The sequence below is a fragment of the Pinus tabuliformis genome, chromosome 3_1, assembly GCF_031772625.1.
Source record: "Pinus tabuliformis cultivar Carrire ecotype Pingquan chromosome 3_1, CPIR1, whole genome shotgun sequence".
Lineage (NCBI taxonomy): Eukaryota > Viridiplantae > Streptophyta > Pinopsida > Pinales > Pinaceae > Pinus > Pinus tabuliformis.
The window spans coordinates 528,873,900-529,018,078 of record NC_142301.1 but is presented as its reverse complement, the minus strand read 5'-3'; positions in this window follow the sequence as shown (position 1 = coordinate 529,018,078).

Genomic DNA, 144,179 nt, shown 5'->3' with positions numbered 1-144,179 from the left:
CCCGAATACAAGGAAAAGGTCTGCCTGGAGTTGGATAAGATGCTTGCAGCAGGTATTATTGAACAAATGGAGGAATCTGATTGGGTGAGTCCATTGGTAGTTCAGGAAAAGAAGAAAAATGATGAAATAAGGATTTTCATAGTTCTTAGGAAGCTCAACAATGCTTGCATTCATGATCCTTTTCAAACTCCGTTCACAGATGAAGTATTGGATAATGTTGGCGGGAAAGAGGCCTATTCATTCATTGATGGGTTCTATGGATACCATTAGATAAAGATCGCACCTGAAGACAGGAGTAAGACTGCCTTTGTGACTGAGTGGGGATGCTTTTAGTATACGGTAATGCATTTTGGGCTTAAAAATGCGACGGTGATCTTCTCACGCGTAGTCATTGCAAAGTTCAAAGAGTTCATTCAAAAAATTTTGGAGGTATATTTTGACAATTGGAAAGTGTTTCGACTAGTAAAGCACCATGTAGCCAACTTATGCTTAATGTTGGATACATGATGAAGGTATCAGATTGCACTAAACTTGAAGAAATTCTTATTTTGCATCCCTTTCAGAATTTTGCTGGGTCATGTGGTATGTAGGCAAGGATTAATGGTGGACCCTGCTAAAATCATGGTTATAATCAACTTGGAGGTGCCAAGGAGTGTTAAATAGCTACGTGCAACATTGGGTCATATGAGATACTATCGAAAGTTCATTAAAAGTTCTGCTCAGATTACTGCACCTATGGAAAAGCTACTGAAAAAGGATGCTACATTCTTTTGGAGCAAAGAATGTGAGTGGAGACTGGATGTATTAAAGGAGCAAATGGTCATCATGCCGATCCTAGTCTTCCTGGATTGGAAGAAAGAATTTCATGTGCATGTAGATGCATCATGTATTGCACTAGGAGCAGTGATGACATAGACCAGTGAAGGAGAACAGGATCACCCTATAGTGTTTGCAAGAAGGAAATTGTCTAAGGCTAAAAACAATTATTCGACAACCAAGCACGAAGGGTTGGCTATGGTATACATGCTCGAGAAGTTTCGTCATTACCTGCTAAGCATACATTTTAAGATGTACACAAACCATTCTGCATTGAAATATTTAGTCAATAATCCTGTGTTGGCGGGGAAAATATGTAGATGGCTGCTGTTGTTTCAGGAGTATGATTTCGAGGTGATTGTGAACCCAGGAATGTTGAATGCAGGGCTAGATCATCTTTCGCGCATTGAAACAGGAGAGGAGCCCACCAATTTGGAGGAGGGTCTGCCTAACGCGCAGCTCGTCATGGTGCGCATAATGGATAATCACTTTGCAGACATTATCCACTTCCTGACTACATGAACGACGCCAGAGGGATACACGAGTTCACAAAAGAAAGAATTGGTAGTGCATGCGGTAGACTTTTCAGTTATTGTAGGGCATTTGTATAAGATGGGTTCGGATGAAATACTATGACGTTATGTGCCTAATTTTGAATGAAATAGTGTCCTCGTTGAAGCTCATGTAGTAGCTATGGGAGGCCATTATGCAAGAAAAGCGACAACACAGAAGATTTTATGTGTTGGGTTGTGGTGGATGATGTTGCATAAGGATTCAAAAGAATATTGTAGGGCATGCGATGTATGCCAGAGAATGGGTATGCCATCATGGAGGGATGAGATGCCTCTGAATCTACAAATTTCATTGTAGCCATTTGATAAGTGGGAAATTGATTTTGTAGGGCCAATTGAGCCTCCAGGAAAGAAGACAGGTGTGCGATATATCATCACCGTGACAAAATATTTGACCTGGTGGGCAGAGGCACAACCTATGAAGGATTGTACAGGGGCAATAACAGTGAAATTCTTGTTTGGATATGTGTTGACCAGGTTTGGTTGCTCGAATATTTTGATGAGTAATCGCGGTATGCATTTTCTCAATGAAACGATCTGCGCATTGACTGAGGAGTTCCAGGTTTATCATTAGAAGAGTACGCCATATCATCCTCAGGCTAATGGGATGGTTGAGGCGTTTAATAAGATATTGGAGAATGTGCTGACAAAGGTTTGCAATGCGTAAAGGAATGACTGGGACATGCACGTACTAGTAGTATTTGGACTTATAAAACTACCTGTAAGAAACTTACTGGTCAGACACCTTTTAGGTTGGTTTATGGCGTAGAAGTTGTAATGCATATGGAGTACATTGTGCCTAGTCTACGCATAGTGACTTTCACAGGAATGGAAGACCATGGAGCTTTAGAAGAGAGGCTTGCGCAGCTCACAGAGCTTGAGGAAGATAGTTTTTTGGCTGGATTCCATCAGCAGGTTCACAAGGAACGTTAAAAAGCTTAGCATGATCGGCACATCAAATTGCGCACCTTCAAGGTAAACGATTTAGTTTTATTATATGACAGTAAGTTGGATAAGTTTCTAGGAAAATTTTAGATCCACTAGCTGGGGCCATATGTTATCAAAGAGATTACAGATGGTGGAGCAGTTCATCTCGTGAGGTTGAATGGAGATCCATTTCCAGGAAGGGTAAATGGAAGTTGATTAAAGCCATACACGGGAGATCCAACCCAACTACATGGTGATAACATAGTCTTAACACTCCAGGTAGCTACAAGGAGGCTTGGGACTATAAACTACACTACTTTGTTTTTAAAACTACGGGAGAAGGGGTCTGCACGAAACAGGATGGTGTCAGTACCAGAAGAAGCATGAAGGGAGTTGCGCTATAGTAGGAGAAACCACGTAGCGCAGCTAGAAAGTGACCGTTACCATCACTATTCATGTTTTGATAGTGAGGAGATGTTAAGAGGAGTGGTGGTGGGGGGGGGGGGATTTAAGGCATTTAAGGCTGAATTTAATAGTGAAATCTTTGGAAATCTTCTGCCAATCTAGAAGTTATGGACAAATTTTGGGGGGAATGATCCAATTTTAATTCGAATTCGCGTATAAGTTATGTGTGGCCATCTAGCGGAAAACACTTTTCATCCTTAGAATTTATGTTTTGTGTTGTCTGGAGCACATGAATCATGAGTATTTTGAATCTTTGATCGCAAGAACCGCATTTTGCAAGTTTCTTGAGTTATATCAGAAGCTCATTACTGATATCATGTTAGGACTAGGTCCCACTGAAACCACTACTACTGGAGGAACTATCGCTTCTGAGGGAGATGCTCCAGAGGTGATGAGCATGGAGGTTCCAGCTGCAGTGCGTACGATGCCAAGATCACTTAGGCTAAAGCCTACGCTGGTAAGGGATGTCCCCAAACCAAATAAAGATAAGCAAAAGAAGCTAGTGCCGGTGTGCGGGTCACCGAGGAAGCATACCGCTACATAGGCCTAGTGAAAAGAAAAGTCAAGCATGAAAGAGAAGGGGAAAGTGGTGGATCTGGAGGCTAAGGAGGGCACAGAATATATAGACACCGAGGGGGTGGACCCTATATCTAAGTTTCTAGAGTATATCCCTCTGCGCAAGGGAAAAGTGAAGGTCCCTAAGGACCCAGATGAAGGGAAATTCCTCCTTAACACACCCCTGTTATCGAAGAACCTAACCTTTGAAGGTTTGTGCTTGGCACGGATCCCGGCATTTGAAGCTAGAGGATTGGGATTTTGTGGACCATGAGCAGTTCCCTGACCTTTCTAGTGACACCTACATGAAGAGGGTCTTTTACAAAGAGTCTAGTGTCACCACGCTAGAGCATGTGGAATGGATTCATCGAGTGAACCAGTTAGGGTTGTTGAACTTGTTGTGGGTGCCTCACTACCACCACTCCAACATAAACCTGATTGTCATTAAGTAGTTGTTGTGCCTGGTGCATGACGGGTGCTTGTGGTTGAACGCATCGATCCCCATCACCAATATGCTCATCCATCTGATCACGCTATTTCCACATTTAGGGTTAAATCTGGCCAAGGAGTTTGGTGGAAAGACGAGCAAGCGTGACCTCTCGGAGATGATGAAGGAAAAGTTCAAACTTGTGATGAAGTCATGCAGGTACTAGATTACCTCAATTACTGACCCCACAGTAAAGGTTTCCACACATATTTTGGCTGGCAAGGTTATGAGAAAGTGCCGCGTGGACGAGGTGTTGGCACCAGTGGTTTCTTTGGTAGCATAGTGCACGGAGGGCGTAAAGTTCAACTGGGTGTGATACTTGTGTAGTGAGTTCCTCGCAAAATTTAGAGAAGTGCAGGACGAGAGTAAAATATTCCACTATTCGTGTTTATTTCTCTCGATTGTTCTAGTTTCCTGGGATTTTCTGGAAGACAACCTATTTCCTCCCGTAAAGAAAGATTTGCATCTCTACGGGCCACAAAAGATGTTGTGTGGGTCACAGAGACCAAAGTCTTTTGGGTGATGATGGAGGTGAGCATTCGCATGGCCATCAACTGGAAGCTGTGGTTGTCACCAACCGTGTTTGAGGAGCTTTAAGGGTATGTGAAGTTCAAAGCCTACTTCCACCGCATATACATATGGGTGTGAAAGGATCTGGAGAAAAAATGGTTCGACCTACCCTACCTTGTAATAGATGACACTATTGAGGAGCTGATCAAGCCTTGACTGACAGATTGACATTCTCCTTCCGATTTGGCCGTAGGGACTAGCAAGTCCACAGAGAAGAAGAAGAAGGATGCAGCCAAAAAGAAGGTGAATAGTTGGATGAGAAAAGGAAGGAGGCCAAGGAGAAGGCCAGGGTATAAGCATAGTGCACTGAAAAGAAACAGGTAGAGCAGGAAGAGCGTGGCTCTGAGTGGAGTGATAAGTCTCCTTTGCCTCAAACGGAGGAGGAAGAGTAGTTCAGGCAGGGTGGCAGCGGTCAAGAGGAGCAGGAGAGCACTCCCTTCTGGATCAAGAGATACAGAGACCAAGGGAAGGAAGGACTGCAGAAGAAGTCAAAGGCAATAAATCTGTTGCTAGATCCGATCACCTTAACAAATGGTGACCTGGATGAGATAGGTGATATGGTGCGGGATACCATCATAGAATTGCTACAATAGTTTGAGTAGAAGCAAAAGTAGGAACTGAGCACCATCTAGAAGGATCTGCATGAGCTGCAGATTCAGATGAATAGAATCAAGGCAGGTGTAGGACAGAGCAGCACTGCATCAATAGGTTTTGCACTGGGGACCACTCAAGCAACAGATATGGTTCAGTCACTAGATCTCCAGGTAGTCGTGCTGCTAGATGGATCTTTGATTGTGGAGGTGGATGTTGAAAAGGCTATTGTCAGCTCTCTAAAGAACATCGGGCTTAACTTGGCCACTCTCCCCAGTGAGTTTCTTCACATGCTGCAATCAGGTGTGAAGCCTTATTAGCGAGTATAGAGTAAAAAATGAACAATGTTTGTTAAGAAATCAGAGGAACTAGAGGCACAAAACAAAGTCCAAGCACAAAATGACCAACTTGTAGCTGTGCTAGCAGAAGCTTGCAGAACAACACTTGAGCTGCATATAGCAGAGGAAGCATTGTTGGAGGTGAAAATCAAAAAGTTGGCTGCAGGCGTGCGAGACGCCAAGACAAAAATCGCTAGAGTTAAATTTGAGCTGAACTTCAAGATGATAGAGTTAGAGTTGAAGTCACAGCCTTCAACTCCGCCAAAGATCAGGGAACAACGCAAAATTACTATGAAGGATGGAGTTGTGATAGTGGATGTCGCGGTGAGAGACTACATCGCGCTCTTTGAGCAAGCAATGGAGGTAGTCACAGCTCTGCAGAGAGATCCCACCCTGCAAGCCTTGAATACACAAGCTTGAAAACTCCAGCAACAGTATGATGAAGTTCAAGTAATGACGCACACCATTGTTGCCGCACAATGCCTTGCTAAGTTGCAGGAGTCCAGGCAGTTGCATCTACAGGTGGAAGCAGCGCAGAAGAAAGAGGCGGTTCTCAAGGTCAGATTGGGGCATCGGCTAGATGAGGCCTACGTTATCTCTGCCAACGTTCAGGAGAAGTTGGAGAACCTACAGAGCATGTAGCAGGAAATCATGGAAGATAGTGCAGGACTAACAACAAAGCAGTTGGTGGAGTAGATCAAATAGGCAGCCACGCAGAGCACAGCTAAAGTGGCAGTGGCACAAGTAGAGTTGGGGGGTCTTCGCAGTAAGATGTTCGTGCTAGAAGAGTGACTCGAGGGTGAGTCACGATCGTTGTGTTGGGGGCTTGTTGGGATAGGGTCCCCTAGGTCAATTTTTGGGAAAAAGCCCAAGTGTTGTTGTATAAAATGTAAAGTCTCCACAAGTTGTGTTCGTGGAGCACGTAGATAGTTAAAGTGTCATAAAGGGTTTTACCCTTCTTTTATGTAAGTTGAGTCAGCTTTTGAAGATCTACCCTTGGTCCACAGACCATGGGATTGTATAAATAGGTGTGTCTTTAGATATCATAGAAAAGTATTGATGATAAAGACGAGTGTAATGGGTTAGTAAGAGTAAGAGTGAAGAAGTCTTAGAGTAGAAGGAAGGCTCTGTAGCTGTGTGCGCAGAGGCCTAGAGTAGAGTCCGCAGCTGAGTGTGTGGACCCCTATAGCTAAGTGCTCATGGAAGTCTTGAGTCTGTAAGATTGAATTGGTTATCAATAAAGAAGATTGCTGCAGAAATACTTGTGTTATCTCTTTACTTCTGTTATATGAATGCGCCTTATGTTATAATGGGTTTATGAAATAATGATGTATTGATGCGCGACTTTACATGATTTATATTAATACATGAACACAATTACTGTTAACTGTTTATGCAAAGAATATATTGTTGTATGTTGAAGTTATTGAACACTTAAGCCGATCGGAGTAATTACTGGGTTATAAGTCATCTTTGATGCGTGTAAGTATTTGATCCACCTATTCAGGGTCTGCGAAGGATAGTCGTAACCGTTCGCGGAGGTATAGAAACTAATTAAAGGGAGTTACATCGACAAGCCATAAAGGCTTATCAATCAGCGTGAAGGTAGATTTAGGACATAAAATGACATCACACTCATCTCTGGGTGCAAAAGCTTGGTTCCATCATCCCCCCATACTGCTTCGGGTGAGACTTCAATCCGCGCTCCACGGTTTGATGCCAAAAGGGCTTGCAATGTAAGGAATTGTTTAGCGAAACTAACTCTGAACCTGGGTCAGGACCCACTAAGCCAACACCATGCCTCATATGTGTTTTAGACAATTGAGTGAAAGAGCTCTGGAAAAAAACCTAGCAATCACAATCCACTAAATTTCTCATCCAAAACAACCATCAAACTTCGAGGTAATCTCCTAATTCGATTTCTCAATTAAATTTTGTGCATTTCAAGTATCTTTTCAACAATTTTACCATGATAATTTTATTTTTAGACTTTTACTCTAGACGTACATGGGTTGGCTATATCGAAGTCACGTATTTGGAAGCCCTATACGTGACTGTCTATGAAGCGAACCTGCATGCATGCAATGAAGAATTTTAAATCGTGGATTTTAATGGATGAAAATGTTTGAACTTGAAGGATGACATTTACTTGGAAGGAAGTAGAGCAAAATGAAATAGATAATGAAGTGATGAATGATCCATTAGCACTGGATGCACTGAGAGGGTGTGGATTATTGAAATTTTCTAGAAAGACAAATGTGGAAACCAATACAAGGTTGCTAGAAATTCTCGTCAACTACTGGGATCCAAAAGACGATGCATTCATGATTGATCAGATGCCCCTGTGTATTGAAGTAGAAGACATATACTTCATTTCTAGACTTTCCCTAAGTGACAAGTGAGTCAATTTGCAAGGGAAGGTATGAGGGAGCCTTAGTGTGGATGATTACATTCACATTTACTACCCCTGAGAGAACGAGAAGGTAGGGACACAAATCCCAATCAAGAATGTGGAAAGTCTGCCCCCAAGGGTTCTCCTTTTTACCATTGTTAGGGTAGCAGGATCAACCTCATTGCACCAAGATTCTCATGTTACAATGAGCTTAGCAGTAGATTGCCTTACACAATTTTTTTACTGGTGCACAACTCTACTGACCAACATGAGAAAAAAACTTACTTCCATCAATAAGAGTAATACCAAACATTTTAGTTAGGGTACTATTATTTGTACTTTCTTCTTTGAGAGATTACCAAGACTTCGACCCAAAGTGATTTCCACCATCAACAGCCCAAGAAATGCATGGATAGGTAGATGGGATGACTTAATGAAGAGACTATGGGGTGGTGAGGTCCCTAGAATGAAATTTGATGGCGAGTTTTTCCTTTGGCTGGAACAACAAGTCATTGCCATCGAGGACTACCCCTATGTAGGCATGGATTTCAGAGCAGATCTAGATCTAGTGCTTCCACCTAGCACTACATGGGGTGCCATTGGTAAAATTGTTTTTAAGTTTTTTACGTTATTTGATTTTTTTGGATTTCAAAATTATGAATGCAAATTATTTTTTATGAGACAAAAATTCTTACAAAATTGTTTGATCATGATACAGATGTGGGACCGGTAAGGCTTGAGGATCTACCTAGGCATGGGTGTCATGGAAGAGACACAAAGGGTGATGTAGCTGAGACTGAGAGAGTTCTCCATGCTGGACAAAGGAACTTGGAGATATTGACTTACCAGGTACCTATGGTAGCAATAGAGGATCTACCAGAGGCAATGCAGAGACGCATGGTAGGAGTACTGTTATAGAAAATTTTGTGCCTTACAGCAACAGGCATGAATTGTCAATAATCCAAGGGATCCAAAGTTCCTAAACATGATGTTCCTAACCCTAGAGGAACAAGGTCAGCAAACCAACAGCTCTCAGATCAGTTCTCCACCTGAAAACACTCAAAAACAAGCAATCCTGAAATCAAAGCAGGTGCTCCACTAGGCTTCTGCGCTGAAACTCAACTCCTCCATGGTGTACCTGCATTGCAAAGCAAGTGGAACAAAGGCCACCTGTGCTGAGCGAGATGGGACAAGTGGCACACTGAGTCATTGCTCTGGAATCTTCCAAAAATGACACTTGGATCAGGGATTTCGCCTTGTGATGAGTCAGAGGCTCTGTTTCTCCAAGTGGAAGCAAGGTTCTCAAAGTGGACTCAAGAACTGAAGATCAACTGAAGAGAGAGAGGACACAAGGCAGCTACACATCAGTTGCAAGCTGACTCATCCTTTCTCAATTCATCTATATATTGAGCTCTCTCCTATGAGCTCAGGGGGCTGGAATTTGGTGTAAAGTAATGATATGCTGTTGGTTTCACTATAGAACTATTGGGTGATTGCTTGAGGGAGGTGAAGAGGAGAAATTATTTCTGCTGGTAGGTGTTGCTGGATTGGGGCCTTCAATGGTTGTAACTCTCTCAGAACTTTAATTCTTCATTAATAAAAGCTATTGAGGTTCTTCTATATGCACTTGTTTCAATGATGTATTGTGATAATTGTATATTTGGTTTATGCTAATCCTTAAATCAGTTATGATTGCATGCTTCTTGTAGTTTCCTTCTTTGTTATTTTACAGGATCTCATTGTAGCTGGGCCAGCAAAAGAGCAAGGAGCTAGGAACAAGCAGCCAAAGACAAGAGTTTTGATTCGACATTAAGCGCAAGGCAACGGTTAGTGCATTTCCTCATTCTCTCTTGCTTTCATAAAGAAGTAAACCTTAAGTAGTTTTCTTTACAGTTGTTGCTGAGGTACTATCACCCTTAGAGTGGGATAGGGTCATCCGAGTCAGATACTTTTCCCTACAACAAACTGGCGACTCCGCTGGGGATCGTATCTGTTTGATTGTTTGTAGTATTTTGCTATTCATTTCCTGAACAAGAGAGTACCAAATCGAAAAGCTTTTGACTATATCAAAAGCGAAGTAGAGGGCAGCTACTCCAGCTCATTTCTGAGCATGTTCATGATTTGAAGAGCTGATCTACAAGGATCCTTGTAAGCTCTTAGTGATATCTTTTCACCTTCCTTGTCATCCCTTTGAGTGTGCTTGACTGATTGCTTCTGATTTGAGCAAAAACTGTGCATTTTTGAGAAAATTGTGACCCGGAAACTAAGAAAACGCAACTTTTGTTTTCCAAAGCAGGTAGTACACAGGCTACCTGCTTTGCAACGTAGGTCCCGAAGGGGCTACCTGCGCTGAGAGCCAGACTGGCTATGCAGCACCTGCGTTGGCCCAATTCTGCCTAGTGCAGTTGGGGTTTCCTCCCTTTCTCTTGCCTGTTTTCACTTAGATTTTGCTGCAAGTTGTCTTTCTTGTACCTGTTCTGAAACCAACCTTACTTGCCATCATTCCGCCTCTGTTATATAACGAAATTGTACTTGTTCTTTTGTATTTCTTATTTCATTTACAATTTCCCATAACGAAGAGTAAACTAGTCTTGCTTTGGCCTCTTAGATCTGAACCTGTGTTAGGCATTTTGCTGGTCTAAAGAGTTAGCTTGTTTTCTATCCATAGCTGATTAGTCTTTTTACTTTCGTCATTATGGTTTGATTTCATGTATTTCCAGTGATTAAACAAGTAAATCTTAAGGTGTCTTTTGATTTTGGACAAACTTGTTTGTTTTCGCTTTAAATCGAAATCAAAGTTATATAACAACTTTCTTTTTGTAATACATCAACATTAAGAAAGGGAAAAGAAAATACATGCATTGTGCATTTTTGCATTTGAAAAAGTTTGCATGATGATTTAGGAGAAATTGCATTAGTGTGTGCTCTATGATCTGTGAGAAAAGATTTGCCTTTCTTTTCCCTCAATAGTTAAGATTTTCAAAGTTGAAAGATTGAAAAGTTTGCTTCTCATCTTAGACTGCATTCAGGAATTTGTTACATACATCTCGTGGTGATCCTTAAAGGCAAACTACTAAGCAAGATCAACATTAAAATAAATTCAATTTACATAACAACGCTTTGTAACATAACGCAAACATATAGAGGTCTAGGTAGAGATGTGTTCCGGCGTCGTTAAACATAGTGACTGTCGATCTCTACGAAGGTGGGTGATTCCTCCTGAGAGTCGGTGGCACTAATACGGACTTGTGCTCCCACGTACTGTCGCGTATATATTGGGAGACCCCTATAGGAACAAAGCCTTTATCCATAGGAAGCCGTGTCGGCCGCCCTACTGATCGCGATGCAGTGAACACAGCATTCACGAAGATCGACCATCCGTACCGTAAAACGTATTCTGTGGTTTCGTGAAAAGTTTGGCACACCCTCTGCCTAGAACTCCAGAGAAGTTTCTTTTGGCCTTTTTCAAACTCTATAACTGAAAAATTCCATCCGAGCATTTGTCACTTCGGGCTCGTTAAAACATCGAAGGGGACTAGAGTCATCTTTAGCTTTTTCTCGACTCTTAAAACATGAAAAAGCAAAGTTGTGTCTAAAGCGTCGTTAATAAAATTTATTTTAATCGGAACATAATCACCTGTTATTCCCACGTTGATCTTTCAGTTGAAAAGTATGGAGCCCACCAACCAAGGAAGTAACCTTGGTGGAAGTCCCAATCCCTTCTCCTCTTGGGGAGATGTTGGTGCGCCTCATATGGCCACATTGTCACTTCCAGGATTGACAATTGGCCTACCTGTATGGCTCTTTTCAACTAATGTAGTTCAGATCGCCACTAATCCTGAGCAGTCGAATCAACAGTCAAACCAGTCTAGAACTACCCACCAGCCTTCCACTTCTTACAATTCTTCCTCTGATCCTTCATCTTCACAAGGTAGAGCCGGCAAAAGTCAGCCTCCCATGGAGAAGAAGGAGAAGAAGAAGAGAGAAAAGAAGCAGAAGGGGCCTATGGCAAAGGCGACTGGGGGCAAGCAAAAGACATCTGACAAAAATCCACACACTGCACCGACCGGGCCTAAATCGCCATGTGTCATTTGCAAAGCGACCCATTTCCATCGTGATTGTCCTTGTATTCCCCAGATACTAAGGGACTGGTCCCCCAGATTGCACAATCCGGTAGCATCAACCTCTGATAGCCATGTTGATTTCAGTCCGTCAACTAGCGAGAGTGAAGGACGAAAAGGGAGACCAAGATCACCCTGTATGTTGTGTGAAGGCGATCACGCCATCCACCGATGTCCATTCTTAGATGAGGCAAAGAGAGTTTTGGAAGATCGTCTGGTTTCACCGTTACGACTTCCTCCTGGATACCAAAAACTCGCGCCTAATCCCTCGATAGTTGAAAATCCAGCTGGCCCGCTCAAATGGTCAGCTGAAGTGTCGGTAATTGAGAATGAACCTACTGAATCCAGACCAGACGAAAGTCTAAAGGTCGAAACGGCAGTTGACCCAGTTCTTCCTTCAGAGACTTCATCCTCAAATGACACCGTCGTTGAAGATTCATCTTCAAACGACACCCTCACTGAAGAGAACAAGGATGACACCGTCCATATTCTTTTCATCAACACAGACTCTGATGAGCATCAGGGCAATGCGCCCATTCCTTTATCGCAGGAAGGAACATCGTCAGGGTCGTATCCGGCCGTATATTCGGTCCCACCACCAAGCAACCTAGTTGTATCCTTTGATTGGAATCAACTAGGCAGACCCCGGTTACCAGCCAGTATCCCATTCAGAATCATCGTCCAAATCTACAGAATGGTGATGGCTGGAACTATCATTGATGAAGGGGCATCTGTGAGTATCCTTTCCTCTATTGCTTGGAAAGCACTGGGTTGCCCGGCGCTTTTACCTGAGATGAGAAATCTATCAGGTTTTGATAAAGGAACCAGTCGCCCGTTAGGGATTCTCCCCAATGTTCCAGTTACATTGAAAGGGAAGACAGTTCATATGAACGTCATGGTCGTCCAGGGACCCTTGGTGTATAACTTACTCCTTGGACGAGACTATATATATTGTATGGAGGCGATAGTGTGTTGTGGGGAAAAGTATCCGACTTGGATGACCCTATCCCTACTCTAAAGGTGACAGTCTTTAGCAACAACTAAAAGTAAAGCTTTAATGTTTTCCTTTATGAAAGTACAGAGAGAAGGAAGAAAATATTAACCAACCTGGTGTCTTTCGCTTAGTCGATCCTTGTCCTCTCTCTTTGTCTCTTGTTCCCAGCTCCTTGCTCTCTTTGCCGGTCCAACTACACACAGATCCTGCACAAAACAAGAGAGGAAACTACAAGATACATGTACTCATAACTGATGCATGGATTAGAGTGAATCAAATATACAAGTAAATACAATACATCAATGCAATACAAGTATATAGGAGAACATGCAAAACTTTATTGATAGAAGTAACAGGGTTCTGAGAAGGTTACAACCATTGATGGCTCCAATCCAGCAGCACCTCCCCAGCAGCAAGAACTCTCCTCTTCACCTCTAGTAAAACAATCACCCAATAGCTCTAACTGTAAACCAACAACACCTCCTTGCTTTACACAAAATTCCAGCCTCCTTAGATCTCATAGAAGAGCTCTATATATAGGAGAGAAGAAGAGAGGATGAGTCAGCTTGAGGCTGGCATAGAGCTGACTAGTGTCCTCTCCCTCTTCAGTTAATCTTCAGTTATTGAGTGCACTTGGAGATCCTTGCTTACACATGGTGATCAAGTACCTCTTACTCATCACAGGGCGAATCTCATGAACCAAGTGTCAGTTTGGAAGCTTCCTGGGCAGTTGACACCTTGCAGAATGACTGTGCCACTTGGCCAATCTCGCCCAGCGCAGGTAGCCTTCATTAGATTTGACTTCCAGCGCAGGTACAAGGAGGAGCAGTTGCATTCCAGCGCAGATGCTCAGTGGAGCAGCTAACATGATCCAAAATAAGCCTGTTTTGAAGTGTTTTCAGGTGGAGAACTGATTGGAAGTGCTGTGGTTTGATGACCTTGTTATTTTAGGGGTAAGAACAACATGTTTAGGGACTGAGGATCCCTGTAATTATTGACATTTCATGCTCCATGACGCGAGGCACAAAAATGTCTATAACAGTTGCCCCCTAAAGTATGAGGCCGTTTATCGGGTGAAATGCTTTATCTAGAGGGTCCGAAGTTCATTCCAGTGCTGAGGAGGCGCCCTGTAATACAATACAATACAATACATTATTTTTCATTCTGTTTTCATGATCTAGCTGAGGCGGGCATTCCCATGCTCAGCTTTATAAATACATTTTGGTACATATAACAGACGATCGTCTGAAGGTAGACTGATAATTTTTTGCTGAAATTATCATCCTTTGAATAGGATGATCATCTGCTGCAATGATGTACATGACAAATGCTTTTATATTTCCTGAATATATATCGCAGCCCAGATGGATGAAACTAGATCCGGGGTCTTCAAACTCGTTCGATCTTCACTCTAAGTACAAGTCGATCCATGTGAGAATTTCGCTGAAGTCAAACATGGAAAGACATCGCTTGATTACCGGTCAATAATGAAAACCGTTAACAAGCGCGAGAGGAATCACCAATAATGACGATGACCCTCAAGGTACTGCAGTACAATTCACGTGGCGTGAATAAAGGACTTGGCGTCGAACGCCACGCAAAATCTTCTGGTCGAAGGTCATTGATGTATACCTGTCGCCGGAAGTGAGAAACTTGCCATTGAGGCATGCAAGCTTCAAAGTACTGATGGGGGTGTTCCTAGATCAACTTCTTGGATAATGAGCTGAAGTCGACAAGAAGCGATCCGTCAAAGGAGGGCCTTAATGAATCCCACATCAATGACACGGAACGGAGCTAATGATTTTAGTGGAGGTGAAAACAAACTATGACATATGATTCAGGGTGGCGATCATGAATGGATGAAGGACAATGTATGGCAGTGGATGGGACACGGTTGACACTTTCAGAATGACCCCTCTTGAACATATAACGACACTGATGCGATGGATCGGTAGCATTACCCCAAATGTGGATGGTTTGGCGAGGACCATGGTGATGAGACCGGTGAATGAAACAACCCAACCAGATGTGGTACGGAGGAAAAGTGTCATGTTCAAGAGTGACTTGCTACCATTAAACTTTGATGTTCTCCCAATTTTTCCCCAGTCATTTTTGACCAGTACCTCTTTATTTTTGTCAAGCTTGAGGAGGATAACATATGCTTGTTCTATAACCTGCCCTTCGGGCAAGCCCATCGCTATGATTTAACGAGCCTAGCGATAGGGAAACTCGTTCTCGTCTAAAGACAAGTTTGTCGTTATTTAATCATTTTAACGAGTCTAACGACAAGGAAAACTCGGTCCTTTTCATTTTTAGAGAGTCTGAAAAGGTACAGAAAGTCAACTCCATAATTCCTTTTTCGTCAGCTAATCCCTTAAGTCCGAAAAAGTATAAAACAATACAGAAGGGATGGCTGTTCGGTACTTTTAACGAGCCGAACAAGACAAGCGCTCGATCCTTTTGTGCAATAATCCCTCAGGTCCAAAAAGATTAAAATTTAGAGGAGGGATAGCGTTCCGGTCATTTAACGAGCTGGAAGGCCAAAACTCGGCAAACTTTTCATATTTTACGAGTCAGTGAAAAGAGCTCAAAGAAGACTCGTCTTTTGAGGAACGAGTGATAAACAGGGATAGCAGCAGATTCCAGGTACAGGTTGGAATTTTCCAATCACGGCAGTGTCACAAGGATGGCTAGGTGAAATCACTCTTCGCAGCTGTTTCTCAAAAGAGGTAAACACACAAATGGAAGTGAATGATCGGCCAAATGACGGTGGAGGTGATGGATGAAAACACGACCAAGGCTTTTATGGCTGATTAATTTACGATCTCAAAAGGTTATTTACCGGGATGGGTTCATTTTTTCCATGAGCTTGAACTCTGGTGGAAACTTTTGCTCACACTTTTCTATTTTTTAACGAGCATAAATTCAGTCATAAAATTGCTCGAACTTGCGTTTATTTTTTAACGAGCATGAACTATATGCTAAAACTGCTCAATATACCAGTCATAATAAGAACGCCTCCTATGAGATAACTATTTTTGAAAGAGCTTTATCTCACAAAGCTATGCTCCAATTTTGGCAAATTTTACTTTTGCCCCATAGGCTTTCTTCATGCAAGGTCGGAAACGGCTAATCCTAAGAGTTTAACGGGTTAGACCTACAGGTTTAAAGGGAGGACCTAAAAATTTAAAAAATAAATAGTCGTCCCTTGCTTGCATTCCAAAAGTTTGCATGCCCCCAGGTATAGGATAGAATTTTGAGGCTGCCCCTCCTCTCCCCTACCTCTGCTTTTCTTTGGGTGTTCACAGTTATTTGTCATCTTGCCAATCTAATGTTAACGATACTTGTCTTCTCGTTATTTTAAGGGGTCTTATGCAGTACTCAGGCTTCCCGTCGGCCCACTTTTAACAAACAGCTATTTGTGACAATGGAAGAACACTACTCAAAGACGAAACATTGGTATTATTGAGGGAGGCTTGCCTCTTTCTTATTATCCGAAGAGGGTTCTATTCGCTGCCGCAAATCAATCTCTTTCTTCGGCGGTGTCTATCATTGGGTTGTCCAAAGATGGTTACCCTCTGTCACAACAATATAGTCCCCTTCTTTGTAGGCTGCCCCTGCTTATCCTTCAAAACATATGTTTTAATGGGCGAGGCTTGAATTCAAAGATGTTTACTACTTGTTGCAATAAGGGAATTCCTACTTGGGCATTGCCCACTTTTTTAGACAAAGGTGAATGACTCTTTTGCCAAACACATAACTTTAACAAAAGAATGTTATTCCAGAACAACCCCACTTCCTTCCACGGACGGGGTACGGACTAGTCATGTTCTTCTGCGGAAATTCTTCCTTATACCTGGGGTTTCTTCTGCCCGAAGCAGACCAGGGTGCATGCCCCCTGGGTCCTAGTCTTTCTTTCCGAATCACTCGCATTCATCGGGAAGGAGGACTGGGGGTGGAGGCGTATCTTGAGTGAACAGACCATTCAGGATTGGTATTTGACTATTTGCGATGCGAGATCCCGGAAATGAAAGTTGGTCTACGAGCTTGACCATCCTTCCTTCGTGTGGAAAACACATTACTCTAAAGAGTGAGGAGACTATCGCTCCCATGCAATAAATATAGTCGCGTCCGAGGAGTAGGTTATAATCCAAGGGTCCTTGGACGACCAACACATTCATATTAACGGTCTTCCCTTTCAATGTAACAGGTACATCGGGGAGGATCCCTAATGGTCGACTGGTTCCTTTATTAAAACCTGAGAGATTTCTTAACTCAGGTAAAAGCGCTGGGGAACCCAGTGCTTTCCAAGCAATAGAGGAAAGGATACTCACAGACGCCCCTTCATCAATGATAGTACCAGCCATAATCATTCTATAGATCTGGACAATGATTCTGAATGGTATACTGGCTGGTAACCGGGGTCTGCCTAGTTGATTCCAATCAAAGGATACAACCAGGTTGCTTGGTGGTGGGACCGAATATACGGCCAGATATGACCCTGATGATGTTCCTTCCTGCGATAAAGGAATGGGCGCATTGCCCTAACGCTCATCAGAGTCGGTGCTGATGAAAAGAACCTGGATGGTGTCATCCTTATTCTCTTCAGTGAGGGTGTCGCATGAAGATGACTCTTCGGCGACGGTGTCATTTGAAGACGGGTCTTCAATGACGGAGTCATTGGACGATAGAACCTCTGAAGGAAGAACCGGGTCAACTGCCGTTTCGACTTTTAGACTTTCGTCTGGTCTAGATTCAGTAGGTTCATTCTCAATGACCGACACTTCAGCTGACCACTTGAGCGGGTCAACTGAATTTTCAACTATCGAGGGATTAGGCACGAGTTTTTGATATCCAGGAGGAAGTCGCAATGGTGAAACCAGGCGATCTTCCAAAACTCTCTTTGCCTCATCTAAGAATGGAGATTTGTGGATGGCATGATTGCCTTCACACAATAGACAGGGTAATCTTGGTCCCCTTCTTCGTCCTTCACTCTCGCTAGTTGACGGAATGCAATCAACATGACAATCAGAGGTTGATGCTACCGGATTGTGCAACCTTGGGGACCAGTCCCTTAGTATCCGGGGAATACAAGGACAATCACGATGGAAATGGATCCCTTTGCAGATGACACATGGCGATTTAGGCCCGGTCGGTGCAGTGTGTGGGTTTTTGTCAGCTTTCTTCTGCTTGCCCCCAGTCGCCTTCGCCAGAGGCTCCTTCTGCTTCTTTTCTCTCTTCTTCTTTTCCTTCTTCTCCTTGGGAGGCTGACTTTTGCCAGCTCTACCTCGCGAAGATGAAGGATCAGAGGAAGTATCATAAGAAGTGGAAGGCTGGTGGGTAGTTCTAGATTGTTCTGACTGTTGATTCGACTGCTCAGGATAAGTGGCGATCTGGACTACATTAGTTGAAAAGAGCCATACAGGGAGGCCGATTGTCAATCCTGGAAGTGACAATGTAGCCATATGAGGCGCACCAACATCTCCCCAAGAGGAGAAGGGATTTGGACTTCCGCCAAGGTTACTTCCTTGGTTGGTGGGCTCCATACTTTTCAACTGAAAGATCAACGTGGGAATAACAGGTGATTATGTTCCGCTTAAAATAAATTTTATTAACGACGCTTTTAGACACAAACTTGCTTTTTCATGTTTTAAGAGTCGAGAAAAAGCTAAAGATGACTCTAGTCGCCTTCGATGTATTAACGAGCCCGAAGTGACAAATGCTCGGTTGGACTTTTTCAGTTATAGAGTTTGAAAAAGGCCAAAAGAAACTGCTCTGGAGATCTAGGCAGAGGGTGTGCCAAACCTTTCGCGAAACCACAGAATACGTTTTACGGTACGGGTGGTCGATCTTCGTGAATGCTGTGTTCACTGCATCGCGATCAGTAGGGTGGCCGACACGGTTTCCTAAGGATAAAGGATAAAAGCCTATAGGGGTCTCCCAATATACGCGACGGTACGCGAGAGCACAAGTCCGTGTTAGTGCCACCGACTCTCAGGAGGAATCACCCACCTTCGTAGAGATCGACAGTCACTATGTTTAACGACGCCGGAACACGTCTCTACCTAGACCTCTAGATGTTTGCGTTATGTTACAAAGCGTTGTTATGTAAATTGAGTTTATTTTAATGTTGATCTTACTTAACAGTTTGCCTTTCAGGGTCGCCACGAGATGTATATATACAACTTCCTAAATGCAATCTAAGAATGAGAAGCAAATCTTTTCAATCTTTCAACTTTGAAAACCTTAATCTACTGAGGGAAAAGAAAGACACAACTTTTTCCACAGATCATAGAACACACACTAAAATGCACATTTTCCTAAATCGTCAAGCACACAGTCAAATGCAAAATGCACAATGCATGTATTTCTTTTCGTTATCCTTAATGTTGATGTAAGACAGAAAGGAAACTGTTGTATAATTTTGAATCTAATTTCAAGTAGAAATAAACAAGCTTGTCCAAAATCAAAAAGACACCTTATGATCGACTTGTTTAAACACAGGAAATGTATAGATTCAAACCATAAAATGAAAAACAAACAAACTCAAACAGCCATGAACAGTAATAAAACTAGCTCATAAGATCACAAAGACACTTTTACAGTTCAGGATCTAAGAGGCCACAGCTATACTGGTTCGCTTTTCACAATGGGAAACTGTAACTGAAACAAGAAATACTGAAAGAACATTCATAGTTTCATCACACAACTGAGGCGGAATAATGTCAAGGAGAATGGTTTACAGCAAATACAATGACCAGCAAGCAATCATCAAAAATCAGTGAAAACAGGGCTCAGACACAAAGGGAAACCTTAGCAAGACACTGGCTAACTGGACCAGCGCAGGCTCTGGTCTATCAGTTTGATTCTCAGCGCAGTTCCCGAAGGGAGAACCTGCGCTGAAATGCAGACTGCCTGTGGACAGCATGCACTGAGACACGAGAGTTGCGTTTACAAGGAATTCCGGGTCATAAAAAGCTCAAAAATGCACTGTTTTTGCTGAAATAAAAAGCTATAGGTCAAGTACAGGCTAAGGGATGATCAAGAGGATGAAAAGCTATCACAAAGAGTAAAGAGTCTTTTGTAGATAAGCTCTTCAAATCTTGAATTTTCTCAGCAAATGAGAAAGAGTAGCAGCCCCTCTACTTCGCTTTTGATATAGTCAAAAGCTTTTCGATTTGGTACTCTTTTCTTCAAGAAATGAATAGCAAAATACTACAAACACCAACAAGATACTAGGCTCCCCAGCGGAGTCGCCAGTTTGTTGTGGGGAAAAGTATCCAACTCGGATGACCCTATCCCTACTCTAAAGGTGACAGTCTTTAGCAACAACTGAAAGTAAAGCTTTAATGTTTTCCTTTATGAAAGTACAGAGAGAAGGAAGAAAAGATTAACCAACCTGGTGTCTTTCGCTTAGTCGATCCTTGTCCTCTCTCTTTGTCTCTTGTTCCCAGCTCCTTGCTCTCTTTGCCGGTCCAGCTACACACAGATCCTGCACAAAACAAGAGAGGAAACTACAAGATACATGTACTCATAACTGATGCATGGATTAGAGTGAATCAAATATACAAGTAAATACAATACATCAATGCAATACAAGTATATAGGAGAACATGCAAAACTTTATTGATAGAAGTAACAGGGTTCTGAGAAGGTTACAACCATTGATGGCTCCAATCCAGCAGCACCTCCCCAGCAGCAAGAACTCTCCTCTTCACCTCTAGTATAACAATCACCCAATAGCTCTAACTGTAAACCAACAGCACCTCCTTGCTTTACACAAAATTCCAGCCTCCTTAGATCTCATAGAAGAGCTCTATATATAGGAGAGAAGAAGAGAGGATGAGTCAGCTTGAGGCTGGCATAGAGCTGACTAGTGTCCTCTCCCTCTTCAGTTAATCTTCAGTTCTTGAGTCCACTTGGAGATCCTTGCTTACACATGGTGATCAAGTACCTCTTACTCATCACAGGGCGAATCTCATGAACCAAGTGTCAGTTTGGAAGCTTCCTGGGCAGTTGACACCTTGCAGAATGACTGTGCCACTTGGCCAATCTCGCCCAGCGCAGGTAGCCTTCATTAGATTTGACTTCCAGCGCAGGTACAAGGAGGAGCAGTTGCATTCCAGCGCAGATGCTCAGTGGAGCAGCTGACATGATCCAAAATAAGCCTGTTTTGAAGTGTTTTCAGGTGGAGAACTGATTGGAAGTGTTGTGGTTTGATGACCTTGTTCTTTTAGGGGTAAGAACAACATGTTTAGGGACTGAGGATCCCTGTAATTATTGACATTTCATGCTCCATGACGCGAGGCACAAAAATGTCTATAACATAGTGTCCTCACTCTTTAGAGTTATGTGTTTTCCGCACGAAGGAAGAATGGTCAAGCTCGTAGACCAACTTTCATTTCCAGGATCACGCATCGCAAATAGTCAAATACCATCCCTTAACGGTTTATTCACTCAAGGAATGCCTCCACCCCCGGTTCTACTTCCCGATGAATGCGAGTGATTCGGAAAGAAAGAACTGGGACCCAGGGGGCATGCACCCTGGCCTGCCTTGGGCAGAGGAAACCTTGGGTATAAAGTTAATTTCCGCAGAAGAATGGGACTAGTCCGTACCCCGTCAAAAGAGGGTTGTTCTAGAATAAAGTTCTTTTGTCAAAGTTATGTGAGTGAAATCATAGACTCCCTTTGTCTAAAAAAGTAGGCTCTCCTGAGGGAGGAGATCCATTTGTGGCGGCAAGTAGCCACCATCTTTGAAGTCAAGCCTCACCCATTAAAACATATGTTTTGAAGGATAAGTAGGGGAAGTCTCCAAAGAAAGAGATGAAATTGCTGCAACAAATAGTCACCATCCTTAGCAACCTAATGATAGACATCGCCGAAAAGAGAGTTTAGTTTGCGGCAGCGAACAAAACCATTTTTCGGATAATAAGTAAGAGGACCTCCCTCCGTAACACCAATGTTTTATCTGTTGCGATCTTGCAAAAATCAAAAAGTGAACTGATGGGAAGACAAGTACCGTCGGCACCGAAAAATAACGAGAAGACAAGTATCGTTAAAAATATAGCAAGACGACAAGTAGAAAAACAGAGGTGGGACAGAGGAGAAGAAGAGCCTTGAAATTATACTTTATACCTGGGGGCATGCAAACCTTTTGGAGTGCAAGCACGGGACGACTATTTATTTTTTTAAATTTTTAGGTCCTCCCTTTAAACCTGTAGGTCTAACCCGTTAAACTCGTAGGATTAGCCGTTTCCAGCTTGCATAAAGAAAGGATGTGGGGCAAAAGTTAAAACTTGCCAAATTGGAGTAGCTAATGAGGTATAGCTCCTTAAATAAGAATACCTCACCTGAGGCGTTCCTTGTATTAAGACTGGTATAATTGAGCAAGGTTTGGACGCATTCAAGATCGTTAAAAAATGAACTGCCCCTTAAGGTTTAGGGGGCATATGCCTCGTATGCATTTTTATGCTGGGGGCATCAAGACCGAGCAGTTTTAGCCCAAAGTTCATGCTCGTTAAAAAATAAACATAAATTGTGAGCAATCTTCCCCTACAGTTCAAGCTCACCCAGAAAAAATGAACCGGTAAACAACCTTGGTAAATGTAACCTTTGACAGCCATATTAAAGCCCTTGGTCGTGTTCTTGCAGTCTCACCTCCATCCGTTCATTTGGCCAATCGTTCATCTCCATATGTTTGTTTACCCATTTTGAGGAACAGCTGCGAAGAGTGATTTCACTTAGCCATCCTTGTGACACTGCCGTGATTGGAAAATTCCAACCTGTACCTGGAATCTGCTGCTATCCCTGTTTATCACTCGTTCCTCAAAAGACGAGTCTTCTTTGAGCTCTTTTCACTGACTCGTAAAATATGAAAAGTTTGCCGAGTTTTGGCCTTCCAGCTCGTTAAAAGGACCGGAAGAGCTATCCCTCTAGATTTTAATCTTTTTGGACCTGAGGGATTATTGCACAAAAAGATCGAGCGCTTGTTTTGTTCGGCTCGTTAAAGAAATCGAAAATTCATCCCTTCTGTATTATTTTATACTTTTTCGGACTCAAGGGATTAGATGACAAAAAAGGAATTCTGGAGTTGACTTTATGTACCTTTTCAGACTCTCTAAAAATGAAAAGGACCGAGTTATCCTTGTCGTTAGACTCGTTAAATTGATTAAATAGCGGCAAACTTGTCTTTAGACGAGAACGAGTTTCCCTATCGCTAGGCTCGTTAAAACATAGCGATGGGCTTGCCCGAAGGGCAGGTTATAGAACAAGCATATGTTATCCTCCTCAAGCTTGATAAAAATAAAGAGGTACTGGTCAGAAATGACTGGGGAAAAATTGGGAGAACCTCACAGCTTTAATGGTAGCAAGTCGCTCTTGAACATGACACTTTGTCCTCCGTATCACATCGGGTTGGGTTGTTTCATTCACCGTTCTGATCACCATGGTCCTCGCCACACCATCCACATTTGGGGTAATGCTACCGATCCATCACATCAGTGTCGTTATATGTTCAAGAGATGTTGTTCTGCAAAGAGTCAACCGTGTCCCATCCACTGCCATACATTTTCCTTCATCCATTTCATGACCGCCACCCTGAATCATGCATCACAGTTTGTTTTCACCTCATCACAATCACTAGCTCCGTTCCGTGTCACTGATGTGGGATTCATTAAGGCCCTCCTTTGACGGATCGCTCCTTGTCGACATCAGCTCATTATCCAAGGAGTTGATCTAGGAACACCCCCTTCAGTACATTGAAGCTTGCATGCCTCAATGGCAAGTTTCTCACTTCTGGCGACAGGTATACATCAATGACCTTCGACCAGAAGATTTTGCATGGTGGTCGACGCCAAGTCCTTTATTCCCACCATGTGAATTGTACTGTCGTACCTTGAGGGTCATCATCCTTATCGGTGATTCCTCTCGCGCTTGTTAACAGTTTACATCATTGACAGGTAATCAAGCGATGTTTTTGCATGTTCGACTTCAAGAAATTCTCACATGGATCGACTTGTACATCGAGAGAAGATCGGAAGAGATTGAAGACCCCGGATCTAGTTTCATCCATCCGGGCTGCGATATATATTCAGGATATAAAGACATTTGATATGTACATCATTACAGCAGATGATCATCCTTCTCAAAGGATGATAATTTCAGCAGATAATTATCAGTCTACCATCAGACGATCGTCTGTTCTATGTACCAAAATGTATTTATAAAGCTGAGCATGGGAATGCCCGCCTCAGCTAGATCATGAAAAAGTATGAAAAATAATGTATTGTATTGTATCTTATTACAGGACACTTCTCAGCAGATTGAATGAACTTCGGATCCTCCTAATAAAGCATTTCACCCGATAAACGACCTCATACTTTAGGGGGCATCTGTTATAGACAATTTTGTGCCTTACAGCAATAGGCATGAATTGTCAATAATCCAAGGGATCCAAAGTTCCTAAACATGATGTTCCTACCCCTATAGGAACAAGGTCAGAAAACCAACAGCTCTCAGATCAGTTCTCCACCTGAAAAAACTCAAAAACAAGCAATCCTGAAATCAAAGCAGGTGCTCCACTAGGCTTCTGCGCTGAAACTCAACTCCTCCATGGTATACCTGCGTTGCAAAGAAAGTGGAACAAAGGCCACCCACGCTGAGAGAGATGGGACAAGTTGCACACTGAGTCATTGCTCTGGAATCTTCCAAAAATGACACTTGGATCAGGGATTTCGCCTTGTGATGAGTCAGAGGCTCTGTTTCTCCAAGTGGAAGCAAGGTTCTCCAAGTGGACTCAAGAACTAAAGATCAACTGAAGAGAGAGAGGACACAAGGCAGCTACACATCAGTTGCAAGATGACTCATCCTTTCTCAATTCATCTATATATTGAGCTCTCTCCTATGAGCTCAGGGGGTTGGAATTTGGTGTAAAGTAATGATATGCTGTTGGTTTCACTATAGAACTATTGGGTGATTGCTTGAGGGAGGTGAAGAGGAGAAATTCTTTCTGCTGGGAGGTGTTGCTGGATTGGGGCCTTCAATGGTTGTAACTCTCTCAGAACTTTACTTCTTCATTAATAAAAGCTATTGAGGTTCTTCTATATGCACTTGTTTCAATGATGTATTGTGATAATTGTATATTTGGTTTATGCTAATCCTTAAATCAGTTATGATTGCATGCTTCTTGTAGTTTCCTTCTTTGTTATTTTGCAGGATCTCATTGTAGCTGGGCTAGCAAAAGAGCAAGGAGCTGGGAACAAGCAGCCAAAGAGAAGAGTTTGGATTTGACATTAAGCGCAAGGCAACGGTTAGTGCAATTCCTCATTCTCTCTTGCTTTCATAAAGAAGTAAACCTTAAGTAGTTTTCTTTACAGTTGTTGCTGAGGTACTATCACCCTTAGAGTGGGATAGGGTCATCCAAGTCGGATACTTTTCCCTACAACAAGTACCATGAGATTGGGTGCGGATTTTATGATGGGTGGCTACCACCATCATTTTCTTTTGAGATGCAGATCTGGGGCAAGACCCAAAGATATAGATTAGAGATGTCCTGATCTTTTTGATCGACATGATTGGCCTTAAGCCCTAATTTTGTAGGACATTTTGTCCCAATTTTGTATAATATTTTGAACATAAAACTTCTATCTATATACCGATGGTTTCATGATGTGGGACCATATATACAAATGATTTTTATTATTTTTTATTTTAATGCGATGAATGATTAATATGCCAATCTAATGCTTGATTAGCTATGGAATCAACAAATGCATTTTATGATCATGGAATATGAATAAATATGATAAAATTAAATGATATTTGTAATAAACACACTCTCAAAAATTGACGATATAAATAAGGATATCTCATAAGATAGATATTGTTTAACTGAGGCACCACCAATTATGAATTTAGGTATACTACTAACAAACCAATACTAAGAGATATTGCTTTATATAGTGAGTTAACAACATGAATATATTCAAAAACATTGTTTGAAGTAGGGCTAATACATATGCCTCTTGAAACCAACAATTGGCCAAATGGATAGTAAGTCACCCAATCCGCGGAAGCCAAATTTCAGGTATGTCAACTAGCACCTTCAATGAACCCTAGATATACCAGATCATTCATCGATACCTACCAAAGAAGATCAAAAATATCGACATCACTATGAAACTTATAGACAGATATGGACAAATATATACAGTTTCTACAAACAAGAAAATGGTAGGCAGACGCCTAGTCATAATACTTCTTAAGATAGATTCCATTTCTAGGCTCCGCTAGCTCATTTCCATCAAAATCGACCAATTCATTAGCTCCTTTTTTCAAGACCTTTTTAACAATAAAAGGACTGTACCACATGGGTTTGAACATTTCTTCCCCCAAGGCATATTTTTCTTAGTCATAGACCATGACAAGGTCACCTTCAGAGAAAACTCTAGGATGCACTACCTTATCATATTGGATCTTCACTCTCTTTTTATGAGCTTCGTTAATTTTGGTTGCATCTGAATGTTGCTCATCAATATGTTCCAAATAAACAAGGCATTCTTCAAGATTGGAAGTGTCTGGAAGAAGTTATACACCTAATTTAAGAGAAGGAATTTCACATTCCACATGGAAGATCGATTCCAAACAATAAACTAGTTGAAAAGGAGTGAAACTTGTAAATATATTAACTCACATCATAGAAATAAATACTGTGGAATATCTGAGCCCAGAATCTCAATGTTATATGCTATTGATCAATAATGTTTTTTATGGAATATTGATCAAATTTTGCGCAATTCTCTTAAATAAGTCTTAATAATGTACGCAATACATGTTTAAGTACATTCACGAAGACTCTGATGCATTATGTTATGGTTACTAATAACTTAAGTAGATTTATGCAAACACTAATTTAGGGTTGTTCTCTGATGATCATAAGTGGATAAATAAACTTTAAGGGTCCGCATAGATTAATCATAGACCTTCGCGAAGGTCTGGAGGCTGTTTTGACAGAGTTTCAACATGATGCCCTAATATTTTATCCATCCTCCCAAAGGAAAATCTAAGGTGCTAAAAGACATCACACTAGGCTCTGGATGCAGAAAGTTGTTTCTTGCATCCCCCCATACTACTTCGGGTGAGATTGCAGCTTGTGATATGCAGGTTGTTGCCGAAAGGGGCAGTAGTGTAGGGTTTTGTTGGTTGGCGCAACTAACTTTGAACCTAGGTCAGGACCCCCTAAACCAACAAGTGGTTCTATTTTCGGGACCAAGATCCACATCAAAGAGATGTGTGATGTCGCATCATTGGAATTTGACCAAGAAAAAAAATTGAAAGTGGTTGGATCGGTAGATTCACGAGTTCGTGGTGCAAGAAAATAGGAATCCTCGCATGTTAAAAGAAGAGTGGTTGAACAAGTATCTGTATACAGAGATACACGAGATCTTCTTCTACACCTTCCCCATTGAACTGTATGAATGGTTGGCTAAATTGATAGATAGCCAAGGAAGGTGGAAGCTTGATAATCTGATAGTGTGGACTCTAGAACTAGTTCAACAGTTAGAAGCCTCTAAAAACAAGATCACGAGGGATATTGATCGTTGGCCTTGATAAAATTATAGGAGCATTTGTTACAGAATTTGTAGTTGATACCCCAGTCAGTTATAGTGAAGCAAAGCGGAGATTTTGCAAGGGAGAGAGAGGTAAGTACTTAAGATCATTGAATATGTGGATTAGAATTCTATTGTGTGAAAAATGGGTGATGCCATTGCCTTTATGTTCGAAGCTACATGTGCTGTGGGGTAAAATGCACAGGATGAAGACTACCCTCAAAGGCCTTCTCGGGACCTTCGATAGACTGTAAGATTTTCTGCAAAAGCTACCAGTTACACAAATGTTCATCTATCAAACATAAATGGACAGGGTATGGAAAGAGGATGACCTTTGGTTCCTTCTAGATTTGCTTGGGGATCTCCGTGTGACAAGAAGAACTCCTTCTAAGTCGGCTCCAAGACAATTCCTACACAAAGGACAAGGCAAGCCAATCACAGCGTGCACTTCTAAAAATAAATGTAAGAATCCGTAACAAAAATGTATAAATGTATAACTTAACTACTCAACTCGACAAGCATCAGAATGAACAAATAAATGCACAATATCACCGACACTTTGGAGTAGGGAACACAACTACAGTTCTATATTTAGAATGGAAGAGTGATTACAACAATCCATTGTATCAGCCTTCCTTACCCCTTCTTCCTCTCTCTCTCTCTCTCTCCTTCTTTCAGCTAGCTCCTTCAAGAATATGACAGTTCACAATAGCTCTATGGGCTATCCTTCCAAATGCTCTGATCCCTTTTGCAATGGCCCTCTCGTTGCTTATATAGCAATCAAATTAGGGCTGCCAAGCTCCATCTAGAGTTCATTAGGGCAAAAACCATGAACCTGCCCTGTTTACAAGCTTTTTCCCATTTTCCTTCATTCTCAGAATAGAATTCCTCCAAATATCTTGACTTTTGGAGTTTCCTTGCTTTTCTAGCACAAATTTAGGGATTTAATATCTAGATATTTATGAGTAGATTCGTTGGCATAACCTTTTGAACATCACTTAAGTTCACTAACGCTCCCCCTGGTCTAACAACAAGAGTTAGCAGGGTGACTAACGCTCCTTTATGCTTGGTAACAAGCTTTATAAAGCAGGTTGTCAATGTATAGAGAGCATTAGTGTGGATTCTGGGCCTGCCATTGTGATCATTGCTTTAGTCATCTTGTCTTTCTCCTCTGAGTTGATTAGGAGGTCAATTTTTCCTATAAAAGATGCCCCTTAAAGTATGAGATCAGAGGCAGAGATGATGGCCGAAATACTTTATAAAAAAACACTGTAATTTGCTGTCAAAATCTTTGTAGAGAGGGAGAGAAGTTTCGGGGGGAAAGGAAAACCTGATACAACAAAGATACATATATAAAATGCTAAAATCATGTCCTGAGTCGGGCATTCCCATGCTCAGTAGCTATGTCAGAGTAATTTTCTCCTCGGAGATATAACAATGCTGGCCACCAATATGGCACAGGGTGGATCCAGTGTCATAATAGATCATCCTAAAATAGTTGTCTCCAAAGAACAATATCGCGGCTTGGGAGAGGAAAAAGAGGCTGAATGATGCAAGCCTCTACCCAAGGTCTTGATTTTGCTTCTCCGAACAGCATAGATCAGTACATGCGATAATATGAGTTGACACCGAACATGCACGAAATCATTTGATTACCAGTCAATAATGGAGACTGTTAACAGATGTGAGGAAGGCCACTGATAATGGTGATGGTCTCCAAGATGCACAGTGCAAACTAACGAGTGTGAAAGATTTTTTGTCGTCGAACACTCGTAGAATCGCTTAACCAGGAGCCAATAATGAAAACCCGTGATCAAACACAAGGTAACCTGCCACTAATGTCTGCAAGCACCAAGGCACTAAATGTGTTTCTGGGTTATCTTCCTAGATAGAGTGTTGAAGTCGATAGGAAGAAACTTGTTGAAAGGTAGGCAATGACGTGTCCTACATCAGTCGACACGAAACCAGACAAGGATGATTTTGTTTTTTGAAGAATCTTTTGAGCTTTTGGGTCTAAACAACGGAGGGCATGATGAAAGGATATGTAGGATCAGTTGATAGAGGAAACAAATGGGAACCCTTGAACAATAGAAGGCACAACAATGGTTTTAACCAGACAGAACTAGACTGATGAACACTACAGAGTGTTTAAGATACGGAGATGCAATTACATCAGGGTATATAGGCTAAAAACTCATAAGTTGGTAGGGTTCATACTGAGAGGCTTTCAAAATGAAGGTTTATCTGAGGGGGTGCCATGTTCAAGGGGACGAATGGTACCAAACCACGCTTTCGAATACAGGATGCAGTTGTATTGTCCACTTTCCCCGTCTATTTTTTTAATGAGTCCATACGGGGAAACTCATTGATCTTTTCATGTTTAAAGAGTTTGAAAAGGAACACAAAAAGAATGACTCTTTGCCTTATCTGATTAGTTTAATGAGTCCAGACAGGCAAACTCGTCAATTTTTTCATCTTTTAAGAGTCTGAAAAGTATCGTAAAAAGAACAACTCTATATCTTGTCTGTGTATTTAAAGAGTCCAGACTAGACAAATCGGTGGTCTTTTCATATTTAGAGAGTCTGAAAAGATCATAAAGAGAGACTCCATGGTGGTCCCTTTGTCATAGTTGTTAACCAGGTGCGACAAAAGGTTAATAGTATACCCGTATCGGTTACTATTCCGTATTTAATCTATTGAACCCGGATAAAGAGAAACCTTTTTTGAATATAAGCCGACCTCATTTTGTTACGAGTACGAGGAAATGAACTAAACTCGTGTTTTTTCATGACACTTTAATGAGCTTAGTAACAAAAACTTGGGATTTTTCATTTTTTAACGAGTAAGAAAAAAATACCGGAAAGAATGCTCGGGTCATCTTTAGCATGTTTAACGAGCAGCAAGACACAGCTCGGGATTTTTTTAGTTTAAAGAGCAAGAAAAAAGTGCCTAAAAAGGATGCTCCATTGGTCTTTTTCAGTTTATGAGCTGGAACAAGATCAAAAAAGAGGTTCTCAGAGCATCGTTTACATATATTTAATGAGTGCAAATGATGAAAAACTCGGGGATGTTTATATTGTTTAAAGAGCGATAAAATATCCCAAAAAAGTGCTTTACGGATTGTGGTATGGATGTTTAACGAGTCCTACTACAAAAACTCGGAGATTTTTGTATTTTTTAAAGAGCAATAAAATATCTCCAAAAGTGCTCTGCCATAGTTAGATAGATTTTAACGAGCTTAATGATGAAAACTCGGGGATGTTTGTATTTTTTAAAGAGTAATAAAATATCCCTAATAGTGCTCTACTGCCTAAAATTAGATAGTATATGCCTAGTGCAATACTAGGCATAATACTTCTTTAGGTAGAGCCCATTCCTGGGCTCCTTGAGTGGGACTCCTTCCCAGCCCTGTAATTCATATGCCCCTTTTGATAGGACTTTCTTGACGATAGAGGGACCTAGCCATAATGGTTGGAGTTTGCCTGCCCCCAAGAGATTGTGTTTTTGATCATAGACTAAGACAAGGTTACTCTCTTGGTAAGAACGAAGCTTAACTTTTTTGTCGTATTGGGATTTGACCCGGCGCTTGTGAGCTTCGAGTGCTAGTTCGACATCTGAACGGGTTTTGTCCAACTAAGCAAGGTATAGTAAGTGTTCTTCTTCGACAGTGGTGTTGGGTAGGAGCTCAACGGCTAGCTTTAGGGAAGGGATCTGACACTCAATGGGTAGAACGGCTTCTAGGCCATACACCAATTGAAAAGGTGTAAAGCCTGTGGCAGTCTTTACTGAAGTTCGGTATGCCCATAATGCCGAATATAACATTCGGTGCCAATTGGTTTTATGGTTTCCTACCAACCTTCAGATCATGGTTTTCAGGACACCATTTACGGCTTCTACTTGACCATTTGCTTTGGGGTAATAGGAGGAAGATTGATCCTGACAGAAACTAAGTGGTGGCGTTAAATCAGACATCATATGGCTCTAGAAGTGAGATCCATGGTCTGTAACGATTGTACTAGGTACACCAAAATGACAAATAACCTGATTAAACAGGAATAGTGCCGCAGTTTCTCCATCGGTGCTGTAGGTAGGAAGGGCTTCGGCCCATTTCGTGAAATAGTCCACAACTACTATGATATAGTTGTCTCCAGTAGAGGAAACGAGATTACAGCTGACAAATTCGATCCCCCATTTGCAAAACGGGCCAATGGAAACCATCGGATGCAGTAAGGCAAGAGGGGCGTGCATTTTATTTGTGAATGCTTGACAAGGATGGCATTGTCGAATGGTCTTGACACAATATTTGAACAAGGTTGGCCAGTAATAGCCTGCACACAGGATTTTTTGTGCAGTAGATATGCCAGAAAGATGACTGCCACATGCCCCAGCATGGCAGTCATTTAAAACATGTTCTGCCTCTTCATGAGTGAGGCACCGTTGAAGAATTGTATCCGCACCACGATGATATAACGTATTGTTAAGCACTAGATAGCGTCGTTCTTGGTGATGGATGCGATGACGGTCGCCTGACGTAAGTTCGGGGTGGAACCGTTGTGCTTGGAGGTAGACAAGAATGTCTCCATACCAAGGATCGGTGGTGTTAATAACATAGAGAGCTTCATCCAGTAAAGGATCATGGGCTATCTCATTCGGATCGACAATGGGAAGGTCCGACAAAAGTTCGGCGAAGACTAATGAGTTCTTTTCCTTGGCAGCTGAGAAAACCAAATCAAATTGTTGGAGAATGACAATCCATTTCGAATATTTTCCTCCAATTATTTGGTGAGACAAAATGTCTCATGGGATTCTCCAAGGTAATGATAGTAGTTTGTTGCAACATGATATAATGTCAGAATCGGTTGATAGCAAAGACGACTGCCAATGACAGCTTCTCCACATGTGAATATCTGAGCTCAAGTCTAGCTAGGCCTTTGGACAAATAATAAATCACATGTTCACTCCAGTCATCGTGTGTTTGAACCAAGACCATTCCAAGGGAGGATGGCAAGGCTTCCAGGTAAAGACGAAAGTCGTGACTACAGTTGGGAGCGCTGAGGAGAGGAGCGGATATAATTGCCTTTTTCAAGGCATCAAATGATCGTTGAGCTTGCTCATACCATATATACGTCACTTCTTTCTTGACTAGGCGCATGAAGCCTTTCGTCAATTCGACATAATTTATGATGAATCATCGTAAAAGGTTTGCTTTCCCTTGCAAACGTTGGAGCTGAAGGATGGATTGTGGTTCTGGAAATTGAACAATTTCTTTTACCTTATCGGGATCAACCCTAATCTTGTACTTGGAGACAATGAATCGAGGTAAGCGTCCAAATTCGATGAAGAAAACGCATTTATGTGGATTCAGGCGGATGTTGTAAAACTGACACCTTAAAAAGATTGCTCTTAAATGATTGAGGTGCTGTGTTCATAACTTGGAATGGGCTGGGAGGTCATCCACATAAGCTTGAACAATATGCCTGATATCGTGAAATGCATAATCCATGGCTCTTTGAAAAGTTTCTTCTACATTCTTCAAACCGAATGGGAGTTTTCTATAAGCAAAGACACCACAAGGGCATACGAAGGCAATTTTATGCTGGTCGTTGGGTTTTATAGCAATCTAGTTATAGCCTGAGAATCCATCCATAAAGGAAAATGATTCACAACTTGTGCAGTCATTGATAATTTGGTCGATGAATGGTGTTGGATAATTATCCTTTAGACACGCGGCATTCAAGTCTTGGTAATTGACACATACTCGGATGGTTCCCTGTTTTTTATCTACAGGAACCAGATTGGAAACCCATTCTTTTAAAGGAATGGGATAAACGAAACCAACATGTAACAATTTTTCCACTTCGGTTTTTATTGCTGCCGTTTTGCGGGGATGGACTGGTCGAAGTCTTTGACGGACAGGTTTTACATTGTCGTAAAGCTTGATCTCATGCTCGACGATAGAAGGAACTGTGTCAGGCATTTCCTCATAAGACCAGGTGAATACATCGCGGAATTCATTAAATACGCAGGTGATGCTTGCAATTTCCTTAGGATTGCAATCTGCTCCAATCTGGATGTTTTCCACGATGCCTGTCTTGATAGAAATATCAATGAGAAATGTCTTTGAAATGTTGCCTATGTTTCCTTCTGCATCCAAAGTTTGGATGGTGGTATAAGGAGAGGAAACAATTTCTGGAATGTCAGGAGATAGGATTTGAAGAGGCATTGTGTTTGAATTGGATATCGGAACACGATGATGCCAATCCTCCCAAGATTGATCTTCTAAACTCATGACCTCTCTAAAGCTTCGTTTGAAGGTAGGACTTAATTGAGGAGGTCGAAAGAAGGCGCGGTTGTGGAAGGGGCGGTGGTACCATCAGGAGTAACTGACATGACCGGAGGCTCGGATGTGGATTTAATGGCTTGGTAGGCCAACTCAGTTGGTGACAATGACATCTGATCTCTGAATGTGTCAAGGTCCAAAGGAGCTGGCAGGATCCATGGATTGGTCTGTTCATGAGGAATAGATGAAATCATATTGATCGATTGTCGAGCTTGAGGCAGCTGTAGAGGAAAACAACCCATTAGGGAGGAAGCCTTCAACAGACCAGTACCTAAACTGACGTAGCAGCCAGTTCCACGTCCTACTAAGGGTATAGAGCCACTTGGTAATGGGGAATAATCAGGGGTGTAGAAAGACAACTGATCCACAGTAATGATCTTTCCATCCAATGGAAATTGGATGATACGAAAGACAGTGGATACGACGGCCATCATGGCATATGTCTGACTGCGACCTAATAAAAGATTATAGTCAAGTTCTTCGTTCATGACTTCTACATCCACTGTTACTATTTTCCCAACCTAAGTGATGGGAAAACTAGCTAAGTATCCTTTTGGGACAAAGGTGTGGCCGTCGAAAGCTTTAAGGGAGTTCGATGATGGGGAGAGGGTTGGGGAACCCAAGGTGAGCCAACATGAAGCTGACATGATGCAGGTCGAAGCACCTTCGTCGATGACAGTTCGGTGTATAACTTTACCTTTCAAAGTGATATGCACCTAAAATGCAAGCTGCTGGGAAAGGGGAGGTTTACACTTGTCCATGTTGAAAATAGCAAGCATGGAATTCGTAGGGTCAATACCCCCGATAGCTGAAAGCAAAGATTTCCTTTGGCTGGGGCGTGTTTGTAAGACTTCGAGCACCGACATGGCCAATGGCGCTTGCACCAAATCCTCTACAATGTTGTAGTGTTGGGCGGCACGTGCAAATGTGTTGTGTGTTGTGTGTTGAAGTGACCCCTTGGGGAGTCGAATTAAAATGTCTTCAATTGGCCTTTTGATATGAAAATTGTTGGGTGGAAATGGCTTTTGACCTATGGATGGTTCTGCTACCAGAGTGATAGGAGCTCCATAAGATTTGGCTCTTGTGGCTAGTTCTACCGTTTCAAATGTGTAAACGGTAGAACTTCCTTCACCAGCTGAAGGATGTTGTGAACCGTCGCTACCCCCTGACGTGGGTTGCGGTTCGTTGACAATGAGATTTTGTTGCGGTTGATTAGGGAAAGGATTTCTAAGGACAACAGGTGCCTTACCATAATATTTCTTGGCAAGGTAATCCGTGCATTCTTGAAGACGTGGAAAATGCCAGGTTACATGTTCTTCAAGACGGAGTTTGCACGAATAGTTGGTGCATTTATCCTTTTTCGTATTAGTAGGCGTAGTGGCCTTCTGTTTCGGGTTGGGCTGCTTAGATGACTACTCCTCAGAAGGAGCAGTCTTGTTCTTATTCTTCTTGTTCTTGCTATTGGATTTCTCTGTAGACTACATAGAATTAACCGCAATGGCAAGAAGAGTAGTCGCTTTGGTAGAGGGGTCCATTTCCAGCTTGGCAATGGAACCACTGAGCTGTTTTACAGTTACCCCGGAGGTTGCGCCGACAATCCCGTTGGCGTGCGCTCCAGGGTGTTGCTTGGTGGGAGGATTGGGGTTACCAGGAGGATAGGGGAAAATGTCATAGAGAGTGCTAGACTATGAATAGATCAAATCTAAGTGTTGGGCACAATGTATGGATTGGTCCTCTATGACCGCACCACCTAGAGAGACATCTCTAGCGATTTGTGGGAGTAATGACTTACAGAACCAGTCTGTTAAGAGAAAATCAGGGATGGGAGCTTTGACTAACCTTCACCTATGTCTCCATTCATGGATATTATTGGAGATGTGGGTGGCATCATCCTGACGAAACGAAGTAAGGAGCTCTGTCCCTGTCTCATAACGGATAGGTAACTAAAAGTGCTTTAGGAACTCCATTGCTAAATTGTCAAAGGTATTCACTGACGCATGTGGTAATTCAATATACCACTTTCCAGCATTGCCAGTGATCGTGCGGGGAAAAAGACATAACCGGACACTGTCATCCACCATAGAGTTATAAACACACCAAAGATGGTAGGTGGTGACATGAGTGTGCGGATCCTCCCCTTGTTTTCCATCGAACTTAGAAATGTCCGTCGATATTTTATGTAGGATCGGCAGCCATTGTAAGTTGTGGTAGATGGGGTCCTTTTTCAACTTGTATAAGTTGGGGATATCCAATGTTGCCAAAAAAGGAAAATTTTTGGGTGCCCCTGAATCGGACCATGGTGATGACGGATGACCTGAGGAGCTCTGTGCTCCTCCCATCGTTTAGTTCCCCATGGTGTACATGGGCTATGTGGTGTAGCAGTTGCTTTTCCATACAGTGTTGTAGATTGGATTGCCATGGGAATTTTGATACTGGGGTGTGAAGTTGCCCCCAGTATAAGTGGTGCCCCTTTGACTCATCTAAGCTTTCGAGTAGGGTGCCCCCATGGATTGGGAGGGAATCCCTTGTGGATTCCCACTTGACACAGAACTAACTATATGGCTTTGATTGACAGAGGGAAAACTCATGTCAATCAGTGACTGTCCATGGATGCCTGAGAACGGCGGGGGAACTATGACATTACCCGCCGTCATGTGCATATTGGGAACTGCCCCAGATATTTGAATCTAAGGGTTGGAACTATACATTGGAAGCCAACCTTGGTGTTGGTAAACTGGGACCACGCCCATAGTGCTGCATTGGGTGTTATATGGAGCACTATATGTGGCACTATTCGAAGGTATGCTCTGTGGCACCATCGGAGTGGAACCTGGCATCTGCTGGGTTCCACTGATAGAGGGTGTTATGTGAGCTGCAGTACCTGGGACGAACAGGATAGTGGGATTCCACATTACCGGTGCTGTAATGACCGTCAACTGGGGAGGTAGTAGAGGACCAACAGTGTCTCTATAATTCCACAACCCTTGAGGCGCCGACTAGATAGATGGGAAAGTTCCAGCCACTCAAGAAGGAAGTACTAGTACTGCAGGAGTAATGATAGATTCTGACAGATCTGTAAGCAGAGTGTTAAAATGAGGAAGAAATCCTTCCGTAAATAAATCCTCTGGAAAATCAGAATCGTCGATTGTCCACATAGACCCTGCGTGCGATTTAGGAGACTGATTCCTCAAAGATGAGGAATCTGAATCAGTGGAACTCAGCGGATCCTCCACAATGAGTGGAGGGAGTCCTAACAATCGTCTGGATTGACGATGAGGGCCGGATGTAGCCACAATGACTGTTAAGCTTTATCAAATAGATTTTAATGTGATATTCTTTAGAGTCTAAAAAATGACAGCACTCAGGTACCTAAAAAGAAAAAATACACTAAATATGCCAATCAGCAAACAGAGGGAAATTACCTCATTTAATAAACACCGATTACTGGAGATGAAATCCAGTTTGTCAATGAGTAATAGAGAAGGATGGCCAAATGTACAGTTACGGTTACTTTTGAGCTTTGCCCGAACCTCAGATTGAGGGGCCAAGTACTCTCGTGAAGACGAGCACCCTCCCAAAAACTGAAGACAAAGTAGGTCCATCCATTTTAGGTACCAGGACAGCCCATCCCAGTCACCTTGTGTAAGTACCTAGAAGGTTTGGCCACTAGAGATACCTCAAATCACAGACATTACCATGGGGGACATAGTCATAGACAGCACACTGTGTGGGCAGGAAACCTGAGTCCTCAACTCAGTTCCGAAATCCCCAAAGGGACCCTTGATACACAGAATGCCCAAAGGAGTTGTAAGAGAAGGCGGGATATCTTCAATCACAGTCTGATGTTGTCTCGTATTTCACTCTGTTGTGAGTGGAGTGGTCTTGGTAATATGAGTGCAGAAGGATTTTTCACTCGTTAACGACACTAGTTTTGATTTTCAACCTTGGGCAGTTGACTCACATGCTTATCCCAATGTCCTAATCTAGCTAATGTTGGTTTGCTCCAAAAGGAGTAATTGATTGATTTTAATGTACTTGCTTATTTGTCTTCGGTAGGGGTGTTGACGTATGAATATGATGAGACTCTCGACTCAATAAACTATGAAGAACAATGCTTTGAATTTTTTTTTTTCAATTTCTTATGCAAACAAGTCTTATTCTACACATGTATCATTTCACATATTCATGGATTCGTCAGTGCATCTAAAGCCATTCAACACTTGCATAACCGAAAGTTTCTTTTCTCAATATTCCCTAACAACTACTGAAAACCAAAATGAAGCAGCCTACAACTATTTCGACAGAAGGAACAATACAATTTATCAGCTTTTCTTTCAAAAAATGTCTTTTAAGAGAGAGAAACTAAAACATTTTCTTAAAAATTAAATTTTTAAGACAGCAAATTTGTTAGCATGATATTGTTGCAGATCTTACTTTGACCCTGAGACAACTTCCCCCCCTTTTGGTCCACAAAATCTCTTGAAAAACATGGAAATGAGTAACTAATGCTCTGTTTCTTTGTAAACAGAGAGTTAGTTTGGCCACTAACACTCCCTGTGCACAATCAAAGAGCTTTATAAAGCTCTATGTAGACTAGCAACCTACGTTAGTGAGGGAAATAGCTCAAAAAGAGGGCTTTTAGGATTAGTTTCTGAGGAGAATACAACTTTGTAGGATGCAACAAGATAGATGGTGGATCAGAAAAGGATTTGAAGAAGCAGGAAGCTCATTGAAGATAGAGAAGATCTGAGAGGAGTCCGGGTAACCAGGAACTAAATGTATAGTCCCCAGTGGAGTCGCCAATTCTGTTGTGGGGTAAAATGCATGGGATGAAAACTTCCCTCAAAGGCCTTCCCGAGACCTTCGACAGACTATAAGATTATATGCAAAAGCTACCAGTTACACACATGTTAATCTATCAAACATAAATAGACAGGGTATGGAAAGAGAATCACCTTTGGTTCCTTCTAGATTCACTTGGGGATTTCTGTGCGGCAAGAAGAACTCTTTCTAAGCCGGCTACAAGACAATTCTTGCACAAAGGACAAGGCAAACCAATCACAACATACTCTTCTGAAAATAAATGTAAGAATCCGTAACAAACATGTATAAATGTATAACTTAACTACTCAACTCGATAAGCATCAGAATGAACAAATAAATGCACAATATCACTGACACTTTGGAGTAGGAAACACAACTGCAGTTCTATATTCAGAATGGAAGAGTGATTACAACAATCCATTGTATCAGCCTTCCTTGCCCCTTCTTCCTTTCTCTCTCTCTCCTTCTTTCAGCTAGCTCCTTCAAGAATATGACAGATCAAAATAGCTCTATGGGCTATCCTTCCAAATTCTCTGATCCCTTTTGCAATGGCCCTCTCGTTGCTTATATAGTAATCGAATTAGGGCTGCCAAGCTCCATCTAGAGTTCATTAGGCCAAAAACCATGAACCTGCCCTATTTACAAGCTTTTTCCCATTTTCCTTCATTCTCGGAGTAGAATTCCTCCAAATATCTTGATTTTTGGAGTTTCCTTGCTTTTCTAGCACAAATTTAGGGATTTAATATCTAGGTATTTATGAGCAGATTCGTTGGCATAACCTTTTGAACATCACTTAAGTTCACTAATGCTCCCCCTGGTCTAACAACAAGAGTTAGCAGGGTGATGAACGCTCCTTTATGCTTGGTAACAAGCTTTATAAAGCAGGTTGTTAGTGTATAGAGAGTGTTAGTGTGGATTCTGGGCCTGCAATTGTGATCATTGCTTCAATCATCTTGTCTTTCTCCTCTGAGTTGATTAGGAGGTCAATTTGTCCTATAACAACGTGAAGTGGATGACTCTTTACAAACCGCAAAGGATTAGGACCAAAGTATAGTCCATTGGTTGGACCTCCTTTAAGTGATGACGAAGGGGTGGAATGGACTCCACCATGAAGGGTTGTTCAGCTAATCACTCACGGGATTCCTTAAGAAAATCATCCATCCACTCCACCACCATCTCCACCTCCACCGCATACACCTTCTCCCACACCTCCACCTCCACCACCACCATTCAACATGGCGAACACAATGAATCTATCGATTTCCAAGGGCATAGGGACTGAAGATACAAAGAAGTTTTGGTTTGTTGTGAACGCTGTGTGGAAAACACAATAGATTACTAATGAAAATATAAAGAAGGCACAGTTGGTTACCTCTATGCAGGATCACGTGCTAACTTGGTATATTGAGTATTGTTATGAAAATCCTCTTGCATTGCTAGCAGAGACTAAGGTGGCTTTAAACAAAGGAGTTTAGTAAGCCTAAGTCTGACTCACAGTCAGTAATGTGATTCAAAGAAATCATGATGAGGTTCGATGAAATGCCTTGGGAATTAGATCAGAGGTTGAAGTGTCAGATGTAAGAAGCTAACATGCAGCTCATAGATAGTCAGCACCACAAATGGTTTATAGCTTCGCTTCTGCGCCACCTGCGAATTTATTTTTCACAACAGAAGATAGGAACATAGGTAGAAGCCCTGGAAATTGTGATGTGGTTACGTGCATCACTTATTCAGGATGTGACCTTGGGGGTATAGTAGATCCGCTCTTAGTTACAGAGCCTACACCTAGAATTACAAAGTTTGAAGAAAGACAAGGAGACTAAACCAAAAGTGCACGCAAAAGTCTTGTGTTTGAAATGCAAGTTCCAGGGGAATGATAAAGATCACCGCCCAGTGTATGCGAACTATAATACAGGAGGGAGGCCAATTCCCCTAAAGCTAGAAGCCCTAGCAGGGCCGAGCATGGGGACTGCGCCATGTTGTGCTATTCGTTAGGTTGTTGGACAACATGCGATGGATAATTTTCATCTACTTCAAAAGTTCATCGAGACACCTGAGCAGTTGTTTTGTAACTTATACAAACTTGTGGGCCACGATGAGCGCCACTGCCACAACTATGAGTTGATGATGGAAAGAACACTTGCATACCAGATGCAAGTAGAAATTGAGTCACCAGAACAGGGCACCGGAGGTGCGTGCGGAGGTTATCAGGGACAAGGATGGGGCTGAGGAGGAGGAGGACCTGGTAGAGGCTGGGGACAGATTTTCTGCTACAACTGCGGACAACCAAGGCACTATGCATGAGAATTCTAGAATCAGACAGGCCCTTTGTGTCAATACTGCAACCAGTTTGACTATACTATATAAGAATGCCTGACACTGATAGCTAAAATTCAAGAGAAGAAAGTGAAGCCTAAAAAACCTACGGAGAACTTGCAGATGATGAGAGTTGAGCCATTAGAGGAGGATCAAAGCCTGAATATAGTGTTGAGAAATGGAATAACGACTGGTGATGACAAATTTAAACAACCTGAAGATGGCGGATGGGTCCGTAAGGCCCCAGAGAAGGAAGTTGGTTTTTCTATGGAGCACGCTAAGGAAACTTTTATGGAAGCCAAGAAGAGACTTGCTGAGGCCTCCACCTCAGGAAGCCAGAATAGGGTGCAGGAAACTAGGGTGCCTGCAAAGGTCGCCTGAAACTATGTTTTTGGAAACGCGCATAAAACTACTACATGAAAACACAACTATGGAAGGCTTGCAGGAGTTAATAAACAAATGCATCAGTAAGGAGAAGGTCCCTGATGGACATCACATATTCATAAAAATTGGCAAACATAAGGCACGAATGGGGTGCGAGATGAGGCTCACTGCACAGATAGGTGATTATGATATGGATCAGGTCATTTTGGATCTAGGATATGATGTGAACGTATTACGAAAACAAACATGGGAAAGGATGGGGAGACCTGCGCCATAGTGGTCTCTGATTTAGCTCAGAATGGAAAACTAGTAGAAAATCATCCCCATGGGATGATTATATGGAGTAACAGTTGATATAAAAGGTGCGAGCGCGATGGTTGACTTTAAGGTGATAGAAATCGATGATGATAGTAATCCATACTCAATGCTCCTGGGACTTGACTTGGCCATTGGTTTTAATGGGGTCATCAATTTGAAGAAGAGAATAATGTCGTTTGAAAGAAAATCGCTTCAGGTTGTAGTACCATTAGACCATGTAGAAGGGGCACCATATACTGAACCAATCCACGACTATGAAGAAAGTGATGATGAATTGGATCAAATCTACAAAATAACAATGTGAGATCAGGACTGGGTCAATCTGATGGCAGATGGGAGGATTGCATGGGATCAGGAGAGTTACCGCACCTCTAATTTAGATGAGGAGTTAGAACATTGGTAGCATTGCTTGCATGAAGTGTCTACATTGCAATGCAATATGATGACAAAGTCGTTGCGTTGTGTTTGGTCAGAGGTAAGGAAATTACCCTATTATGATGATTTAACTGACATTGATATGTTTTTGGATGAACTTGAGCATGAAGTCCCTGAGGGTCATCACTTCCAAACATTGGAATTGGAACTACACGTTACGCCTACCCGATGGTGGGGTACACATAAGGATAATTTTGCTGGATGGCGAGATTATAGAAGAATGATGAAGCTATGGTTTCGACATATTAACACTAGAATGATTGAGAAATATAATGGAAGAAATGATCCACGCGATCCCTAGCAAAATGGACTAAAGCACACGGAACAAAAACTCAGCTAAAATGGGTACACATATTTTTCCATATTTTGGATACAATTCCCATGAACTAGTATCTAGAAACGGAGCTCCTCCAGGGCATGGTAGAATGGGATGTGTTGAAGGAAGGGTTCTTACTAACATTTAACTTTGAATATGTCTTTGAAAGTGTTGATGAATTGTTGGAAGAGATTAAGGCAGTTATCTTTAGAATGCTGACAAAACCTATGGAATGGACCCAACCATATTGGGGCACCTAGCTGCACCATGTGGTGGAATTCTATAATGTGACTGCTAAAGAAGAGGATGAGGATCTAAGAAATATTAATATTCCAGAGGAAGAAGGGCATCGAAAAGTCGAAGGCCAACAAATAGAGTGTTGGCATTATGACACAGATTTGGCACTATGACACAGATGTTGTCCTTGATGGAAACTCTCACAGATGACAGATCATAGTTCAGGCTCACAGAATGAAGAAAGAGAGGTATAAGTAGGTTCCCATTGACCAATCCGCATGTACATGCAGGTTTGCAGACCAAAAGGCACGTATGGCGTACACATGCACTTTTATGAAAGGAAAGGCATGTACATGTTGGAAAACGTTTTTTTGGTCCGAGGTATTTGGTCCATGGTATTGGTCCAAGGTATCTTGTTCGACGTGTTGACCCTAGGTATTTGGTCCAAGGTATTGATTCTAAGTGGTTTTGGACCATGGTATTGAGTAAGGCCTAAGACTACAAAAGGAGGAGAAGATCATTAGGCAAAGACACTCATGAATTGAATATCTAATGAAGAGCAAGATCTAGATTACAGGTTATTGGGTTATGGTGCACAGCTAGATCTGAATCAAGGATGAACCTGAGCGCTTGATAAAGGATAAGTTCTATTGATGGGTCAAGATATTAATGCTTGAAGAGAAGTATCTTTGTGTAGTTTTGATCTTTTATCTTAATAATTGGCGCATGTCGTAATCTGTAAATATGATGAGTTGGGTATAACAGATGTCTGAATAACTGTAAAGGTTAAATCATCATTTACATATCTGTACATAGGTTCATTATAGCAAAGGTGCATATACACGTCAGTTCAACATTTCAAAAGTGCGTATACATAGGTTTTCTTTGATACAATTGCGTATGCACGCAGGTTCGTCACATTGAAGTAGCATACAACTCATAAAATATGCTTTAGCTACTTTTGATTGATGTTGCAGTGTTCTAGTTCTGGCTTGGAAACTGGTTACTGTTACTGTATTCTGGTTACAACATTCAGAGAAGTGATTGTTTGATTCAGTTTTGGTTGGTGCAAAGGAGATTGGTTGATGCAGATATATTTGACATTTGATTGATGATATTGATGGATCCAGTCTAAAAATTTATGAAACGTGGTCCGTGGAAGAAAATAGAAGGTTGTAGCCTTCTATAGGTCAGCACCTACGTACTGGTACATCAGCTAGTACAAGAGCTAGGGGGTTGTAGCTCCCTTCCAGGAGAAGCTGGAGAACGAGAGAAGGTTGTAGCCTTCTGCAAGTAGAAGCCTGCGTACTGGTATAAGACGGCACCAGTACAAAATATTGTAAAATGAAGTTTCTTATTAAAAGGAAGATAGAGATGATTGCAGTAGGTGGTTTTCACCCACATTGGGTTTCCACCTTATATCTTGTGTTCATGTGTGTGACTTTCTATTTTGATTTTACTGCTCCTAGCTACTATTTATATGGTTTTGATGCACAGATTAAAGATCAACATATGAAGAATTAACTAACTCATAAGTTTAGTGGGTATACGCTAGTTTCCTTATACACAGTTGCGTATACACGCAAGTTTCATTAACTGAAGTCGTGTATATAAATCAGAATATGGAAATGAAATATTATTGACTTGCTAGTAATGATTCACCCCCCTTCTCAGTGTTATTTCCAACAATTGGTATCAGAACAGGTCCTTCAGAAGAATCTTGATCGCTTGAAGGAAGATCTATCATCATGAATAACTACGAAAGAGAGGGATCCATTAGATCACCAATCTTTGATGGGAGAAACTTCATTTATTGGAAGGTAAGAACCACAACCTATCTTCAATCTCTTGGAACAGATGTCTGGGAAATCGTGGAAGGAGGATATACATTTCCATCAGCAATTCCTACAGATACGGTAGGTAAAAAGCAATATGAAACCAATGCCAAGGCCGTCAATACATTATTGGGGAGTCTATCACAATCACAATTGGTCAAGGTTATGTAGCTCAAAACCACCAAAGAAATATGGGACAAGATCATTTTAAGCTATGAAGGAGACGATCAGGTAAAATGTGCAAAACTACAATCTCTCAGAATTCAATATGAAACTCTCAAAATGCACAACGATGAAAGTATAGCTAATTACTTCCTACGTATAGATGAGATTGTTAATCGCATGAAAAAATTGGGTGAAGAAATAAAAGAAGTTACTTTAGTTGAAAGGGTTTTAAGATCCTTGTCCACTAAGTTTGAATCAGAAGTTTCTTCCATAGAAGAAAAGCAGGATTTTCAGAGTATTACTATGACACAGCTGCACGGAATCCTAACTTCTTTTGAAATGAGAAAAGGAGAAGATATGAGAGAAGCTGCATTCAAGGCTTCAGGAAGAGAAGAAATCAATGAATCAGGACACATTTCACGAGGAGAGGAAGAAGCAAACTTTGTCAAGAACCTTCAACGAGGTTCTGGAAGATTCAGAGGTAAACTACCTTTCAAATTTTTTCTTGTGGAAGAGTCAGTCATTATGTTGCCAAATGTCCTCACAAGGATAAGCTTGATAAAGGTAAGGAATCAGCAAAATGGAATAGAAAACAAAGTGTAAGTAAGAAGAGATACTATACGCATGAAGATAACGATGATTTATCAAATAGTGATGAAGATGAAAACAATAATGATTATAGACTTCAGATGGCTTTTGATCCGGATTTAAACAGGAATGCAACAAATTACAGAAGTAACCATATACACAAAGATGCATCGGAAATAATACTTCATTTCATTAATGGAAAATACTGAAATATGCTTACAACCAGAAATGGAAATAAACCAGCTAGGGCGATGGTAGCTTATCTCTGAGAAGAGATGTGATGGCTACATGCCTCTGAACTGTCTTACAATGAGGTTCAAAGGCCTATTTATTGTTGAGAAACAATGGAAAACCCTTAACATTCCAAAACCTAACCCTAGGAGATGAAACGCCAAACTGTGGGCCCTGTTTGGGGTAAATTGGTACATCAACTTCCCAGGGTCGTAACTTTGGCATATGATCTCCGTTTGACGCATACAATAGCTCCTTAGAAAGATCTATCCGAGTACTACCATTGTTGGAACGGGAAACATCGGTCCATTCCATGGACCCATGTTGCCCCCGGATTCCCCAAAAAACGTCATTTAGGGCCTCAAAACGGCTCTGGAAGTTCAGGACCTGAAAAACTGCTAAAAATAGTAAGTTGTGCTACAATTAAGGAAACTGAAAATGCTGAGAAAGACAATGGTGGGGGTCCAGGTGGACTTGGCAGGTGGCCACCAATATCCACCTGGATCATTCCTCCCCCCTTAGGAAGCAATGGTCCCCATTGCGTTGAGCTCCTCCATGAGATGAGGAAACTTTTGCTGAACTTGTTCCCTGGTGAGCCACTTGCCCTGCTGAAGGAGTTGGCCTACTTTGACAACTCGATACAGTTGGATATTCTATTGGCGAGTGTTCTTGATCTGTGTGTCCATGATCCGATCAGTTGCAGCTTGTTCCATGCAATCCGGATTTAATTCTGTGGGTTTGAGCTGTTTTGCAATGTCGGATGTGTCTAGCAATGGTGGAAAGTATGGTCGAAGGCGGTCCACATTGAACACTGGGTGCAGGCCAAGGAATGGGGGAATGCTGAGCTGAAATGCATTGTCTCCCATAGCCTTAGTAATGGTGTAAGGACCATATCGGAGTGGTCTCAATTTCCGATAGGCTCCAGTAAGGCGTTCCTTTTTCAAATGCAACCAAACTTTGTCGCCCACCTGAAACTTGTGTGGCACCCGGTGTTGATCATGTCGCTGCTTGTACTTGGCATTTGATTTCTCAAGAATGTCATGGACCTGCTGGCGAATATGTTGGATGCGCTCAATGAAGCTGGTGGCCTTATCTGTTTCGGACTGGACATGAGCTGAATTCATGTGAGTAGCTGCAAGTGGCATGGCCACATCAATGGGGCATAATGGCTGGAATCCCAAACCCACCTGAAAAGGGCTATGGCCAGTGGAGCTATGAAGAGCTCAGTTGTAGCTGTGCTGAACATAGGGGAGGCTCTCGTCCCATGTGCGTGGATTCTTTGAGTTATACATGTGCAGAATGTGCACAATCATCCTATTGACAACCTCTGTCTGGCCATTAGTTTGAGGATGGAAGGCTGTGGACTTCGTGAGTTTGGTGTCCAGCATTGACCAGAGACTGGACCAAAATGTGCTGAGAAACCGACTGTCCCGATCTGAGATGATAGACTGTGGGATCCCAAAGTGCACCCACACTCGTTCAAAGAAGAGTTTAGTAGTGGCTTCTGCTGTGATATTCTTCTTGCAGGCCATCATAATGGCCATCTTCGAGAACCTGTCAACGACCACAAAAACACAGTCATTTCCATGCTTAGTGGAAGGAAGGCCTGACATGTAATCCATGGAGATGGATTCCCAAGGTCGACTAGGGGTAGGCAACGGGGTATAGAGGCCGTGCTTCTTAATGGTCGGTTTGGCAATGGCACAGGCAGTACATGATCTGATTTACTTCCCAACATCTTGTCGAAGATTCGGCCAATAGAAATAATTTTGCAGTGCTGCCACTGTTTTCTCGACCCCGAAATGCCCAGCAGCCCGACTGTAGTGTGCTTCCCAAATCATCTTGGCACGCTCGCTTGAAGGAACACAAAGGTGACCGAGGTGGCATAATAGGGCATCCTGGAGGTGAAAATATGCAACATGCCGACCCTTCAAGAGTGTCTGGTATGTGTGGCTGAATTCTGGGTCGCTTTTGTAGAGAAGTGGCCAATCAGAAGTCTCGTGCCCACAAGAGTTGAGCACGGTGGTTAACGCCATGATCGGTGGTCGACTGAGGCAATCTGCAACATTATTGGTGCTGCCCTTCTTATACTTGATATTCAAATGGAACTGTTGCAGGTATGTAGACCACTTCTGATGGCGATCATTCTGCAATTTCCCTTGGGTCTGTATGAACTGCAGGGGTTGGTGGTCTGTGTGGATGACCGTTTCCTTCCCCAAAATGTAATGCTTCCATTGTCGGTAGGCCTGTAAAATGGAATACATCTCCTTATCATAAGTGGGGTACTTCCGGACTGTGTCTGAAAGTGTTGCACTGTGATATGCCACTGGATGTCCATGTTGAGTAAGGACTGCCCCAATAGCATAGTCAGAGGCATCTGTCTCGACCTCAAATGGTTGTTGTAAATCTAGTAATGCGAGCACTGGTGCCGTGCAGAGGCGATTCTTCAACTCCATGAGTGCCTTCTGTTGAGATTCAGACCAAAAGAACTTTGCTTTAGCCCCTCCCTTGGTGACTTGACTCAAGGGCCAAGAAATATGAGAAAACCCCAACACAAACCTGCGGTAGAAGTTGGCAAGACCTAGAAAGCTGCGGAGCTCTGTTAGAGTGGTTGGAGAGGGCCAATCCTGAATGACTTGGATCTTGGCTGGATCGACATGCACCCCCTGTTCATCAATGATGTATCCCAGATACTAAACCTGGGTCATGCCAAAAGTGCATTTCTCCAAATTAGCACATTGCTTGTGTTGCCGCAGTGTTTGGAGAACCTGTCGGATGTGGTGGAGGTGCTCTTCCCAACTCTGGCTGAAGATCAGAATGTCATCCAAGTATACTACTACAAAGGAGTTGGTGAATGGCCGCAAGATGTCATCCATTAGCCTCATAAAGGTTGCAGGAGCATTCGTCAATCCGAAAGGCATGACCAACCATTCGAAGAGGCCCTCCTTAGATTTGAAGGCAGTCTTCCACACATCACAGGGTTCGATTGGTACCTGGTGATATCCAGACTTCAGATCGATCTTGCTGAAATATTTCGCCCCCTTTAGTTGGTCTAGGAGGTCATCGATACGCGGGATCGGGTACCTATTACGGACAGTGATCTTGTTCAACGCCCGATAGTCAATACAGAGTCTCCACGTCCCATCCTTCTTCTGTACCAACACGATCGGGCTCCCACAGGGAAATGAAATCGGACGGATGTGACCTTTTTGTAGGAGCTCCTGAATCTGCCTCTTGATTTCATTGTTCTCCAGAACAGAGCGCCGATAAATTGGTCCATTGGGTAGCGGTGCACCTGGGGTCAGATCGATGGAGTGCTTGACTTGATAGTGCAGAGGAACCCCTGCCGAGGAGGTGAAGATGTCCTCGTACTCCTCCACAATCTTGTCCATCTATAGTTGTCGTGCAGAGGGACCCCGTCTAGAGGCCGCGGCCACTGTCTTCTTCTTTCCTTGAGGGCGTATCATCAGGAAAACAAATTTCCTGGTTTTGGAAATGATCTTACTGCATTGTTTTGCAGTAATCAAAGAGATGGCGGCAGGTGGTGCTACCTCTGGTATCCTGAACAACTTATTTCCCAATGTAATAATAACAGCATGGGGCCTTGATTCATACACAGCATGTCGCTTCCACAAGTATGGTTGTCCTAGCAATACATCACAAACTTCAAGGGGAGCAATGTCACACAATACCTCATCCGTGAAGGGCTTGATGTTGTATGGAAGGCGACACTGTCGGCTTACGCGAAGATCTCATCCTTGGTGAAGCCACCCAATGGTGTATGGTTGTGGATGTGCTGTGGTCGGTAAGCCCAACCGCTTCACGACCTCTGCCGAAATGAGGTTCTTTTGACTCCCGCTATCAACAATGAACTGTATCGGGGAGCCCTTTACCCACATCTGGGAGTGGAAGAGATGCTCCTCCTCCTCTGGGTCTTCGGGTTCATTTTTCTGGATCTTTGCGGTAGCAACAGTGGCGCTGGGATCCGCATCAATGATCTGCTTCCCTTTTTCATACCCCTTATCAGGTTCTGACTCAGAGTCGGAACATGCATCTGATTTTGAAACCTTTAGCTCAACCACCAGTGACTGCTTGGCCCGACACTCACTTGTGTTGTGAGTGGAGCTCTTATGGAACTTGCACCATTTTCCAGTGTCCTTTCTCGGCTTCGCGGCGATGTTCTTTGCTTGCAACTTCGGCTGGTTGTCTTGGGCTGTCCCGCCTTGGCTTTGTCCTTTGTTCTGTGGTTTAGGGGCACCTTTCCCCTACTTTGGATTCGCAGATCCAAAGTCTCGCTTCTTTTGTTTAAACTTCTGCTCGACCTTGACGGCATATCGGTATGCTGCGCCGAGCGAGGGGATGTTTAGGAATTGTATTTCTTCCTGGATGTACTTGTGCAGGCAGCCACGGTATTTGAGTATCAAATGTTGCTCCGAATCTTTGATACCCAACTTTGTGCGAAGGGTATGGAAAAGATTGGTGAACTCCGGCACGTCTTGGTCCCTTCACTGCCGCAGCGTGGTCCACTTTATGTATTCATCCTCATAGCTTCCAACATGGTAGTACTGCTCCTTGATGGCATCCCAGAACGAATCCCAGGTGGGTGCGGCTGAAAATAGTGAGCCAGTACTTTCATCCTTCTGCTCGCAGTAGGTTTCCCACCAGTCCTTGACGTGGGGGGCGGCTTTGAGAAGAGCAAAAACAATCTTTTCCCGACTCGAAAATTCATGAACAGAAAAATAACCCTCTAGCAGATTTAACCATTTATCTACGGCATCTACGTCTATTTGACCCTCGAATATGGCGATTTCAAAGTTAACTTGTACATTAAAGGGTGTGGCATTTCCAGAGTAGCTGCTGGAAGCCGATGCGTCGCTTCTGGGTAGCCGTTGAAGGATCTGGGCAAAGTTGTCCATCATCGCGTTCCGTTGTCGCTCGAGGGCTTCTTCGAGCAAGATTTTGATGGGATCTCCTGCCCCCTTGTCTTTCTTCTCGTCCGCCATGGGAGGCCGTCGGGATCTGCGAGGCTGGTCTTGCAAAGGTTCAACCAGTTCAAGCCCTAACTCCTTATATCCCGACCTTGTTGGGGACATGCAAAGAAAAATAGAGAAAAGGCAGACCGCTCTGATACCACTGATCTGGATTTAAACAGGAACGCAACAAATTACAGAAATAACCATATACACAAAGATGCAGCGGAAATAATACTTCATTTCATTAATGGAAAATACTGAAATATGCTTACAACCAGAAATGGAAATAAACCAGCTAGGGCGATGGTAGCTTATCTCTGAGAAGAGATGTGATGGCTACATGCCTTTGAACTATCTTACAATGAGGCTCGAAGGCCTATTTATTGTTGAGAAACAACGGAAAACCCTTAACATTCCAAAACCTAACCCTAGGAGATGAAACGCCAAACTGTGGGCCCCGTTTGGGGTAAATTGGTACATCAACTTCCCTGGGTCGTAACTTTGGCATATGATCTCTGTTTGACGCATACAATAGCTCGTTAGAAAGATCTATCCGAGTACTACCATTGTTGCCCCCGGATTCCCCAAAAAACGTTGTTTAGGGCCTCAAAACAGCTCTGGAAGTTCAAGACCCGAAAAACTACTAAAAATAGTAAGTTGTGCTACAATTAAGGAAACTGAAAATGCTGAGAAAGACAATGGTGGGGGTCCAGGTGGACTTGGCAAGTGGCCACCAATATCCACCTGGATCAGCTTTTGAAGATGATGATTTCTTGGATGCTTTAGATGAAGATGGTCTTTATGAAGAAATCTCTAAACTTAAAATTTGTTTAGAAGAAAAGAATATGATTATAGATACTCTGACATTCCAACTTGCTGAAAGGGAAAAACACAATGAAAAATTAGAATGTGAAATTGTGGGTCTAAGAAAGGATATTGAGAAAACAAAAGCTCTCAATATTAGATTTTCTAAAGGATCAGAGACCTTAAATGAAATTATCAAAGTGCAGCATTCTCCTCTGATAAAGATAGGTCTTGGATACACTGAAGAAGCACAGAAACCATCCACCTCCACTAAAAGCTATCCTGATGCAGTAAAGAGTAGTGAACAGGTTGACAATCGTCAGAAAAGGCATAAAGTAGATCACCAAGTAAATCGCGTTCAATCTACTTCAAGGATGAACAGAAGCTACAACCAACCTCAGGTAAATCATACTCGGTTTGCTTCAAGAATGAATGTCAATGGAAACTATAATCACTAGGTCAGTAGGTTCGATAATCGTAGGAATTTCTTTAATGGCCAATGTTTTTCATGTCATAACTTTGGACACAAAGTTTCTCAATGTGTTGCTTACGAGATCATCATGACTAGAGAAGCACAAAATCAAAAGACTGTGACAGGGATCATGAAAAGGACCTACAATAACTTTTCGCTTCTTGAAAATGAAATAGAATGCTCTATCTGTAACAACTTCAGTCATGAAGATTCTGAATGCAAGAGTAAATTTCGACAAACATCTCAGAAGGAGAAAACTTCATTCGGTTCCAAAACTTGGACAAATAAAGAACCGCAAATAGAAAGATGTGGTATAGCCTTGTATGCAAAAGGACAAGAAAATCAGTGGTACATCAATAGTGGATGCTTGAAATACATGATAAGTGATAAAGAAAAACTTCAGTCATATAATGCCTTAGAAAAGGGAAAGAAGGTCTCATTTGGAAATGACACTCCTGTTGTCATAAAAGGTAAAGGGTCTATTCTCTTAAAAGAAAAGGTTAAAGCTGGGAATGTTATGTATGTTAATGGTCTAAAGCATAACCTATTGAGTGTTAGTCAAATGTTTGATCAAGGAAATGCAGTAGTATTTTGATCAAATGGATGTATTGTTCTTGAGCTTGATACAGGAGAAACCGTGATCAAAGGCATAAGAACTCCAAAAAAATTATAAATACTCAAGGGAGGACAACAACAATGCTATCTAAGCAAAAATGATGAACATTGGCTATGGCACAGAAGATTGGGGCATTTAAGCTTCCCTCAAATAAGGAAAGCATGCAAATACCAGGTTGTTCGTGATCTTCCTAATATCAGCATTCCAGAAAATACAATATGCAAATCATGTCAATTTGGTAAGCAAACCAGAGCACATTTCCCTGAGAAGGAAGGATCAGCTAGTAAGCCTCTTGAACTTGTTCATACTAATTTATGTGGTCCATCAAGGAAAAAGTCACCTCGTGAAGTGGAATATTTTATATTATTCATTGACGACTTTTCAAGAATGTGTTGGATAGGACTTCTAAAGCATAAAGATGAAGCATTTGAAAAGTTCAGAGCCTTCAAAGCCTTGGTTGAAAATGAATCAGATCAGAAAATCAAATGCCTCAGATCTGATCGAGGAGGGGAATTTACCTCGAATGAATTCTTCGACTTTTGTGAAGAACATGGAATAAAAAGAGAATTATCCACCACAAGGACTCCGCAACAAAATGGAGTGGTAGAAAGAATGAACAGAACTGTTCAACAAATGGCTCGTGCCATGCTAGATGAGTCTGGAACTCCTGCAACCTTCTGGGCTGAAGCTGCATTTGTTGCCATCACTATTCTCAGGAAAGAAAATATTCGGGTAAACAACACTCAAACTCCACATGAAATTTGGTATGGTAATACTCCTACTATAAAATACTTCAAATTTTTTGGAAGCAAATGTTACATCAAAAGGACTAATGAAAAGCTTGGAAAGTTTGAACTTAGAGCAGATGAAGGCATCCTCCTTGGTTACCCTTCCCAAAGTAAAGGATATAAGTGTTATAATAAAAGACTTGGGAAAATTATCAAAAGTATTGATGTTGTGGTTGATGAAACAGGCGAAAATCCAAAGCAGGTAAAAACTGAAGAGTGGGAAGAAGATGAGGATTATCCTTCCACATCAAATCAGACTAATGTTGAAGAAGAAGAAACCAATGAAGCACCAGAAGAGCAGATAACGATAGAAGAAAAGAATCCATCCAGATATGTTCAGAAAAATCATCCAGAGACTCAAATTTTGGGACAGAAAGAGGCAGGTGTGCAAACAAGAAGAACCATTATAGAAGCTTCAAGCTATCTAGCATTGATTTCCTCCATTGAACCTCAAAATGTAAATGAAGCATGCAAAGATGAATGTTGGGTCAAGGCCATGAATGAAGAACTTGAGCAAATTGAAAAGAATAATACTTGGGAATTAGTTCCTAGACGTCGTGATAAGCATATCATAGGAACCAAATGGATATTCAAAAACAAGCTGAATGAAAATGGAGAAGTTATTGGAAACAAGGCTAGACTTGTTTGTAAAGGATATGCTCAATAAGAAGGTATACATTTTGAAGAAACTTTTGCACCAGTTGCTAGATTTGAAGCCATAAGAATGTTTCTTGCTCGTTCTAGCTTTTAGAACTTTAAAGTATACCAAATCGATGTAAAATTTTCCTTTCCTAATGGAGACTTGGAAGAAGAAGTATTTATTGAGCAACCAGATGGATTCATCCTTGGAAATGATCCAAAACTTGTATGTAGACTCAGAAAGGCTCTCTATGGTCTAAAACAATCTCCAAGGGCCTGGTACTACTGTCTTGACAAATACCTCCATCAACAAGGTTTTTCAAAAGGATCAACTGATAGCAATCTATATACAAAGATTGACAATGATAAATTGCTAATACTTGTTGTGTATGTTGATGATATCATTTTTGGTAGCAATGAAGAAGCCATGAGTCAAAAATTTTCTTTGGTAATGCAGAAAGAATTTGAAATGTCCCTGCTTGGTGAACTCACATATTTTCTTGGTTTACAAGTTCAACAAAATAAAGATGGTATTTTTCTATCACAAACCAAGTATCTCAAGCAGATCTTGAAAAAATATGGCATGGAAGATTCTAAACCAGTATGTACACCTATGGTAACAGGATGCAGTCTCAGTTCAAATGATGAATCAACAGTAGTACATCAACCAACCTACAGATCCATGATTGGTAGTTTGCTTTATCTAACAGGTACCCGACTAGACATCATGCATGCAGTGGGAATAGTTGGAAGATTCCAAGCAAATCCAAAGGAATCACACCTTCAGGCGGTCAAGAGGATTTTCAAATATCTTCAAGGAACATAGAACTTTGGTTTATGGTATCCTAGAGATACAGATCTTACACTTCGTGCATATATAGATGCGGATTGGGCAGGAAGCGTGGATGACATAAAAAGCACTAGTGGTGGTGCATTCTATATGGGTTCCAGATTAGTATCTTGGTTCAGCAAGAAACAAATTTCAATTGCATTATCTACAGCTGAAGCAGAATATGTGGCTATTGCATCTTGCTGCACACAAATCCTTTGGATGATGCAAACATTGCAAGACATTCAGATTACATGTACTCCACCCATCTCCATTGTATGTGATAATACAAGTGCAATCACTATTTCAAAGAATCCAGTCATGCATTCCAAGACCAAGCACATACCTATCAAATATAATTTTCTCTGTGAACAAGTGCTTGAACAAAAGGTCAAATTGGAGTACATTCCCTCCAAAGAATAGGTTGCTGATATATTCACCAAACCATTGCCCAGAGAGACATTTGAATATCTCAGACAGAAGCTGGGAGTAGTTGATGCATCATCTTTCTGTTGAAACTTATTTGTTTCAGAGAAAAGTGGTTGTACTCAAGTTTCATGAAGCATATCCACGTACATACGCTGGCTACTATGGATACAGTCACGTATATGTTGGTTTGAAGAAAGACAGTGGGATAGGCTCAGGATGAAAAGGGTCTGATATGAGTTTGACAGTGATCATCTAGCATAGGTTCAGGGGGAGCATATACTTCTAATAATGCATTGTTGGCGTTATCTTAGAAGATCTTGGTACAAATTCACAGATTTAGGTGGAACAGGTGCAGAGGGAGATCATGGTTGCTGATGACAGTTGCTGATAACTATCATAGTCTTGTTTTAGATATTTTGTCTCTATGTCATGTATATCTTTTATTATCAAGGTCATTAAATGACCTATTTTTTTCCCCGCTATGCATGGGATGGATGATGTAATGTTCTTGTTTCATCATGTATAAACATTTGGTATATCCCCACTTGGTTGGGTGGATGAGTCAATCTTGGTATATCCCCACTTGGTTGGGAGATGGATGTATGTATGACTCTTTGGTGATAGGAAGGTCATTTATGATGTATAGAGTCATGTCCTTCTTGTAGAACATCTTTTTGTAGACCTTACTTGCAGTCAAGGGGAGCATGGACAACATGCTTCAGCATATCAGAGAATTCAGCATGTACTCAGGGGGAGAATAACCCTTTGCCCTTGATGACAAAGGGGGAGAGTGTTATAGACATTTTTGTGCCTCGCAGCATGGAGCATGAAATGTCCATAATCAAAGGGATCCAAAGTCCCTAAACATGTTGTTCTTACCCCTAGAGGAAAAAGGTCAGCAAACCACAGCACTTCAAATCAGTTCTCCACCTGAAAACACTCAAAAACAAGCAAATTCTGGATCATGTCAACTGCTACACTGGCTACCTGCACTGAATGTCAACTGCTACACTGGCTACCTGCACTGAATGTCAACTGCTACACTGGCTACCTGCGCTGAATGTCAACTCCAACACTAGCTACCTGCGCTGAACGTGTTTGGACAAGTGGCAGGCTCATTTCTCAAGGTGTCAATGCCCAGGAAGCTTCCAAAATGACACTTGGATCAGGGAATTCGCCCAGTGATGAGTAAGAGGTTCTTAAACTCCAAGTGGAAGCAAGGATCTCCAAGTGGACTCAAGAACTGAAGTATAACTGAAGAGGGAGAGGACACTAGTTAGCTTGAAGCCAGCCTCAAGCTGACTCATCCTTTCTCCAAATCTCCTATATATAGAGCTCCTCTATGAGGCCTATGGAGGCTGGAATTTTGGGCAAAGCAAGGAAGTGTTGTTGGTTTACAGTTAGAGCTATTGGGTGATTGCTTTTATAGAGGGGAAGAGGAGATTTCTTGCTGCTGGGGAGGTGCTACTGGATTGGAGCCATTTATGGTTGTAACCTTCTCGGAACCTTTTTCTTCTATCAATAAAGCTCTGATGTTCTCCTATATACTTGTATTGCAATGATGTATTGTTTTTATCTGTATATTTGATTCATCCTAATCCATGCATCAGTTATGAGTACATGTTTCTTGTAGTTTCCCTCTCTCGTTTTTGCAAGATCTTTGTGTAGCTGGGCCGGCAAAGGGAGCAAGGAGCTGGGAACAAGAGGCAACGAGAGAAGACAGGATCGACAAAAGTGAAAGACATCGGTTGGTCAATCTTTTCTTCTTTCTCTGTACTTTCATAAAGGAAAATATCAAAGCTTTACTTTCAGTTGTTGCTAAGGAACTATCACCCTTAGAGTAGGGATAGGGTCATTTCGAGTCGGATACTTTTCCCCACAACAAACTGGCAACTCCGCTGGGGAGCCTAGTATCTTTTTGGTTTATTGTGTTTCTTGCTATTCATCTCATAAACAAGGAGAGCACCAAATCGAACTGCAATTGAGTCCTTCAATTGCAAAGTAGAGGGCAGCTGCTCTGGCTCAGTTTCTGAGCAAGTTTATGATTTGAAGAGCTGATCCACAAGGACTCTTGTGCTCTTTGTGATAGCTTTTCATCCTCTTGATCATCCCTTAGCTTGTACTTGACCTATAGCTTTTTATTTCAGCAAAAACAGTGAATTTTTGAGCTTTTTATGACCCGGAAATCCTTGTAAACGCAACTCTCGTGTCTCAGTGCAGGCTGTCCACAGGCAGTCTACATTTCAGCGTAGGTACTCCCTTCGGGAACTGCGCTGAGAGTCAGTTTGACAGACCAGAGCCTACGCTGAACCAGTTAGGCTATGTCTTCCTGAGGTTTCCCACTGAGTCTTGGCCCTGTTTTCACTGTTATTTTGCTGCTGATTGCTTGTCATTTGTACTTGCTGTAAACCAACTTTCCTTCACATTATTCCACCTCAGTTGTGTGATGAAACTGTGATTGTTCTTTTAGTATTTCTTGTTTCAGTTACAGTTTCCCATTGTGAAAAGCAAACCAGTATAGCTGTGGCCTCTTAGATCTTGAACTGTAAAAGTGTCTTTGTGATCTTAAGAGTTAGTTTTATTACTGATCATGGCTATTTGAGTTTGTTTGTTTTTCATCTTATGGTTTGAATTCATACATTTTTAGTGTCGAAACAAATACCTGTAAGGTGTCTTTTGATTTTAGACAAAACTTGTTTGTTTACGCTTCAAATTGAATTCGAAAATTATACGACAGTTTCCTTTTGTTTACATCAACATTAAGGGAAAAGAAAAGAAATACATGCATCTTGCATTTGCATTTTTTGATAAGTTTGCATGATTGATCTAGGGGAAAGTGCATTAGTTTGTGCTTTGTGCTCTGTGTGGAAAGATAATGTTCTTCTCTCCCCTCAGTAGTTAGGATTTTCAAAGCTAAAGAGATTGTAAAAGCTTGCTTATCATTTTAGCTGCATTTAGGAATTTGTACCAATACATCTCGTGGTGATCCTGAAAGACAAACTGCTAAACAAGATCAACTTAAAATATATTGAATGAATCTAAAAACGCTTTGTAACATAACGCTCACAATAGAGGTCTAGGTAGAGACGTGTTCCGGCGTCGTTAAACGTAGTGACTGTCGATCTCTACGAAGGTGGGTGATTCCTCCTGAGGGACGATAACACTAATACGGACTTGTGCTCCCGCGTACCGTCGCGTATATTGGGAGACCCCTATAGGCATTTATCCTTTATCCTTAGGAAGCCGTGTCAGCCACACTACTGATCGCGATGCAGTGAACACAGCATTCACGAAGATCGACCACCCGTACCGTAAAACGTATTCTGTGGTTTCGCGAAAGGTTTGGCACACCCTCTGCCTAGATCTCCAGAGCAGTTTCTTTTGGCCTTTTTCAAACTCTATAACTGAAAAAGTCCAACCGAGCATTTGTCACTTCGGGCTCGTTAATACATCGAAGGCGACTAAAGTCATCTTTAGCTTTTTCTCGACTCTTAAAATATGAAAAAGCAAAGTTGTGTCTAAAAGCGTCTAATAAAATTCATTCAATACGGAAACATAATTCCCCTTTTTGTATTTTAGTTGATCAAGTAATCCGCAACCGTGGAGGAAAGTCAATTAGAACTCCGTCGTTCGAGGAGACTCGCGAGTCAACCGTCTTTGTCTCCAGAACCGAGAGTAGTACGGACGAAGCAAACTCGCTTGACCGGGTCAAAATCTCCCATTAAAGTTAGAACAACAGTTCCAACTACATCTGAGATTCTGGTCACTCCTAATATTTCTGGAATCCCTGCCTCTATTGAAGAAGTTCAACAGCGACAGAGGGACAGTTGTACTGATCCTAGTCTGAGAACATGTACTTGCATAACTGAACCAGTTCCATCTGGAATCGGTCCACAGAGTCTTGTTGCTCAAACAACTGTCGCTGTCGAAGCAACCCCTTCTTTGGCACCAGAAATCTTTTACGGACCTGACGGTCTTCCTCTTCCTCCTGGTCTGATTGCAATAGAGGAAATCGTAGAGGACCAGCAAGCAAATACTCCAACTCATTTTGGAGTAGGCATCACTCTTTTTCCTTCTGCATCAGAAGTTTGTCCATCGCCAGTGGAAGTTCCTGTAGGATCGTTAGGCAATTTATTGGATAGACTTAAAATGTCTGAGCAACCGTCGACATCTAGGACTGTGCCAAATGACACAGTGACAGCAGAAGCTCCTGCTGTCACTCTGACGATGTTTGCCGGCATACCAGCTGTCCCGACTAGCTCTCAACAGCTAGAAGGAGTCCACCCAGGGACTATTATGACAACTTGGTCTGTTCCAGTTTGTTCTTCCGGTATAATACCCGGTAATTCTTATGTTGAAACTAGACAAATTGATCCCTTTGGAAATCAGTTTAGACCATCCAGTCCTCAAAGGCAATCTATACCCTTGAGCTCAGGATTGTTACCGTATGGGGGGCAATATGCTTTTTCACTTCCCCCTCCGGGAGGATACCCATACGGCAGTTTTCAACCGCATTTAGGTTTGACTGAAGTTACGACGAGTGGTTGGGTGCCTATGTTGCCCCAACAACCGAGAGTTGTATATTCCATGCAACAATGTGTACCTATGTCTAGCATCCCGACGACGCCAGCAATTGTAACCGTGTCGCAAGTTCAATCGATGCCTGTTGTATGTCAACCCCAAGTTGTAATGCAACAGCCCCTTGACCCTGCAACACAACCACAATCGCCAACTGCTGGGACGACACAGATACAAATGGGAACCATAACCCCGCATCTTGGTCCGTCGGTTAGTATCGCACAGCAAAACATGGCTTCGAAGCCATGGATGGTGCAATACCAACAACCTCAGTTTCAACAGGTGTACCAGGGATCTGAGCAACAGATCTTTGCAAATAGTGGTCAACCCTATATTCAGAACGGGTTAAATCAACCACTTTACAGTGGCCAAGCCCACCAGCCATATCAGTCCTATCAACATCAGTTGCATTATGCTGATATGCAAAGGCCTACTGCTCAGACGATTCCATCGTATCCTGGGTACGCCTCGCCAAACCTGAATCAGCAGTTGCCATTCGTGGCGACTCTAGAATTACCAGATTTACATCGATTGACGAATGATCCAATCGCCTATGCCCATTGGTGGCCAGCAATTCCTCACAAACTTCCTTCGGACATTCCTAAATTCAATGGAAATCCTGGCGAAGACCCGTCGAATCATGTGATGACTTTCCATCTGTGGTGTTCGTCGAATACCTTGAATGATGATTCGATTAGGCTTCGCCTTTTCCAGAGGACATTGACTGGTCCGGCGGCTAAATGGTATATTGAATTACCTAGAGCCTCTTTCGACAATTTTAGTTCCCTAGCCACGACTTTCTTAACACACTTTCAGTTACCTATAAGGTACGAAACTGGAACCGAGATCTTAACCAATTTCAAGCAGACAACGGCCACACATATATCAGATCATATACATGAGTGGCGTCGTCGTCGCAGAATGGTAAAGACTTATGTTCCAGATCATCTTTTAGCTGAGTGGTTTATAAAGTCGCTTCTTCCTGCTATAACAGAAGATGTGGCCAAGGGAGGTGTCGTAACAGAGGAGAAAGTTATTGCTCGTGCCCAGTATTTAGACTTAGTATATACTCAGTCTGGCACGCTCTATGACAAGATACCTGACGCCCCTAGACCGGAATTTTCAATTCCTCCCCCTCCTGGATCAAATAGTGACTCTCATGCCGGCGATGGTGTGATTGGCACTGCAAACGCAAAGTCAACACGGGATTCGTCTAAGAAAACCCGTAAGACTTCGAATCAAAATGCAAATGAAGAACTTCTTGCCTCGGAAGTAAGTGCCGTGTCGGACGACAAGGGCAAACAACTGAAGCAACCAGGAGACAAGAAGAAAAAGAAAGGGAGAAAAGGGAAACCCCCTTCGGGGTGTCATATATGCGATGAGGATCATTGGACAGCAGATTGTCCATGCAAAGCTGAGCTTAAAAGATTCTTTAAGAGTCCGAAAACCTCAGCTGTGTTGACTGATCCGTTTCCTAATCCTGGTCAAAATCTGGTTGCTAATCAAAATGCTTCCCGATCCCAAGTGCTTATGTTGTCTACCTCAAAGCAGCAGAATAATGCTTTGACAAGGAATAAAGATTACGGGAATCCATGGCTGTCAAATAACAAGGCTAATGAACAACCTAGTAGTTCGACGACAGCTTTGACCAAAGTTGTGCCACCCATCATTCCTGAACCAATGATAAAGTTGCCAAAGGGAGTAGTACACAAATCGACATTTAATCCTCGTGCCAAAATAGCACAAAATTATAATATAATAGAGGACCTGGCCCAATCGCCGTCCGCTATGTCGACACTTGAGGTACCGCAAAATTGCCCCTCCCAAGAGAAAACTTTATTATCAGCAATAGGTGGGATTGGCCCAATGGATTCCAATCTTGTGGCCTTTGATCATAAAGGATATGACCCTAAGTTACCAGCTCAACTAGCTTTCCTTATTCAAGTGAAAGCCCTCAACAAAACTGTTCATCGAACAATTATTGATGAGGGGGCATCTACATGTCTTATGTCGATGAGTTGCTGGAAAAATTTAGGCTCACCACCCTTGTCAAAATCGTCAATGACCTTAAAAGCATTTGATGGACGATCATACACTCCCTACGGGATTTTAAGTAACTTGCAAGTTGAACTTGGGGGCAAAACAGTAGAAGTCGATGTTGAAGTAATTGATGGAAACCTCGATTACAACATCCTACTAGGAAGGCCCTGGATATATGCCATGGCCGCAGTCGTGTCGACCTACTTCAGGAAGATTGCATTTCCCTTTCAAGGAGGGATTACAGTCGTCGACCAACAAACTTTCCTCCCCGACAGTTCACAAGTTACGGGAAGCATTCCAATGATCCATGGAAGTGATCATTCGCTTCAAAATATTGGAGTAGGTCTCCTAAAAGACCCTGCCTTAATGGGTACTTTTGCCCTACCGCCTGCAAGAAATCTGGCGGAAGTGGCCACAGTGGAAACCTACAATATGAAATCTTCTATATCTAATGGATTCGGAAGATTCCTAAACATTTTGTCAGCATGGATCATCGCCCTAATGGAAATACTGTAAATACAGTGGGCACCGAGGACGGTTCTTATCTCGTGTCAACCTCGTTAAAAAATGAAACAAGGAGTCATGAGGATAGTTCTTTTTCTGTGCCAACCTCATTAAAAAATGAAACAAATCCCCTTTCTCAAAGGTAAACCTTCATTCCAACCACCGAGTTGGATGCAATGAAGCTTGGGGGGCATGCACCTCGATTTGCATTATTATGCTGGGGGCATGCAAACTTATCTCCGAGCAGTTTTAGCACATAGTTCATGCTCGTTAAAAAATAAACGAAAGATCCGAGCAGTTTTAGCACATAGTTCATGCTCGTTAAAAAATAAACATAAGTTTGAGCAGTGTTTTGGCGCATTCAAGCTCATTAAAAAATGAACCCATCCCGGTAAATAACCATTGTGTATGTAACCTCATCTGCCATAAAAGCCCTGGTCGTGTTTGCACCGTCACCTCCACTTTTCATTTGGCCGATCGTTCACCTCCATATGATTGTTTACCTATTTTGAGGAACAACTGCGAAGAGTGATTTCACCTGGCCATCCTCGTGACACTGTCGTGATTGGAAAATTCCAACCTGTACCTGGAATCAGCTGCTAACCCTGTTTATCACTCGTTCCTCAAAAGACGAGTCTTCTTTAAGCTCTTTTCAACTGACTCGTAAAATATGAAAAGATTGCCGAGTTTTGGCCTTCCAGCTCGATAAAGCGACGGGAAGAGCTATCCCTCCTCTAGATTTTAATCTTTTTGGACTTGAGGGATTATTACACAAAAAGATCGAGCGCTTGTTTTGTTCGGCTCGTTAAAAGTACCGAACACCCATCCCTTCTGTATTGTTTTATACTTTTTCGGACTTAAGGGATTAGATGACGAAAAAGGAATTATGGAGTTAACTTTCTGTACCTTTTCACACTCTCTAAAAATGAAAAGGACCGAGTTTTCCTTGTCGTTAGACTCGTTAAAATGATTAAATAGCGACAAACTTGTCTTTAGGCGAGAACGAGTTTCCCTATCGCTAAGCTCGTTAAATCATAGCGATGGGCTTGCCCGAAGGGCAGGTTATAGAACAAGCATATGTTATCCTCCTCAAGCTTGACAAAAATAAAGAGGTACTGGTCAGAAATGACTGGGGAAAAATTGGGAGAACATCAAAGCTTAATGGTAGCAAGTCGCTCTTGAACATGACACTTTTATTCCGTACCACATCGGGTTGGGTTGTTTCGTTCACCGGTCTCATCACCATGGTCTTCGCCAAACCATCCACATTTTGGGGTAATGCTACCGATCCATCGCATCAGTGTCGTTATATGTTCAAGAGAGGTCATTCTGAAAGTGTCAACCGTGTCCCATCCACTGCCATACATTATCCTTCATCCATTCATGATCGCCACCCTGAATCATATGTCACAGTTTGTTTTCACCTCCATTAAAATCATTAACTCCGTTCCGTGTCATTGATGTGGGATTCATTAAGGCCCTCCTTTGACGGATCGCTTCTTGTCGACTTCAGCTCATTATCCAAGAAGTTGATCTAGGAACAACCCCATCAGTACTTTGAAGCTTGCATGCCTCAATGGCAAGTTTCTCACTTCCGGCGACAGGTATACATCAATGACCTTCGACCAGAAGATTTTGCGTGGCGTTCGACGCCAAGTCCTTTATTCATGCCACGTGAATTGTACTGGAGTACCTTGAGGGTCATTATCATTATCGGTGATTCCTCTCGCGCTTGTTAACAGTTTTCATCATTGATCGGTAATCAAGCGATGTCTTTCCATGTTCGACTTCAGCGAAATTCTCACATGGATCGACTTGTACTTAGAGTGAAGATCGAACGAGTTTGAAGACCCCGGATCTAGTTTCATCCATCCGGGCTGCGACATATATTCAGGAAATATAAAAGCATTTGTCATGTACATCATTGCAGCAGATGATCATCCTATTCAAAGGATGATAATTTCAGCAGAGAATTATCAGTCTACCATCAGACGATCATCTGTTCTATGTACCAAAATGTATTTATAAAGCTGAGCATGGGAATGCCCGCCTCAGCTAGATCATGAAAACAGAATGAAAAATAATGTATTGTATTGTATTGTATTACAGGGCACCTCTCATCACTTGAATGAACTTCGGATCCTCTGGATAAAGCATTTCACCCGATAAACGACCTCATACTTTAGGGGGCAACTGTTATAGACATTTTTGTGCCTCGCAGCATGGAGCATGAAATGTCCATAATCAAAGGGATCCAAAGTCCCTAAACATGTTGTTCTTACCCCTAGAGGAACAAGGTCAGCAAACCACAGCACTTCAAATCAGTTCTCCACCTGAAAACACTCAAAAACAAGCAAATTCTGGATCATGTCAACTGCTACACTGGCTACCTGCACTGAATGTCAACTGCTACACTGGCTACCTGCACTGAATGTCAACTGCTACACTGGCTACCTGCGCTGAATGTCAACTCCAACACTAGCTACCCGCGCTGAACGTGTTTGGACAAGTGGCAGGCTCATTTCTCAAGGTGTCAATGCCCAGGAAGCTTCCAAAATGACACTTGGATCAGGGAATTCGCCCAGTGATGAGTAAGAGGTTCTTAAACTCCAAGTGGAAGCAAGGATCTCCAAGTGGACTCAAGAACTGAAGTATAACTGAAGAGGGAGAGGACACTAGTCAGCTTGAAGCCAGCCTCAAGCTGACTCATCCTTTCTCCAAATCTCCTATATATAGAGCTCCTCTATGAGGTCTATGGAGGCTGGAATTTTGGGCAAAGCAAGGAAGTGCTGTTAGTTTACAGTTAGAGCTATTGGGTGATTGCTTTTATAGAGGGGAAGAGGAGATTTCTTGCTGCTGGGGAGGTGCTGCTGGATTGGAGCCATTTATGGTTGTAACCTTCTCAGAACCTTTTTCTTCTATCAATAAAGCTCTGATGTTCTCCTATATACTTGTATTGCAATGATGTATTGTTTTTATCTGTATATTTCATTCATCCTAATCCATGCATCAGTTATGAGTACATGTTTCTTGTAGTTTCCCTCTCTCGTTTTTGCAGGGTCTTTGTGTAGCTGGGCCGGCAAAGGGAGCAAGGAGCTGGGAACAAGAGGCAACGAGAGAAGACAGGATCGACAAAAGAGAAAGACATCGGTTGGTCAATCTTTTCTTCTTTCTCTGTACTTTCATAAAGGAAAATATCAAAGCTTTACTTTCAGTTGTTGCTAAGGAACTATCACCCTTAGAGTAGGGATAGGGTCATTTCGAGTCGGATACATTTCCCCACAACAGAGAGTGACTTGGGGTTGCCATCAAGTCCAAAGGGGGAGATTGTTGGCATTATGACACAGAGGTTATCATTGATGGCAACTCTCACAGATGACAGATCACAGTTTAGGCTCACAGAATGAAGAAAGAGGGGTATACGCAGGTTCCCATTGACCAATCCATGTGTACACGCGGGTTCACAGACCAAAAGGCACATCTGGTGTACACATGCATTTTCACGAAAGGAAAGATGCGCACATGTTGGAAAACTTGGTTTTGGTCCGTGGTATTTGGTCCATGGTATTGTGATCCATGGTATTGGTCCAAGGTATCTTGTTCAACGTGTTGACCCCAGGTATTTGGTCCAAGGTATTGATTCTAAGTGGTTTTGGACCATGGTATTGAGTAAGGCCTAAGACTATAAAAGGAGGAGAAGATCATTAGGCAAAGACACTCATGAATTGAATATCTAATGAAGAGCAAGATCTAGATTACAGGTTATTGGGTTATGGTGCATAGCTGGATCTGAATCAAGGATGAACCTGAGTGCTTGATGAAGGATAAGCTCTATTGATGGGTCAAGAACTTAAGGCTTGAAGAGAAGTATATTTATGTGGTTTTGATATTTTATCTTAATAACTGGCACATGTCATAATCTGTAAATATGATGATCTGGGTATAACTGATATCCGAATAATTGTAAAGGTTAAATCATCATTTACAGATCTGTACGCAAGTTCATTATAGCAAAGGTGTGTATACATGCTGGTTTGACATTTCAAAAGAGCGTATACATAGGTTTGCCTTGATACAAGTGTGTATGCACGCAGGTTCGTCACATTGAAGTAGCGTACAACTCATAAAATATGCTTTAGCTACTTCTAATTGCTGTTGCAGTGTTTTGGGTTCTGGCTTGGGTTTTGGTTACTGTTACTATATTCTGGTTATGGAATTCAGAGAAGTGATTGTTTGATTAGTTTTGGTTGGTGCAAATGAGATTGGTTGATGCAGATATATTTGATGTTTGATTGATGTTATTGATGGATCCAGTCTGAAAATTTATGAAACGTGGTCCCTGGAAGAAAAGAGAAGGTTGTAGCCTTCTATAGGTCAGCACCTACATACTGGTACATCAGCTAGTACAAGATCTAGGGGGTTGTAGCTCCCTTCCAGGAGAAGCTGGAGAATAAGAGAAGGTTGTAGCCTTCTGCAGGTAGAATCCTGCGTACTGGTATATGTTGGGTCCCTATAATACTAGTGATTACCCCATTACTATTGTAGTTATACCCCCTATTTATATTTTTGTGCCCCTATTACCCCCATATTGTTATTTCTATGCCCCATAGAATCCCTCTATTGTTATTTTTGTGGCTTTATATTATTATTGTTAGGTCGGCTGGATTATATTGTGACTCCTTAGACTCCTATATATAGAAAGGAGGTTTTGTCATTTGTATCATCCAAGAATTGTTCATTTATGTAATGTAAAGGAGGTTGCCCCCTCGAAGAGGCTAAATTCTAAGGCGTTGATCTCTCTTTTCTATCTTTTCTTGAGCTGGTTTCATAACATTTGGTATCAGAGCTTTGGATTCTAGGGTTTCGCTGCTCCAAACAGGTCATCGTGGAATTTTCGCTATAACCTTTTTTCTGTGACGTTTAAGAAGCCGCAAAAAAAACCCATTTGAGAAGAAATCACGCTGAACCTTGGGTCGGAATTTCAAATCGTTTTGCGTGATATTGGCGGAGATATGATCTGAGGAAGTTGGTCTTTTTGTAGACTCCTGAATTACATTCAAAACAGGTGACTTGGGAAAAATCGTCATAAATTTCTCTCTGGGGATCGCATTGAAATTTCGTAAGAAGTTACAGAAAGAGGACGGACTGTAGTTTCTCATGGGAGTGTTTTAGATTCAAAGGTTGAAACACTGACTCGTGGCATGTCGTACAAGTTTGCTCTACTGAACGAGTCTAAAAGCAAGTCACTGTGGGAGATTTCACATAACTCTTTCTTGGAGAATCTAATTTGGCTCAGACTTGTGGCATTGGAAACAGCACACAGAAGGCTACTACAGGTAGCAATTTTAGAACTAGATGATCTGAAATTACAGAGATACATCAGATTCAATATCAGGCTTCTATAAAGTGAAAAAAGGTGTGTAGTTTTTTTTTAAATTTTTGTGTAAGCTTGGTTTAACGGAATTCAAAGGGCATAGTAAAGCATTATTATCAGTAACTGATGCCCCGAGGAAAGAAAATGCAAACACCTAGTAAGGAACCTGAAATCTCTAGCATGACTCATGAAGAAGAGGAAGAAATGCTACATGATATATCAAAATTACAAGAACAAGTGCAACAAATGTCACACTCACAAAAGCTAACAGAAGCTAAGATAAGTGGCGTGGAATCTAATATAAATGGCGTGGAATCTAATATAAATGGCGTGGAATCTAAGATAAAGGGCATGGAAGCTAAGATGGATGATTCGAAGACAGATTTGAAGAGAGACATGGCAGATTTGAAGATAGATTTGAAGACAGACATGGAAGAATTGAAGAAGTTGCTACAAGAAAGGGTCACTAATGGTGAAAAGGTAGTAAAGGAAACTCATGATGAGAACAAAAGAAATGTTAATCATGATTCCATAGACGCTAATGTTGGATCGAAGAATCACCATATTCCAAAAATCGATATGAGGAAGTTTGATGGCAAGGATCCCACCACATGGATATTACAGATGGAGCAATTCTTCGATCTCAATAATGTGCAAAACACACAAAAGGTACGTATGGCAACTGTATATTTGGAACCAAATCAGTTTGTATGGTATCAATGGCTTTGCTCTCGTAAACAATTTATCACTTGGGCAATTTTTACGGAAAAATTGATAGCACATTATGAAGATACAAAAAGCAACACTTTTTTTAGCCAATTGATAAGTCTCAAACAAAAGGGTTCAGTAATGGAGCACATTGAGGAGTTCCAAAAATTGAACATAAGGGTAAAAGATATTCCAGAGGAGCATAGGATTGATGTGTTCATAGGGTCTTTAAAGGATAATATCCAACATGATGTTCGCCTTTGGGAACCTGATTCATTAGAGAAGGCATTCAGGTTAGCAAGAAAAATGGAAAGCAAAATTATGGCAACCAGGAAGCATACCACTCACAACTATAAAGACGGAAGTGTTGTTTCCCCTAGTCTTCCACAACCTATAAGGTTGACACCACAACAATTGGAAGAAAAAAGAGCAAAAGGGCTTTGTTACAGTTGTGATAGCAAATACACTAAAGGTCATAAGTGTGCTGAGAAGAAATTATTCTACATAGATTGTGAAGAGGAAGAAGAAAAGGAGCAAGAAAGGTCAAAAGAAGAAGATATACTCCAGGAACAAAGCCTAGATGAAGAACAAATAAATCCGACCATATTTTGTAATGCATTGGCGGGAATTACCACTCCTCAAACCATCAAGATAGAAGGACAAATCAAGAAGAAAAAGGTAATAGTGTTGATTGATTCAGGAAGCACCCACAATTTTATTCATTGTAGGGTAGCAAAAGAATTGAATTGCTTCCTATATCCAGCACCAGAGTGTCAAGTGATGATTGCAAATGGAGGAACAATAAATTGCTCTGGAAAGTGCCATAATATCAAGCTATCCATGGGAGAATATGTATTGACTAGCCCAATGCTTTCCATTCCAATGGGAGGTGTTGATGTTGTACTAGGAGTCCAATGGCTACAATCCTTGGGTACAATAGCTTTTAATTTTCAAGAACTTTTCATGAAATTTTCTATGGAAGGAAAGGAAGTTGAATTAAGGGGTATTGCAGGGAAACCAGGAAAGATAATCAGCTCTAATGGCATGACAAAGCTTCTAAAAAAGGAGCAAAGAGGTGTAATTGCACAATTATGTTCGCTAGATGTTTCCACATTGGAATCATCTATTTCTCCAGATCTCCAAAAAGTCCTGGACAATCATTCCAAGGTATTTGAGACTCCAAAAGGTCTCCCACCTATGCGTGATCATGATCATGCTATTCATCTGATTCCAGGAAGTGTTCCTCCAAACATCAGGCCGTACAGATATCCCTATGTCCAAAAAAGTGAAATTGAACGTATGGTTGCAGAAATGCTAGAGGCTGGTATAATTCAACCGAGTCAAAGTTCTTTCTCAGCTCCAGTAGTATTGGTGCACAAGAAGGATGGATCATGGCGCATGTGTCCGGATTATAGGGAGCTCAACAAGCTCACTATTAAAGATAAGTTCCCCATTCCTGTTATTGATGAATTACTGGATGAATTGCATGGATCAATTTACTTCACCAAGTTGGATCTTCGTTCGGGATATCATCAAATCAGAATGAAGATTGAAGACATTCCGAAAACGACATTTAGAACTCATGAGGGTCATTATGAATTTTTGGTCATGCCTTTTGGCCTTACCAATGCACCTTCAACATTTCAAGGTTTGATGAATTCAATTTTCAAACCATTCCTTAGAAAATTTGTGTTAGTATTTTTTGATGATATACTAATCTACAGCAAGTCTTGGAAGGATCATGTTGAACATGTTGACAGGGTGCTACAACTATTGGAGGAGAAACAATTATATGCAAAAAGATCCAAATGTTTCTTTGGAGTCCAGGAGGTGGAATATTTGGGTCATATTGTATCTCATGAAGGAGTTAAGGTAGACCCTAGCAAAATTAAAGCCATTAAGGAATGGAAAATCCCCACATCCATAAAGCATCTGCGAGGATTTCTTGGGTTGACAGGGTATTATCGCAAGTTTGTTAAGAATTATGGGAGAATAGCAGCACCTCTAACAACATTATTGAAGAAAGATTCATTTTCATGGACTCCGGAAGCAACAAAGGCCTTTGAACATCTTAAAGAGGCAATGTGCCAAGCACCGGTCTTAGCTACACCGGACTTCACAAAAACCTTTATTGTGGAATGTGATGCTTCAGGAAATGGAATTGGTGCTGTTCTAATGCAAGATGAAAGACCCATTGCTTTTGAAAGTCGTCCAATCAAGGGAAAGTTTTTAAGCAAAGCTATTTATGAGAAGGAAATGTTGGCAATACTCCATGCACTTAAGAAATGGCGACCCTACCTAATGGGAAGACACTTCAAGGTAAAAACGGATCATGATAGCCTTAAATACTTTTTAGAACAAAGATTATCCTCTGAAGAGCAACAAAAGTGGGTCACAAAGATGTTGGGTTATGACTTTGAAATCATCTACAAAAAAGGGAAGCAAAATGTGGTGGCAGATGCACTCTCAAGAAAGGATGAGGATGTGGAAGCATTGTTGTGTGCCATTTCTATTATCCAACCAGATTGGATAAACGAAGCAAGGGAGGAATGGAAGAATGACGAAGAAGTGTGGGCACTTATTCGAAAGCTACAACAAGATTCCAGTACTTCTGATACATTTAGCTGGAAAAATGATTCGTTATGGTACAAAGATCGCTTATACCTCTGTAAGAATTCCCAGCTAAAACAAAAGATTCTTATGGAATTGCACACTTCTCCCTTAGGAGGGCACTCAGGATTTTTAAAAACTTACCACAGGGTTAAGAAGGAATTTTTTTGGGATGGCCTTAAATCAGATATTCAAAAGTTTGTGGCAGAATGTTTGGTTTTCCAGCAAAATAAAGTTGAAACAATTAAGACACCGGGTCTATTACAACCTTTATCCATTCCAAGCCAACGTTGGGAGGAGGTTTCAATGGATTTTATCACAGGTTTACCCAAGTCTGAGGGAAAGAGTGTCATCATGGTGGTAGTTGACAGACTTACCAAGTATGCACACTTTTGTGCATTATCACATCCATTTAAAGCCAGTACAGTTTCTACTGCATTTATGGAAACAGTTCAAAAGCTACATGGAAACCCAAAGATTATTGTAAGTGACAGAGATCCCATTTTCACTGGAAATTTTTGGACAGAATTATTTTCTTGTCTTGGTACTCAGTTAGCTCATAGCTCATCTTATCATCCTCAATCTGATGGGCAAACTGAGATAGTAAACAAATGTTTGGAAGGATATCTTCGTTGCTTTGTATCTGATAAACAGACACAATGGGTCAAATGGTTGCCTCTGGCTGAATGGTGGTATAACACTTCCTTCCATACAGCAACAAAAATGACCCCATTTATGGCACTTTATGGGTATCAACCACCATCCATCACATCATATTTAAGAGAAAATTCTAAGGTTCAGGCAGTGGAACATCACATCGAACATCAACAACAAGTCCTCCAACTCTTAAAGGATAACCTCGTGTTGGCACAAAATAGAATGAAACAACAGGCAGATCAACATCGCAGTGAAAGAAGTTTTGATGTAGGTGATTGGGTATTCCTACGGCTACAACCATATAAGCAAATGTCCCTAAAGCAAGCTAAGAAGGATAATAAATTATCACCAAAGTATTATGGTCCATACAAGGTGTTGCAAAAGATTGGTACTATGGCATACAAATTGGAGCTTCCTGCAGCTTCTCGATTGCACCCAGTTTTCCATGTTTCATGTTTAAAGAAGGTTATAGGTGACAAGCTCCCAATTCAAACAATATTGCCAGAACTTGACGAGGAAGGAAAAATTATATTGGAACCGGAAGCAGTCACAGAAACAAGAACTCGACAGCTACGAAATCGATCAATTTCAGAGTATCTTATCAAGTGGAAGAACTTATCCGCTGAAGATTCCACATGGGAGGATGAGAATTTTATGCAGAAGTATCCAGAACTACTCAAGCGTTGAGGACAACACTTTTTTGAAGGAGAGGGGCATGTTGGGTCCCTATAATACTAGTGATTACCCCATTACTATTGTAGTTATACCCCTTATTTATATTGTTGTGCCCCTATTACCCCCATATTGTTATTTCTGTGCCCCATAGAATCCCTCTATTGTTATTTTTGTGGCTTTATATTATTATTGTTAGGTCGGCTGGATTATATTGTGACTCCTTAGACTCCTATATATAGAAAGGAGGTTTTGTCATTTGTATCATCCAAGAATGGTTCATTTATGTAATGTAAAGGAGGTTTCCCCCTCGAAGAGGCTGAATTCTAAGGCGTTGATCTATCTTTTCTATCTTTTCTTGAGCTAGTTTCATAACAGTATAAGACTACACTAGTACAAAATATTGTAAAAAGAAGTTTCTTATTAAAAGGAAGATAGAGACGATTGCAACAGGTGGTTTTTCACCCACATTGGGTTCCCACCATATATCTTGTGTTCATGTGTGTGACTGTCTATTTTGGTTTTAGTGCTCCTGGCTACTGTTTATATGGTTTTGATGCATAGATTAAATATCAACATATGAAGAATTAACTAAATTATAAGTTTACTAGGTATACACTAGTTGCCTTATATACAGTTGTGTATACACGCAAGTTTCATTAACTGAAGTCGCGTATATAAATCAGAATATGGAAATGAAATATTATTGACTTGCTAATACTAATTCAGCCCCCTCTCAGTATTATTTCCAACATAGAGAACTCAGATATCACTGTGCCATTGAAGACAAAGAAAGTAAACATTGGCACTGAAGCAAAACCAAAGTTTGCAAGGATTGGAGATTATCGGGACGATGCTATTATGGATAAGGTTGCTGAGTTATTCTACAAATACGAGGATCTCTTCCCCACTAAGTTTTCAGATTTGAAGGGCATAATTGGCGATTTGGGCATTATGAAGATCACTTTGAAGGTGGATGTGAAGCCTATTAAGAAAAGACCATATCACCTTAATCCTAAGTACAAGGAAAAGATTTTCCAGGAGTTGGATAAGATGTTGGAGGCAGGCATCATAAAACCTAATGAGGAATCTGACTGGGTGAGACTGACGGTGGTCTAGGAGAAGAAACAAAAGGAGAAATAAGGATTTGTGTAGATCTACAGAAGTTTAATGATGTGTGTGTTCATGACCCTGTTGGCATTGTGATGCATGCGTTGTACTTGATGGCAACCCTCTCATAGACGAACATCTCACTTATATATGCCAAAGAAGCAGTTATCGGGAGGAATCGGGCCTATATAACCCTTGGATGCATGCTTTAACTCTATCGGGAGTTGTTCGGGTGATCAAATCCCATATATGCATTCATTAATACTATCGGGAGGTGTTTGGGCACTTAAAACCCATATATATATGTATTACATAATAATCAATAGCATGTATGCATTTCCCCCTTTCGGCGGATAAACACAGTTATATGTGTTAATACATGTATTTCGGCATATATGCGCATCAGTGGTTTGGGTATGTAACATCGTTGAAACCTCCGACTGCATTGGACCTGACGGCATATCGCTTTTGGTTTATAATTATATCGCATCCGCAGTATATCGCAATGCATAAAGGGTTTCCCACCCCAATCCTTCGATTGCGATAAGAGGTGGTGGACCCGATGGAAGCATTAAGGGCAGCATATATTAACATCGCATCCGCGGTAATCGATTGCGATAACATATGGACCCGATGGCATTTCAAATGTGGTTTATAATAATATCGCATCCGCAGTATGTCGCAATGTATATAAGGTCGTCCACCCCAATCCTCCGATTGCGATAAGAGGTGGCGGACCCGATGGAAGCTTTAAAGGGATTTTATAATAACATCGCATCCGCGGTAATCGCACAGTTTATAAAATCCTTCCTCTTCAAATTGCCGATAGCGATGAAAAGAGTGGACCCGATATATATATAAAGGCTGGTTAATAGGCATGTTGCATCCGATCCATTGGATCGAACGTCGAGAATAGGCCATGATATGGGCATGCGCTGGTAGCAATGAGAAGCAGACCCGATATAGTATTATTATGGGTTCATTCAGTTTAAAGTTCGCCTGTTGTTGTTTGGATCGTTTTCATTGTTTTCCCGCTTAAGCCTTTTTCTTAAGAGATCGGTCAAAATAGTTGCACCACAGGATTTCGGATCCTCTGGTTTCGACTCATGGTTTTATCAAAAGCATGACTATATAAGAAGAAAAGAGATCCTTTGGAAGGGCATCGATTATGAATTGAAGATCTTAAGGGAGAATTGATTGGCATTCTTGTGATCAGTTAAGGAGCAATTACTGATCAAGGAGAATACGCGTAGAACAGAGCAAAGGATCGCAGGTTTGAAGTTCAGACAATTCTTCGAGAGAAATTGCATTGCTTCGGGTGTATTGCAATTCAGGTTCTGGGTGTGCATATTGGGTTTGTCTTGTGCCTAGCCTCCAGGTGCACTGTTATATGTATATCTTCTGCACTGTGTTCTGATTTCGGCATAAACAACCTCTGTTTTAATGGGTGACCAGATCGAGCATTTATTTATATTTTGATCTAGTGCTTGGGTTGGTGCTTGGGTGATTTTGAAAGATCTACTCTGATGCTTGGGTAATTTTGAAGATTTGTTTGTACTTGATGACCATTTTATCTTCTTGGATCCAGTCTGAAAATTAATGAAATGTGGTCCTTGAACAAAGTAGGGGGTTGTAGCTCCCTTCTAGGAGAAACTAGAAAAAGAGAGAGAGTTGTAGCTCTCTGCAAGTTGCAGCCTACGTACTGGTAAAGGACTGCACCAGTACAAATTCATTGTAAAAGAAATTCTATTTGAAAGAAGATAGAGACATATTGCAGCAGGTGGTTTTCACCCACATTTGGTTTCCACCTTATATCTGGTGTTCCGTTGTGTGACAATCTGTTTTTAACTATTCTTGTTCATCATTTTATGGTACTGACATACAAGTTAATTATCAACTTCGGAAGAATAATTTAAATCATAAATCTGGATAATTTATTAAAAAGAAATTAATAACACTGATTCAGCCCCCGCCTCTCAGTATTATTTCCAATAATTGGTATCAGAGCAGGTCCTTCTGAAGAAGCTTGATCGCTTGAAGGAGATCGTTCATAATGAGCAACTACAAGAGGGAAGCATCAATCAGGCCACCAAATTTTGATGGGACAAACTTCGTATATTGGAAGGTAAGAGTTACTGCCTATCTTCAATCTCTGGGTACAGAAGTCTGGGACATCATAGAAACAGGGTATACTTTTCCATCAGCTACTCCTACAGATCCAGTTGAGAAGAAGAAATATGAAACAAATGTAAAGGCGGTCAATACTCTTCTAGGATGTCTATCTCAATCAGAATTCGTGAAAGTTATGCAGTTAAAATCAGCAAAAGAAATATGGGACAAGATTGTCCTAAGCTATGAAGGAGATGATCAAGTAAAACGAGCAAAACTTCAAACCCTCAAGATTCAGTATGAAAATCTCAAGATGTATAATGATGAAAGTGTGGCTAACTACTTTCTTCGTGTAGATGAGATTGTTAATTGTATGAAAAACTTGGGAGAAGAAATAAAAGAGGTTGTTGTGGTTGAAAAAGTTCTAAGATCTTTGTCACCTAGGTTTGAATCTAAAGTTTCTGCAATAGAAGAAAAGGAGAATCTACAAATTCTTAAAATGTCACAGCTGCATGGAATTCTTACTGCTTATGAAATGAGGAAAGGAGGTCCATCAGACAGGAGAGAAGTTGCCTTCAAGGCTTTAGGCAAAGGAGAATACTATGAATCAGGACACGTGTCAGAAGAAGAAGAAGAATCAAATTTTGTCAAAAATCTCCAACGGGGCGCAGGACGATTCTGAGGTAAGTTACCTTTCAAATGCTTTGCATGTGGAAGAGTGAGTCACTATGCTACCAAATGTCCTCATAAAGAAAAGAATGACAAGGGAAAGGAACCCGTTAGATGGAACAAGAAATAGAATGCTAACAGGAAAAGCTATTACACTCATGAAGATAGTGATGGACTTTCAAATAGTGACGAAGATGAACGAGGTAATGAGTATAAACTTTTAATGGCTTTTGAAGATGATGACTACATGGATGCTATAGATGTAGAAAGTTTTTATGAAGAGATGTCTAATCTCAAAATTTGCTTAGAAGAGAAAAAGGCGATTATTGATTCTCTGCAATGTCAACTGACTGAAAGGGAAAAACATCTTGAAAAATTGGAATGTGAGATTGTTGGTCTTAGAAAGGAGATTGAGAAAACAAAAGCTATTAATCTTAAATTTGTTAAAGGATCTGAAACTCTGGATGAGATTATCAATGTGCAGCGTTCTCCACTAATCAAGACAGGTCTGGGATATAATGGAGAAACATCTCAAGCATCCACCTCCAAAAGTTATCTTGATGCAGCAAGGAGGAGCGAGCAAAGGCCTAATAGAAATCATCAGGTAAATCAGGGACAGTTTACATCAAGAACGAACAAAGATTATCAAGAAAATCGGGGGCAAGCTACCTTAAGGACAAATAGAAGCTACAATCAGCCACAGGTAAAATCTTCCCAGTTTGCCTCAAGAATGAATGTCAGTAGAAACTACAATCGGATGGATGATAGATTTGATAATCGTAGGAGTTTCTTCAATGGCCAATGTTTCTCTTGCCATAACTTTGGGCACAAAGCAGCTCAATGTGTTTCCTATAAGACAATCATGACTAGAGAAGCTCAAAAACAAAGGAATATGACTGGAATCACGAAAAGGACTTATAACAATTTTTCGGCCCTTGAAAATGAAGTTGAATGTTCTATTTGTAATAACTTCGGTCATGAAGATTCTGAATGCAGGAGCAGGTTTTGGAAGACCACTCAGAAGGAACAAACCTCAAATGCCAGAACATGGAGAATGAAGGAACCACAACCAGAAAGATGTGGGATAGCTTTTTATGCAAAAGGACAGGAAAATCTATGGTATATCGACAGCAGATGTTCGAATCATTTGACAGGGGATAAAGAAAAACTTGAATCATATACTGCATTAGAAAGGGGAAAGAAGGTTTTTTTTGGAAATGATACCCCTACAACCATAAAAGGAAAAGGCACTGCTTAGTTGAAAGAAAAGGTCAAAGCTGGAAATGTTTTGTATGTTGATGGCCTGAAGCATAATCTATTGAGTGTTAGTCAGATGTGCGATCAAGGAACCGAGGTAATATTTCGATCAAATGAATGTAGTGTTCGTGATCTTGATATAGGAAAAACAGTGATCAAAGGCAGAAGAACTCCAAATAATCTATACATATTTGAAGAAGGACAACAACAATGCTATTTGAGCAAGGATGATGAACACTGGTTATGGCACCGGAGGTTGGGGCATCTAAGATTTTCACAAATAAGGAAAGCATGCAAATACCAGGCAGTTCGTGGTCTTCCAGATATCAAGATTCCAGACAACACCATATGCAAATCATGTCAGTTTGGTAAGCAAACCAGAACTAACATTCCTGAGAAGGAAGGATCAGCTAGCAAGCCTCTTGAGCTAGTCCATACAGATGTATGTGGTCCATTTAGGACAAGGACACCTCGAGGAGAAGAATACTTGATATTATTCATTGATGACTTCTCCGGGTTTGTTTGGTTAGGACTTATGAAGCACAAAGACGAAGAATTCGAAAAAATTCAAATGCTTTAAAGACTTGGCTGAAAATGAATCATATTACAAAATTAAGTGCCTCAGGTCCGACAGAGGTGGGGAGTTTACCTCAAATGAATTTTTCGATTTCTGTGAAGAACATGGAATAAGAAGGGAATTCTCTACATCTAGGACTCCTCAGCAAAATGGAGTAGTGGAAAGGATGAATAGAACAGTCCAACAAATGGCTCGTGCTATGCTTGATGAGTCTGGAACTCCCGCAACCTTCTGGGGTGAAGCTGCATATGCTGTGGTTGTTATTCTCAACAAAAGAAATGTCCAAGTAAACAGCACTCAAACTCCTCATGAGCTCTGGTATGGTGAAACTCCTTCGGTGAAGCACTTCAAAATTTTTGGGAGCAAATGCTATATTAAGAATACTGATGAACAGCTTGGCAAACTTGAGCCTAGAGCAGACGAAGGCATTCTCCCTGGCTATTCTCCTCACAACAAATCATATAAGTGTTACAATAAAAGACTTGCAAGAATTGTTGACAGCATTGATGTAGTGGTTGATGAAAAGGGATACATTCCTAGGCAAGTAAGGTATGAAAATATCGAAGAAGATGAAGACTACCCTCCAAATCAGACCAATGATGAAGAAAAAGAACCTCAAGAGGCACCCGAAGAATAGATAATGATAGAAGAGAAGACTCCATCCAGGTATGTACAGAAGAATCATCCAGAATCTCAAATTTTGGGACAAAAGGAGGCAGGCGTACAAACAAGAAGATCAACTACAGAAGCTTCAAGCTATTTGGCATTACTCTCCTCCACTGAACCACAAAATGTAAGACAGGCATGCAAGGATGAATGTTGGGTCAAGGCAATGGATGAAGAACTTGAACAGATCGAAAAGAACAACACTTGGGAGTTGGTTCCTAGACCAAAGGATAATAATGTCATAGGAACAAAATGGATTTTCAAAAATAAGTTGAACGAAAATGGGGAGGTAATTAGAAACAAGGCAAGACTGGTGTGTAAAGGGTATGCCCAACAAGAAGGAATAGATTTTGAAGAAACTTTTGCTCCTGTTGCAAGACTTGAGGCCATCCAAATGTTCCTTGCGCTCTCAAGCTTTCAAAAGTTCAAAGTATTTCAAATGGATGTGAAATCAGCTTTTCTAAATGGAGACTTAGAAGAAGAAGTATACATTGAGCAGCCAGATGGTTTCATTCTTGGGAATGATCCAAATCTTGTATGCAGATTGAAAAAGGCTCTCTATGGTCTTAAACAGGCTCCAAGGGCTTGGTACTACCGTTTGGACAAATATCTTCATCAACAAGGTTTTTCAAAAGGATCAACAGATAGCAATCTTTATATAAAAATTGAAAATGACAAGTTTCTAATACTTGTTGTGTATGTAGATGATATTATCTTTGGCAGCAATGAAGAAGCTATGAGCCAAAGCTTTGCCTTGGTAATGCAGAAAGAATTCGAAATGTCCCTGCTAGGAGAACTGACATACTTCCTTGGATTGCAAATCCAACAAAATGAAGACGGTATCTTCTTGTCTCAAACAAAGTACCTCAAGCAGATTTTGAAGAAGTATGGCATGGAAGATTCAAAACCAGTATGTACCCCCATGGTTACAGGATGCAGTCTTAGTGCGAATGATGAATCAGCAGCAGTTCATCAACCAACCTACAGATCTATGATTGGAAGTCTACTTTATTTGACAGGTACCCGACCAGACATCATGCATGCAGTGGGAATAGTTGGAAGATTTCAGGCCAATCCTAAGGAAACTCATCTTCAGGCAGTTAAGAGAATCTTCAAATATCTTCAAGGTACTCAAAACTATGGCTTATGGTACCCTAGAAACACAGATCTCACACTCCATGCTTACACAGATGCAGATTGGGCCGGAAGTGTGGATGACAGGAAGAGCACAAGTGGTGGTGCTTTCTTTATGGGTTCCAGACTAGTATCATGGTTCAGCAAGAAACAGAGTTCAATTGCCTTATCTACAGCTGAAGCAGAATATGTGGCTGCTGCATCTTGTTGCACTCAACTTCTTTGGATGATGCAGACCTTGCAGGATTTTCAAATCACTTGTACTCCACCTATCTCCATCTTATGCGATAATACAAGTGCAATCAGCATTTCAAAGAACCCAGTCATGCATTCAAAAACCAAGCACATACCGATCAAGTATCATTTTCTCAGGGAACAAGTGCTTGAAAAAAAGGTCAAGTTGGAATATGTTTCTTCTAAGGAACAAGTGGATGATATATTTACCAAACCATTGCCCAGGGAGACTTTTGAATACCTCAGGTAAAAGCCAGGGGTTGTCGATGCATCATCCTGTTGTTAATTCTCAGATTGGTGCTTGTACGCGAGGTTCTTATGGGGTATACGCGTACAAGGCTCAGGGGGAGCATATCTAGTCCATTGTTGGCATTATAGTATTGCACCATAGCGGATGGCGGTCCTCGGTAAGTTCTTGTTTTTAAAGGTGCCGAGTTCGATTAGCGGCATGAGCAGAAGGGAAATAGGGCGGTCTCTATATTATAAGAAGCCAGTAGCCAGAATAGCTATGGAGTGGAATGGTTACCTGAAAAATCTGAAGTTGATATTGCTTTTATGATCCGGTTCATAATTAGGAGGAGCAGATTCTCAGGGGGAGATATAGTCAAGAGGCGCAGGTCTGGGCAGCCAAATATATATATCAGGGATAGAGTATATCTTGATCCGCCCTTTGCCCTTGATGTCAAAGGGGGAGAGTGATTTTGGTGTTGTTGCCATCAAGTCCAAAGGGGGAGATTGTTGGCATTGTGATGCATGCATTGTACTTGATGGCAACCCTCTCATAGACGAACATCTCACTTATATATGCCAAAGAAGCAGTTATCGGGAGGAATCGGGCCTATATAACCCTTGGATGCATGCTTTAACTCTATCGGGAGTTGTTCGGGTGATCAAATCCCATATATGCATTCATTAATACTATTGGGAGGTGTTTGGGCACTTAAAACCCATATATATATGTATTACATAATAATCAATGGCATGTATGCATTTCCCCCTTTCGGCAGATAAACACAGTTATATGTGTTAATACATGTATCTCGGCATATATGTGCATCGATGGTTCGGGTATGTAACACCGTTGAAACCTCTGACTGCATTGGACCCAATGACATATCGCTTTTGGTTTATAATTATATCACATCCGCAATATATCGCAATGCATAAAGGGTTGCCCACCCCAATCCTCCGATTGCGATAAGAGGTGGCAGACCCGATGGAAGCATTAAGGGCAACATATATTAACATCGCATTCGCGGTAATCGATTGCGATAACATATGGACCAGATGGCATTTCAAATGTGGTTTATAATAATATCGCATCTGCAGTATGTCGCAATGTATATAAGGTCGTCCACCCCAATCCTCCAATTGCGATAAGATGTGGCGGACCCGATGGAAGATTTAAAGGGATTTTATAATAACATCACATCCGCGGTGATCGCACAGTTTATAAAAGCCTTCCTCTTAAAATTGCCGATAGCGATGAAAAGAGCGGACCCGATATATATATAAAGGCTGGTTAATGGGCATGTCGCATCCGATCCATCGGATCGAACGTCGGGAATAGGCCATGATATGGGCATGCGCTGATAGCGATGAGAAGCGGACCTGATATAGTATTATTATGGGTTCATTCAGTTTAAAGTCCGCCTGTTGTTGTTTGGACCGTTTTCATCGTTTTCCCGCTTAAGCCTTTTTCTTAAGAGATCGGTCAAAACGGTTGTGCCACAGGATTTCGGATCCTCTGGCTTCGACTCATGGTTTTATCAAAAGCATGACTATATAAGAAGAAAAGAGATCCTTTGGTAGGGCATCGATAATGAATTGAAGATCTTAAGGGAGAATTGATTGGCATTCTTGTGATCAGTTAAGGAGAAATTACTGATCAAGGAGAATGTGCATAGAACAGAGCAAAGGATCGCAGGCTTGAAGTTCATATAGTTCTTCGAGAGAAATCGAATTGCTTCGGGTGTATTGCAGTTCAAGTTCTGGGTGCGCATATTGGGTTTGTCTTGTGCCTAGCCTCCGGGTGCACTGTTATATGTATATCTTCTGCATTGTGTTCTGATTTCGGCATAAACAACCTCTGTTTTAATGGGTGACCAGATCGAGCATTTATTTATATTTTGATCTAGTGCTTGGGTTGGCGCTTGGGTGATTTTGAAAGATCTGCTCTGATGCTTGGGTAATTCTGAAGATTTGTTTGTACTTGATGACCATTTGATCTTCTTGGATCCAGTCTGAAAATTAATGAAACGTGGTCCTTGAACGAAGTAGGGGGTTGTAGCTCCCTTCCAGGAGAAACTGGAAAATGAGAGAGTGTTGTAGCTCTTTGCAGGTTGCAGCCTGCATACTGGTAAAGGACTGCACCAGTACAAATTCATTGTAAAAGAAATTCTATTTGAAAGAATATAGAGACATATTGCAGCAGGTGGTTTTCACCCACATTGAGTTTCCACCTTATATCTGGTGTTCCTTGTGTGACAATTTGTTTTTAACTGTTCTTGTTCATCATTTTATGGTACTGACATACAAGTTAATTATCAACTTCGGAAGAATAATTTAAAGCATAAATCTGGATAATTTATTAAAAAGAAATTAATAATACTGATTCACCCCCCCCTCTCAGTATTATTTCCAACAGACCCATTTCTGACATCATTTACAGATGAAGTGTTAGACAATTTTGGAGGGTAGGAGGCCTACTCCTTCACTGACAGACTTTCCAGGTATCATTAGATCAAGATCATGCCAGAGAATAGAAGCAAAATGACCTTCATGATGGAATGGGGTTGTTTTAAATACACTTTGATGTCGTTTGGACTTAAGGATGCACCTGCGATATTTTTTCGCGTCATTATAGCAACATTCAAGGAGTTCATTCATAAGTTCTTAGAAGTATAATTTGATGAGTGCACGGTGTTTGGATTAGTAAAGCGCCATGTAGCAAGTCTGTGCCTGATGTTGGATACGTGTCGTAGATACTAGATCCTGTTGAATTTGAAGAAACCCATATTTTGTGTTCCCTTTGGGATCTTGTTGGGTCACTTGATGTGAAAGCAAGAATTGATGGTGGACCCTACAAAGATTGCGCTGATAGTGAATCCAGAGGCCCTGAGGAATGTTAAGTAGTTGTGCACAACACTGGGACATATTGAATACTACAGAAAATTTATCAAAGCTTATGCTCAAATTACTGTGCCCATGGAGAAGCTCTTGAAGAAGGATGCAACCTTCTGTTAGGATGAAGAATGTCACTACACCGATTTTGGTATTTCCAGATTGGAAGAAGGAATTTCACGTACATGTGGATGCCTCTTGCATTGAATTGGGTGCAGTGTTAACATATGCCGGTGAAGGAGAAATGGACCATCTTATAGCCTTCGCTAGTAGGAAATTATCAAAGGCCGAGAAGAATTATTCAAGAACTGAGCGTGAAGGATTTTACATGGTTTATGTTCTACAAACATTTAGGCATTATTTGTTAGGAGGAGATTTCAAGATGTACATAGATCATTCCGCCTTGAAATACCTGGTCAACAATCCTGTCTTGGGGGGGACAATCTGCAGATGGTTGCCATTATTTCAGGAGTATGACTTTGAAGTCATTATGAAGCTAGGGAGGTTAAATGCTGGACCTAACCACCTGTCAGGGATCGAAACAGGTGAGGAGCCTAATAATATAGAGGAAGGGTTACGAGATGTGCAACTCTTCGTGGTGCGTGTAGAGGATGATCATTTTGCAGAAATTATTCACTTCTTAACTATGGGGATGGCACCGAAAGGATATACAAGTCAACAAAATAAGGAATTAGTAATGCGTGCAGCCAATTTTTTAGTCATTGCGGGACATTTGTATAAGATGGGTGCAGATGAAATATTGTGAAGATGTGTGCCGGACTTTGAGAGGCATAACATTTTTGTTGAAGCTCATGGAGGCGTTGTGGGAGGCCATTATGCAAGCAAGGAAACTGCGTAGAATATTTTACGTGTAGGGCCATGGTGGCCAACGTTGCACAAGGATTCCAAGGCATATTGTAAGTCATGCGATGCATGTCAAAGAACTAGAAGACCATCACAAATGGATTAGTTGCCACTACATCCTTAAGCGTCCTTGCAACCATTTGATAAATGGGTGATTGATTTTGTTGGGCCAATTCAACCCCCGGGAAAGAAAATAGGTGCTTGCTATATCATCACCATGAAGGAATATCTCACCAGATGGGTGGGAGCACAACCTGTTAAGGATTGTACAGGGGCTATAGCAGAAAATTTTTTGTTTGAATATGCCTTAACCAGATTTGGCTTCCTGAAAGTGTTGATGAGTGGCAGAGGTACACACTTTCTGAACGAAACGATGAGCGCCCTCACTGAAGAAATCTAGGTCTGTGTTGGGTCCCTATAATACTAGTGATTACCCCATAACTATTGTAGTTATACCCCCTATTTATATTGTTGTGCCCCTATTACCCCCATATTGTTATTTCTGTGCCCCATAGAATCCCTCTATTGTTATTTTTGTGGCTTTATATTATTATTGTTAGGTCGGCTGGATTATATTGTGACTCCTTAGACTCTTATATATAGAAAGGAGGTTTTGTCATTTGTATCATCCAAGAATTGTTCATTTATGTAATGTAAAGGAGGTTTCCCCCTCGAAGAGGCTGAATTCTAAGGCGTGGATCTCTCTTTTCTATCTTTTTGTGAGCTGGTTTCATAACATTTGGTATCAGAGCTTTGGATTCTAGGGTTTCGCTGCTCCAAACAGGTCATCGTGGCATTTTCACTATAACTTTTTTTCTGTGACGTTTCAGAAGTCACAAACAAAACCCATTTGAGAAGGAATCGCGCTGAACCTTGGGTCCGAATTTAAGAGCTTTTTGCGTGATATTTGCGGAGATATGATCTGAGGAAGTTGGTCTTTTTGCAGACTCCTGAATTACATTCAAAATAGGTGACCTGGGGAAAATCATCATAACTTTCTCTCTGGGGATCGGATTGAAATTTCATAAGAAGGTGAAGAAATAGGACGGACTGTAGTTTCTTGTATGTGTGTTTCAGATTCAAAGGTTAAAACAGGGACTCGTGGCACGTCGTACAAGTTCGCTCTACTGAACCAGTCTAAAAGAAAGTCACTGTGGGAGATTTCACATAACTCTTCCTTGGAGAATCCAATTTGGCTCAGACTTGTGGCATTGGAAAGAGGACGCAGAAGGCTACTACAGATAGCAATTTCAGAATTGGATGATCTAAAATTACAGAGATACATCATATTCAATATCAGGCTTCTATAAAGTGAGAAAAGGTGTGTAGTTTTATTTTTTTATTTTTGTGTAAGCTTGGTTTAACGGAATTCAAAGGGCATAGTAAAGCATTATTATCGGTAACTGATGCCCCGAGGAAAGAAAATGCAAACACCTAGTAAGGAACCTGAAAGCTCTAGCATGACTCATGAAGAAGAGGAAGAAATGCTACATGATATATGAAAATTACAAGAACAAGTGCAACAAATGTCACGCTCACAAAAGCTAACAGAAGCTAACGTAAATGGCGTGGAATCTAAGATAAAGGGCATGGAAACTAAGATGGAGGATTCGATGGCAAATTTGAAGATAGATTTGAAGACAGACATAGAAGAATTGAAGAAGTTTCTACAAGAAAGGGTCACTAATGGTGAAAAGGTAGTAAAGGAAACTCATGATGAGAACAAAAGAAATGTTAATCATGATTCCATAGACTCTAATGTTGGATCGAAGACTCACCATGTTCCAAAAATCGATATGAGGAAGTTTGATGGCAAGGATCCCGCCACATGGATATTACAGATGGAGCAATTCTTTGATCTCAATAATGTGCAAAACACACAAAAGGTACGTATGGAAACTTTATATTTGGAACCAAATCAGTTTGTATGGTATCAATGGCTTTGTTCTCGTAAACAATTTATCACTTGGGAAATTTTTACGGAAGATTTGATAGCACATTATGAGGATACAAAAAGCAACACTTTTTTTAGCCAATTGATAAGTCTCAAACAAAAGGGTTCAATAATGGAGCACATTGAGGAGTTCCAAAAATTGAACATAAGGGTAAAAGATATTCCAGAGGAGCATAGGATTGATGTGTTCATAGGGTCTTTAAAGGATAATATCCAACATGATGTGCACCTTTGGGAACCTGATTCATTAGAGAAGGCATTCAGGTTAGCAAGAAAAATGGAAAGCAAAATTATGGAAACTAGGAAGCATACCATTCACAACTATAAAGATGGAAGTGTTGTTGCCCATAGTCTTCCACAACCTACAAGGTTGACACCACAACAATTGGAAGAAAAAAGAGCAAAAGGGTTTGTTACAATTGTGATAGCAAATACACAAAAGGTCATAAGTGTGCTGAGAAGAAATTATTCTACATAGATTGTGAAGAGGAAGAAGAAAAGGAGCAAGAAAGGTCAAAAGAAGAGGATATATTCCAGGAACAAAGCCTAGATGAAGAACAAATAAATTCGACCATATCTTGTAATGCATTGGCGGGAATTACCACTCCTCAAACCATCAAGATAAAAGGACAAATCAAGAAGAAAAAGGTAATAGTGTTGATTGATTCAGGAAGCACCCACAATTTTATTCATTGTAGGGTAGCAAAAGAATTGAATTGCTTCCTATATCCAACACCAGAGTGTCAAGTGATGATTGCAAATGGAGGAACAATAAATTGTTCTGGAAAGTGCCATAATATCAAGCTATCCATGGGAGAATATGTATTGACTAGCCCAATGCTTTCCATTCCAATGGGAGGTGCTGATGTTGTACTAGGAGTCCAATGGCTACAATCCTTGGGTACAATAGCTTTTAATTTTCAAGAACTTTTCATGAAATTTTCTGTGGAAGGAAAGGAAGTTGAATTAAGGGGTATTGCAGGGAAACCAGGAAAGATAATCAGCTCTAATGGCATGACAAAGCTTCTAAAAAAGGAGCAAAGAGGTGTAATTGCACAATTATGTTCGCTAGATGTTTCCACATTGGAATCATCTATTTCTCCAGATCTCCAAAAAGTCCTGGACAATCATTCCAAGGTATTTGAGACTCCCAAAGGTCTCCCACCTATGCGTGATCATGATCATGCTATTCATCTGATTCCAGGAAGTGTTCCTCCAAACATCAGGCCGTACAAATATCCATATGTCCAAAAAAGTGAAATTGAACGTATGGTTGCAGAAATGCTAGAGGCTGGTATAATTTAACCGAGTCAAATTTCTTTCTCAGCTCCAGTAGTATTGGTGCACAAGAAGGATGGATCATGGCGCATGTGTCCAGATTATAGGGAGCTCAACAAGCTCACTATTAAAGATAAGTTCCCCATTCCTGTTATTGATGAATTACTGGATGAATTGCATGGATCAATTTACTTCACCAAGTTGGATCTTCGTTCGGGATATCATCAAATTAGAATGAAGATTGAAGACATTCCGAAAACGGCATTTAGAACTCATGAGGGTCATTATGAATTTTTGGTCATGCCTTTTGGCCTTACCAATGCACCTTCAACATTTCAAGGTTTGATGAATTCAATTTTCAAACCATTCCTTAGAAAATTTGTGTTAGTATTTTTTGATGATATACTAATCTACAGCAAGTCTTGGAAGGATCATGTTGAACATGTTGACAAGGTGTTACAACTATTGGAGGAGAAACAATTATATGCAAAAAGATCCAAATGTTTCTTTGGAGTCTAGGAGGTGGAATATTTGGGTCATATTGTATCTCATGAAGGAGTTAAGGTAGACCCTAGCAAAATTAAAGCCATTAAGGAATGGAAAATCCCCACATCCATAAAGCATTTGCGAGGATTTCTTGGGTTGACAGGGTATTATCGCAAGTTTGTTAAGAATTATGGGAGAATAGCAGCACCTCTAACAACATTATTGAAGAAAGATTCATTTTCATGGACTTCGGAAGCAACAAAGGCCTTTTAACATCTTAAAGAGGCAATGTGCCAAGCACCGGTCTTAGCTACGCCAGACTTCACAAAAACCTTTATTGTGGAATGTGATGCTTCAGGAAATGGAATTGGTGCTGTTCTAATGCAAGATGAAAGACCCATTGCTTTTGAAAGTCGTCCAATCAAGGGAAAGTTTTTAAGCAAAGCTATTTATGAGAAGGAAATGTTGGCAATACTCCATGCACTTAAGAAATGGCGACCCTACCTAATGGGAAGACACTTCAAGGTAAAAACGGATCATGATAGCCTTAAATACTTTTTAGAACAAAGATTATCCTCTGAAGAGCAACAAAAGTGGGTCACAAAGATGTTGGGTTATGACTTTGAAATCATCTACAAAAAAGGGAAGCAAAATGTGGTGGCAGATGCACTCTCAAGAAAGGATGAGGATGTGGAAGCATTGTTGTGTGCCATTTCTATTATCCAACCAGATTGGATAAATGAAGCAAGGGAGGAATGGAAGAGCGACGAAGAAGTGTGGGCACTTATTCAAAAGCTACAACAAGATTCCAGTACTTCTGATACATTTAGCTGGCAAAATGATGCGTTATGGTACAAAGGTCGCTTATACCTCTGTAAGAATTCCCAGCTAAAACAAAGATTCTTATGGAATTGCACACTTCTCCCTTAGGAGGGCACTTAGGATTTTTAAAAACTTACCACAGGGTTAAGAAGGATTTTTTTTGGGATGGCCTTAAATCAGATATTCAAAAGTTTGTGGCAGAATGTTTGTTTTGCCAGCAAAATAAAGTTGAAACAATTAAGACACCAGGTCTATTACAACCTTTATCCATTCCAAGCCAACGTTGGGAGGAGGTTTCAATGGATTTTATCACAGGTTTACCCAAGTCTGAGGGAAAGAGTGTCATCATGGTGGTAGTTGACAGACTTACCAAGTATGCACACTTTTGTGCATTATCACATCCATTTAAAGCCAGTACAGTTTCTACTGCATTTATGGAACAGTTCAAAAGCTACATGGAAACCCAAAGATTATTGTAAGTGACAGAGATCCCATTTTCACTAGAAATTTTTGGACAGAATTATTTTCTTGTCTTGGTACTCAGTTAGCTCATAGCTCATCTTATCATCCTCAATCTGATGGGCAAACTGAGATAGTAAACAAATGTTTGGAAGGATATCTTCGTTGCTTTGTATCTGATAAACAGACACAATGGGTCAAATGGTTGCCTCTGGCTGAATGGTGGTATAACACTTCCTTCCATACAGCAACAAAAATGACCCCATTTATGGCACTTTATGGGTATCAACCACCATCCATCACATCATATTTAAGAGAAAATTCTAAGGTTCAGGCAGTGGAACATCACATCGAACATCAACAAGAAGTCCTCCAACTCTTAAAGGATAACCTCGTGTTGGCACAAAATAGAATGAAACAACAGGAAGATCAACATCGCAGTGAAAGAAGTTTTGATGTAGGTTATTGGGTATTCCTATGGCTACAACCATATAAGCAAATGTCCCTAAAGCAAGCTAAGAAGGATAATAAATTATCACCAAAGTATTATGGTCCGTACAAGGTGTTGGAAAAGATTGGTACTATGGCATACAAATTGGAGCTTCCTGCAGCTTCTCGATTGCACCCAATTTTCCATGTTTCATGTTTAAAGAAGGTTATAGGTGACAAGCTCCCAATTCAAACAATATTGCCAGAACTTGACGAGGAAGGAAAAATTATATTGGAACCAAAAGCAATCACAGAAACAAGAACTCGACAGCTACGAAATCGATCAATTTCAGAGTATCTTGTCAAGTGGAAGAACTTATCCGTTGAAGATTCCACATGGGAGGATGAGAATTTTATGCAGAAGTATCCAGAACTGCTCAAGCGTTGAGGACCACACTTTTTTGAAGGAGAGGGGCATGTTGGGTCCCTATAATACTAGTGATTACCCCATTACTATTGTAGTTATACCCCCTATTTATATTGTTGTGCCCCTATTACCCCCATATTGTTATTTCTGTGCCCCATAGAACCCCTCTATTGTTATTTTTGTGGCTTTATATTATTATTGTTAGGTCGGCTGGATTATATTGTGACTCCTTAGACTCGTATATATAGAAAGGAGGTTTTGTCATTTGTATCATCCAAGAATTGTTCATTTATGTAATGTAAAGGAGGTTGCCCCCTCGAAGAGGCTGAATTCTAAGGCGTGGATCTCTCTTTTCTATCTTTTTGTGAGCTGGTTTCATAACAGTTTGCCATCAGGAGAGTACACCGTATCACCCATAGGCCAATGGAATTGTTGAAGCCTTCAATAAAATTTTGGAGAATGCTCTAAAAACGATTTTCAATGCATAGTGAAATGACTGGGATGTGTGTGTACCTACAGTAATATGGGCTTATAGGACTACTTGTAAGAAGCTGATAGGGAAAATGTCATTCAGATTGGTATATGGGGTCGAAGTTGTAATGCCAATGGCTTATATTATGCCTAGTTTTCACATCGCAACCGTGATGAATATGGAAGACCATGAGGCCTTGGAGGAATGGCTCACGCAGCTGATGGAACTTGAAGAGGATCAATTTTTGGAAGGATTTCATCACCAAGTACAAAAGGAACATGAAAAAACGTGGCATGATTTCTAGATCAAGCTTCGAATTTTCATGGTAAACGATTTGGTCTTGTTATATGATAGTAAATTCACTAAATTTCTGGGGAAATTCCAAATTCATTAGCTAGGACCATATATTATCAAAGAAATTACAGATGGAGCCATAGTTCAGCTCGTGAAGCTGAACGAGGAACCTTTCTCGGGAAGAGTGAATGGGAGCATATTGAATTTGTATATAGGGGATCCTACATAATGACTATATGGTAGTAGGATAGTCTTAGTGCTCCACGCAGTTGCAAGGGAGCGTGGGTCTATAAAATACATTGCCCAGTTTGGAGGACAACGCAACGAGCAGGCTGCGCAGAAAGTGACAAAGAGGGAACCTATGAAACTGTGCCATGGAGGGAGATAACATTCAAAACAATAGAAAAATGACAGTCGAAATCACTGTTCATGACTTGATGACCAGAAGACAGTTAAGTGGAGAGGGGTGGAGGCATTTAAGGAAAAAATCTTTGAAGATTTGCTACCAAAACAACATTTATTATCAGAAATTGGGGGGAACGGCTAGACTTGAATTCAAAACTACCTATAAATTACGTTTTCCAGTCCAATAGAGAACACTTTGTACTCTGAGAATTGTTGTTTAATTTTGTTGTCTATTGCCTATGAGCCGAGCATTATGGGAAGAATTCTTGTCACAGACAAACATTTCTCTCGAATCCCGCAAATTGTTTATGGAGAGAATGACTGCCACCAACCCTGTCAAAGCCCTAATTTCAGAAGTAGCCATGTTCGATGGTTAAAGACCAGAAGCATCAAGTGTAGAAGCTATGCCTATAGTGCCCACAGCACCGAGGTTGCCTAGGCCGAAATAGACCATGGAAAAATACAAACAACCTACCATGAAAGAGAAGAAACTCACAGAAAAGGAAAACAAGAAAAATATGGTTCAAGTACGCGCATCCCCAAGGAAGCATACCGCGACACAAATGTAGAAGAAAAATAAGCAGCCAGCGAAAGTAGTGGACCTGGAGGCAGAAGGAGCCTAGGGGACAGAGGATATTGATGTTGAAGGAGAAGAACCCATAACAAGGCTACCCAAGTATATCCCTCCACGAAAGGGAAAAGAAAAGGTCACGAAGGACATGAATGCTGAGAAATTTACAATATCCACACCCTTGCTACCTGAGCAGGTCCCTTTTGAAGGCCCTCAGATTGCAAGGGTCGCGTTGTTAAAAATGGAGGATTGGGACCTCGCGGATCACACTAAGTTCCCACACTTGGTGACAGAAAAATAAATGAGGATGGTTTATTATGAAGAAACAGGTGTTACAACGCTAGAAATGGAGGAATGTGTCTGCATGTCAAGCAATCAGGGTTGCTCAATTTTCTATGGGTGCCACATTACCACCACACCCCTATCAACACAATGTTTGTGCATCATCTTCTCACATTTGTGCACGATGGTTGTCTATGGCTAGGAGGGCCTCTACCCATTATAGACATGCTTAGTCACAAAATCACGCACCCGCCTTACAAAGGCTTGAACTTGGGTAAGGAGTTTGGAGAAAAGACCAGGGAAAAAGACCTCACAAAAAGAATGAAGAGAGATTATGGCCTCATGAAGAAGTCATGAGGGTATTCAATCATGTCTATAACAGACTCGATAGTTCAATTGGCTACCGAGATTTTAGCAGGGAAGGTGATGAGAAAGTGTGCCACAGATGAAGTTCCGATGCCAGTGGTTTACCTTGTTACGCAGTGCATGAAAGGAATACAATTCAATTGGTCTAGGTACCTGTGCTAGGAGTTCTTAGCGAATAGTCGTGAGACGCAAGATGAATCCAAGCCTTTTCACTATGCCTGGCTATTACTTTCAATTATGCTCGTTGGATGGGAATTACCAAAGGATAGCCAATTTCCTCTGCTCGAGGAACAATTGCCGGAAGCAGTGAAATTCGCTTCCTTATGGTCTACAAAGGATGCCACCCAGATTATAGAGACAAATATCTTTTGGGTTCTTACGGAAATGAGTCTCCGCATGGCCATCAATCAATGTACAAGGTTGTCCCCAACCTTGTTCACGCAGATTTCAGCGTACGCAACATTCAAGGTTGACTTCCATAGAGTATATATCTAGGCACGGAAGGATCGAGTGCATAAATGACACGACCTGCCCTATTTGGTGGCAGCAACAGATGTGCAGGAGGTTGTTTCGAAATGGCCTATAGAGTGGTGTGCCCCATCAGATATAGATGTTGGACCAAGCACAGGTACGAAAAGATCTACCACACAGAAAAGGAAGGAGGTAACTAAGTAGGTTGCGTGTAACCTGGCTACATAGAAAAGGAAGGAAGCTTCAGAGAAGGCTCATGTTGAGCAGGAACGCACTAATAAGGAGAAGGCAGAAAAAGACTAGCGTGAGTCCCAGAAAGGTAACAAGTCACCTTCGCCAGAGACAAAGACATAATATCTTTTAGGACAAGGTGGCAGAGGCGATGAAGGGTGTTGGGCTATATAATGGGTATAAGATTACTCTTGCTTACATTGTATTTTTCCTTCTTTCTTTATGCATTTGTGCCCTGATATAGTAAGATGTTGATAAAACTTCAATGAGAAATGAATAAAATTACTTTTGATATGGTTCAACTAAGCAAAGCTAACTTTCATTGTTTTTATGCAGAAATTGGCAAAGGGAACAACTGTTGTTCAGAATATGGAATAACAAATGCTAAATAGAGGAAAAGGAGTGCGTCTTATGCAGACAAATCAAGGAATAGATCAAGAGGATCAGTGCAAGTTGAAATTTTGTCTGATAATAGCATTTAGTTGCGAATCCCTCAGGATCACCTGATCTGGAGGGATCACGTTTATCTCTTTTACTTCTTGATTATAAAAGGGAACTTCTTGCCTTTTTGAAGGGGATAATTTCATAGATACGAAGTGTAATTTTGAAGAAGACAACGCATTGTAATGACATTTGAATTCGATGATTAATACATGAATTGAGTTGCTGTTCCCTCGTGATATTCTGAAGTAGTTAAGCAGTATTTGCTAGCGGCTTGGACCCAGTCACTGATGGATTCCACTGTTGTTCCTTGTGTTTTTATTTTTCCTTTACCGCAATTTGAAGTTCTCTACTTCACAGTTTTACAGATGATTTGCTTTCATTAGTGTGGAATTCATGTATGTATTTCATTGCTTCTTAATTCTGCCAATCGATTTCATTTACTTATGTTGTGGATTGAATTAATCATTAGAAGAGAGTTATTTCTGGTTCATTAAAAGATAGAAGTGTTATTGATTGAATTGAATGCTTTATTCCTCCGCAGTAGTTTAGAATCAGCTAGAAGAGCTCTATTATTGCTACAGGCACTCATTTGATGCGATTGCACTTAGAATCTATTGATTAAATATTGAGTCTTGTTTCTAATTAAGGTTGAGTTTTGATGCTTAGATAGATTATTTTCCCTGAAGTTACAAGCTTGAGATTTATGATTTAATCCATTTACTCTTGTATTGAATTTAATAAATTATCTCAAATCATTACTCTCCATAGATATAGCATTTGCACATATTGTGTACACTCTTGGAACAGAAAGACGTACCCAGGTTGATGATTAATGTGAGGCAATTAAGAGTTTTTAAAGACACCTTATAGCACCCAACATTTTGGCGCTATTGCCAGGGAGAGTGTTGCCATTTCATAGAAGAGTGATGTATGTTTGATAGTTGCTGCTGGGAAAGAATTGGGTATTAAAAATGGAAGGTAAGAACCTACATACGGGTAAGTAAAGTGCTTTCTCCCTCGCCTGCTTTTCAGCACAATTAGGTTGGAATTGAAAGTAGAAATAGAAATTTAATGTTTATTTGCTATGAAAGAATTGGGTATTAAAAACAGAAGGTAAGAATCTGCGTACGAGTAAGTAAAGTGCTTTCTCCCTTGCCCGCTTTTCAGCAAAAAATCCTTAGGAATTCAAGTAGAAATGAATGTTTTTAGTTTTGTATGAATGAATAAGAAGAAAATAGCAAAAAAAGATATAATTCCTCCATCCAAATTTGAAAAATCCAAGGGACCGGTGACCCTTGGATGATCAACCTTCACTGAGGAAATCATGAGAAAAGGTGAGTCTCAGTCATCAGTAGGACCCCGAATCGTTTCCACCAGAAATCCTACTGTAACCCTTTAGGCCGAAGGATCACCATCTGTAGCTAACACTGAGATTCAAAGTATAACTAAAGGGTCTGAACAGAGTTTTCAGAATACTGAAAATCTGCAGTTTAGCCCTTTACAAGAATGGAATTCGTGCAACCTCTGTGAAGGAGGAGGAGAAACAGATAGTACTAAATTATCAGAACCCAAATCTCCTCAAACAGTGGTTGAATAGAGGACCCCCAGTATTTCAGACCAAGGAAGTGCTTTTAAAATCATTTTACAAGTCTCTTCTAGCCCCGCCAGGAACAAATCTCCAACTCCATAAATCCCTAAAGAGTACTGGCATATTTTTGACCAAATGGCCAATAATCAGCGATAGCCTTAAACCTCTGCATTACAATATCCTATTGTTGACACAATTGTCAATGATCACATGAAAGCCATCCCATTATAGAATATTCCTACCTTTCATGGGCTAAGTTCAGAGGATCCCGATGCATTCCTTTTTGAATTCGATGTGTTATGTAAGGGTTATGATTACACTACTAACCCCTAGAAACTGAAGTTGTTTCCTTCTACTCTAAAGGGAGAAGCTTTGCGTTGGTTTATTGGGCTTGGTGGAGGTACCATTAACGACTAGGAACAAATGAAAATAGTATTTCTAAAAAAATACCAAGATTTTTGCTGAAGTAGAGAACTGAAGGATGAAATCTTTCAAATGGTAGCTAAGACTAACAAGACCCTTGAAGAATATGTAGAACGTTTTCAATATAATCTACAGAGATCTCTTTATGCAAATCTACCCTCTGAAGTTCTTAAAACCAAAATGATTAAAGGTATGAAAGACCAATGGGTAGAAACATTAAACTTATGGGGAAATGGGATATTTATCAAGAGGATTTTGACAATATTGTACAATTGTGTATCAGGTGTTCCAGAGGTAGTACAAGGCTGAAACCAACTGGGCGCGATGTGATCACTAGAGATAATAGAACCTAAGAAGGAAGCATTACACGAGTTGAAATTTTTAATTTGCTCAAAGATTTCAAGGCTGATATCTTGGGGACCCTGACAACACAATTGGATATCATGCAAGCCAAGCAGGAACAGGCCAAAGCAAAAGAGAATCTTGCTATTTTCTATCTACGATGTAGGAAGAAACACCATCATAGAGAATGTATGCTAGATATGATACAAACATGCGCCATTTGCACTAAGGATCATGGTACCAAAAGTTGTCCATTGCTTCTTGGGTTGAAAGCGGTCTTCAAGGAAGCTGAGTAGGAAGTGGAACTAGTATATTTGATGAACCAGCATCGTCAATGGAAAGCACGACTGACAGGTATGCCTATAGATCCTTCTTCTTTATTTTCTTCCTCATAATATAATTCTCAACAGTATCCAGGGGCAGCATGGCAGAACCAACCACCCTTCTCTAATTGGCCACCTCAAGCCTTTTCTATGGCATCATGGCCCAATCAATCAAATTTGTCAAATCCCTCTTATCCTCCACCATTCTGGCAGAGTAACCCCTATCCCTCACAATGGTCCCCTTCTACCTCACAAAATTAGAATTGGCAACTGAATTGGAAACGATCCACAAACCAGCCTACTGGAACAGTTCCTCCATCTCAACCAACCTTACCAACACCTTACACATTATAGCAAAATCCTCAATCTAATATACGGCCACAACTCCCAGCCCAACCAAATCCATCCAGTTAGTACAAATTATTGAAAGTTTGGACTCCGAAGTTGAGCTAAGAGAATGTAATGAACTTAAGTTAAGATCTGGACGCATAATTACCCTAGATGAGGATAAAAATCTACAACCTGAAGCCAAAGATACATATCTAGATAAGCCTTCGACTGTAGATAGCCAGCAACCAATGCAGGGAGAAGATATAGTCAGGTAGAAGGATCCTGAGCAAATCATAACTTCTTCTCCTCTGTTCCCAAAAAGATTGATAATACCTCGACCAATTGAATATCCTGATTTTGATCTTCTTAGTGAACTCAAGAATATCTGTATAAAAATACCCTCCTCCAGGCTATTTAAGACATTCCAATATATGCCAAAACTATTAAAGAATTATGTATAAATAAGTCTGTGAGGAAAACAAAAATAACCCCAACTATCCATGTTATCAGGACTTTATTTGATTTGTTACTAGGCAAAGAGACACCTGTAAAATATGAAGACTCGGGAAACCCCATTGTCACAGTCCAGATAAATGGCCGCTCTTTTCCGAATGCTTTAGTCAATTTAGGGGTAGCCATTAACATTCTTACAACAACAACTTGCAAAATGCTTGGCATCATAGCCTTGGAACCAATAACTACCTTGCTGGAACTTGCCGACCACTCAGTCATTAAGCTAGAAGGAACATTACCAGATGTGATGGTTTCTGTAGACACTTGGGAATATTCGGCATATTTTTTGATTATTAACCCTAGGAACTGGCTAGATGGACATCCCTTAATATTAGGAAGGCCTTGGCTAGCAACTGTTGATGCTTATATCAGCTGCCGGACAGGCAGTATGACCATAACCCGAGGAAATGATGTAAATAATCTAGTCTTATACCCTCCCACTCAGCCAAGCCTAACCATTGTAAAAACTCAGAAACAACCTGTAACATATTTAACAGAAAATATTTGTTCACCATTGACTGTGGCAGATGCCCTTGAATTCAAAAACCAAACAGAAGACGATGTCATTAATACTTTTATCAATCACCCTGCTATGGTGTCTAATTTGAGATGTGACATGATTAAAGCAGTCCTGGACAATGAAATTAAAGAAGATTCCCTGAGAGACATCAATGACCAACCAATACCAAAAACCACTGTCTATAATAGCAAACCTATCGAAATCGAGCCAGGGAAGATCCTGAACATCAACAGTAATCTGAGTAGCAACCAGAAACGGAAACTTATCCAAGTCCTTAAGAAATACAAAGGGGATTTTGCATGGGACTACCCATACATGAAAGGGATTGACCCTCAGTTATGCATGCACCACATCTACACTGAAAAGGACACAAGATCCATTCAACAACTGCAACATAGATCTAATCCTCATCTAAAGGATATTGTGAAAGAAGAACTTAAAAAAATATTAGATGTGAATTTTATTTACCCTATATCTGACAATAAATGGGTTTCCCCATTAGTCGTTGTCCCCAAAAAGAATGGAAAATGGAGGATATGTGTTGACTACAAAGAACTCAACAAAGCAACACAAAAATACCATTTTCCCCTTCCGTTTATCGATCAGGTCCTAGATACATTGGCAGGGAAGAAATTATTCTCTTTCTTGGTTGGCTTCAGTGGCTACAACCAAATTCAAATTGCCCCGGAAGACTAGGATAAAACTACTTTTACCTGCCTGTGGGGAACATTTGCTTACAGAGTATTGCCTTTTGGATAGTGCAACGCACCTGCTACATTCCAAAGAGCCATACTCAGTATTTTCACAGACTTGACAAGTGAAGGATTGGAGGTGTATATGGACGATTTTACACCCTACGGGGATGACTTTGATCAGGCATTACAGACATTGGAGAAAGTCCTAGAATGGTGTACTACTACTAGGCTATGCTTGAGTCATGAGAAATGTCATATGATGATGAAAGAGGGCTTGATTCTAGGTCATTACATTTCAGCAGTTGGAATTCAGGTAGATCTAGCAAAGATATAGGTAATCCTTTTATTAGCTACTCCCTGCACTCAAACAGAGGTATGTAGTTTTTTGGGATTTGCTGGATATTATCGTAGATTTATAAAGAATTTTTTGCAGATTGTTGCACCTTTATATGTCTTGACAGGGAATGTTGATTTTATATGGACTGATAAATGTGACACTGCCTTCACAGATCTTAAACGGTTAGTATTGACAACACTAGTATTACGAGGGCCGAACTGGGATATACCTTTCCAGATTTCATCAGATGCATCAGATACAACTATTGGAGCTATTCTTGGCCAAGAAGAAGACAAGAAACCCTACGCTATATATTACATTAGCAAAAACCTAACTCCTATTGAGTTGAACTACACAGTCACAGAAAAATAGTTTTTAGCTATTATTTATGCTATAAACAAATTTAGACACTATATAACTAGATATCCTATCTTTCTGTATACTGACCGCTTTGCTATTAAATATTTAGCCAACAAACCTATCACAAATGGAAGGGTGACACGTTGGTTACTACTTTTGTAGGAATTTGACATAACTATAAGGGATCGACTAGGGAAAGAAAACCTTGTGGTAGACTTCCTCCCACAAGTACCAAGAACAGACGATACAGTGGCGGTGGAGGATCAGTTCCCATATGAAGATTTGTTTGTTGTGGCCATAAAAACACCATGGTATGCAGTGGTGGCGAATTACTTAGCAATGGGAAAATTGCCCAAACATCTGACATCCAGAGAAATGAAATTGAGTGTGCAGCGAAGCACTCGTTTCTCCTGGATTGGGGGATATCTTTTCCACATAGGAGCTGACATGCACATCCACAAGTGCATCAGGGAGGACGAAATTTATGATATCTTAAAATATTTCCATGAAGGACCTTGTGGTGGACACTTTGCAGACCGCAGAACTAGACATAAAATTCTACGAATGGGCTACTATTGGCCCACTATTTTTAAGGATGCTAAGAAATTTGTTCAGGCATGCGATAGTTGCCAAAGGATGGGCCACCCTGGGCAATCTGATGAAATGCCCCTGCATCCACAGCTGGTGATAGAACCTTTTGAGTGTTGGGCATTAGATTTTGTTGGGCCGATCAAACCATCATCCAACCAGAAATTGTATATTGGTTGCAAGAGAATATGTAACTAAGTGGGTGGAAGCAGTAGCGTTACCAAGAGAAATAGAGCAAACTGTTATTAGCTTTATTTTCAAAAATTTTGTGCGGTATTGTTTACCCAAAGAAGTGATTACTGATGGGGAGCCACAATTCGTGGGTCACAAGATTGCTGCTACACTGAAAAATCATCACATTACACACATAATTACCTCTCTGTATCACCCACAGGCAAATGGGTAGGTAGAGTTGACCAAAAAAGTTATCGAAACTATTCTAACGAAGACAGTTTCATCACATAGATGAGACTGGACTTCTCGACTGCCAAAGGCCTTATGGGCGTATCACACAAGTTGGAGAAACACTACTGGATACTCTCCATATCAACTGGTATTTGGTAAGAAACCCATTTTCCCCATATAATTTGAAATACAAACACTAAGGACAACCCAAGAGGTAGGACTGGACTTAACTAAAGCCCAGGTTAACAGGTTACAACAAATGAACGAATTAGATGAAATTTGATTATTGGCTCTACAACATACTGCACTTATTCAATAGCAAAGAGCCAAATGGCATGATGCCCTTATTAAGAAAAATACATTTCATGAGGGCAATTGGGCACTTCTATATGATTCCAGGTTCCAAGACTTCTCGGGCAAGCTGCAGACTAGATGGCTAGGCCCTTACGAAATAAAGAAAGTACATGAAAATGGAACCCTTACGTTGGCCACCATTGATGGGTCTGGTTCTTCTTTTAAAGCAAATGGGCATTAGGTATGTCTCTACCAAAAAACACTTACCAGAGAATCTTTCTACCAGCAGATACGTGAGGACCCCACCATGCAAGTTTTAGCTGAAGAGGGCAATCCCTTGGCAGCTTCATGATGATAAAAGTTATTTCTTAATTGTAAAATATGTAAATATGATTACTGATTTGATTTTCTTTCCTTTATTTTTTCTTTTTCTCTGTTGTTCAAACTTTCGAACAACTGTTGTTCAAACTTTTGAGCATCACTTTTTTCTGCATTTTTGCTGTTCAAACTTTTAAGCAACACTTTTTTTTTTTTTTTTCTATTCAAATTTTTGAACAACTGCTATTCAAATGTTTGAGCAACACTTTTTTTTTCACATTTTTGTTGTTGAAACCTTTGAACAACACTTTTTCTTCATGCTTTTGCTGTTCAAACTTTTGAACAACACATTTTCTTCGCGCTTTTGCTGTTCAAACTTTTGAACAACATTTTTTCTGAATTTTTGTTGTTCAAACTTTTGAACAACACTTTTCTCGTGTTTTTGCTGTTCAAACTTTTGAACAGTTGCTGTTCAAACTTTTGAACAACACTTTTTTCTGTATTTTTGCTGTTCAATCTTTTGAACATCGATTTTTTCACATTTTTGTTGTTCAAACTTTTGAACAACAGTTTTTTCTTGTTTTTGATGTTCAAAAGTTTGAACAACACCTTTTTTCCACATTTTTGTTGTTCAAACTTTTGAACAACACTTTTCTTCACGCTTTTGCTGTTCAAACTTTTGAACAACACTTTTCTTCTGTGTGTTGTTGTTCAAACATTTGAACAACTGTTGTTCAAACCTTTGAACAACACTTTTTTTGCGTGTTTAGCTGCTGTTCAAACTTTTGAACAACACTTTTTTGCTGTTCAAAATTTTGAGCAACACTTTTCTTCTGTGTGTTGCTATTCAAACTTTTGAAGAACACCTTTTTATTTTTGCTGTTCAACAACAGATTTTGTGTATTTGGCACTGTTGTTCAAACTTTTGAACAACACTTTTTCTTGCGATTATGTTTATCTTCAATCTAGTGAACAACACTTCTTTTCCTTTTGTGTGATTTCTCTTAGCTTATCTCAACCCCATTTTGTTTTCTTTTCATGGTAGGAAGTACACTACTTTCATGAGGGCAAGAAGTATGGATCCTATTGAAGGGAGTTAATACTATTAACGTTATGATCTTTAACAGGACAACCTCTTGATGATAGATTATTTTCAAGAAAAGGGACATAATTATTTATATACTACTCTACTGCATTATCTTCTGCTGTACCTAATATTGATGGATCATCTTGAATATCATGCTGGTTCTACTTCTCCTGGTTATAAATTTCTCTATCTATAATAAATAAGACTATGGGTATATTTTTTTTTCCTATTAACATATTTAAATTTTTCCACCATCCCTCCTCTTAAGGAGTATTGAGCCTTCCCTATATTTATCATAAAAATATGTAACGATAGCAAAATTTTGTTTGTAGATAGAGGATAGGGGGTCTCATTAAGAGCCAGCCTACCATGTTCATAAGGCTGTAGCAAAGTGTCATTTCCACTATGGCCACCACACCAGGGTTATGATTCATTGGACAACTAGAATATCCTTAGAATAGGAGGTCTCATCACAAGCTGGCTTGATCACTTTTGCTACATCCCAATGAATGGCAGTGTGGTCATCTGGTTACCACACTAGCACACTGATCTCTTATGTAGAAAAACAATGGAATTTTCCACTTATAAATTAAGGATCCTGGCTCATAAGGGTTAAAAAGCAACCCTGCTGAGGATATGGATGCCTGCTGACAGCAGAGGCTCTGCTTATGGTATTGAAGTGACCTTTTAACATCAATAATCATTATAATACCCTCTTCTTATTCTTTCTTTTTCAGAGAAATTATTTCCTTAATTTTTTTTATAACCTTTATGCATGAGATAATGTTTTTTTTTTTTTTATCAATCGTATCATTCCCAGCTAAGATACCGTAAGCAGAGCATCTTTTTGCCATATTGATGTCCTTTTTCGCATAACCTATCATCAACCCAAAGCGTCTTATCTTTTATTTCATAACTACCTTTTTAAACTCCACTCTCATTATAACCATACATCTTGTTGTCCCGTCATTGATATACATACTCTACCTCATTTACTGTCGTACCGTTCACCCTCTTTCCTTGCCATTAGAACAGCGCATCCCTATCTATTCATTCATAGGCAACCTCTCATTTGAAGGAGGGGGAGAACTCCCTTGACACCCTTTCATGTGCTATATTTATTTTATAGAATTTCATATGTTGCTACGGTATCCCATGATTAAACGGCATGTGGCAATATGATAGTCCTCGAATTAATAATATTAATTCCCATAGATGCCGCTTAATGATAATTATCCATTACATCTGCTTGTTGTTCTATCTCACCATTGTTGTTCTTTGTTGTATGTTTCTTTCTACTGCAGTTTTCTGCTGTGTTTTTGTTGCCTGTTAATCTTTTTGAAATTGTAGGAAGAATTCAAGCATTATGGGTGGAAAATCAGTGTGCCGAGAACCTTTAGTATTGGAAATTTCGGACAGAGCCAGGGAGATTCTGGTACGTGCAGGATGGATGTCATACTTCACCAGGCTTCAGGCCCCTAATAGTGAAGTTTCTATCGAATTCTTACAACATTTACGGAATGGGTAGTCCATGGTGAAAGGAAGAAGAATCACAGTATCATAAGCTGTGATAGTTGAAGTATCTGGGCTACTGGCAGAAGGAACTGTATGGCCTAAAAAGCACATAATGTTGCAAGACGTGGTGGAGATTTTCAGAGATGCAGGCGAGGAATTAACCAAAAAAGGCAAGGGAATCCAACTGTGTTCTCTGGGAGAACCATGGCATGAGTTGGAAAGTGTTGTCCAGAGGTACATTACCTGCGATGGATGACAAGATGTGGTAAGACCATGACAACTCAAACTCTTAGCTTTTATAACACAAAAGCTCACTATTAACCTGCCATATTTCTTGAATTCATTGATGCATGATACCTCTGATAGAATAAGACGGGCTAGGCACCCTGAAACTGTAGTTAGCCACCATGGTTTGATTAGGCTAATTGTTAGCCATAATCTTGTTCAACAAAACTTAACCTGGGATGGTCTCATAGCACCCCTAGAGATTAGTGAAGACCCTATAATCCAAAACCTTGCAATCTTGGAAATGAGCTAGTAGAGTCCTATTCTGAAGAGGAAAAGGGATGCTCACTAAAAAATTGAACCCCATAAGTGCATATGGTCTGTAAGGTTAAAACTAGCCCAGAGGATGTTTGTAAATCTTCAGGATAGTATCGAACAACTTGCCGAGCAATCTAGACCAATTAGTGTGCAGGAACATGAGTCAGAACCAGAAGAACAATGAAACTCTGAGTCAGAACCAAAAGAACAATGAAATTCTGAGTTAGAACCATAGGAAAAGGATAATTCAGAGCCTGAGCTCGAGGAAGAATACAATTTTGAACCTGAACAGGGGATAGAATGTCATTCTGAATCATAACTTGAGGAAGAAGCCAATTCAGAACAAGAACCTGAGAAAGAACATAAGTCGGACTCAGAACAATAGGGGATACATCATTTTGATGATGAACTGGGCAATGAAGCAGGACCTCCTCAGATGCCACCTATGAACCCCCAAGATGATCTTTTGCAGGATTTTGAGGAAGGGATGGCATAGGTCCTGGCAAATTTGAATGCATACATGCAACCTGGAGAATCACTCGATCCTAACCTTATGGAAGAACAATCCTCAGGAGATTCTGGTCATACAGAAATTTTGCCTTCTCCAAAAGCTGCAGACCAGGAAGAGGGAGAGAGCACATAAATTATTCCCGAATCTGAAAACCAGTCTGGCAACACAATTACATTGGAGCACACCCATGACAAGCACCAAGAACCCTTAGATACAGAGGGTATTGACAAACCCATTCTTACAAAGAAGGCACCTTAGAAAAAGCGGGTAGCTGAAACAAAACTAAAGAAGTAGAGGAAGAAATACCAAAAGCTCCAAAAGATAGTTAGAAGGCTATGCCAAAAATTGAACAAAACTGCAAATAGAGAAGCCCAGAGCACTAAACCTGAGGTAGTAATGGTGGCCACACAAATAGAAATATGTGAGGGAAGGGCAACTGAAACCCAGACTGAGCCTATTTTTACTCAAACGGTAGCCACTCAAACAAATTTGCATCTAGACATAATGGATACAACTGTTTAGACGGAGGGTTAGTCCTCCCACAACAACATAACTCAAATGGAGGGTTGGTCCTCCCATAATAAGAGAAATCATATGAGCATACCCTCTCATAGCACAAGCACCCAAATTGAAGAAAAATTCAAGGACACCCCTTCAAGCAGTGATCCTACTCTTTGGAAGTTACAGGGAGAACTGGCACAAGCCCAGCTTGCTTTAAAGCAATATAGGAATGAGACAATTCCTCTGCAGAATTATCAGGAGTTGAAAAAGTAATTCAGACAGTTGACTATCACAAAGGATGAAAGTTCTTGTAGGTTTAGATAGGTGGAAGAAAGACTAAAGAAGGTAAAGACTAAGTTGGTCAAGGTCATGAATCAGATTGACACCATTTGCTCACTATATTCGAATGTCTTATCTTGCAAGTCTCCTGATACGAACTATGCCCTGTTTCTGTTGGAAAGATACTTATTATTGAAGATTAAAGTCGTAAAGGCCAACAAACCAATAGAATTAAAAACAACTGAAGAATTTATAAGATGATGTAAAGAACATGGGGTAAAAGTTCAACGACTTATTTTTGTATTTTATTTACATAATTTTGTATTAGAAGAAGAGGTAGATAAGAATCCTAGCCCTTTTGTTGGGGATGTTCAGTTTCAAGCTTTTATTTCCTTTGTAGTTAATCAACTTAAGTGGTTTAAGGCCTATAAATCTTTCCATAGAAAAGAACATGAAATGGATTTATGGGTAAGAAGCGAGTGTACTCACCCTTTGCAACTGTTTGTTAAGCACAAAAGGCTTATGACACAAGAGGGCGTAATTAAGATTTTGGGACCTATACATAAGGAAATCATGCAGACGGGAAAGGAATATTTCCTCTCCATTTAGGAAAGATCCTTGATTGCATCCAAGATGAGATGGACAATCTCAACTAATAGTGTCAAGAAAAGAGAACCATTTAACTACGAGAACTTCAAAGTTGTTGTAGGCTGTTTGGTCACATACAACAATATTATCCTAAGGGAAGGACCATATTGGTTGGGATTTCGATACAGGAGCCCTATTATTTGGTACCCTCCTGAAGGATATCGTTCTGACTATGAGTTTCCTGAAGGACAGGAAGAAACAACCTTTGCCAGTTTGATACAACAGCACGGTTTTAGGTCTGATAAAGAAACAGGTTTTCCAACTTACTCTCTAACTGCACTACATAGGAACTACTTGTTTTTCATGAGGACATGAAACAAGGTAAGCAGGGGAGTATGTTGGGTCGTACAATGGGTATAAGTTTACTCTTGATTACACTATCTTTTTCCTTCTTTCTTTATGCATTTGTGCCTTGATATAGTAAGATGTTGATAAAACTTCGATGAGAAATGAATAAAATTGCTTTTGATATGGTTCAACTAAGCAAAGCTAACTTTCATTGTTTTTATGCAGAAATTGGCAAAGGGAACAACTGTTGTTCAGAAGATGGAACAACAAATGATAAACAGAGGACGAATCAAGGAATAGATCAAGAGGATCAATGCAAGTTGAAATGTTGTCTGATAATAGCATTTAGTTGTGAATCCCTCAAGATCTCCTGATCCTGAGGGATCGCGTTTATCTCTTTTACTTCTTGATTATAAAAGGGAACTTCTCGCCCTTTTGAAGGGGGTAATTTCATATATACGAAGTGTAATTTTGAAGAAGACAGCACGTTGTAATGACATTTGAATTCGATGATTAATACATGAATTGAGTTGTTGTTCCCTCGTGATATTTTGAAGTAGTTAAGAATTATTTGCTAGTGGCCTAGGCCTGCTCACTAGTGGATTCCACTGCTGTTCCCTATGTCTTTAATTTTTCCTTTACCACAAGCTTAATTTCTTTGCTTTACAGTTTTACAGATGTTTTTCTTTCATTAGTGTGGAATTCATGTATGTATTTAATTTTTTCTTAATTCTGCCAATTGATTTCATTTACTTATGTTGTGGATTGAATTAATCATTGGAAGAGAGTTATTTCTGGTTCATTAAAATATAGAAGCGTTATTGATTGAAATGAATGCTTTATTCCTCCGCAGTAGTTTAGAATCAACTAGAAGAGCTCTGTTATTGCTACAGGCACTCAGTTGATGCGATTGCACTTAGAATCTCTTGATTAAATATTGAGCTTTGTTTCTGATTAAGGTTGGGTTTTGATGCTTAGATAGATTATTTTCCCCGAAGTTATGGGCTTGAGATTTATGATTTAATCCATTTACTATTGTATTGAATTTAATAAATTATCTCAAATCATTACTCTCCATAGATATAGCATTTTCACATATTTTGTACACTCTTGGAACAAAAAGACGTACCCAGGTTGATGATTAATGTGAGGCAATTAGGTGTTTTTAAAGATACCTTATAGCACCCAACAAAGGGTAGCACACCCCCTTCATTTGGGTGTAGCATGGAGAAGAAAACTGGAACACGGAAAACTCAGAAAGCTCAGGAAACACAGGTTGATCCCATGGTGTTAACAGAAAGCGATCTTGATGAGATCGACGATAAAGTCAGGGACACCACAACAGAAGTGTTGCAGCAATTTGAGTAGCAATACATGCAGACATTGGGGGGAGTTCAGAAGGATCTGTGAGAGTTGCAGCTCCAAGCAACCAAGATCCAAGAAGATGTCAGAAAAGTGAGTGGCGCACAAGGAAATTTGGCAGGGGAAAAAGCATAGTCACGGAGATGGCTTGGCCATAGGATGTGAGAGTCTACCACTTACCTGAAGGCTCAGTCCACGCCAAAACAGATGAACAACATGCACTGCTTGACAAAGTCACAAAAATGGGGCTAAAACTTGCTGCGCTATCACTTGAGCCACTGCATGCATTACTACACGGAGTCATGGAAGAGCTTCAGATCCAAGAACAATGAGAACTGAGTGTTGTCAGTGAAATTAAAGTCAATAATCAACAACTGTTCACTAGAAAGACGCAGGTTCTAAAGTAAAGGAGACGCTACAAGTTCATACTCCATGACTAGAGGCAGTAGTAGCGGAGGCTTGCAAGTCAATGCCTGAGCTTCACATCCCGGAGGATGCACATCAAGAAGCAAAGATCAGAAAACTAGCCACTAGGGTACCTGAGGCTAAAGCAGAGGTTGGATAGGTAGCCTTTGAGCTCAACATGAAGATTACAAAGCTGCAGTTAAAGTTGTAGGTCACGACTCTGCCTGAGGTCCAGGAGCGGTGTAGAGCCATGATAAAGGAAGGAATGGCTACCTTGGATTCCAAAGTCACTGACTGTACGACATTGTTCTACCAAGATATGGAGCTAGTGACCAATCTGCAGGAGGATCTAAACCTATAGAAACTGAACACAGAGGTAAGGGAGTAGCATCATCAATATGATGAAGTCAGGGCGACTGCGCACTCCATAGCGCCAGAACAACCCCTTGCTAAATTACAGGAAGGAAAGCAACTCCTAGCACCGGTGGAGGAAGCGCAGAAGGAGGACTTTATAAAGGCCAAGTTGCAACCTTGGTTGGAGGAGGCCTATCAAATCACAACTACTATTTGGGATAAGCTTAAAGGGTTACAGCAGAAACAACAGACGATGAGGTTGGTCGTAGAAGGACCAACCATAGAACAATTGGTCGAGGACGTCAAGCAGGCAGAAACTCAGAGCGCTTCCAAAGTTGTAGTGATCCAGGTGGAGATGGGGGATCTTCACATTAATATCGCACCACCAGCAGGGTGACTTGAGGGTGAGTCACAATCTTTGTGTTGGGGGCTTTTTGGGATGGGGTCCCTTGGGTCATTTTTGGGGTTAAGATAATCCAAGTTTTGATACATTTTTGTAATCAAATTAAAGTCTCCGCGATTTGTGGATGTAGATCGTGTAGATGAGTAGGAGTCAAAGGGGTTCAGCCCCTTGTTTTATGTAAAGTTTGAGTTAGTTTCGAGATCCACCCATGGTCTATGGACCATGGGATTGTTTGAAAAAGGTTATAAATAGGTGTGTCTTAGAGAGTCTAAGGCAAGGAAGGAACTAATAGATGGATGGAAAGTAATAGGAAGTGATAGCGAGAAGTAGTGGGTAAGAAAGAAGAAGAAAGGATGGGCACCTGAGTGTGTGGAGGATAGGTAGAGTCCACAGCTGAGTGCGCGAACCTCTGCATCTATGTGCGCAGGGCAGTTTTGAGTTTGTAACCCTGAATTGAAGATCAATAAAGACTATTTCCGAAGAATTCTTGCATCCTTCTGTTTATCTCTGTTAATGTTATATGTTGTCGATGAATAATGTGTTTTATGGAATAGTGATCAAATGTTGTGTGATTCTCTTAAATAAATCTTAATAATGTATGCAATGCATTTTTAAGTACTTTCACGAATACTTTGATGAATTCTGTTATGTTTGCTAATAATTTAAATAGATCCTTGTGAACACTAATTTAGGGTTGTTCTCTGATACGTGTAAGTGGATAAATCAACTATTAAGGGTCTGCATAAACTAATCGTAGACCTTCGCGAAGGTCTGGAGGTTGTTTTAACAGAGTTGCAGCATCGTGCCCTAAGAGTTTATCGATCTGCACGAAGGCAGATCTGAGGTGCTAAAAGACATCACACTAGTCTGTGGATGTAGAAACTTGGTTCTTGCATCCCCCATACTGATTTGGGTGAGACTTCAGCTTGTTCTACGTAGGTTCTTTTTGAAAGGGCCAGTAGTGTAGGTTTTTTTCATTGGCGCAACTAACTCCGAACCTATGTTAGGACCCCCTAAGCCAACAACCATCATTCCAAAAAATAGGCATAGCTTCATCCCACTTAGTAAATTAGTCCATTGCTACAATGATATGCTTATGACCCTTTGCCGAAGGTGGATTACAAGTTGTAAAATGAATGACCCACTTTGTGAAAAGATTGATGGTAATGAAAGGAAAGAGAGAAGCTGGATGAACACACATTTTTCAAGTATAAACCTAACAAGGATGGCATTTTTGGAATGCTTCAACACAAATTTTGAAAATCGAAGGCCAAAAATAACTTGCACGCAATATTTCTTGGGCTATAGCAAGCCGAGATAGATGACCACCACAAGCTCCATTGTGGCAATCATTCAACACTGAATCAACTTCTTCTAAGGTTAAGCAGCATATAGGGATTGAATCAACATCACAACAATATAAAGTGTCAACGATAATAACATAACTTTTAGCTAAGTGACAATTTTCTTCACTCATCCTTTGAAAAAGTGAGAGGAAACTTCGAAGTCTGAAGATATATTATAATATCTCCATACCAAGGATCTTGTGAAAAAATAAGGAAAATATGTTCATTAGGGAATGATTCCTCACAAACCATTTCTTCTTCACAAGGAAACTCTGAAATTAATTCCTCAAATACTAAATATTTCTTAGATTTGGCTAACAAGAACTCGAGATCGAATTGTTGTAAAATAACAATCCATCTGTTATATTTTCCCCCATCACTGCCCTACTAAGGAAAATTGAAATGGGTTGACAACCACTAAGGAAAAAGTTTTTCTAGGTAGAATATAGTGTCAAAGTTGCTAGATAGCATGAACAACTACCAGAGCTAATTTCTCTACAGGAGAGTATCGTAATTCAAGACCTACCAAGCCTCATCTTAGATAATAAATCATGTGGTCATGGATAGTATCATCTTCCTGAAATAGAACAATACTAATGGTTGATTCTACTGTAGTGGGATATAGAGGAAATCCGTGCCATAATCAGGTGGACTCAGTAAAGGAGTATGGGTCAACATTTTTTTCAAAGCATGGAACGAGCGCTGAGCGAAATCCTCGCATATAAATGGAACTCCTTTTTTCAGCAATATCATAGATCCCTTCATGATCTCAGCATAATTGACAATAAATCTCCTCAAGAAATTAGATTTTCTTTGGAGACTTTGAAGTTGACGGATGGTAGATGGGGGAGGCAATTGAGGTATTGCCTCAACCTTGAAAGGATCTATATGAATCCCTTCAGTAGATACTATGAATCCCAATAAACGAACAATGTTACAGCGAAAATGCATTTATTCAAATTCAACCGAATTTTATAATGACAACATCACTAAAAATCTAATCGAAGATGATGAGAATGATCAATTCTCTTGCAAGAATGAGCTACTAGGTCATCCAAATAAGCTTTGATGATATGTTTGATATCACGGAAAGCGTAGAACATGGCCCGCTGAAAAGTCGCTCCAACATTTTTAAGGCCAAAAGGTATCATTTTGTATACAAATGTACCCCAGGGGTAGATAAAATCTATGTTATGATGATCTTCAGGCTGGATAATAATTTGATTATAACATGGGAAACTGTCCATGAAGGAGAAAATCTCATTTCCCGCACATTCTGTTAGCCTCTTGTTGCAACAGGGTTTCATTTTTCATGATTGACATTTTTACATGCCAAATATGTCATACTTTGCAGGCTGCAGTGTTCCATATTTCCGCAAGATGCTATGAAATGTGCTGATCCAAGTGGCACTGCTGTTTCCAATTTTGATGAGTTCTTGCACTTTTGAGGAAGTTTTCATTTAAGGGAGGTCCAAACAGTCTAATCTTGGTCTCCCTAGGTTTCAATTTCCTGTTTTAGAATATAGAGAATGCATCTGTCCAAACAGTTTAATCTTGGCAGATTTTATAGATAGGTAGAGAATCAAAGGGACCCAACTGGTTAATCTGGGCCCTCGGTAGAAATAAGTGTAGACTTAGATAGGAAGACATTCAAAAGAAAAATTGTAAATCTGGGTCTGCAAGTCTAAATGCACCCACCAAAAAGAAGAAAAAATGTTAGGAAAGTAGGCTGGGTAGGTAGCTGTGAGGTTGCAGAATGATAATTGATGATCAATTTTGTGTTTCAGATTTTTATACCTTCCAGATCACAGTGCAGGCAATTTTTCATTCAGAGGAGCTCGAAGATGGACATTACTAACTTCCCCAAAGAGGTCAAGATCTGCTTGATTCCTCGTAGTTTCATCATACTCCATAGCAGTTGCCTTGGTGGAGGTCTGCTTCACTCAAGGATTTCATTTCTTTTCAAATTCTTTTCCCCAAAATTAACCTAAGGTCCCTGACCTTAGCGCTTTCTTATCATCTCCATATTAACCACTAACTTTATTATATAACTCCCTATCGGTTTCCCCTTCCCATACTAAAACTATGTATATAAAACTCCCCTATGTAAATATCCCCTCCCTGGCAATATAGCCATTTTTCTTCTAAGTCAGGGAAAAAGAAGTCTATCTGAGGCTGCTTTTAGCCCATCCGAGTAATAACAGGGGTTAGATGACACCTGGTCATGCTAACAACCTCCCCCTAGCCCATAAAACCCTCAAAAAACCCACATTTCCGCCCTCATCCTAAGTTTTGATGCACAAATCGCTAAACCCCCGCTCATAAACCTTCATAAACCCACGTTTTACCCCTTATACTAAAGTCCCGAGCGCAAATACATCAACCCGCCCGTTTAAAACCCTCACACCGCGCCATTCCCTAAGTTTTAACCTACCCGCGCCATATTAAAACTGGAATATTCCGCGCATATTCCCGCCCCTTATCCCTCCGCCGCCTCACCTTCGCCCCCAGCCATCCGATCGCCCGCCCCACAGATCTACGGTGGGCGGGCCTTCCCATCCCCGCACCGCCCGAAGGTTAGCGTTCGGGAGATGGGTGGTATTGTCGCCGTACTCATGCCACGCGTCAGCCTCTTGGGTGTGGCGGAGCCCCTCCCTCCAAAACCACCCAGGCGCTAAGGTGGTGCACCCAAAAACATTTACCACCCTCGCCTGCGTGGCCTCCTGCCACCGTACCGCCGAGTCACCCTGCCATGTGTCCTGCCACCGTGTCCCCTGCTGTACTGCCACGTCATCTTACTGACGTCACCTGCCGTACAAGGTCTCATCTGCTGACGTCATGCTGATGTCATCATCAGTTTTTGGCGCGAAGGGCAAAAATCGCACTCCAGAGCCCCAGAATCAGTTTCTGAGGCAGTTTTTGATGCGCGATTTCGCTGGATAAATTAGGCCAAAGTGGGGAATCTTTTCATCACGCAGCCCCCAGGAAGCCCAAAAGGCGCCGAATGACCCATTTTTCTTCGCGAAGCTTGCCAAAAGGAGCAGAAGACAGTTCTAGAGGAAACAGAGGCCGAACAACGGCCATTAAATGTTGATTTAACACACAGCACATCAGAGCAGCAGCCCAGCTTATGGTCAAAGAGTATCAAAGGAAGAAAAGAGCCACAGAGTATCAGCCAAGATTTTTTAGGGGCTCGAGGCACCTGTACATTAATGAGCCCCCCAGCAAAGTCAAATCAATAAGCAGAAGCCCATCCCTGCTCTCAAATCACAATTAAGGCATTCAAAGCCACTGGACAGCAAGGAAGCAGAAACCCATATGCATTTATTTCAGAAGACACTGCACCAAGCCACAGAGGACAACATGATTTATTCAGTCTTGATATGGCAGCCCTCAGTGCAGCCAGAGTCATTTTCATGCATTTATTTCAGATAGAATTAGGTCAAATTAATTATTCTTTCGGGCCTGATTAGGTCAAACTGTAAATAAACAATTTTGTAGATAGTTTTTTCCTATAAATACCTCCCTCTACATTGTTTCAAGGGTTGGTCAATTGAGAATTTTCACTAGAGACTCGCATTGTATACCTGAGTTTTTCTATAATCAAAGATTGCTGAAAGCTTGGAGAGCAAACTGTTGTTGTAAATGAATGTTTTGAAGATCTGAAGATGGAATTCTTGTGCTGCAGTCTGAAGCAATAAGTGCATCTTACCTCTGTTTATTGTTTACCACTATATAAATAGCCGAAAGAGAGAATAGCTTAGAATTTGTTTAAATACACTCTATGCTCAATTTCTGCTATTTCTTTATGTTTTCCTCTGAATGAATTGGTAATGAATATGAATTCCTTCTGGCTCATGTTTACCCCGGTTCACCTCTGTTGGCCAATTATCTAGGGATTCTTTACTGCCCCTAGGTAGTACCCTGTTACTTCCCTTTGTTAAGCTGATTGAGAGATTCTTAACTGCCTCTCATTGCTTGGCTTTCATTTCATCCATTAAACCCTAAAAAATTGCTTCATTTGCAGCTACCCTGCTCCATCTATCTGTCCTGCGACCAAAGAAACACATCTGCAGTCCTCCTCCTCGACTCCACGCCCAATGGTCTGAAACCCTCATGCTATACCTGCCTTTTTACCTGAAAACATCAATTTTCCAGCCAAAACAAACAAAACCCCTTGAAACTAAATAACTAGCCTAAAATCCACTATCAAACAAAGCTAAATCAGAAAGGGAGAGCCCTCTCTGACTACAGGTGGGATAGAACCTGCAGTCTAGTAGGTCTGTGGTTACCTCGGCCGTATCCTTTTCCGGAGCTTAAGGTCAACCTGCGTGATAACATAATGGCGACTCCACTGGGGAACTACCTCAGATAATTGCACGAAGAAGGTAAGAAAGCTCCACTGAGACCACAAATATATCTTTCCAATTGTTGTTTATCTCTTAAAACTACAGATGAAGCCTGAATGTCAGCTAGGAAGCCTTTGAAACTGTTCTCGTTTTATGTTAACAGAAGTAAATAAATGGTGCTTCAGTCAATCTTCATGCTAGTTTTAAGTTACAAATAGCTGTCGCAAATTTTGATCAGTTCTTTGCTAGTTTAAATATAATATTACCACAAAAATACCAAAAAACAAGTTCAGAAGTTGGCTCCCAAAAGAAATCCACGATATACAAGGTCAAACCCTGATCCAGATCCTCCAGCTGTTTTTGAAAACCCTAACATTATCCCAAAGATACTTAGGAAACAAGGAAGACAGGAAGATTTTGTTGATTTGAGTTCTGAAACAGATCATCCTAGCTGTATTCCGACCCCTGTAAAGGTTCTATTCTGGTCTACCCCTGCTTCCCCTTGTTCATCATCCACCTCTCACAGTACTCCTTCCACACCCCCATTCGCTGCACTTACTACTACTAACACTACTGTTGTTTCCACCGTTCCAGTTACTCCTGTTATCCCCGTTATCCCTATTATCCCTTTTTTTCCATTCGTCCTTGTTATCCCGGCCAATATGGCTAATAGATATGCACCCCTACAATTACCTGCTAATGTTGGGGCTTTACCTCAAGATTACCAATCAAAAATCACATATTTTGATTCCACTGGTCCTTTCACAGCAATTCAGCATGCCAAAAAGATGGAAGACTATTTTGAAAACTACGAGATAGACGATGATAGCGTGAGAATGAGAATTTTTGTTCAGAGTTTGACAGGTGATGTAAGAACTTCGTTCAGATCACTTGCTGCAAATTCCATAACCACCCCAGATGAGCTTTACCAATCCTTTACCAACAGATGGGAGAAAAAGAAAGACCCCTTGCACATACTAGCCGAATATGATACAATTAAAAGAGGTCCTCAGGAAACCGTTTTGGAATACTGTGCAAGGTTTAATAATGTCTACAATGCAATACCTCAGAATTTAAGACCTCCCCCAGACCTTGCCCTGTACAAATTCCCTGATGGTTTTGACCCTGATATGGCATACCAGTTAAAAGAAAGAGCTCCTCAGACCCTTGCAGATGCACAAAATGTTGCCGTGACCGTAGAAGCCAATTTAATTGCCAAGAGAAACAGAGCTAGAATGGAAAGAAGAACTACCTTTAAAGAGGAACCCTCAGCCTTTGATCAAAAACTTGACGCAATTATCAATGGCCTACAAAGGCTGGGAGAAAGAGTAGAAAATGTAGAGAGAAAAGCATCTTGGGAAGGACAACAGTCCAATACCATAAGAAACCCAAATTTCAGGAAAACACAGAACACAAATGCTGGCAGGTCTGCCCCAGACCATGACATTAGACCCCCTTTTCAAGATAACTATGTTGAAGGTTCTACTTCTGGTGAACCCACAGAGGACACTCACATGAATTTAATGGATCTAAAGGGTGAGCATCAAACTTTCCTGACACAAGAAGACCAAAACGAACATGACTGTAATCAATTTCAGACTAAACCTAGTGAATCTTTCGATTTTAAACAGGGTTATGACACTGCTGTGTATGAAGTACACAAACAATATAAACTCAGAACTAGGACCATTGACATATCTGAGCCTAGCAAAACAAAAGAAGGCAAACAACCCAACAGGATAAAAAACAGAGCTGTTATAACAGAACCAGTTGATACAATTGTCCCAAACCCGAAGCAAGTGACTGTAGAAGACATAACAGACACGCAGCCTTCTGTTCATCAGCCTTTGCCACCCTTTTCCTCTGAGCAGAATTCAGAAAACGTCCCAAAAAGCTTTCCTGAAACTGTAAAATCGCAAGCAAATACTTCCCATAATGCTGATAAACAAGAGCAAATCGCAGATAGTTCGAATGAGAAAGAAAAAACTACCGTTATCAACACTAAGACTCCATTGGAGAAGCCTTTTAGCTTAGAGGCAGAAATAGGAAAACTCAAGATAGCTGTTCCTCTTTCAGAACTGGCTAACCATGATGTATATAGGCAACAGATTCAAAGATCACTTCAACTCCCAGAAAACAAAGATGATGTAAATGTTTTGGATGATTCCCCAGAACTGCTATTTGGTCTAGAAGTTAATGGAAAAGCAACACAAGGACCAGTCCCACCCTTTTATGTCAGCTTGCATATACATGACCAGATTTTACACAATGCTATGTTTGACTCAGGGGCCTCGCACAACCTTATGCCCAAAGCAGTTATGGAAAAACTGAACCTTGATGTTACAAGACCTTACAAAGATTTGTACTCATTTGACTCAAGTCAAGTCAAATGTTTAGGCCTTATTAAAGACTTGTGTGTCTCCCTAGTCCAATATCCTAATAAGACCATCCTCATGGATGTAGTGGTGGCTGACATCCCACCAAAGTATGGTATGCTCCTATCAAGATCATGCGGAGCAAAGCTACAAGGATCCCTTCAACTAGACCTTTCCTATGCAACCATTTCAGTCATTGGGCAACCAAAGAGATTGTACAGAGAAACGCTCATGAAATATGTGGTAAGTGGTGAGAGCAAGACTGAAAATTTTCCCATTTTCTCAATCCATTCAGATATGGATTCCTTTATTTTGTTTAATGATGACACAAATTCTCCCACTAATGATGAGCCGTTGGCTCTAGAATGACAAGCACACATCAACGAAGAGTCGGTTGCACATACCCATGAAATTGTCACAACAGTTAACACAACTAGCATTTTAGAAGAACATCCCCAAATAAAAATTGCAAATCTGCCCAATCCTAACTTAGCTGAAACTCTTAGTAATATCCACTAGCAAGAAATCACTTGGTACTTAGATTTTGATGGCTCTGTTAACAAGTTAGGAGTAGGGGAAGGTGTCTGGATTCACATCACACATAACAACCATGCGGAAGGACATGCCTACAGACTCAACTTCAAATGCACAAATAACATGGCATAGTATGAAGCTCTGCTTTTAGGTCTTAAATTGCCGAAAACTCTAGGTGCTGCAAAAGTATCTATCCTAGGTGACTCTGATTTAATAATACAACAGATGAAAGGTAATTTTGTTACCAACGACAATAGAATGAGAGCTTATAGGACTGCTGCTACCAACATACTCCATGTATTCACAGAATTTAGCCTTGCCAAGATTTCAAAAAGTCACAATATTCATGCACACAACCTTGCCACATTCACTAGCACATGTAAGCTTCCTTTCGACCCAAACCATCACTTCACAGCTGAAATAAAGCATAGACCCGATGTCCCTAATAACGTTAAGGACTGGAAAATATTTGAAAATGATGCCCAGATTAAGAGTTTCCTCACCCTTGAGTATGAATTTTCAGGTATTAACATTGACATGGATGTTATGACAGATTCAGAACAACAAACAAATGAAAATCAGCAAGCTGTAACAATTGCAACAGCCAAGTAGATCCTGAGATCAACTGTTTTTGACAAAGAAAACATAGAACAGCTGAAACATATACAGGTAGAAGAAGCAGACAAAACAGAGGTAGAGGTCATTGAGCTGAAAGATAACTTTCTGCCTGCTGGTCTGACCCCATTAGAAGATATGTTTGATACCAATGATGTCCCCAGAAAACCAAAATTGCAACCCATAAACACTGAGATTGAAGAACACAACATTGGGACAGCAGAAAGACCGAAAATGGTCAAACTATCCAAAAAGTTACCACCAGATCAAAAGCCCAAGTACATTGACTTATTCAAAGAATTCCAAGATATATTCGCTTGGAGCTATGAGGATTTAAAATCTTATGATACCTCTGTAATACAACACACAATTCCCTTGAAGCCCAATCAGAAACCATTCAAACAGAAACTTAGAAGAATCAACCCTGTCCTTCTCCCACTGATTGAGAAGGAAGTAAAAAGAATGTTCAAAGCGGGCATAATAGCACCCATCAGATTCTCTAAATGGGTTTCCAATTTGGTTCGCACTAGGAAAAAGACAGGTGAAATCAGACTTTGCGTAGATCTCAGAAATTTAAATCAAGTTTCTTTAAAAGACCACTACCCTTTTCCCAAAATGGACCATATCTTACAAAGGGTGGTGGGGTCATCTAGAATCTCTCTGCTAGATGGTTTTTCAGGTTTTAACCAGATACTTGTTCACCCAGACGACCAAGACAAAACTGCCTTTACCACACCGTGGGGAACATTTAAGTATGTAAAAATGCCATTTGGTCTTAAAAACGCTGGTGCTACCTTTCAACGAGCAATGGATATTGCATTTGCTAAAGAAATACATGATTTCCTAGTTGTTTATCTTGATGACTTGACCCCATTTTCCAAATCTGATGAAGAGCACCTCAAGCATCTCAGGCAAATGTTCATGACATGCAGAAGATATGGTATTTCCTTGAACCCTAAGAAGTCTCTCTTTGTCCTTGAAGAAGGAAAATTACTTGGCCACATCATATCGAAGGACGAAATAAGAATTGACCCTGAAAGAATCCAAGCCATCCTACAGATTCCACATCCGAGAAACATAAAAGAGCTACAAGCATTCTTTGGGAAAATCAAATTTTTAAGAAGGTTTATCCCAAATCTGGCTGAATTAATAAGACTGTTAAGTAACATGCTGAAAAAGGATGCCAAGGTAAAATGGTCTCTTGAGACCAAGCAGGCCTTTGAGAGTATCAAATCTGCATTAACTCAGACCCCCGTCCTCACTAGCCCATAGATTGACAAAGATTTTATCATATTTTCGTTTGCATCAGATCACACAATAGCCGCTGTCCTTCTGCAAAAGGATGAGCAGGGAGCTGAAAAGCCAATCGCTTTCTTCAGTCAGGCCTTAAGAGACGCCCCTTTGAAATACCCAATAATGGAAAAACAGTTCTGGTTGAAGGGAAAGTACCCCTAGGGTCCTTTGGGCTAAGACTCTACCAGACTGAAAATTGCTTATTCAAAGAAACACACACACACAACCATCATTTTTACTTTTAAGCAAATTCTAATGTTTAGGGCACATACCTAAGGTCCTACGTTCGAGAAGACCGTTAGGGTGCAAACCCTTCTTGGAGTTCCCTTCTTCTTTCTTTGACCTGCAAGACCAACAAATCAAAGAACACAATAGTACCTGTACCAATACTTATGTATAAATCATCTTCATGCTATAAAGTTAGTTATAAAAGATCTTTAAGTAACCACTTTCATAAGAATTCAACACAAGAATTTCATAAGCATAAAGAAAGATTATTCGGGAACAAAGACATGTTTCTTTATATATAAAGGCAAATAAAGTACATATATCGGAAAGATATCACCTGAACACCTTCAGCAGGCTCCAAGCAAACTTCCTCCCGGATTCGTTCCAGCCTCAAGCCTCCGACAAGAGCTCCTTCCAAGTCCTACTCCAATGATGGTATCAAGGATGAATGATCACCAATACACATGGAAACAAGGGTTTCCTATGCAAGATGGGGGAAGTGCAGAAAGCACCAAGGACTTCAGACTTGGTCTAAGGGGAAAATCTCAGCATAATAATCTTGCTCTCCTCCCTCTCTCCCCTTGGCCTTCCCTTTGATGTCTTTTTATACCCTCTCCAAAGTAGTTTTTAGTTAGGAGTTAGTTGGGAACAGTTGGGCCACGGGCAATAACAGGTGATCCAGCAGGTAAAACCCGCGATCTCCGCCCGAAAAAGAGGAATTTATTATTTTTTAAGTGTTTTAATAGATACACGCGGGTTGGGTATAACAGACCCGCGTGTACACGCGTTTAACTCAGGGCAATGTCGCGTATAGGGAATAAAACACTGTTTTTTAAATTTTTGGACCAGGTCTGGAAGGAGGGGTTGCCCTAGGCCATGAGTGCAGCATCACAAACCATAAGAGTGAGATTTGGAGCTATAACAAGGCCTACGCACTTGTTAAGGCTATCAAGGATTTTAGAGTGTACATACTATATTCTCATGTGATTGCCTATGTCCCACACGCTGCTGTAAAAGACATATTGACCCAAGACGGATTAGAAGGCAAAAGAGGTAAGTGGATTGCAAACATCCTCGAATATGACATAGAAATAAAACCAACCAAGCTGATAAAGGGACAAGGTTTAGCTAAACTGATGTCTGAAACAAACTTTCAAGCCTTAGACATAAACCAGCTGGACAATGAACCGGAGCTGGCGACTCCACATATCAGTGACATCTTTTTACAATCCCCATGGTACACTGACATATGTTATGTATTGTTAAATCTGTGTGCTCCCCCAGGATTGTCCAGGACAAAGAAAAGATTTTTGAAAATGAATGCTTTGAAATTTTGTGTTATAGATGGTGCTTTATTTTGGAGAAATCATGAAGGTATATTGCTAAATTGTCTAACCATGAACGAAGCTAATAATGTCATGAAATAATTTCATGCAGGTGATTGTGGAGGACATCTCTATTGGAAGTCCACAGCTGATAAAATTTTGAGGGCTGGTTTCTATTGGTCCACTCTTTTTGCAGATGTTAAAAAGTTTTCCATGTCATGTCACAAGTGCCAAATATTTGAAGGCAAGAGAAAATTGTTACCCCTGCCCCTTAAACCAATCTCCACCAAAAAACCTTTTCAACAATGGGGTCTTGACTTCATTGGAGAAATCCATCCCTCATCTTCAGGCCAGCACAAATGGATCCTAACAGCTACTGATTACTTCACTAAGTGGGTTGAAGCCATTCCCTGTAGACAAGCCAATGATACCATCATTATCCAATTCCTTGAGTGCAATATCCTCTCTAGATTTGGTTGCCCCGAGAAAATCATAACTGACAATGCCGCTTCCTTTAAGTCCAAAAATATGATCAATTTATGTCACAAATTTCATATCACCCTGGGCCACTCCACAGCCTATTACCCCCAAGGTAATGGCTTGGCCGAATCATCTAACAAAAGCCTCATCAACATCATAAAGAAAGTGCTGGAAGAAAACAAGAAGAACTGGTAAATGCCCTATGGGCAAACATACTTTCAAGCAAAAGATCCATTGGGATGAGCCCTTATGAGCTAGTGTATGGCATGGAGGCCAGATTTCCTTCATCCCTGGGCATTCCTACCATCAAACTGTTACAGGAAATCCAAGCTGAACCAAATGATATATAGATAAGAATCAATCGGACAATTCATCTTCAGCAAACCAGAGAACAAGTTTATGACAGAGTTCAAATTCTGCAAGAAAAGCTCAAAAAGATGTTTGATAAGAGAGCTAAGGCTGAGGATTTCAATGTTGGTGACAAAGTTCTAAGATGGGACTCAAGAAGGGAAGACAAGGGCAAACATGCCAAGTTTGATTTTTTATGGAGAGGTCCATTGGTTATTTCTGTTGTTCAGGGAAATAACACTTATTTTCTCAGATATATAGAGGACGGCACTGCCGAAGAAGGCCTTGTCAATGGCCATATGCTGAAACATTACCATGATCCCTTTTAAGGGATACGATTCCGCTTTGTATATATCTTTGTACAGTTTTTATAAGCAGGCCGATTGTTTGAGAAGTAGCAGTAAATTTGTGAAGGCCCAGCCGATGCAAGTATTCCAGTTTTAAAGGCTCTGTCTCTACACCAATTTCAACAAAACAGCAGGAGGAAAGCTGTCACATTACAAGCAATTCATGGTAGAAAGGAACTATTTGCAGTCAAAGGCATGTTCCAGCAGCATTGTACATAGTTACCAAGCACGCAGAAGAAAGTAGGCGATGCTATACAGTTCACAGTAACTCAGTTGAGGAGGAGGTTGTTCATAATTCAAAGTTTCACATTTTTAGTAGCCAGAACAAAGAAGTGTTTCCAGTCTACAGCAACAAACAGAAGATCAAGGCAATCTGACCTGCTGTGCCATCCCCAAGTGGAGCCACTATTAGCCTCTTGTTGCAACAGGGTTTCATTTTTCATGATTGACATTTTTACATGCCAAATATGTCATACTTTGCAGGCTGCAGTGTTCCATATTTCCACAAGATGCTATGAAACATGCTGATCCAAGTGGCACTATTGTTTCTAATTTTGATGAGTTCTTGCACTTTTGAAGAAGTTTTCATTTAAGGGAGGTCCAAACAGTCTAATCTTGGTCTCCCTAGGTTTCAATTTCCTGTTTTAGAATATAGAGAATGCATCTGTCCAAACAGTTTAATCTTGGCAGATTTTGTAGATAGGTAGAGAATCAAAGGGACCCAACTGCTTAATCTGGGCCCTTGGCAGAAATAAGTGTAGACTTAGATAGGAAGACATTCAAAAGAAAAATTGTAAATCTGGGTCTGCAAGTCTAAGTGCACCCACCAAAAAGAAGAAAAAATGTTAGGAAAGTAGGCTGGGTAGGTAGCTGTGAGGTTGCAGAATGATAATTGATGATCAATTTTGTGTTTCAAATTGTTATACCTTCCAGATCACAGTGCAGGCAATTTTTCATTCAGAGGAGCTCAAAGCTGGACATTACTAACTTCCCCTTCTCCTAATTCCCCAAGTCACTTACTAACTTCCCCAAAGAGGTCAAGATCTGCTTGATTCCTCTTAGTTTCATCATACTCCATAGCAGTTGCCTTGGTGGAGATCTGCTTCACTCAAGGATTTCATTTCTTTTCAAATTCTTTTCCCCAAAATTAGCCTAAGGTCCCTGACCTTAGCGCTTGCTTATCATCTCCATATTAACCACTAACTTTATTATATAACTCCCTATCGGTTTCCCCTTCCCGTACTAAAACTATGTATATAAAACTCCCCTATGTAAATATCCCCTCCCTGGCAATATAACCATATTTCTTCTAAGTCAGCGAAAAAGCAGTCTATCCGGGGCTGCTTTTAGCCCATCCGAGTCATAACAGGGGTTAGATGACACCTGGTCATGCTAACAACCTCCCCCTAGCCCATAAAACCCTCAAAAAACCCACATTTCCACCCTCATCCTAAGTTTTTATGCACAAATCGATAAAGCCCCGCTCATAAACCTTCATAAACCCATGTTTTACCCCTTATACTAAAGTCCCGAGCGCAAATACATCAACCTGCCCGTTTAAAACCCTCAAACCCTGCCATTCCCTAAGTTTTAACCTACCCGCGCACCATATTAAAACTGGAATATTCCGCGCATATTCCTGCCCCTTATCCCTCCGCCACCTCACCTTTGCCGCTAGCCGTCTAATCGCCTGCCCCACAAATCTACGGTGGGCGGGCCTTCCCATCCCCGAACCACCCGAAGGTTAGCATCCGGGAGATGGGCGGTATTGCCGTCGTACTCCTGCCACGCATCAGCCTCTTGGGTGTGGCGGAGCCCCTCCCTCCAAAACCACCCAGGCGCTAAGGCGGTGCGCCCAAAACCATTTACCACCCTCGCCTGCGTGGCCTCCTGCCACCGTACCGCCGAGTCACCCTACCACGTGTCCTACCACCGTGTTCCCTGCCGTACTGCCACGTCACCTCTGTATGTGATGATGTCATCATGCTGACGTCATCTCGCCACGTCATCTTGCTGATGTCACCCGCCGTACAAGGTCCCACACGCTGACGTCATGCTGACGTCATCATCAGTTTTTGGCGCGAAGGGCGAAAATCGCACTCCGGAGCCCCGGAATCAGTTTCTGAGGTAGTTTTTGATGCGCGATTTCACTGGATAAATTAGGCCAAAGTGGGGAATCCTTGGGGAATCTTTTCATCACGCAGCCCCCAGGAAGCTCGCAAGGTGCCGAATGACCCATTTTTCTTCGCGAAGCTTGCCGAAAGGAGCAAAAGAGAGTTCTAGAGGAAACAGAGGCCGAACAACGGCCATTAAATGTTGATTTAACACACAGCACATCAGAGCAGCAGCCCGACTTATGGTCAAAGAGTATTAGAGGAAGAAAAGAGCCAGAGAGTATCAACCAAGATTTTTTAGGGGCTCGAGGCACCTGTACATTAATGAGCCCCCCGACAAAGTCAAATCAATAAGCAGAAGCCCATCCCTGCTCTCAAATCATAATTAAGACATTCAAAGCCACTGGACAACAAGGAAGAAGAAACCCATATGCATTTATTTCAGAAGACACTGCACCAAGCCACAGAGGACAACATGATTTATTCAGTCTTGATACGGCAGCCCTCAGCGCAGCCAGAGTCATTTTCATGCATTTATTTCAGATATAATTAGGTCAAATTAATTATTCTTTCGGGCTTGATTAGGTCAAACTGTAAATAAACAATTTTGTAGATAGTTTTTTCCTATAAATACCTCCCTCTACATTGTTTCAAGGGTTGATCAATTGAGAATTTTCACTAGAGACTGGCATTGTATACCTGAGTTTTTCTATAATCAAAGATTGCTGAAAGCTTGGAGAGAAAACTGTTGTTGTAATGAATGTTTTGAAGATCTGAAGATGGAATTCTTGTGCTGTAGTCTGAAGCAATAAGTGCATCTTACCTCTGTTTATTGTTTACCACTATCTAAATAGCCGAAAGAAAGAATAGCTTAGAATTTGTTTAAATACACTCTATGCTCAATTTCTGCTATTTCTTTATGTTTTCCTCTGAATGAATTGGTAATGAATATGAATTCCTTCTGGCTCATGTTTACCCGAGTTCGCCTCTGTTGGCCGATTATCTAGGGATTCTTTACTGCCCCTAGGTAGTGCCCTGTTACTTCCCTTTGTTAAGCTGATTGAGAGATTCTTAACTGCCTCTCATTGCTTGGCTTTCATTTAATCCATTAAACCCTGAAAAATTGCTTCATTTGCAGCTACCCTGCTCCATCTGTCTGTCCTGCGACCAAAGAAACACATCTGTAGTCCTCCTCCTCGACTCCACGCCCAATGGTCTGAAACCCTCATGCTATACCTACCTCTTTACCTGAAAACATCAATTTTCCAGCCAAAACAAACAAAACCCCTTGAAACTAAATAACTAGCCTAAAATCCACTATCAAACAAAGCTAAATCAGAAAGAGAGATCCCTCTCTGACTGCAGGTGGGCTAGAACCTGTAGTCTAAAGTAGGTCTGTGGTTACCTCGGCCGTATCCTTTTCCGGAGCTTAAGGACAACCTGAAAGATAACACATTCATCGATAATTTGATCAATGAAAGGTGTGGGGAAATTATCTTTTGGACACGCCTTATTTAGATCCCTAAAGTCTATGCATATGCAGATCGTTCCTTGTTTTTTATCAACTGGGACTGTATTTGAGACCCACTCAGTCAATGGAATGGGGTATATGAAACCTACCTTAAGTAGCTTCTTGACCTTGGCTTTGATAGTTGCCGCTTTTCTAGGGTTTACCGGTTGAAGATTTTTCCATATAAGCTTCACATTCATGTAAGTCTTGATCTCATGCTAGACTATTTATGGATCAGGTCTAGGCATTTTCTCATAAGACCAAGAAAACACATCATGAAACTCTTTAAAAAGATCTTTATAAATTTGAATTTCTTCAAGGGAGAATTCAGCTCTAATGAAAACATTCTCAATTATATTGGGATCCCTAGAGATGTTCACCAGAATTGTTTCTGAAATGACAGACATGTTACCTTCGGCAAAAATCTATGCTGGAGCCAAAGGGTTTAAAATTGTGTGAACACCACCAGTTGATGAAGGGATAGAAAAACTTGATTCTACTTCATGCAAGTCTGGGAGAAAATATGACTGATGATTCAAATCATCCCATGGTATTTATATACCTGTCATTGCTTATGGGATTGCTTCCTCAGATGGTAAAATAATATCAAGGCAATCCATAGAAGTAGTAGAGTCAAGAGTCCAAGCTAGAGCTACATCTCCATCCAAATCCCCCGGTGAAAGAGGAATAGGATCGGAATCTACAGTATTAACTATAAATTGTAAAGCAATTTTGGTTGTATACATGGGATATGACATTCCACCCACTTTCCCTTCTTCTAATGTGGTTTTAGAGGAGTTTAAGGACCAAAGGTTCAAAAAATAATGAGTTTTGAAGAACTCTCTTCGAGAAGGCGCCTTGGATGATGAAATGGCATTTATTCGAGCAATAGGAGAAGGAATATCAAAAGTACCCATCAACGAGGAATACATTCTGACTCCTAAATTATCAATAGGATGCTTGGAATTCTTCAACAAGGGAATGAAAGAATTAGAGGATGCATTGGATTCTTTCAGAGAATACTTCATCTGATCAATAGTAACAATTCTTGCTTCATGGGGAAAGCATAGGATGAGAAATAATGATGATACAATGGCATCCATTTCATAAATCCAATTTCATCCCAATAGAAGATTATAATCCAAATTCACATAGACCATTTCCACCTCGATATTGACCACCTTAGCCCCAACACAGATGGAAAAGGATGGAATAATTCAATGTGGCCTATGATAATGACCATAAAATGTAGCCAAGAGAGTAGGTGAAGGAGAACTTGAGGAGATTTGATAGCTTTACATCATGCAATTGACATGACACATGTGGAAGCTCCATCATCAACTATAGTTTGAAAGTTATTGGTCTTTTGATATGTATATTTAATTTGGAAAGCCATGTTATGAGGTAGTCTCTTCTTAATATTTGACATGTCAAATGCAATAATAAGAGAGTTTTTTGGATCTATTTCCCCGATAGAAATGAGCAGCGTACTCCTTTGTGATGGACATGATTGGAGTACCTCTAATGTAGACATGGCATAAGGACTTTGATACAGATCTTCAACAATAGAGTAGTTCTAGGTAGCTCTAGAATTAGGGTTAATCGTCGAACATTTTGCAGAGCCTTTCGGCATCTGAGGTATAGGCTCAAATGTAGGCCTCTTAATATGGAGCGAATATGGAACATCGGGAGAGATCTTAGCCATAGAGGATTCTGGGTCAACATAATTATGTGATCTTGTAGCAACATCAACATAAGAAATCATATTGTATACATTCGATGGATTTACCCCTTCCTGGTTCCCCCCTGTGGGGGTTCCTCTATTAGCATTCATGCCAACAAACATTTGCTGCCCTTGGGGAAAAGTGTTAGTCATAATAGCCTCTAAGTTAGAGGAACCCTACTACACTAACAAGCACTGAGCATCCTGAATCTTAGGGAAAAGATAAGTTAAATGGTCTCCATTGCATAATTTGCAAGGAAACTTAACTTTCTTTTTAGACTCCTTTTTACCCTCCCCAGTATTCTTACTGGGTTTATTCGCATTACCCTTCCCATCCTTATCTTTCTTCTTAGCACGTCCCTTTTTCTTCCCATCAGATTGTTGAATTCATATGGAGTTAGAAGTTGGGAAAATTTTAATAGATGAAGGTTGAGAAGCCATATGCGCTCACATCGATGCCTCAATCAAATAAGTAGTCTGTAAAGACAACTATTGTAATTGACTTAACTGGTTAGTCGTGCTATTATTGATCGATTTGACTATCCTGTTCACATGGGGACCTGGATTCGGTTTGGCTAAATTGATCTTGGATCGAGGAGCAATAGGAAAAAACTTTTCAAAAATCCCAGACTCAGAATATATAAGTTCTAACTGATGGGCTCTAAAGATAGCATGTTCTTCGATGAATAGCCTGGAGAGTTATACATCCTTAGAAATTTCTGGTAGTAAATATTTTAGAAAACATTCGAGAAGGAATTCATTAAGAATATAGGCTTTGATGAGACTCTTCCTTCTTCACCATTCCTTAATATGGTCAGAAATGTGAGTTTCCTTATCTTGTTGGAAACTAGCCAATAGCTCAGTTCCAACATCATATCAAACAGGCAACTAAAAATTGTTCAAAAACATAGTAGCCAATTCACCAAATGAAGCAAAGGTGCCCCCATTAATCTCTATACACCACTTAGCAGCATTTCCAGGTAAGGTGCATTGGAACATTCTCAACCTTATTGAATCATCAATTAGGGAGTTAGATGAACACCATAAATGGAATGTTGTTATATGGTCAGCCAAATCCTCCCCAGAATTTTCTTCAAATTTTGGAATATTTTATGGAAGTTTGGTGGGAACCAAAGGCCAAGCCAAATAATATCATATCAGATCGTTTGTCAACTTTGAGAGATCTGGAAAATTTAGGGTTGTAGGAATGGTAAGGACAAAGGAGCTTGAAAATTCCACCCACCGTGAGTATGATTCCCCACATTTTGAAAATAATATCCTAGATTTGTAGAGGTACCAGGTTGCCAAGGATTGTTCATAGAAGAAACTGAACACTAAGGAAAACCTTGTGGTCCACAAAAATTCAGAGTTTGAAAACCTCTTGCCTAAAGGTTACCATAACCATTAAAATTTCCCCCAAGAGAAGTATTAAAATGAGAGGAGAGCCCTTGGTAAGGGTTCAACACATTGATGAAGGGGGAATAACCCTGAAAGGTACTTATTGAGGATTAAGGCATGTTCCCCTGTTGACCAAAATAAAAATGATTTCCAACTACTAAACCACTAAAATCAGGGTTAGTCCATCCTTGAAAGGGACCATAACCTTGACCTTGAGTGAACAAAGGGAGTGATCCTAACGAAGGGTTAGAATGAGGTATATGACCAATTCCAAAAGGAAAACCCTGGAAATAGGCTAAACCACTAGCCATAGAATTCATAGATGTGGAAATAGTGGATGAGATGTTTATAGGAATTGAGGGAATGGCACTAGAAGGCATCCCAAAGGTGAAGCGACCATTGTGTTGTTGAAGCTTCATATTTCTGCTACTCCAACATGGGGGATAACCACCTGGTCTGGACCTTAAAGACAAATCCTTTTCTGTTTGAAGTGGTGGTTCCGATTGGGGATAATGGGACCAGTTTACCAGTGTGGGTTTTAAAATGAGAGTGGGTGGTTTTCAAGCAATTACAATAAGGATAATGATAACTACATGTCCTATTCTATTACCTAAATCTCTAGCTAACTTAATGTAATATAAACTCAGGTATTCTGTGTGATATGTGATATGAAAAAGATATATGGTTGACATGTTGTTATAGACATTTTTGTGCCTCGCAGCATGGAGCATGAAATGTCAATAATTACAGGGATCCTCAGTCCCTAAACATGTTGTTCTTACCCCTAGAGGAACAAGGTCAGCAAACCACAGCACTCCTGATCAGTTCTCCACCTGAAAACACTCAAAAACAGGCTATTTTTGGATCATGTCAGCTGCTCCACTGAGCATCTGCGCTGGAAGTCAACTGCTCCTCCTTGTACCTGCGCTGAAAGTCAAAATCAATGAAGGCTACCTGCGCTGGGCGAGATTGGACATGTGGCACAGTGAGTCATTACCTTGGAAACTTCCAAAAATGACACTTGGATCAGGTATTTCGCCTTGTGATGAGTCAGAGGCTTTGTTTCTCCAAGTGGAAGCAAGGTTCACCAAGTGGACTCAAGAACTGAAGATCAACTAAAGATTAACTGAAGAGAGAGAGGACACAAGGCAGCTACACATCAGTTGCAAGCTGACTCATCCTTTCTCAATTCATCTATATATTGAGCTCTCTCCTATGAGCTCAGGAGGCTGGAATTTTGGGTAAAGCAAGGAAGTGCTGTTGGTTTACAGTTAGAGCTAGTGGGTGATTGCTTTTATAGAGGGGAAGAGGAGATTTCTTGCTGCTGGGGAGGTGCTGCTGGATTGGAGCCATATATGGTTGTAACCTTCTCAGAACCTTTTACTTCTATCAATAAAGCTCTGATGTTCTCCTATATACTTGTATTGCATTGATGTATTGTATTTACTTGTATATCTGATTCACTCTAATCCATGCATCAGTTATGAGTACATGTTTCTTGTAGTTTCCCTCTCTTGTTTTTGCAGGATCTTTGTGTAGCTGGGCTGGCAAAGGGAGCAAGGAGCTGGGAACAAGAGACAACGAGAGAAGACAGGATCGACAAAAGCGAGAGATATCGGTTGGTCAATCTTTTCTTCCTTCTCTGTACATTCATAAAGGAAAATATCAAAGCTTTACTTTCAGTTGTTGCTAAGGAACTATCACCCTTAGAGTAGGGATAGAGTCATACCGAGTCGGATACTTTTCCCCACAACAAACTGGCGACTCCACTGGGGAGCATATCCGTTTGATTGTGTTTGTAGTATCTTTGCTATTCATTTCCTGAACCAAAGAGTACCGAATCGAAAAGCTTTTGACTATATCAAAAGCGAAGTAGAGGGACAGCTACTCTGGCTCATTTCTGAGCAAGTTCATGATTTGAAGAGCTGATCTACAAAGATCCTTTTGTGCTCTTTGTGATAGCTTTTCACCCTCTTGATCATCCCTTAGCTTGTACTTGACCTATAGCTTTTTATTTCAGCAAAAACAGTGAATTTTTGAGCTTTTTATGACCCGGAAATCCTTGTAAACGCAACTCTCGTGTCTCAGTGCAGGCTGTCCACAGGCAGTCTGCATTTCAGCGCAGGTACTCCCTTCGGGAACTGTGCTGAGAGTCAGTTTGATAGACCAGAGCCTGCGCTGAACCAGTTAGGCTATGTCTTCCTGAGATTTCCCACTGAGTCTTAGCCCTGTTTTCACTGTTATTTTGCTGCTGATTGCTTGTCATTTGTACTTGCTGTAAACCAACTTTCCTTGACATTATTCCGCCTCAGTTGTGTGATGAAACTGTGATTGTTCTTTCAGTATTTCTTGTTTCAGTTATAGTTTCCCATTGTGAAAAGCAAACCAGTATAGCTGTGGCCTCTTAGATCCTGAACTGTAAAAGTGTCTTTGTGATCTTAAGAGTTAGTTTTATTACTGTTCATGGCTGTTTGAGTTAGTTTGTTTTTCATCTTATGGTTTGAATCTATACATTTCCAGTGTCGAAACAAGTCGATCTTAAGGTGTCTTTTGATTTTGGACAAGCTTGTTTACTTTCGCTTGAAATTAGATTCGAAGTTATACAACAGTTTCCTTTTTGTCTTACATCAACATTAAGGAAAAAGAAAAGAAAATACATGCATTGTGCATTTTGCATTTGACTGTGTGCTTGACGATTTAGGAAAAATTTGCATTTTAGTGTGTGTTCTATGATCTGTGTGAAAAGTTGATGTCTTTCTTTTCCCTCAGTAGATTAAGGTTTTCAAAGTTGAAAGATTGAAAAGTTTTGCTTCTCATCTTAGATTGCATTTAGGAAGTTGTATATATACATCTCGTGGTGATCCTTAAAGGCAAACTGTTAAGCAAGATCAACATTAAAATAAACCCAATTTACATAACAACGCTTTGTAACATAACGCAAACATCTAGAGGTCTAGGTAGAGACGTGTTCCGGCGTCGTTAAACATAGTGACTGTCGATCTCTACGAAGGTGGGTGATTCCTCCTGAGAGTCGGTGGCACTAACACGGACTTGTGCTCCCACGTACCGTCGCGTATATATTGGGAGACCCCTATAGGTAATTATCCTTTATCCATAGGAAACCGTGTCGGCCGCCCTACTGATCGCGATGCAGTGAACACAGCATTCACGAAGATCGACCACCCGTACCGTAAAACGTATTCTGTGGTTTCGCAAAAGGTTTGGCACACCCTCTGCCTAGATCTCCAGAGCAGTTTCTTTTGGCCTTTTTCAAACTCTATAACTGAAAAAGTCCAACCGAGCATTTGTCACTTTGGGCTCGTTAATACATCGAAGGCGACTAGAGTCATCTTTAGCTTTTTCTCGACTCTTAAAACATGAAAAAGCAAGTTTGTGTCTAAAAGCGTCGTTAATAAAATTTATTTTAAGCAGAACATAATCACCTATTATTCCCACGTTGATCTTCCAGTTGAAAAGTATGGAGCCCACCAACCAAGGAAACAACCTTGGAGGAAGTCCAAATCCCTTCTCCTCTTGGGGAGATGTTGGTGCGCCTCATATGGCAACATTGTCACTTCCAGGATTGACAATTGGCCTACCTGTATGGCTCTTTTCAACTAATGTAGTCCAGATCGCCACTAATCCTGAGCAGTCAAATCAACAGTCAGACCAATCTAGAGTTACCCACCAGCCTTCCACTTCTTACAATTCTTCCTCTCATCCTTCATCTTCACGAGGTAGAGCCGGCAAAAGGCAGCCTCCCATGGAGAAGAAAGAAAAGAAGAAGAAAGAAAAGAAGCAGAAGGATCCTATGGCGAAGGCGACTGGGGGCAATCAAAAGATAGCTGACAAAAACCCACACACTGCACCGACCGGGCCCAAATCGCCATGTGTCATTTGCAAAGGGACCCACTTCCATCGTGATTGTCCTTGTATTCCCCGGATACTAAGGGACTGGTCCCCAAGGTTGCACAATCCGGTAGCATCAACCTCTGGTAGTCATGTTGATTGCAGTCTGTCAACTAGCGAGAGTGAAGGACGAAGAGGGAGACCAAGATCACCCTGTATGTTGTGTGAAGGCGAGCATGCCATCCACCGATGTCCATTCTTAGATGAGGCAAAGAGAGTTTTGGAAGATCGCCCGGTTTCACCGTTGCGACTTCCTCCTGGATACCAAAAACTCGCGCCTAATCCCTCGATAGTTGAAAATCCAGTTGACCCGCTCAAGTGGTCAGCTGAAGTGTCGGTCACTGAAAATGAACCTACTGAATCCAGACCGGACGAGAGTCCAAAGGTCGATACGGCAGTTGACCCGGTTCTACCTCCAGAAGTTTCATCTTCGAATGACACCGTCGCCGAAGAGTCATCTTCAAGCGACACCCTCACTGAAGAGAATAAGGATGACACCATCCAGGTTCTTTTCATCAGCACCGACTCTGATGAGCGTCAGGGCAATGTGCCCATTCCTTTATCGCAGGAAGGAACATCATCAAGGTCATACCCGGCCGTATATTCGGTCCCACCACCAAGCAACCTGGTTGTATCCTTTGATTGGAATCAACTAGGCAGACCCCGGTTACCAGCCAGTATACCATTCAGAATCATTGTCCAGATCTATAGAATGATTATGGCTGGTACTATCATTGATGAAGGGACGTCTGTGAGTATCCTTTCCTCTGTTGCTTGGAAAGCACTGGGTTCCCCGGCGCTTTTACCTGAGTTAAGAAATCTCTCAGGTTTTGATAAAGGAACCAGTCGACCATTAGGGATCCTCCCCAATGTGCCTGTTACATTGAAAGGGAAGACCGTTAATTTGAACGTGATGGTCGTCCAAGGACCCTTGGATTATAACCTACTCCTTGGACGGGACTATATTTATTGCATGGGAGTGATAGTCTCCTCACTCTTTAGAGTAATGTGTTTTCCACACGAAGGAAGGATGGTCAAGCTCGTAGACCAACTTTCATTTCCGGGATCTCGCATAGCAAATAGTCAAATACCAATCCTAAATGTTCTGTTCACTCAAGATTTGCCTCTACCCCCAGTCCTCCTTCCCGATGAGTGCGAGTGATTCGGAAAGAAAGACTGGAACCCAGGGGGCATGCACCCTGGTCTGCTTCGGGCAGAAGAAACCCTGGGTATAAGGTAGAATTTCCGCAGAAGAATATGACTAGTCCGTACCCCGTCTGTGGATGGAAGAGGGGTTGTTCTGGAATAGTATTCTTTCGTTAAAGTTATGTGTTTGACAAGCATGTCTTTCACCTTTGTCTAAAGATGTGGGCAATGCCCAAGTAGGAATTCCCTTATTGCGACAAGTAGTAACCATCTTTGGGGAAAGAAAGCCTCACCCATTAAAACAAATGTTTTGAAGGATAAGTAGGGGCAGCCTCCAAAGAAAGAGATTCTATTGTTGTGACATAGGGTAACCATCTTTGAGTAACCCAATGATAGACATCGCCGAAGAAAGAGATTGATTTGCGGCAGCAAATAGAACCCTCTTCGGATAATAAGAAAGAGGCAAGCCTCCTTCAATTTCACCAATGTTTTGACTTTGAGAAGTGTTCTTCTCTTGTCACAAATAGCTGTTCATTAAAAGTTGGGCCGACGGGAAGCCTGAGTACCGCGTAAGACCCCTTAAAATAACGAGAAGACTAGTATCGTTAGCATTAGATTGGCAAGATGACAAGTAACTGTGAACACCCAAAGAAAAGCAGAAGTGGGGGAGAGGAGGGGCAGCCTGAAATTCTATCCTATACCTGGGGGCATGCAAACCTTTTGGAATGTGAGCGAGGGACGACTATTTATTTTTTAAATTTTTAGGTCCTCCCTTTAAACCTGTAGGTCTAACCCTTTAAACTCGTAGGATTAGCCGATTCCGACCTTGCATGAAGAAAGCCTGTGGGGCAAAAGAAAAACTTGCCAAATTTGGAGCATAGCTTCGTGAGATAAAGCTCCTTAAAAAATAGCTATCTCACAGGAGGCATTCTTATTTTATGACTGGTATATCGAGCAGTTTTAGCATAGTTCATGCTCGTTAAAAAATAAACGCAAGATCCGAGCAGTTTTAGCACATAGTTCATGCTCGTTAAAAAATAAACATAAGTTTATGAGCAGGCTTTCCTTCAGAGTTCAAGCTCATTCAGAAAAAATGAACCGGTAAATAACCTTTTGAGATCGTAAATTCATCAGCCATAAAAGCCTTGGTCGTGTTTGTGCACCGTCACCTCCACCGTCATTTGGCCGATCATTCACTTCCATTTGTGTGTTTACCTCTTTTGAGAAACAGCTGCGAAGAGTGATTTCACCTAGCCATCCTTGTGACACTGCCGTGATTGGAAAATTCCAACCTGTACCTGGAATCTGCTGCTATCCCTGTTTATCACTCGTTCCTCAAAAGACGAGTCTTCTTTGAGCTCTTTTCTCCTGACTCGTAAAATATGAAAAGTTTGCCGAGTTTTGGCCTTCCAGCTCGTTAAACGACCGGAAGAGCTATCCCTCCTCTAGATTTTAATCTTTTTGGACCTGAGGGATTATTACACAAAAAGATCGAGCGCTTGTCTTGTTCGGCTCGTTAAAAGTACCGAACACCCATCCCTTCTGTATTGTTTTATACTTTTTCAGACTTAAGGGATTAGATGACGAAAAAGGAATTATGGAGTTAACTTTCTGTACCTTTTCAGACTCTCTAAAAATGAAAAGGACCGAGTTTTCCTTGTCGTTAGACTCGTTAAAATGATTAAATAGCGACAAACTTGTCTTTAGACGAGAACGAGTTTCCCTATCGCTAAGCTCGTTAAATCATAGCGATGGGCTTGCCCGAAGGGCAGGTTATAGAACAAGCATATGTTATCCTCCTCAAGCTTGACAAAAATAAAGAGGTACTGGTCAGAAATGACTGGGGAAAAATTGGGAGAACATCAAAGCTTAATGGTAGCAAGTCGCTCTTGAACATGACACTTTTCCTCCGTACCACATCGGGTTGGGTTGTTTCATTCACCGGTCTCATCACCATGGTCTTCGCCAAACCATCCACATTTTGGGGTAATGCTACCGATCCATCGCATCAGTGTCGTTATATGTTCAAGAGAGGTCATTCTGAAAGTGTCAACCGTGTCCCACCCACTGCCATACATTATCCTTCATCCATTCATGATCGCCACCCTAAATCATATGTCACAATTTGTTTTCACCTCCATTAAAATCATTAGCTCCGTTCCGTGTCATTGATGTGGGATTCATTAAGGCCCTCCTTTGACGGATCACTTCTTGTCGACTTCAGCTCATTATCCAAGAAGTTGATCTAGGGACAACCCCATCAGTACTTTGAAGCTTGCATGCCTCAATGGCAAGTTTCTCACTTCCGGCGACAGGTATACATCAATGACCTTCGACCAGAAGATTTTGCATGGCGTTCGACGCCAAGTCCTTTATTCACGCCACGTGAATTGTACTGGAGTACCTTGAGGGTCATTATCATTATCAGTGATTCCTCTCGCGCTTGTTAACGGTTTTCATCATTGACCGGTAATCAAGCGATGTCTTTCCATGTTCGACTTCAGCGAAATTCTCACATGGATCGACTTGTACTTAGAGTGAAGATCGAACGAGTTTGAAGACCCCAGATCTAGTTTCATCCATCTGGGCTGCGATATATATTCAGGAAATATAAAAACATTTGTCATGTACATCATTGCAGCAGATGATCATCCTATTCAAAGGATGATAATTTCAGCAGAGAATTATCAGTCTACCATCAGACGATCGTCTGTTCTATGTACCAAAATGTATTTATAAAGCTGAGCATGGGAATGCCCGCCTTAGCTAGATCATGAAAGCAGAATGAAAAATAATTTATTGTATTCTATTGTATTACAGGGCACCTCTCAGCACTTGAATGAACTTCGGACCCTTTGGATAAAGCATTTCACCCGATAAACGACCTCATACTTTAGGGGGGAACTGTTATAGACATTTTTGTGCCTCGCAGCATGGAGCATGAAATGTCAATAATTACAGGGATCCTCAGTCCCTAAACATGTTGTTCTTACCCCTAGAGGAACAAGGTCAGCAAACCACAGCACTCCTGATCAGTTCTCCACCTGAAAACACTCAAAAACAGGCTATTTTTGGATCATGTCAGCTGCTCCACTGAGCATCTGCGCTGGAATGCAACTGCTCCTCCTTGTACCTGCGCTGAAAGTCAAAATCAATGAAGGCTACCTGCGCTGGGCGAGATTGGACATGTGGCACAGTGAGTCATTACCTTGGAAACTTCCAAAAATGACACTTGGATCAGGTATTTCACCTTGTGATGAGTTAGAGGCTTTGTTTCTCCAAGTGGAAGCAAGGTTCACCAAGTGGACTCAAGAACTGAAGATCAACTAAAGATTAATTGAAGAGAGAGAGGACACAAGGCAGCTACACATCAGTTGCAAGCTGACTCATCCTTTCTCAATTCATCTATATATTGAGCTCTCTCCTATGAGCTCAGGAGGCTGGAATTTTGGGTAAAGCAAGGAAGTGCTGTTGGTTTACAGTTAGAGCTATTGGGTGATTGCTTTTATAGAGGGGAAGAGGAGATTTCTTGCTGCTGGGGAGGTGCTGCTGGATTGGAGCCATATATGGTTGTAACCTTCTCAGAACCTTTTACTTCTATCAATAAAGCTCTGATGTTCTCCTATATACTTGTATTGCATTGATGTATTGTATTTACTTGTATATCTGATTCACTCTAATCCATGCATCAGTTATGAGTACATGTTTCTTGTAGTTTCCCTCTCTTGTTTTTGCAGGATCTTTGTGTAGCTGGGCTGGCAAAGGGAGCAAGGAGCTGGGAACAAGAGACAACGAGAGAAGACAGGATCGACAAAAGCGAGAGATATCGGTTGGTCAATCTTTTCTTCCTTCTCTGTACTTTCATAAAGGAAAATATCAAAGCTTTACTTTCAGTTGTTGCTAAGGAACTATCACCCTTAGAGTAGGGATAGAGTCATACCGAGTCGGATACTTTTCCCCACAACACATGTGATAATAAAGATCAATTATGCCTTAAACAGAAGTGATAACGTGTAAAGATAGTTTCTTTGATGAAATAGTTGGTCAAATAAATGTATAAAATATATCGCATATATTTGATGATTATATATGAAAATAAACAATTTCAGCTAGTCATCATACAGTAGTGAAAATAACGCATAACAGAAAGAACATATCTCATATACAATTCATGAAAATGAAATGCTATCACTAATTAAACAGAAACAAAACTAACCATACAAGATAGAAGTACCATATGTGCGAAGTTTTACTCATTTGGCTAATGACATAGATCAACTCCTTTCTTCAGATCAAATTATCTTCCAAGTATACAATAGTGCATCAACAAAGGAAAGTAGTCTGATATTTAAAAGAAATGACCATGTTCCATAATTTCATCAAGGCATTCACAAACTTACAGAAGTGCATTCTTTGCAAATGTTTTTGATAAAATTTTGGACCCTTCTCTAAATGCATGAGAAGGGTAAAAATTCTATTCTAACTAATGTTAGAAAATGATTATATAGAAAATTCAGGAGGTTTCAAACAACCTTCCTCCTAACTAGTCAACTAACTCTAAAAATAAAAGTGACTTGATGAGAAGAGGTTATAACGATGACTTGTTGTCTGCCAGCTTCTCTTTTAAATCACATATATCGGCCATCGGTTTCACTTGAGGAGGTTCCCAAAACTGTGTTCTGACCTATCCTATGAAAATAACATCTATGAGAGGTGGCATAATCCATTGAGTTGAATGGAGTGAGTAGTTGAGGTTCATGATTTGGCTGTGTGGCTTGACAAGGTATTTCCAATACGGCTTCTAGTCAGTCTTTTCTATATTTTCGATCGCTTCCCTTTGGATTTCCGCTCTTTCCTTCTATCTTTTATGCAAGTCATTTAAATCTGGCATTATTTTTAGGTTACCTTATTTCACCAGGTTGGTGGTGTGAAAAGTGTAGTTTACTACTTTTACTATGTTCTTTGACACCCCTACTACTCTTGCCACTGATAATTCAACTTACCTAATCTCCGCATCCCAATCTGTGAATATAATGTCCTTATGGGTCTCCTTAATCTTGGGCAGATTATCTCTCCTTCCTTCTTCTGTTTCTTTCCATTCAATGAATTATGAGATCCTTGTATTTAAATCATTAAATTCAATTCTTTGGTTAATCGCCTTATCCATTAACTGATCACTAGTGATCAGATACGGAGCGATATGCGACATTCTATGGAAAAATTGTTGTTGTTGTTTTGATAGAAGGGAATTTAGCTCTAGTGCTTTTTTGATTAATTCATCTATAATAGGGACATCTTCATATTTTTCCATGGCTTCTTGCAATTCTTGAATTTGCATGTTCTTCGCAGAAATGTATGCTTCATGGATTATCTTTAACACTTCCATATTCTGCTGTAATTGAGCGATTTGTTCAGCAGCTTGCTGGTTCACATTTGCTTTTGTAATTTGCAGTTGTTTCCTGAGTTGCAGTATATTCTCTTCCCTCTCCCTTAACAAAATAGATATCTCCGTAGCTTTATCCATGGTGGAAGTTGCATATGCCCCAGTAAACTGCGATAGTCTGGTCAAGTTTTCAGCTGGATTGGAAGGAATATCCTTCCAGACTATGTCCATTGGCTCATTCCCAGGTGGGATCTCGGGTGTCTCTACCCTCCTTATTTTCCTCTGTCTCCTTACTACAACCTTGTGAAGTGGGTTGTAGAACACATCTAAAGGAGGAATTTCAGTCACCTTTAGGACAATTTCTGATGTGGGCAAAGCAAGAATGATTTATGTCTGCTGCGAACTTGTCCCTTTCTCATCCATCGACTCAGACTTTGTAATTTTCTGGGTATGCAGAGGAGTGTGATATTCCGTGGTTTCCTGGGCATCTGTTGTCTTAGGAGTGTCTTGTAGTTTTTTATTGAATTGGTCCCACTCCTACTCCAAACTGCTGCTTTTGATCTCAGAACCGGTATCTTTAGGCAGGTCACTTATGACATGCCTTTCGGTTGATCTCCTACTGGATTCCAATGTATTCTTGGTGTCTTGGGCATTCCCTGTATCAAATTCTTTCTGTGTGTCCACTTGGGACTCTATTCGATAATTTGGTTCCTTTCTATTGATAGTTATATTGGGTGTAGGTTTGTCCTCGGCTTTTAACAAATCTAATGGAATTATTTCGAGCCTTTTGTTTCTGAATTCCTGAAAGCTTTCAAAATCTTGAGGACTCAGATTGGCCCTTGCCCACTCGAACGCTTGCTCAAATGATTCAGCTGACTGTAAAAGGTTTTCAACATTACTAGCCTCATGGTTAAAGCGCTTAATCTTCACTGTAGTAGTAATGGTATGTGCTATCTTGTCAGGGTCAAATTGCCTCTTTGGTACAGTATGGAGCTTGAGGCTCTCTAGGCTTAGTGATTCCTTGGTTGCATGGTTGAAATTTTCTAACGAAAAGGAACCACACCGAATGGGAAAAGATGGCCACAATGACTTTTTGTTATCTTTTAGGGTCTTGGTCAAGCCTTTTCCCACAGTCTGGTGGGCTATTTCTCTTGCTAATAGTTTATCAGAGACATACAAAGGGAGGACATGCAGGTTCATTGTACTACCAAAAACCCTGATGTATGTAAACCATTCTTTAACAAAATACTTGCCTACTACGAGAAGGTATGTAGTGACTTCTTTGGAAAACTTGGGGGATTTATTATTAAAAATCAATTGATGCAATGGTAAAATAACAACATGGCATACTTTTTGTTGGGGCCTTTGTTTAAATTTTGAAAAGGTTTTGACCAATTTTGGGTGACCAAGAGACGAGAAGGAAATGAGTGGCAGCAACAGTTGGTTGGCAGAACGAGAAGTTGCACAAGAGTTGCAGCAAGGTGGTAGGCGAAGGCAAAGGTAGCCGAGGGGGAGGGAAGGTGTAGAAGTAGCCGAGGGGAATAACAGCCGAGAAAGAACTGACAATCCAAGTAAGAGAGAAGGATATAAAAGCAGAAGATTAGGAAAGGATCGAGGTTAGATTTAGTAAGGTTGAGGAGAGAAGCAGCAGAGTTGTGAGAGGAGGTGAAAGGATCCTCAGTTGCGGTAGATGGATGGAAGGTTGTAGGAGCCTGGAAGACTTGATCCTTGAAGCTGAGCCAAACCTGTGGAACTAAGCCAGGTATTTCATGTAGTTGTTTGCGGTAGAAGCGGAGTTATATTGTAATGTTTGTTATTAAGATTGATATAAAGAATGGCTTAGAATAGTTGCGACTTGTGATGTATCTGGGCCCTGTGTATGATGAATCTTTAAAATTTTGAATGTCTTATCAATTGCATGTGATCAGTAGTCCTTATATTATCACGAGAATGTTGTTATCTCTATGTTATATGTAATGTGTCCATATATGTGGTTGATTGCAACTGAGTTAATACTTTTTGGACTCCATGCTGAACCCCTCTCCCTTTTTGTTGCGGCGCGCCTCGGGTAAGGTGAAAATTCCAGCGTTGTCCTAGACTACAATGGACTATTGTTGGCCTCCTGTGCCCGAACCAAGGGTCTTCCCCCCTGATGACTCTTTCAAGCCAACAAATGGTTCTGTTGTCGGGACCGGAACATATGAGAATGGGTTTAGACTATGCTGTCAAGGATATTTAAGAGAGAGATCAATGAATGGTGGAATCATAGAGTAAAATAATTTGTAGTGGAGTAGGCTACCTGTATAAGTCAACCGATCAATAAGGTAAGAAAGAAAATTCATATATGCTAACGACACTAACGATCAGGATGAAAGTTTTTGGTGTAAGTTCCTAGAGGACCTGTACAATTGGTTAAGAAGGCTAAAGGGACAGACTCAGCCAGGTGGATTGGCTGAAGCTAGATTGCATGAGATGTCACCCTGTTGCAATAGTTGGATAGTGATCTGACTAGAGCAGTCAACTTTTCGGTAAAGACTACGGTGGAAGGATACGTAGTTGAGTTTTCCGCAAAGAGTTATCAGTCTTTCTCAAAGGCAGAAGCTTTGTTCGGCTTGGGATTGAGAGGTGAATTGATGAGGGAAGTGTTGATGTGGATTAAGATGTTTATGGTGGAAGAAGGACTATTTCCTTCGCCCACTGTGGGGATGGAAGCGTAAATCCCCAGAACCGGGGAAGACATAGAGGGGGGAATGCTGTCAGTTGAGGGATAGAGATGTTGCTGAAGGGATGGATGTCGAAGAACTGAAGAAAGCAAGAGATGTAGAGCACTAGCTGAAGAGAAACTAAAAGATCTTCATCCAGTGTGTCTAGGCAGACCAAACATTTGGTGCACCCACTGCATGGTGGAGTGGCACGTTGCGACGAAATTATTGAGGTTGCGAGGGATGAATCATCTAGGTGGGGTTGTGGGGTCGTCAGGAGCTCCACTGTTGGGTCCCTATAATACTAGTGATTACCCCATTACTATTGTAGTTATACTCCTTATTTATATTTTTGTGCCCCTATTACCCCCATATTGTTATTTATGTGCCCCATAGAATCCCTCTATTGTTATCTTTGTGGCTTTATATTATTATTGTTAGGTCGGCTGGATTATATTGTGACTCCTTAGACTCCTATATATAGAAAGGAGGTTTTGTCATTTGAATCATCAAGGAATTGTTCATTTATGTAATGTAAAGGAGGTTTCCCCCTCGAAGAGGCTGAATTCTAAGGCGTTGATCTATCATTTCTATCTTTTCTTGAGCTGGTTTCATAACATTTGGTATGAGAGCTTTGGATTCTAGGGTTTCGCTGCTCCAAACAGGTCATCGTGGAATTTTCGCTATAACTTTTTTTTTGTGAAATTTCAGAAGTCACAAAAAAAACCCATTTGAGAAGAAATCGCGTTAAACCTTGGGTCCAAATTTCAGAGCTTTTCGCGTGATATTTGCGAATATATGATCTGAGGAAGTTGGTCTGTTTGCAGACTCCTAAATTACATTTAAAACAGGTGACCTGGGGAAAATCGTCATAACTTTCTCTCTGGGGATCGGATTGAAATTTCATAAGAAGGTATAGAAAGAGGACAGACTGTAGTTGTGCTTTATATATGTTTTAGATCCAAAGGTCAAAATAGTGACACGTGGCACTTCATACAAGTTCACTCTTCTGGAAAGGTCTATAATCAGGTCATCTTGGGAGATTGTGCATAACTGTTTCTTGGAGAATCCAATTTGGGTCAGACTTGTGGAATTGGAAAGAGGACACAGAAGGCTACTACAGGTTGCAATTTTAGAACTAGATGATTCGAAATTACAGAGATACATCAGATTCAATATCAGGCTTCTAAAAAGGGAAAAAAGGTGTGTAGTTTTTTTTTTAATTTTTGCGTAAGCTTGGTTTGAAGGAATTCAAAGGGCATAGTAAAGCGTTATTATTGGTAACTGATGCCCCGAGGAAAGAAAATGCAAACACCGAGTAAGGAACCTGAAAGCTCTAGCATGACTCATGAAGAAGAGGAAAAAATGCTACATGATATATCAAAATTATAAGAACAAGTGCAACAAATGTCATGCTCACAAAAGCTAACAGAAGCTAAGATAAATGGAGTGGAATCTAAGATAAAGGGCATGGAAGCTAAGATGGATGATTCGAACACAGATTTGAAGAGAGACATGGCAGATTTGAAGACAGATTTGAAGACAGACATGGACGAATTGAAGATAAATATGAATAAGTTGCTACAAGAAATGGGCACTAAGGATGAAAGGGTACTAAAGGAAACTCATGATGAGAATAAAAGAAATGTTAATCATGATTCCATAGATGCTAATGTTGGATCGAAGACTCACCATATTCCAAAAATCGATATGAGGAAGTTTGATGGCAAGGATCCTGCCACATGGATATTACAGATGGAGCAATTCTTCGATCTCAATAATGTGCAAAACACACAAAAGGTACGTATGGCAACTGTATATTTGGAACCAAATCAGTTTGTATGGTATCAATGGCTTTTCTCTCATAAAAAATTTATCACTTGGGCAATTTTTACGGAAGAATTGATAGCACATTATGAGGATACAAAAAGCAACACTTTTTTTAGCCAATTGATAAGTCTCAAACAAAAGGGTTCAATAATGGAGCACATTGAGGAGTTCCAAAAATTGAACATAAGGGTAAAAGATATTCCAGAGGAGCATAGGATTGATGTGTTCATAGGGTCTTTAAAGGATAATATCCAACATGATGTTCGCCTTTGGGAACCTGATTCATTAGAGAAGGCATTCAGGTTAGCAAGAAAAATGGAAAGCAAAATTATGGCAACCAGGAAGCATACCACTCACAACTATAAAGATGGAAGTGTTGTTGCCCTTAGTCTTCCACAACCTATAAGGTTGACACCACAACAATTGGAAGAAAAAAGAGCAAAAGGGCTTTGTTATAGTTGTGATAGCAAATACACTAAAGGTCATAAGTGTGCTGAGAAGAAATTATTCTACATAGATTGTGAAGAGGAAGAAGAAAAGGAGCAAGAAAGGTCAAAAGAAGAGGATATACTCCAGGAACAAAGCCTAGATGAAGAACAAATAAATCCAACCATATCTTGTAATGCATTGGCGGGAATTACCACTCCTCAAACCATCAAGATAGAAGGACAAATCAAGAAGAAAAAGGTAATAGTGTTGATTGATTCAGGAAGCACCCACAATTTTATTCATTGTAGGGTAGCAAAAGAATTGAATTGCTTCCTATATCCAGCACCAGAGTGTCAAGTGATGATTGCAAATGGAGGAACAATAAATTGCTCTGGAAAGTGCCATAATATCAAGCTATCCATGGGAGAATATGTATTGACTAGCCCAATGCTTTCCATTCCAATGGGAGGTGCTGATGTTGTACTAGGAGTCCAATGGCTACAATCCTTGGGTACAATAGCTTTTAATTTTCAAGAACTTTTCATCAAATTTTCTACGAAAGGAAAGGAAGTTGAATTAAGGGGTATTGCAGGGAAACCAGGAAAGATAATCA